Source organism: Anolis sagrei, chromosome 10, assembly GCF_037176765.1.
Source record: "Anolis sagrei isolate rAnoSag1 chromosome 10, rAnoSag1.mat, whole genome shotgun sequence".
In the NCBI taxonomy this organism is placed as follows: Eukaryota; Metazoa; Chordata; class Lepidosauria; order Squamata; family Dactyloidae; genus Anolis; species Anolis sagrei.
Genome location: NC_090030.1, coordinates 22,323,619 through 22,467,797, shown reverse-complemented (window position 1 = coordinate 22,467,797; position 144,179 = coordinate 22,323,619). Strand labels below are relative to the sequence as shown.

At 43.0% G+C, this 144,179-nt stretch overlaps 3 protein-coding genes across 10 annotated transcripts in view; 1 reads left to right on the top strand and 2 right to left on the bottom strand.

The window, feature by feature from the left end:
• Nucleotides 1-31,654: 31,654 nt before the first annotated feature.
• On the bottom strand, nt 31,655-49,306 carry LOC132769691 (UAP56-interacting factor-like). Of its 2 annotated transcripts, none has more exons than XM_067471634.1 (9): nt 49,129-49,306; nt 44,838-44,975; nt 41,918-42,030; nt 40,732-40,862; nt 39,335-39,407; nt 36,002-36,045; nt 35,838-35,912; nt 33,880-33,991; nt 31,655-32,112 (listed from the first exon to the last, which is right to left on the bottom strand). In XM_067471634.1, the coding sequence occupies exons 1-9, from the start codon at nt 49,220-49,222 to the stop codon at nt 32,017-32,019; spliced, it is 876 nt and encodes a 291-aa protein (XP_067327735.1). In that variant the 5' UTR covers nt 49,223-49,306; the 3' UTR covers nt 31,655-32,016. The 2 variants fall into 2 exon arrangements, with proteins under 2 accessions (XP_067327735.1, XP_067327734.1); XM_067471633.1 differs by having other exon boundaries at nt 35,838-35,915; nt 49,129-49,305.
• Nucleotides 49,307-54,291: 4,985 nt separating this feature from the next.
• On the top strand, nt 54,292-121,702 carry LRCH2 (leucine rich repeats and calponin homology domain containing 2). 6 transcript variants are annotated; one of them, XM_060756095.2, is made up of 22 exons: nt 54,292-54,833; nt 73,105-73,249; nt 76,652-76,778; nt 78,562-78,667; nt 80,049-80,185; nt 81,937-82,070; nt 84,387-84,474; nt 86,248-86,323; nt 89,437-89,534; nt 89,651-89,718; nt 91,403-91,507; nt 92,961-93,038; nt 95,579-95,647; nt 98,030-98,078; nt 100,616-100,732; nt 105,477-105,521; nt 106,494-106,544; nt 108,989-109,034; nt 109,116-109,225; nt 111,001-111,138; nt 112,272-112,349; nt 114,356-121,702. In XM_060756095.2, the coding sequence occupies exons 1-22, from the start codon at nt 54,371-54,373 to the stop codon at nt 114,473-114,475; spliced, it is 2,448 nt and encodes an 815-aa protein (XP_060612078.2). In that variant the 5' UTR covers nt 54,292-54,370; the 3' UTR covers nt 114,476-121,702. The 6 variants fall into 6 exon arrangements, with proteins under 6 accessions (XP_060612078.2, XP_060612081.2, XP_060612079.2 ...); XM_060756098.2 differs by lacking the exon at nt 100,616-100,732 and having other exon boundaries at nt 86,212-86,323; XM_060756096.2 differs by lacking the exon at nt 106,494-106,544 and having other exon boundaries at nt 86,212-86,323.
• Nucleotides 121,703-139,651: 17,949 nt separating this feature from the next.
• Nucleotides 139,652-144,179, bottom strand: part of HTR2C (5-hydroxytryptamine receptor 2C) — a 244,054-nt gene continuing 239,526 nt past the window's right edge. For both annotated transcript variants that reach the window (XM_060756103.2, XM_060756102.2), the window contains exon 6: nt 139,652-140,905. In XM_060756103.2, the coding sequence (XP_060612086.1) occupies nt 140,064-140,905 (842 nt within the window). In that variant the 3' untranslated portion in view covers nt 139,652-140,063. The remainder of the gene's footprint in view (nt 140,906-144,179) is intronic.

Here is a 144,179-nt window from a genome sequence, read left to right as displayed (position 1 = left end):
TTGCAAACTAGCTGTGAATGAATGGTGGCTTTGCATTGGGTGACGGGTCTGATGTCTTTATGGCAGCTTTTTTGCTCCTTTTTCCGTATCGCAGCCTCCTTGAGAGCTTTGTCACTTCCCAGACTCAAACCAGGTGTGCATCACTTATTCATGATCTGCTCGGCTGGGCATCGCAAGGGGATAAATTACAACAAGAAAAAAGTGTCTGCTGTGCCAGGAAATGCTGGGAAATGCCAGACAAACGTCACTGCGGCCTCTCTCTTTGCAACTGGTGCTCAGAAACATACCGTTTAGGTCCCATTGACACTCCATTATATGATCAGAGCGGACTCATATAATGTGTCCGGTCCAGTTAAAGTGCACAATATAAGTCTACAGTGCATTGTATGAGTCTATACTGCATTATATTATCAATGTAGACTTATATAATGTGTCCAGTCCAGTTAAAGTGCGTGATCTGAATCTATACTGCATTATGTGCATTTACATTGCATGATATGGTTAGTGTAGACTCAGATAATGTGTCCAGTCCAGTTAGAGTGCATTATATGAGTCTACACTGCATTATATGAGTCTACACTGCATTATATGAGTCTATACTGCATTGTATGGTCAGTATGGACTCATATAACATGTCCAGTCCAGTTAAAGTGCATTAGATGAGTCTACACTGCATTATGTGGGTCTGTAGACTCATATAATGTGTCCACTCCAGTTAAAGTGCATGATATGAGATTACACTGTATTATATGGTCAGTGTAGACTCATATAATGTGTCCAGTCCAGTTAAAGTGCATTAGATGAGTCTACACTGCATTATACGAGTCTATGCTGCATTATAAGCCTCTATACTGCATTATATGATCAGTGTGGACTCATATAACATGTCCAGTGCAGTTAAAGTGCATTAGATGAGTCTACAATGCATTAGATGAGTCTACACTGCATTATATGGGTGTGTAGACTCATATAATGTGTCCACTCCTATTAAAGTGCATGACATGAGACTACACTGCATTATATGGTCAGTGTAGATTCATATAATGTGTCCAGTCCAGTTAAAGTGCATTAGATGAGTCTACACTGCATTATACGAGTCTACGCTGCATTATATGCATCTATACTGCATTATATGGTCAGTGTGGACTCATATAACATGTCCAGTGCAGTTAAAGTGCATTAGATGAGTCTACACTGCATTATATGGGTGTGTAGACTCATATAATGTGTCAACTCCTGTTAAAGTGCATGATATGAGACTACACTACATTTTATATGGTCAGTGTAGATGCATATAATGTGTCCATTCCAGTTAAAGTGCATAAGATGAGTCTACACTGCATTAGATGAGTCTACACTGCATTAGATGAGTCTACACTGCATTGTATACATCTACACTACATTATATGGGTATGTAGACTCATTTAACATGTCCAGTCCAGTCAAAGTGCATGATTAGAGTATACACTGCATTATATGAGTATGCACTGCATTATATGATAAGGTGGTTATTGATCATAATAAAGTGAACTTGACTGCATTATATGCATATATACTGCATTATATGGTTGGTGTAGTCATATAATGTGTCCAGTCCAGTTAAAATGCCTTATATGAGTCTACACTGCATTATATTATTGTACACTGCATTATATAGTCAGTGTAGACTCATATAATATGTTCACACCTGTTAAAGTGCATGTTCTGGATCTGTACTTTATTATATACATTTATCCTGCATTATATGGTCAGTGCAGACTCATATAATATGTCCACACCTGTTAAAGTGCATGTTCTGAATGTATACTGTATTATATACATCTATACTGCATTATATGGTCAGTGTAGACTCATATAATCTGTCCAGTCCAGTTAAAGTGCATAATATGAATCTACACTGCTTTATGTGAGTCTACACTGCATTGTATGGCAGTGTAGATGGGGCCTCAGTGGTCACTGTGCAAATCAACTGTGACTCATATGACAGCTGACTTTCTTGGCAACGATTCCATTGCTCAGTGGGAGTTATAGCTTTGGGGAGGTGCCAACGCATTCTGTTGCCTAAAGACCTTGCAAAACTACGACTCCTAGGATTCCCTAACATTGAGCCATGGCAGTTAAAGTGGTGTTGAACTACATTAATGCTACAATGTAGACTCAGGGCCACCAAGAACTGCATGTTTCTCTCTATGGGCCTATCTTTCCTTCATATCATAAGGCGTTCCTAGAGTAGTATCTGAGTTGCAAATTTAGCAAATGGTTAACTTCCATTAACCAATCAGTTATCTTTGCCAGATAAGAAGCGGAGTTAAAGCACGTGCTCAAACATAAAGAGGTCTGTCACTTATTTAAGGGAGAAACCCTAAATGCGGATTGAGAATATTGCCTAATTTGACTTCTTTTTTTTTTTGTCGTGTCAGGAGCGACTTGAGAAATTGCAAGTCACTCCTGGTGTGAGAGAACTGGCCATCTGCAAGGATGTTGCCCAGGAGACGCCCGGATGAATTGATGTTTTATCATCCTTGTGGGAGGCTTCTCTCATGTCCCCGCATGAGGAGCTGGAGCTGACGGAGGGAGCTCTCCCTGGATTTGAACCTGCGACCTGTTGGTCTTCAGTCCTGCTGGCACAAGGGTTTAACCCACTGCACCATCAAGGGCTCCTGAGAAGCTGAGAGAGTGCCCTGTGAAGGGTGCAATTCTTACATAAATAAGGAGATTTGCTCCCTCCAAAAGTGTATCTACACCGGAGAATTAAGGTGGTTTGACACTACTTTAGCTGCCACGGCAATAGAATCCTAGGAGTCCCAGTCTTGTAAGATCATTAGCCTTCTCTGCCAAAGAGGGCGGGTGCCTCGCCAAACTACAACTCCCAGGGTTACATATAGCCATGGCAGCTAAAGTGGTGTCAAACTTCACATATTCTCCAACCTAGATGCAAAAGCAAAATCACAAGCTGCATCTTATATTCTCTTCCGCCCTCAAGAAAAATGCACTTAAAAGGTGATGAAAGAGAAGCAAAGGGAACAAACGTGAAGGATGTGGTTTTTGCAAATGAGGTTGTTTTGCTATCAGAGGAAGGCATTGCAAAACAGCTAAAAAGGAGGGAGGGGGAGAAAAAGAAGATGCAATCAAGATGAGAGAGAAGGGACTTATGGGAGCACCATGCATTTCAGAGGGTTTTCTTAAGTAAGGATATTCAGGCAGGTTGGCCAGTTCCTTCCTCTGAAATAGGGCCTTCAGCACCTGAAAACCATGGATGGTCTCCCATCCAAGGACTGACCCTGCTTAGCTTCCAAGATCGGACAGTGTCTGATGCTCTTTGGGTTTTTAGACAAGCCAGTGTGTAAACTAACCCTTTGTCTTCATCCCTTCTTTCTCTTTCTTTCTTTCTTTCTTTCTTTCTTTCTTTCTTTCTTTTTCTCCTTCCTTTCTTCCCTCCTCTCATACATTTTTCCCTTTCCCTCCTTCCTTCCTTCTCCTTTCCTGTCTTTTCCTTCTTTTTCTCCTTCCTTTCTTCTTTCCCTCCCTCCTTTCTTCCCTTTTCCTTGCCTCTCCTCTCCTTTCTTTTCTTTTTTCTCCCTCCCTCCTTCTCCTCTTCCTTCTCCTTTCGTCCCAGTCCCCTCTCCTCTTTTCCTGTCCCTCCCTCCCTTTCTTGTCTTTTCCTTCCTTCCTTCCTTCCTTCCTTCCTTCCTTCCTTCCTTCCTTCCTTCCCTCCTCTCATACATTTTCCCCTTTCCCTCCTTCCTTCTCCCCTTTCTTGTCTTTTTCCTTCTTTTTCCCACCCTTCCTTCCTTCCTCTCATACATTTTCCCCTTTCCCTCCTTCCTTCCCTTTCCTTTCCTGTCTTTTCCTTCTTTTCCTCCTTCCTTCCCTCCCTCCTTTAGTCCCCTTAACTTGCCTCTACTCTTTCCTTTCCTTTCCTTTTTTCTTCTTCCTTCCTTCCTTCCTTCCTTCCTTCCTTCCTTCCTTCCTTTCCTTCCTCCTTTACTTTTCCTTTCCTGCCAGTCTCCTCCCCTCCTTTTCTGTTTTTTCCTTCTTTTTCTCCTTCCTTCCTTCCTCTCATACATTTCCCCCTTTCCCTCCTTCCTTCCCTCCCCTTTCCTTCTTTTTCTCCTTTTTTCTTTCACTCCCTCCTTTCTTCCCTTTTCCTTGCCTCTCCTTTCCTTTGTTTTCCTTTTTTCTCCCTCCCTCCTTCCTTCCTCCCTTTCTCCTCCTCCTTCTTTCCTTCTCCTTTCCTTTTCTCTCAGTTCCCTCCCCTCCTTTTCTGTCTTTTCCTTCTTTTTCTCCTTCCTTCCTTCATCTCATACATTTCCCCCTTTCCCTCCTTCCTTCCCTCCCCTTCCCTTCTTTTTCTCCTTCCTTCCTTCCCTCCCTCCCTCCTTTCTTCCCTTTTCCTTGCCTCTCCTCTCCTTTTTCCTTTTTTCTCCTTCCTTCCTTCCTTCCTTCCTTCCTTCCTCCCTCCCTTCCTCCTCCTCCTTTCCTTCTCCTTTCCTTTTGTCTCAGTTCCCTCCCCTCCTTTCCTGTCTTTATTTACTTTATTTATTTCTTTATTTTCCTTCTTTATTTACTTCCTTCCTTTCTTTCCTTCTCTCTCCCTTGCCTTTTTTCCCTTCTGTTTTTCATTCCTCCCACCCTCCCTTCCCCTCATATACATATCACATTTCTTTCCTAGCAACATCACAGAGGTCCACTTTACCTGGCAAGCAAACAGACAAACAAACACACTTTGCAAAAATCTAATGGATAGACTTCAGTGCGTGCAAAACTGAATGGAGCAGTTGTGCAAATGGGGCTGCATGACATTGCAATAGGCAGGCATCCATTGTTTGGTGCTGGAGTGACTGTTGTGCCAATGTGCAAAGGGCTCTGTTGCACGAGGGAGAGCTCACTGTATTGTCGAAGGCTTTCATGACCGGAATCACTGGGTTGTTGTAGGTTTTTTCGGGCTGTAGACCATGGCCGTACAGCCCGAAAAAACCTACAACAACCCGAAGAGCTCACTGTTTCACATTTGCACAAGTGCCCAGCATGCATCCAAAGTGTGCCTTTTCACCAGTGCATAGCTGCGCCATCTGTATTGTCACATCAATGGAGGACACCACTTAGGCGATCCCTCGTTGGACGAGTAAGATGGTCTTCCATTATGGATTTCCTTGTGGGTCCGTATGTGGCTGTGGAGCCCTATTCTTGCTCTGCATCTTCTTCCGCAGTGAGGGCATTGGTTTCCAGGTGGAAGGCGGTCCTGGCCGGGGTTGGCTTGATGCGCCTTCCTCCTGGCACGTTTCTCTCTTTCACCCTCCGCTCGTGCCTCAAATTCTGCAGCACTGCTGGTCACAGCTGCCCTCCAGCTGGAGCGCTCAAGGGCCAGGGCTTCCCAGTTCTCAGTGTCTATGCCAGAGTTTTTAAGGTTGGCTTTGAGCCCATTTTTAAATCTCTTTTCCTGTCCACCAACGTTTCGTTTTCCATTCTTAAGTTCGGAGTAGAGCAACTGCTTAGGGAGACGGTGGTCAGGCATCCGGACAACGTGGCCGGCCCAGCGGAGTTGATGTTGGAGGACCATTGCTTCAATGCTGGTGGTCTTTGCTTCTTCCAGCACACTGACGTTTGTCCGCTTGTCTTCCCAGGAGATTTGCAGGATTTTCCGGAGGCAGCGCTGGTGGAATCGTTCCAGGAGTTGCATGTGACGTCTGTAGACAGTCCACGTCTCACAGGCATAGAGCAGGGTTGGGAGGACAATAGCTTTATAGACAAGCACCTTGGTCTCCCTACGGATGTCCCGGTCCTCAAACACTCTCTGCTTCATTCTGGAAAATGCTGCACTTGCAGAGCTCAGGCGGTGTTGTATTTCGGCGTCGATGTTGACTTTGGTGGAGAGGTGGCTGCCAAGGTAGCGGAAATGATCAACATTTTCTAATGTTACACCATTAAGCTGTATCACTGGCATTAGAGAGGACACCATTCACCTCTGTAATATCTTCTCACCCTTCCCACTCCAGATTTTCCAGCTTTGCCCCACATTTGAAGGGCAGAGGATGCCATTCTTGAGATTGCAGACCTGAAATCTGAAAGGCAGCTTGTAGCCACCAAGGCCGAGTACAGGAAAGACGGTGTCAGAAAATAAAATAAAAGAGATAGCTTTGATAATGGCCCACTTGCTGTGTCTTCGGGCAACATCCCACAGTCTGACCTTCACTTCTGGGAAACTTTTGGGTTTTGTGAACAACAGAAAACGCTCTTAATGTCTTGCCTTAATGGGAAATGCCTGCTTTAGGGCAATGTTCCCATCTAGTCATTTTTGCAAGGCAGGAAAAAGGAAGTGCCCTGAGTCATGCCAACCGAAAAGTCCCTGATGGGTAACAACGGAACAATTAGCCATTTTCAAATTAAATTAGCAGGAGAGGAGCTCAGACCTCCAGGACTAAATGCCACAGATAAGATCAAGGAGATGAGCCACGGCATTTGATAACAATTCCCAATTGTTGTGTTCAGCGCTGGGGCCTTTAAGCCAAGCCTCCAGTATGGGAACAGCCAAATGTGAGAACTTCACATTTTAGTTCCATATTTTAACTTCCATGTTTCGCAGCTGCTTCCTCATTTCCTTTCCTTGGCCTTTTTTGGGCAACGTCTCTGCAATCATAAGACCCAAAAAAAGAAGAGGAAACAAAATGATAGAGAGGAGAAACATTATAAATAGTCATTCCTAGGAGGCGATTTTTGCCATTTGCAAAGCAAGCAGGTGATCTCTGGGCAATAGGAAACCATTGGCTGAAAACTCCAGTAAAATCTTCAATGAAGAATTAACGTAGCTTGTCACCACTTTCATGACTCAATGCTTGCTATACTACAACTCCCATAATCCAGTAGAATCATAGAATCATAGAGTTGGAAGAGACCTCATGGGCCATCCAGTCCAACCCCATTCTGCCAAGAAGCAGGAATATTGCATTCAAAGCACCCCTGGCAGATGGTCATCCAGCCTCTGTTTAAAAGCTTCCAGAGAAGGAGCCTCCACCACACTCCAAGGCAGAGAGTTCCACTGCTGAATGGCTCTCACAGTCAGCAAGTTCATTCACATGTCCAGATGGAATCTCCTTTCTTGTAGTTTGAAGCCTTTGTTCCGTGTCCTAGTCTCCAGGGAAGCAGAAAACAAGCTTGCTCCCTCCTCCCTGTGACTTCCTCTCAAATATTTATACATGGCTATCATATCTCCTCTCAGCATTCTCTTCTTCAGGCTAAACATGCCCAGCTCTTTAAGCCGCTCTTCATAGGGCTTGTTCTCCAAACCCTTGATCATTTTAGTCGCCCTCCTCTGGACACATTCCAGTTTGTCAATATCGTATCTGACTCTGGGTTGTGGTGCTCATTTCCATTTCTAAGCTGAAGAGCCGGCGTTGTCTGTAGATGCCTCCAAGGTCATCTGGCCAGCATGACTGCGTGGAGTGCCATTACCTTCCCACTGGAGCGGTACCTATTGATCTACCCACATTTGCATGTTTTTGAACTGCTAGGTTGGCAGAAGCTGAGGCTAACAGTGGGAGCTCACCTGCTCCCCAGATTCAAACCGCTGACCTTTTAGTCAGCAAGTTCAGCAGTGATTTAACCCACTGTGTCATCTGGGGCTCCTTATATTTGAGTAAATAGGGCATATTATTTTATCCATTAGTAGCCATCCCCTGCCACGCATTGCTGTGGCCCACATGGGGGTTCTATGTGGAAAGTTTGGCCCAATTCTAACGTTGGTGGGGTTCAGAATGCTCTGTAATTGTAGGTGAACTATAAATCCCAGCAACTACAACACCCAAATGTCAAGAATCTATTTTCCTCAAACTCCACCAGTGTCCACATTTGGGCATATTGAGTATTTCTGTAGAGTTTGGTCCAGATCCATCATTGTTTGAGTCCACAGTGATCTCTGGATGAACTATAACTCCAAAAGCAAAGGACACTGCCCACCAAACCCTTCCAGTTTTTTATGTTGGTCATGGGAGAACTGTGTGCCAAGTTTGGTTCAATTCCATCGTTGCTGGGGTTCAGAATGATCTTTGATTGTAGGTGAACTATAAATCCTAGCAACTACAACTCCCAAATGACAAAATCAATTTTTTTTTTTAGTGAAGGACCTACATTGGGTTGTTAGGTGTCTTGTGTCCAAATTTGGTGTCAATTCCCCCAGTGGTTTTTGAGTTCTGTTAATCCCCAAACGAACATTACATTTTTATTTATATAGATATATATTCCATGAATTTGGATTCGTATTGTATTGGCTTGAACCCTCAAACACTAATAGAATCAAGATTGCAAAGATCAAGAGGGCTTAAACCCAATTCCAGTTCTCTCCCTCTCACAGTATTTTATTTCTTGGGCCTTACTGGAACATTCCTATCCCATTCTTCCAAGGAAAAAAATAGTTTGCAGGGAGATCTGGATTTCTCCTTTTCCGCATGTGCCATTTCTCCCTTCTGATGCCATCTCTCTCATCTCAGAGAGTGCTCACTAATGCTTCCTCTTCATCTTGGAAAGAAGTGACGAGCGGAGTGCCGCAGGGTTCTGTCCTGGGCCCGGTCCTGTTCAACATCTTTATTAACGACTTAGATGAAGGGCTAGAAGGCATGATCATTAAGTTTGCAGACGACACCAAATTGGGAGGGATAGCCAATAGTCCAGAGGACAGGAGCAGAATTCAAAACGATCTTGACAGATTAGAGAGATGATTGGCCAAAACTAACAAAATGAAGTTCAACAGTGACAAATGCAAGATACTCCACTTTGGCAGAAAAAATGAAATGCAAAGATACAGAATGGGTGACGCCTGGCTCGAGAGCAGTACGTGTGAAAAAGATCTTGGAGTCCTCGTGGACAACAAGTTAAACATGAGCCAACAATGTGATGTGGTGGCAAAAAAAGCCAATGGGATTTTGGCCTGCATCAATAGGAGCATAGTGGCTAGATCTAAGGAAGTAATGCTACCCCTCTATTCTGCTTTGGTTAGACCACATCTGGAATATTGTGTCCAATTCTGGGCACCACAATTCAAGAGAGATATTGACAAGCTGGAATGTGTCCAGAAGAGGGCGACTAAAATGATCAAGGGTCTGGAGAACAAGCCCTATGAGGAGCGGCTTAGGGAACTGGGCATGTTTAGCCTGAAGAAGAGAAGGCTGAGAGGAGATATGATAGCCATGTATAAATATGTGAGAGGAAGCCACAGGGAGGAGGGAGCAAGCTTGTTTTCTGCTTCCTTGGAGACTAGGACACGGAACAATGGCTTCAAACTACAAGAGAGGAGATTCCATCTGAACATGAGGAAGAACTTCCTGACTGTGAGAGCCGTTCAGCAGTGGAACTCTCTGCCCCGGAGTGTGGTGGAGGCTCCTTCTTTGGAAGCTTTTAAGCAGAGGCTGGATGGCCATTTGTCAGGGGTGATTTGAATGCAATATTCCTGCTTCTTGGCAGGGGTTGGACTGGATGGCCCATGAGGTCTCTTCCAACTCTTTGATTCTATGATTCTATGATTCTATGATTCATACAGAATTATGATCTGCAAATGAAGGTTGTCTTTCTTTCTTTTTCTCACTCTTTCTTTCTCTTTCTCTCCTTCTTTCTCTCCAGCTCACTGTCTGAATCTGGGTTTGCATTCCTGCGGTTTCTCTCCTTCTCCGGCTCCAGGGCAAAGCCGGCTGCCTCCCTTTCCACCCGGCAGCAAAAGCCAGACAAAAGAATGGGATTTTTTCTTGCCTCCAACTTAAAGAAAGGCCTGCTCTTCCCTTGATAACTGCTTCAAAGCCTGCCGTCCCTTTTCCGTCAGGAAATTCCACTTGAAGTTGAAGTTGGAGACTCTTTTTCTTGGAGCGCAAGGGACGTGCAGGATCATATTCATTTCAGTTGAGACCCAAGATTTATTTATTTATCATGTCAGAAGCAGACCGAGGGTACAGTTGTAATATATAAAAACACAAAGTGTAAAAACATCACATTATACTAAATGTCCTTTGATCAGCCACTTGGAGTGCCTCTGGTGTTGCTATGAGATGGTCCTCCATTGTGCATGTGGCAGGGCTCAGGTTGAAGTCGATAGGAACTTTAGGAGGGTCCTCCCCAGGAGGAGGGACCTTGAGACCCCACCAAAGAGGGATCGCTACTTTGGCGAGCTAGAGAAGCCTGATTTCAGCAATTTTATTAAATTAAAATAATTCAAAATAAATCTCACCAAAGTTGAAGAAGTGGCACCGAGGTGTTTTTCATAGAATCATAGAATCAAAGAGTTGGAAGAGACCTCATGGGCCATCCAGTCCAACCCCCTGCCAAGAAGCAGGAATATTGCATTCAAATCACCCCTGACAGATGGCCATCCAGCCTCTGCTTAAAAGCTTCCAAAGAAGGAGCCTCCACCACACTCCGGGGCAGAGAGTTCCACTGCTGAACGGCTCTCACAGTCAGGAAGTTCTTCCTCATGTTCAGATGGAATCTCCTCTCTTGTAGTTTGAAGCCATTGCTCCGTGTCCTAGTCTCCAAGGAAGCAGAAAACAAGCTTTCTCCCTCCTCCCTGTGGCTTCCTCTCACATATTTATACATGGCTATCATATCTCCTCTCAGCCTTCTCTTCTTCAGGCTAAACATGCCCAGTTCCCTAAGCCGCTCCTCATAGGGCTTGTTCTCCAGACCCCTGATCATTTTAGTCGCCCTCCTCTGGACACAATCCAGCTTGTCAATATCTCTCTTGAATTGTGGTGCCCAGAATTGGACACAGTATTCCAGATGTGGTCTAACCAAAGCAGAATAGAGGGGTAGCATTACTTCCTTAGATCTAGACACTATGCTCCTATTGATGCAGGCCAAAATCCCACTGGCTTTTTCTGCCGCCACATCACATTGTTGGCTCATGTTTAACTTGTTGTCCACGAGGACTCCAAGATCTTTTTCACACGTACTGCTCTCGAGCCAGGCGTCCCCCATTCTGTATCTTTGCATTTCATTTTTTCTGCCAAAGTGGAGTCTCTTGCATTTGTCCCTGTTGAACTTCATTTTGTTAGTTTTGGCCCATCTCTCTAATCTGTCAAGATCGTTTTGAATCCTGCTCCTGTCCTCTGGACTATTGGCTATCCCTCCCAATTTGGTGTCGTCTGCAAACTTGATGATCCTGCCTTCTAGCCCTTCATCTAAGTCATTAATGAAGATCCTGAACAGGACCGGGCCCAGGACGGAACCCTGCGGCACTCCACTTGTCACTTCTTTCCAAGATGAAGAGGAAGCATTAGTGAGCACTCTCTGTGTTCGTCCACTTAACCAATTACAGATCCACCTCACCGTAGTTTTGCCTAGCCCACATTGGACTAGTTTCCTTGCCAGAAGGTCATGGGGGACCTTGTCGAAGGCCTTACTGAAATCCAGGTACGCTACATCCACGGCATTCCCCGCATCTACCCAGCTTGTAGCTCTATCGAAGAACGAGATCAGATTAGTCTGGCATGACTTGTTTTTGATAAATCCATGTTGACTATTAGTGATGACTGCATTTGTTTCTAAGTGTTTGCAGACCGCTTCCTTAACAATCTTTTCCAGATTGGAAAAGGATGCAATGTAGCAATCATTTGCCTACAGAGCATACCAGTACAGAGATCAGAGACATTTTTATAGGGTTTACAGGTTTAGAAGTTTCAAAATTCCCGCCCTCCGCCAGGCTCGCAGGTGATTGGCTGACGCGATAACAGCTGGGAGGAGGCTTGGCTGCCCACCCTGCGTCAGAACTAATCACAGAGCTCCTCCGCTGCGTGGGAACCAATGGGAGAGCTCCTACTGCCTCAGCGCCTTAGCGAATCAGGAGAAGGGAGGCGGGACGAGGAGGAAACAATGGCTGATGAATGGATTAATGGACTTCACGCCTTGGGGCCCGGAGCCTGAGAAATCCGATCTGCGACGGATGCCCAGCCTATTGTCTTTAAATGGATAAGCATTGATTACTTTATCCGAGTCTTCCTATCGCCATCAGATAGGACACAATGAAGAGACTGGGGTGAATGTTTGTTGTAGCAAGTTTTGAAAGGAGGAACAGTTTCAGGGGGAAAGACCTTTTGAGGGTCTTCCGCCCCTCAGGGTGATGTGATCAAAGGTGCCAAGCGAAACCTTTTCATTGAGCGGACCGGCTCAGAAGCTCAACTTGAGGTTTCCAATTCTATGTTTTCCATGCACGAGTTATCATGATAAGAATCCTTTGTGATTGCTAATTGTCCTTTTCAACAGCTGGCCGCTTCCTTGATGAGTTTCCCCCAAGAGGGAGGGGAGGGGGCGATGGGTTGGGTGCCAGGGCAAAAATAAGGAAAAATACATGGGGGAATTATAGGAATCCAAAGAAATTCAGATCAAGCATCCCTTCCCACCCCCTGCCTGCCAGAGAAATGGATTAAAATGATAATTTTATTAAAACATGTGTCCATAGTTCATACTGGGGAAGTTCAGACGTGAAAATGAGTTCTTTAGAGCCAAAAAGAAATTGAAGAAAGTTCAACAGTCACAAGAAGGTGCTTGATTATCTCCACTGAGGCAAGGAATGGATTCCTGGTCTTTGGTCCTTGGGAAACTATAACTCCCTCCAAGGACTGGGCCCCCAAGGCCCGGCTCTTCCCTGAAAGCCTCATGGGGTAGCCACACCGAGTCTCCAGGTCAGGGGCTTGGCAGAGGCGATGAAATGGCGAAACGCAGCAGCAACGGAGCCGGCTTTTTGACAATCAGCTGTTTCTTGTAAAATATATTCTTTAAACTCAAATGATTATTCCCCGGGCGTAGAAGCCCGAAATGCAAAAAGCGAGATAGCAGATAGTGTTAGAATTAAGCTAGGAAAAATATGCCATCAAAATGGAGGTGATCCGCCATCTCACGGATACAGGGACCCTTGGGGTTTCCATATCCGCAGTTTGGGGAGCGCAGATTCGGCCTCTCCAGAACGCCAGGAAGGCTGATCTGGCCGGGGTGGTAACCTCTAGATTGGACTACTGTAATGCGCTCTACGTGGGGCTGCCCTTAAAAACGGCTCGGAAATTTCAACTGGTCCAACGGGCGGCGGCCAGGATATTAACTGGAGGTCAGCTGTGACCAGCAGTGCTGCAAAATTTGAAGAGGCACGAATGGAGGGTGAAAGAGAGAAACGTGCTAAGAGGAAGGCGCATCAAGCCAACCCCAACCGGGACCACCTTTGTCTTCGAGGGCATCCCAGACCCCTGCCTTCAAGCTGGTCTGACCAGCAGCAGGGAGTTCCACAGTTCCTGGATGCCAAGTTGGGCCAAACTGATGAAATGTGCCCCAGCAGCAGCCTCAACCAGGGACTCTCTACAGTCGTGTGCTCTCTCCTTTCACTCCTTTGCTAGCCCCAACTATGTAACCAATCCCCAAATAACGATTAATCAAATTGTAACTTTTGAACTCTCCAGCTTGATACTTTGTGTCTCCTTCTTGCCTGAAACTATCAAAATGCACGAAACTCCCCAGGCCGTGGGAGACTGCAGGCCTTCCCGGAATGCCTCCCTGGCATTCCAGGGAGGCCGAATCTGCGCTCCCCCAAATCGCGGATATGGAAACCCCTCGGGCCCCTGTATCTGCAAATGGCGGATCGACTCCATTTTGATGGCATATTTTTCCTGGCTAAATTCTAACACTATCTGCTATCTTGCTTTTTGCATTTCGGGCTCCTATGCTCGGGGAATACCCTTTTGAATTTTAAGAATATAATTTTAAGGAAACAGCTGATTGTCAAAAGCCAAGCTTCTCTGCTGCCGCGCTGCCGCTGCCCTTGCCACTTCTTCGCCCCTGCCCTGGAGACTTGGTGCGGCTACCCCATGAGGCTTTCGGGGACCAGCCTGGCCATGGGGCCTCAGTCCTTGGAAGGAGTTGTAGTTTCCCAAGGACCGGCTCGATCTCTGCGCTGCAGGACTCCATCTTTTGGCTCAGTGGAAATCACCAGACTCTTTTTTGTGGCTTTGGACTTTCTGCCAAGTGTTTTGGACTCAAAAAGACTTGTTTCCCCCTATGAATTTCCCTTGGACGAACTATAGACTCATGTTTTCCTGAAATTATTACTTTAATCAATTTCTCTGGTGGGTGGAATAGGGAGGGGGTGTCTGATATGAATTTCTTGTGATTCCTATATTTCCCCATGTATTTTCCTCATATTTCTGACCTAGCCCTGAACCTTTTGCCCCTTCCTCTCTCCTTGGGAAAATTCAACAAGGAAGCTGCCCTGGCTTTGCAAAGGCAATCAGCAATCATAAAAGAACTTTTATCTTGAAACTTGTTGCATGGAAAATACAACAGAAAATTCCTTTTTGACATCAGAGTCAGGCCATCAAATTGGGGTTTCGCTTGGCAAACTTTTGCTCACATAACAATGGGTGCAAGACGACCCTCGAAAAGTCTCTTTCCCCCAACCCCGTTTTCTTCATTCAAAGCTCTCCATAATGGACATCCACTCCAGCCTCTCTGTTGTGCCATATCTGATTGCGACAGGAAAACTTGGATTAAGTAATCATCACTTATTGCAGACCCATCAAAGGACAATAGAATTAGTTTCTTTAGAAGGCCGATCCCCGGACTCAAGGAACCCCAGGACACTGAAATCTTATAATCCACTCATGAAAACATTGTTTCTTTTCATCCCACCTCCCTTCCTCCTGATTCGCTAGAGCGCCAAGGCGGTAGGAGCTTCCTGATAGGCTCCTGCGCAGAGGAGGAGCTCTGTGATTGGTTCTGGCACAGGGAAGGCAGCCGCGCCTCCTCCCAGGTGTTATCACATCAGCCAATCATTGTCGAGCTGGGAGGAAGGTGGGGAGCAGGAATTATTGAACTTCCAAGCCTGTATTTCCTATAAAAATGCCTCTGATTTCTGTAACCAATGCTCTGCTTCACACCTAGCTCCAACAGACAAGAGTCCTTTGTTCCACCCTGGTCATTCCACAGATATATAAACCCTTTTTCCTAGTTCCAACAGACTTTACTACCTCTGAGGATGCTCGCCATAGATGCAGGCAAAATGTCAGGAGAGAATGCCTCTAGACCATGGCCATATAGCCCAAAAAAAACCTACAACAACCCAGTGATTCTGACCATGAAAGCCTTCGACAATACATTAAGTATTACGTTTAATATCCCTGTTTAAATGTGGCGTTTGTGACCTACTTCTCATTTGCAAAATTGTGTAAAGAAGAAGGAGCCAATGTATTGTTAAATAAGGGTGAAATGGGAGCTGAAATTGCCTTTGGCTTCTCACCTAGATTTCCTTTTGTCCAAATTATTATTTTTGCAAATGGAAATGCATTTGGGGAAGTATTATTAGGTTCAACGCGCTCTACGTGGGGTTGCCCTTGAAGACTGACCGGAAGCTTCAGATGGTCCAGCGCTCGGCAGCCAGGTTGCTAACGGGAGCGGCACTCAGGGAGCACACCACTCCTCTGCTGAGCCAGCTCCACTGGCTGCCAATCCGCTACCGGGCACAATTCAAGGTGCTGGCTTTAGCCTATAAAGCCCTAAACGGTTCTGGCCCCGCTTACCTCTCCGAATGCATCTCCACCTATGAACCGACTAGAACATTAAGATCGTCTGGGGAGGCCCTGCTCTCGATCCTGCCTGCGTCACAGGCGCGCTTGGTGGGGACGAGAGACAGGGCCTTCTCAGTGGTGGCCCCTCGGCTATGGAATGCCTTGCCGGCAGACATCAGACAGGCACCTTCGTTGCTGACGTTTCGGAGAATGGTCAAGACCTGGCTTTACGAACAAGCGTTTGGCTAAGCAATGCAACTAATTAAGGAAGACGGTAAATGGAACATAGGAACGGCACAACGACTATGAGAACGGATCTGATTTCAACTGAGGCGTTATATATGTTGTTTGTTGATTTGTCCTGTCTGATTGTTAATTGTTGTGGATCAACGTCGTCGATCCTGTTGTTGCATTGTTGTGTTTTAATTGCACTGTAAACCGCATTGAGTCGCCTGTTAAGGGCTGAAAAATGCGGTATAAAAATGAAGCAAATAAATAAATAATAATAAATAATAATAATTCTCCAGAAATGTCTCCAGAGGTGGCACGATGGGAGACCAGATCTCGTTTGACTTGAGCTGCCTGGCTTTTTTAGATGATATAATCTGGAGAATTTGAAGATGGGGAAGATGATATCAGCCACAGCAGTCACATGAGAGGCAGGGTGACCATCCAAGGAGACAATGGCTCCTTGTATTTGAGAGGATTGTTCAATCCAATGCTGCTAGACAAATGGGAAGTCAACTGCGTCCTTGGAGAGAGAAGATGGCTGTTAAAAATAACCACAGATGATTTAATAAGGAATGGGAGGGGGGTTGAGATGTCTGCCCAGAATCACATGAATGGAAATTGTTCTTAGATCCTGGTCACATGGAGGAAGAAAGCACCATCCTTTTCAGAAGATGATGGTGGAGAGATGGAGTGTCATCAACAGATCAACAGACATCTGTCTTCCTATCAGAGATAAGGAAGAGATCGGACATCGATAGGAAGTGAAGAGATGGATGTTACCAGAAAGTGGAGACATGGGACATCATCAGAATTGGAGATACGGATCATTGGAAGGGGGAGAGATGGGATAATATCAGTACATACTTATCCAAATAACAGAAATGATAAGGAGATAGGATGACACCAGAAGGTAGGGAGATGGTGACATTGAGCAAGAATTTAGGGGTCTGTTGGGGTTCAGCCTGTGTGTGAACTTGAACCTGACTCTCTGATTGTATTTCCTGATGCCCATGTAGATATCAATGTGAATTCTGAGGCCAATTTAGATGATGATGGTTTGAGTAGTGAAAATCCTACAGCCTTGGAAAGCGAAAGTCAAGATTCCCATGAGAACATACATTCCGAGCCGAGTTGAGACGGTTCACTCCCTTTTCCTCCCAGTCTTAGCTCTCCAGAGAATCAGACACCTAGCCTGCCTAATGAGGATAGGCGGGGGCAGATTTGGCAGAGTTGGGGAGAAGCACAATGTTTACGCAGGTCAGCCAGATTGAAAGAAATCCAAACAAAATCTTCAGCCGTGTCTCGCAATAGATTTCTTGGCCTTAAATATGCCTGGCCTGAATACAGCTTCAGACCAGGCATCGTTCCAGATTCATGTGCCAGCATTTGCAGGTCTCCTGATTCAAGTGGCCTTGTTCCTCGGAGGTTTTCTAGTTGTGCTAAGTACGGTTAGCGGATTGCTAACAGGTTCCAGGATTCAACAGTTTTGCTGTGGGTTTCATGATCTTGTTTATGGACATTTCTTGTTGCTGATTTTTACTGTGACTTGTTACCTTTGCATTTTTCCTCTATTTTGTATTCATCTTTCATCAATAAAAAAGGATTGTTTTTCCTGAAGCCAAGTGTGGTGGATTGTTGTCTCAAGGTCCAGTTTCCTGCTCTGGGTTGCAACAGGGTCTTTGCCAGGAGGCAGAGACCAGTCAAACCTACCAAAGAGAGTCTGTTTCAGCCCTAGCAAGAAAAAGGAGCACCCAAAAGAGTCTTCCCTGATTTTTCCAATAAAAGTCTCACCAAGTTGAAGAAAATGCCACCAAGTTGTTTATTTCGTCCCAGCTGGTACGGATGTCAAGCTGCAATCCCTTGCCAAAAACTGACATGTTTTGCAAGGCAGAACAGTACATTTTTATAGGAATACAGGTCTGTCAAATTTGAATTTCCCGCTCCCACCCCTCTTGCTGGCTTTGAGCTGATTGGATGGTGTCATCAGCTGGAGGAGAGGCATAGCCGGCTTAGGCGTGCCTCAGCCAATCAGCAAGCCAGGGGTTAATAGAGCAAAATAGTTTAAGAGAAGAATGGCACCAGTTTGGGAGCGATCCGTTGACCCACGGATACGGGGCCCCAATGCGTTTCCATATCCGCGGTTAAGAGGAATGCAGTTTCGGCCTCCCCGAGATGATAATGGTGATGGTGATGATGATGATGATGATGATAATAATAATAATAATAATCTTCATTTATAACCCGCCACCAGCTCCCCAGAGGGGACTCGGGAGGGCTAACATGGAGCCAAGCCCAAAATAATGCAACATAATTAAACACAAAGTAACAAAAAATACATCATAACAAAATATGAAATAACAAATAAAGAGATGGGACATCATCAGGAGACACCTAACCAAACGTCAAAGATGGAAAAAGGAGATATCACCAGAAGAAATGGAGATGGAAGGCCATCCAAATATCAAAGATGATGGAGAGATGATATATCACCAGAAGGTGTGAAGATGGAACACCACCAGGAGATATCCATCCAGATATCAGAGATGGTGGAGACATGAGACATAATTGGGAGACATCCTTACAAATATCACAAATAGAGAGATGTGATATCACTAGAAGACGAGATGGAACATCATCAGGAGACACCTAACCAAACATCAGAGATGGAGAAAGGAGATATCACCAGAAGAAGTAGAGATGGAAGGCCATCCAAATATCAGAGATGGTGGAGAAATGATATATCACCAGAAGGTGTGGAGATGGAACACTATCAGGAGACATCCATCCAAATATCAGAAATGGTGGCTGCCACCAAAAGTTGGGGAGATGGGACATTGTCAGAGATGATGGAAACATATGACACCATTGGGAGATATTTATCGAAATATAAGAGAGGGTAGATGTCTTCAGGAGATATTTGTCCAGGAGTTTTTAGGAAGGTTAATGACTTCCACGGAAAGCCTCATAAGATGCTTCCTGGTTTTTGCTTCCTCAAATTACAGTGAAGCGGAAGTGAGACGAAAATATGAGAGATCTGGAAGTGAGAGACAATGTAATTAGTTTAGTGCTTTTTTTTATGGGTGAGGAGTCTATGTCAGTGGTTCTCAACCTTCCTAATGCCGCAACCCCTTAACACAGTTCCTCATGTTATGGTGACCCCCAACCATAAAATTATTTTTGTTGCTATTTTATAACTGTAATCTTGCTACTGATATGCAGGAGGTAGTTTCATTAACTGGACCAAATTTGGCACAAATACCCAATACGCCCAAATTTGAATACTGGTAGGGTTGGGAGGGGGATTGATTTTGTCACTTGGGAGTTATAGTTGCTGGGATTTATAGTTCACCTAACATCAAAGAGCATTCTGAACTCCACCAATGATGGAACTGAACCAAAATTGGCACACAGAACTCCCATGACCAACAGAAAACACTGGAAGAGTTTGGTGGGCAGTGACTTAGAGTTTTGGAGTTGTAGTTCACTTGCAACCTGAAAGCACTATGGACTCAAACAATGATGGATCTGGACCAAACTTGGCATGAATACTCAATATGCCCAAATGTGGAGTTTGGGGAAAATAGAACATGACATTTGGGAATTGTAGTTGCTTGGATTTATAGTTCACCAGAATCAAAGTGAATTCTGAACCTCACCAACGATAGAATTGAGCCAAACTTCCCACACAGAACTCCCATGACCAACAGAAGATACTGTGTTTTCTGATTGTCTTTGGTGACCCCTCTGACACCCCCTCGTGACTACCCCAGGGAGAAACACTGATCTATGGGATAATGGGTGTTCTGCTCCTGCAAGTATTGAGTCATGGCTGTACAAGTGATGTCAAACTGCTTCCATTCAACAGTGCAGAGGCACCCTTAATCTTAGAATCATAAAATTATAGAATAATAGAGTTGGAAGAGACCACATGGGCCATCTAGTCCAACCCCCTGCCATGTAGGAAAAGCACATTCAAAGTACCCTTGACAGACGGCCATCCAGCCTCTGTTTAAAAGCTTCCAAGGAAGGAGCTTCACCAGACTCTGAGGCAGAGAGTTCTGCTGCTGAATAGCTCTTACAGTTAAGTTCTTCCTAATGACGCAGGTTCGCAGCTTGGGAGTGATCCTGGATTCATCACTGAGCCTGGGAGCCCAGGTTTCGGCTGTGGCCAGGGGAGCTTTTGCACAGTTAAAACTTGTGCGCCAGCTGCGCCCGTACCTTGGGAAGTCTGATCTGGCCATGGTGGTCCAAGCTCTCGTTACATCCTGAATAGACTACTACAACGCGCTCTACGTGGGGCTGCCTTTGAAGACGGTTCGGAAACTTCAGCTAGTCCAATGGGCTGCAACCAGATTACAAACAAATAAATAAATAATAAATCTGGCCACCAGTATTAAAAAACTCTAAAATTACAACAGCAAAACAACACAGAGCAGAGGCAGCCCTAGGTAATTTTCAACGGTAAACAAGCAGTATTTTGGTGCCCCCCCCCCCCCCAACCAATCACTGATATATATTTTCTGTTCGTCGTGGGAGTTCTGTGTGCCATATTTGGTTCAATTCCATCATTGGTGGAGTTCAAAATGCTCTTTGATTGTAGGTGAACTATACATCCCAGTAACTACAACTCGCATATGTCAAGGTCTATTTCCCCCCAAGAGCGCCTTAAAAGCACCCCTGGGCAAAATCAACTATACTGCAAATGCTTACTTTGTGCAATGGGTTGAGCTGCCCCTGACAGAGAGGAAACAAGCAAGGACATCTAATCACCTCTCAGCAAAAGATTGCCCCAGGCACCAACAAGCCACACCACACCACACAACTGCCAGGCCATCAAATGCTAATTAAGGTGGTCAGCTGAAACATTCACACCTAGCTCCAACAGACAAAAGTTCTTTGTCCCACCCTGTTCATTCTAAAGATATATAAACCCATTTTCCAATTCCAACAGACCTCACTACCTCTGAGGATACTTGCCATAGATGCAGGCGAGAGTGCCTCTAGAACAGTGTTTCTCAACCTGGGGTTCGGGACCCCTGGGGGGGTCGCAAGGGGGTATCAGAGGGGTCGCCAAAGACCATCAGAAAACACAGTATTTTCTAATGGTCATGGGGGTTCTGTGTAGGAAGTTTAGCCCAATTCTCTCATTGTTGGAGTTCAGAATGCTCTTTGATTGTAGGTGAACTATAAATCCCAGCAACTACAACTCCCAAATGTCAAGGTCTATTTTCTCTAACCTCCTCCAGTATTCACATTTGGGCATGTTGAGTATTCATGCCAAGTTTGGTCCAGATCCATCATTGTTTGAGTCCACAGTGCTCTTTGGACAAAGGTGAACTACAACTCCAAAACTCAAGGTCAATGCCTATCAAATCCTTCCAGTATTTACTGTTGGTCATAGGAGTTCTGTGTGCTAAGACTGGTTCAATTCAGTCATTGGTGGAGTTCAGAATGTTCTTTGATTGTATGTGAACTATGAATCTCAGCAACTACAATTCCCAAATGACAGCATCAATCTCCCCTTCAATCCCACTAGAATTCAAATTTGGGCATATCAGGCATTTGTGCCAAATTTGGTCCAGTAAATGAAAATACATCCTGCATATCAGATACTTACGTGATGATTCACAACAGCAGCAAAATTGCAGTTGTGAAGTCACAACAAAAATGTTATGGTTGGGGGTCACCACAACATGAGAACTGTATTAAGGGGTCACGGCATTAGGGAGGTTGAGAACCACTGCTCTAGAACATGGCCATATAGCCTGGAAAAACCTACAACAGCCCAAATAAATAATGTTCAGGTTGAATCTCTTTTCCTGTAATTTGAACTCATTGCTTCAAAGTCCTAGTTTCCAGGGCAGCAGAAAACAAGATTGCATCTGATGAAACAGATTAGACCTGAGGAAATGCTTCATTGCCTGTTTCAACATGCCATAGTCCTCTCCTCTCCCCTCCTTTCTCCTAAAAGTTCCCAACAATAGCCAAAAGTCCTTGAAAAAAGAGGCAAAAGAGCTGGACGGACATTGCAAACTGTCCCAAAAACGTACTCTCTTGTTCTCCACGAATCAATACGATGCAAACCATGCAGAACTAAATGCACCTAATAATGATTTTGAAAAAGCTGCGGTGGAGCAATCCTCCTTCGGTTTGAAACTGTGGCATTTGTCATATCCTCCCTTCTCGGGCAGGTTGAATTGCTACAGAGGCCGCTGCGTTGCTTCAGCAAGTCTCACTTCTGGACTGGTTTGTACACTAAACTCTTAAGAGAACCAAAGGGAATATGCATTCTTCTTTAGAAGGGCTTCATTCCCAATTCCCCATTTTGCTTTCAACCTGGAGTAGCAACACGGCAGGCAAAGCCTTCCCTACAATTGAGCTGCCAGGAAAATGCAGCGTTCCTTTAAGACACCCCAGATAGGAACGAAGCACAGGAAACCTTGCAAAACGTTGATGCAAAAGAGAAGATAGCACTCTTGTCGTTTGAGATCAGCATTTGCACAGAAGTAGGACAAATGTCAAAGTGGTGGTTTGTTGAAAAAGCACCGAAAGAAAGATCTGGGAGCTTCTAGAACCCAATGAAATCTCTCCAGATCGGGCAACTTCCACCCAAAAGGCCAACTCAGCATCTGGAAAGGCAGCTGGGCTGTGGCCAAAGAAAATGTCAGAAAATAGCAAAAGTAAAATGTCTGAGTCAGGGCTAAAATGTATTTTTCTTCGCCCAGTGTGTCTAACTTTGGACTTTTCGCCTACACTTGCTATTCTGGGCCACGAAAGAAGTGCCGAATGCCTTCCTTTACTTAGATTATGATATAAACCTGGCATTTGAGCTTTTCATGTCAACTTTGACCCCTTCAACGCTGCCATGTAATTCAGTTCAAAACAACTAATCTGGATTTTATATCCTCATGAAGTCGAACATGACCCCCACCCCCAATAAAAGATAGTAACAGGGGCGGTTCGTCCATTATGCGAAGTAAGCGGTCGCAGAACACTTTTTTTTTGCCAGGGGCGCAGAGGCACCTCTGTAAATGCCCCTTGACCACCACTTGAGGATCACCCCCTCAGCTCACAACAGCCCTAGCAGTCCGGGGGGGGGGGGGAGCCTCGGCTTTCTTGCCTCTCTGCCGGGCAATCCTCTTCCCAAACGAACCGGGCTCTTGAGCCTCGCCTAGCCCCTCTCGTTCCTGCTTCACCCGGCCACCGGGTGCTGGCGCTCAATCGTTCTCCACGTTCGATCCCTTCCCCATGACCGACTCCCTTTTCCAATCCCCCGGCACTCTACCCGCCTCCTCTCCTCTCCCCAATCCGCGGGTGGGCCAAGGGGTGGAGCTGCCGCGCCTGGCCCGCTTCGGGTCCGAAGATGTGTCTGAAGACCCCAGCATGCGCACCAAAAGTCGCTTCTTCTCCTGACTTTCTCTTCAGCCATTGGGACCAAGAGAGAGAGAGAGAGAGACCCTCCGGCTGGAGGTATCTCCCACCTCCGCTCCCTCTTTTGTTTTTGTGCCTACCTTCAGGAAAGGTGGGCATCTCCACCTCTCTCTCTCTCTCTCTCTCTCTCTCTCTTGGTCCCAATGGCTGAGGAGAAAGTCAGGAGAAGAGGTGACTTTTGGTGCACACACCTGGGTCTTCAGGCACGCCTCCAGACCCAAAGCGGGCCAGGCAAGGAAGCAAGTGTGGCAAGTGTAGTTACTGGGATGTATAGTTCACCTACAATCAAAGAGCATTCTGAACTCCACCAATGATGGAATTGAACCAAATATGGCACACAGAACTCCCACGATGAACCGATAATATATATCAATGATTGGTTGGGGGGGGGGGCAAAATATTATTTGCTTACCATTGAAAATTACCTAGGGCCGCCTCTGGATAGTAACTTATAGTTTTGCTAAGGACAAGGACACCTGACTAGATAATAAGGGTTAAGCCTTGGTCAATTTGCCAAGACAGTAACAACAAGAAGGACCCTTCCCTTGTTAAATAGTGTGTATCATTTAATCAAGGTTTTTATGCCCTATTTTCACATATTTATAGCAGAAGGTAACAGATGTATTACTGAGAAACCACCTCCCTTTACACTTATATACTCTCTTGAACTTCTATGTGACTTTTTTCCCTTCTGAAGGACTCCGTATCCACGAGTCAATGGATTGTTTCCAAACCGGTGCCATTCTTCTCCTAGACTAATTTCAAGACTAATGGCTATCTCGCTTTTGCTCTATTAACCCCTCCACCCTGGGAATAACTTTTTTGCACCATAAAACTCAACATGGGGCACCACAACATTGCTGCTGCTGTCTTGTCGATGCCAAAGAGCCTGTTGACCTGGGGAACCTGCAGTCAGCCCTTGGGACCCCCGGATAACAGACAAGCTATCCTGGCCCCTTGCCGAGATGGGATCTATAGTTTTCTCCACTCCCAGATATGGATTCCAACCTCCAGTGCTTCAATGACTCCTAAAGGAACCCAATGGACTCTCCTTTTGCCCTCATGGAGTCTGCAAACTTTTATTGGAGTTTGGCCAACTTTTGAACTTTTAAAACTTTTTAGAACCCCCCCCCCCCAAACCTCATGAATTTCCACTATGATGTTTAGACTTTCAATGGACTTTTGGTAGGTGGGATGGGTTGGTATGATTTCTTTCCCCCTCTTTAGGAATGTATGTCTTATGAACCCATATATGTATCTGTATAAAATATGAAATGCCACCTCTTTGTGACCCCAGCACATCAAAATCTCAGGAAAATCTTTTCATTTCCTGGGATAGATATTCCCCTGACTGAAAGGACTCAACAGAAACTTCTTGCATGGACAAAACAATAGGTTCACTTTCAGGCTTCGGAGTATGGCCACCTGAATGATGATCTAGAAATTACTAAAAAAAAATTGCACTGGAGGACCTAGACATTCTTAGAGAGAATTTTGCCATCAAATGCATGGACAATCAAATCTGCAGATGCCAAACCTGCAATTGCAGAGGGCCGGCTGTAACTCCAAACCCTGGGCTCAACCCATTCATTCCCAGACTGTACTTCTTTGGCATCCGCTTGCTATTCTTTCCTTCTGGGTGAGTTGGCACTTTCTAAAAATAAAGGCAAAAAGAGTCAGAAACAGAGGGAAGGCCATAGCTGCCCACAACTTTTATATATAAACTTGCTTGGGTACCCAGCATTGCCCGGGTTGTTTGAAAAAGTCAATTTTAAATTGTACCAAATGCATAAGGTTGTAAGTGAACTACAACTCCCACCATCCAGGTTAAACCTGAGAAACTCCAACAGTACTCAAAGTTTGTTATGTTGGGCAAGTTTGCTCTAGATGCCTTATTGGTGGGGTTCAGTGTTCTCTCTGGCTGCAGGGTAAACTACAACTTCCACTATGGTGAGCCAGTCCCCTCAAACCCCTCCAGTAAGTTGAGTTAGTCATAGGGGTGTCTGTGTGCCAAGTTTGGTCCAGGTCTATCATTGGTGGAGATCACATTTTCCCTGGTTGTGGGTGAAGTACAACTCCCAGAAAGGAAAGTCAATCCCCTGCCCCAGTAATCACATTTCGGAATATCAGGTATGTGTGCCAAGTTTGGTCCAGATCCATCGGTGTTTGGACTCACAGTGCTCTCTGAATGTAGGTGAACTACAATTCCCTCAAATCAAGGTGAATTTTCCCCAAAGACCTCCAGTATTTTTTTAACAACAAACCTACAGAACCTCTCTTGTTTGTAACTTGGGGATTGCCTGTAAACGGAGGGCATGACCCATGCCTTGCCATGCAAACGGCAGGAAATATCCGAAGCAAAGCCTTGAACCAGAAGCCGGCATTTGGGATATGCATCAAGTGAGACATCTCCTGTCGAATATGATTAAACCTCTTGGATTGAATGCCGTCAGATCGGATGTGGGAGGTGCAGAAAAGATCTGGTTATTTTATCTGAAAGACTTCTTTAAAGTATATTTTGTGTTTTGAAAAGTTTGCTCTCTCAGGTAGAGAGATGGATGGATGGATGGATGGATGGATGGATGGATGGAGATATTATAGCTAAATAGAGACAGAGATAGGTGATTGATAGATGGAAAGAGACAGATAATAGATGCAGATAGGTAGATAGATAGATTGAGATAGATTGGCAGAATAAACATGTGTCCAATTCTGGGCACCACAATTGAAGAGAGATATTGACAAGCTGGAATGTGTCCAGAGGAGGGCGACTAAAATGATCAAGGGTCTGGAGAACAAGCCCTATGAGGAGCGTCTTAAAGAGCTGGGCATGTTTAGCCTGAAGAAGAGAAGGCTGAGAGGAGACATGATAGCCATGTATAAATATGTGAGAGGAAGTCACAGGGAGGAGGAAGCAAGCTTGTTTTCTGCTTCCCTGGAGACTAGGACGCGGAACAATGGCTTCAAACTACAAGGAGATTCCATCTGAACATGAGGAAGAACTTCCTGACTGTGAGAGCTGTTCAGCAGTGGAACTCTCTGCCTCGGAGTGTGGTGGAGGGTCATTCTTTGGAAGCTTCTAAACAGAGGCTGGATGGCCATCTGTCAGGGATGCTTTGAATGCAATATTCCTGTTTCTTGGCAGGCGGTTGGACTGGATGGCTCATAAGGTCTCTTCCAACTCTATGATTCTATGATTCTATATCCCAGCATTCTATGATTAACAACAACACTTGGAACTAATGTGAATGTGTGCTGTGTTGTTATTATAATACTAATAAATCTGCAAATATATATACTGACTTCTTCTGAAATTGACTATAGATGCACACTGGAAGACTAAGGCTCCTTCTACACTGACATAAAATCCAGATTATCTGCTTTTAACTGGATTATATGGCAGTGTAGACTCATATTATCCAATTTAAAGCAGATAATGTGGATTATCTGATCTGATAATCTGGATTATATGGCAGTATAGAAGGAAAGCCATGGAAAATTAATGGGATTGTCATAATTCAACAGGCAACTTGAAGGCCCACAGATGCACACGAAAGTAACTTTTGTAATATATTATGGAACGCATCTAGAAATGTAGACCTGATGCTATACTGTGCTCCAAATGAGCTATTAGCTAAATGAATTTTCCTATTGCCAAGAAAGTCCTTTTAATGTTGTCACTGAGAACTCCTGGGGAAATAAAATGGCTCACTCTGCAAAAGGTCAGGAATTTTTTTTTATTAAAAGATAGTAAATGCCAACATTTTAGCATCTATAGCCATATCTAAACATAAGAAACTTCAAGATGGAGCCAGCAGAGAGTCATTCCCAGCCCGTGCTGCATTTACTCTCCATTTCTCCCAGCCACAATGGCCCTGAAATATTTTATTTGGGTGTAGAAAAGGGAAACCATAGATGGTTTGTACTGCGAGTGTGCAATGCAAAATTTGTGATAAAGGCTTGGCATCATGACTGCAGACCCACCATTGTTGCCAGCAAAGAAAAGGACACCTGCTCTGGCTTTTCATCCCAATGTCCTTTCTCTTTGTCTTTTTGGTGAATTATTTACATGAAGGTCCTTTTGAAGCCGCTCTTCATTAGGGGAAGGAATGAAGCGCTAACTGGGGACACCAAAGCAACCAACCCACCATGATTTTCTACTATTTTCATCCTTGATTTTCTCAAAAATACTCTTATTTACTTGTATCTAATGCTCACCTTTAGAGGTTAAAGGTGAGCAGTAGGATGCACATTAAATTTGTGTAATAGGGTAATCTTAGCGGTGAGCCAAAGCAAAGGGAAAGGTGCTTCAGGAGCTGTGTCTGGAGCTCCTCTTTGAAAGACACCGTCTCCAATTTAACTGTCACGGCTCAATGTTATTGGATTTGTAGTTTAGATATTGAGCTTGAGCTTTTTGTCGCACGAGCCACATGGCATTATTTTTTTCAAAACTCATTCACAGATTCCTTTGTGTTCTATCATCCCACGTCCCTCTCTCCTGATTTGCTGTCACCGCCAGGAGGCAGAGGTCTCCCCATTGGATCCTACGGACCACTCGAGCTTCCTGATTGGTCCAGAGGCACCGGTGATGGGAGGGTCGCCTCCCAGCTGTTTGCCCTTCGTCCAATCACGGTGGAGGGCAGCAGGGAGGCCGGGGCGGGAAGTTTGAACTCTGCAACTTTGAATTTACTATAAATATGACTGTATTGGTGTATTCTCCTCATGCTCTGCTGGCGAATGATTGCAGCTCGGCATCCTTTTCAGCTGAATAGCAAATAAAACCTCGATGGCTTTTCTTCAACTTGGTGAGACCTTTCATTGGGAAATCAGAGAAAAATATTGGGTGCTTCTCTGTCTCGCCAGGGAAAAAGAACTCTTTGATTAGTCTAAGAGTCCCTTCGGGGTGATGATGGTGGGGTATAAATAAAAATTATTATTATTATTATTATTATTATTATTATTATTACTATTATTATTATGATGTGTGAGAGTGGTCCCAGTTTGCTAATACAGATGATGTGGGCTACAATTTCGAGAATCTACCATACTTAAGTGCAGATATTATTATTATTATTATTATTATTATTATTATTATTTTATATTCGTACTCTGCTTTTTATCGTTGCAGTTGAGACACAAATGTGTTGGGACAGGATGGCAAAGAATGGTATTTTTTCTAACTTGATGTTGGATGTAACTTCAATTACTGGAAGATTTTCATAGGATCATAGCATCCTAGAGTTGGAAGAGACCTCATGGGCTATCCAGTCCAACCCCTTGCCAAGAATGAAGATAATTTCATTTAAAGCACCCCTGACAGATGGCCGTCCAGCCTCTGCTTAAAAGCCTCCAAAGAAGGCGTCTCCACCACACTTTTGAGGGAGGAATGGTCAGAAAATAATGTGGGGGATTCTTATGGCAAAACACCCTTCTGACTATGTGTTTCGTCCCAACAGCAAAGCTAGACTTTCCAAACTCCACCAAATTCCTTAACATTTCCTAACCTTTGACCCTGTGGATTTTGTAGGGTTTTCTTTGGCAAGGAAAGAAAACTTCATTGCAGAGTTATCGCTCATGTTCTTTGTTGGCCAGCATTTCAACTGCAGCAAATATATGAGTCCTCTGCAGTAAGTACATGGGCGCCTTAACAAAAGCCAGCAAATTATTTGTTTCAAAGCCAGCCAGGTTGGACAGGCAAAATGCCATTGGGTGGGAAGGACTAATTTTCCAGCTGGAAGAGCCCTTTCCTGGAAGTTTGTAGCAGTTTGCAAACAGGAATTGTCCAATGATAGAGAGCTGCTGCTATCTAGTGGTTGAATTCAAGAGCACACCAAATATGTAACACAATGTATTGTCGAAGGCTTTCATGGCTGGAATCACTAGGTTCTTGTGGGGTTTTTTGGGCTATAGGGCCATGTTCTAGAGACATTTCTCCTGACGTTTCACCTGCATCCTCAGAGGTAGTGAGGTCTGTTGGAATTAGAACAATGGGTTTATATATCTGTGGAATGGCTGGGGTGGGGCAAAGAGCTCTTCTCTGCTGGAGCTAGGTGTGAATGTTTCAACTGACCACCTTCATTAGCATTTGAAGGCCTGGCTGAGCCTGGGAAAATCTTTTGTTGAGAGGTGTTAAGATGTGCCTGGTTGTTTCCTCTCTGCTGTTTTGCTGTTGTAATTTTAGAGTTTTTTAATACTGGTAGCCAGATTTTGTTCATTTTCATGGTCTCTTCCTTTCTGTCTCGGGCATGATTGGTGGGGACAAGAGAGAGGACCTTCTCGGTGGTGGCCCCCTGGTTCTGGAATTCCCTTCTCAGGGAGATTAGACTAGCACCCACTCTATGCACCTTCCACAAAGATCTAAAGACGTGGATGTTTCACTGTGCTTTTGACTATACAGCTCCCCAGATAACTTGGCTCAAACTAGGAACCAAAATCTTCTCCTCACACTTTACTATTGATCTGTAGCCAAAGTTATAATGCTCTATCTTATACTGCCCTCTATCTCTACTGCTGCAATATGACCTATGCATTTTATCCACCAGCCCTATCCTCACAATAGTGTTTGCACCAGTCCGCCCACCCCATGCCCAGAAACTGATTGCTATCGCATAACTTATTGGTTATTGGTTTGATGTTTTGCTTTTATATTTTGGTAACACAATGTTTGTTCCTGGGTTATATATAAATGCCATTTATTAATTGGTTCTATCATTAAAACATGGAGAAAGTTTATCAAACTGCAAAAACTTTGTTTTCGCGGGACAGACATCCGGAAGTACATTTTGCTCTAGTTTTCCAATGAATATCTCATCGAATCTCAACCAATTCAACCTAGTTTGTGTCAGCCACAAAAACCAAGTTTCTGGAGCAGATCAACTACTTCCAAAGTAAGTACCGCACAATTAAACGGGAAATAACATTTTCAAACCAGGGACAGAAAACTTTTCAATTTTTGTTACATAGTGTTATAGTTCACCATGCAACCAGAAAGCCCCGTGAACCCAACCAACAATATATCCTGACTAAAGTTGGCACACATATTCAACATGGCCAACTTTAAATGTTGGTTTGTTGTTGTTGTTGTTTTGTCGTATCAGGAGTGACTTGAGAAACTGCAAGTCGCTTCTGGTGTGAGAAAATTGGCCGTCTGCAAGGACATTGCCCAGGGGACGCCCTGATGTTTTGATATTTTTATCATCCTTGTGGGAGGCTTCTCTCATGTCCCCGCATGAGGAGCTGGAGCGGATAGAGGGAGCTCACCCACCTCTCCCCGGATTTGAACTTGTCAGTCTTCAGTCCTGCCGGCACAGGGGTTTAACCCACTGCACCACTGGTAGTGAGGTTTGAAGGTAACTGATCTTGAATGTTGGGGATTGTGGCTTGATAATTCTGTCAAACTAATAAATTCCAGTTCCGACAATGTCGTGTTGCTTTTGGGGGGGGGGTGGGTGGGTCGCAAGGCTTTATGCCATTGAGAAAGCAGTCTGAAGATGGTCTTCTAAGATGGGACTCAGGAGGCCAGCTATCTTCCCATAAAAATCTTAAACTGTGAGACCAAACAAGGCTAAACCTCAATATGGCATGGATGCGTGCTTCATGTCGAAGCAGCAGTGACTCCCGAAGGCCATCCAGTTCAACACACTTCTGTCAGGAAGGACACCATCCAAGCCCTCCCAACATGGTGAAAAGGAAGAGCAGACAAACAGATAGGGAGAGAAAAAGAGAGAGAGGTTTGCAGATAGGTGTATATGAAAGCTGACTGGCACAACCTGGGGATCACAACCAGACACAGTGAAGACATCTGCCCTTGCGCTATGCTACTCTGCTGCTGAGTATGCATGCCCAGTGTGGAACACATCTCACCACACTAAAACAGTGGATGTGGCTCTTAATGAGACATGCCGCATTATCACGGGGTGTCTGCGCCCTACACCACTGGAAAAATTACACTGTCTAGCCCGTATTGCACCACCTGACATCCGCTGGGGAGTAGCAACCAATAGTGAAAGGACTAAGATAGTGACATCTCTGGCCAACCCTCTGTTTGGGTATCAGACTGCACGTCAACGACTTAAATCAAGAAATAGTTTTCTAAGATCTACAGAGACACTCACTGGAACACAACAAGCGAGAGTCCAAAAGTGGCAGGCTCAAACCCAGAATGTCAATCAATGGCTGGTATCAAATGAGAGACTTCCTCTTGGACACACAGAAAACTGGGCGACTTGGAAGACACTGAAGAGACAGTGCTCTGGCACCACGAGATGCAGAGCCAACTTGAGAGATGAGCCCACAAAGTGGAATCCACGACATGCGAGTGCGGAGAAGAGCAAATCACAGACCATCTGCTGCAATGCAACCTGAGCCCTGCCACATGCACAATGGAGGACCTTCTTGCAGCAACACCAGAGGCACTCCAAATGGCCAGATACTGGTGAAAGGCCATTTAATACAATACCAAGTCTGCAAACTTTGTCTTTTGTTGTTTTTTTTAATGCAATACAACTGTTTTGGTTCACTCCTGACACAATAAATAAGGTAGGTGCTATATTTGGGCTGTTATCTTATCGCATTTGCAAATTTTGCTGGAAACTGGGTCCTAAACCAGCCCGAGTCCATGGACTTGAATCAGTTTCATAACTCGAACTCCATAGATACAAAGTAGGGGGTCCTTTCCATCCATCGCATGGAAGAAAGGGCTAAGGAGTCCTTGCCTCCATCCTTCTGCTCCGAGGATGGAGAAGTCTTTCCACTCTGCTCTCCAGACCAAAGAAGACAAACAGCTCGATCGGGAGGCTGGAACAGGGCTGTCTCCCCAACAAATGGGGCCACCTTAGGGCAGCGTGACCATCCGACTTGTGCTGCGTGTGGCGGGGAAGCGGCGTTTGCCCCTCAGTCCGGAGAAGCGTTCATTTAACATCAAGCTGGTCTATGACGGAAGAGCATAAATACAACATTAGCCTGCAATCCTAACTCAACACAGAATGACTTTTAAGGTCTAAAGGAGTTGCCTTCCACTCATTTCAAATTTACAACAAACCTATTGCAGGGTGCTCTGAGGCTGAGAGAGTGTGGCTTGTTCCAATGGGTTTGGGGTGGAGATTCGAACCCTGCTCTCCAAAGGCATTTATTTATTTATTTGTTTGTTTGCCGCTCTTCTCACCCCGAAGGGGACTCAGAGCAGCTTACAAGATATATATACATAGGTAAAGGTAAAGGTAGTCCCCTGACATTAAGTCCAGTCATGTCTGACTCTGGGGTGTGGTGCTCATCTCCATTTCTAAGCCGGAGAGCCAGTGTTGTCCGTAGACACCTCCAAGGTCATGTGGCCGGCATGACTGCATGGAGCGCTGTTACCTTCCCGCCGGAGCAGTACCTATTGATCTACTCACATTTGCATGTTTTCGAACTGCTAGGTTGGCAGAAGCTAGGGCTGACAGCGGAAGCTCATGCCGCTCCCCGGAATTGAACCTGCGACCTTTTGATCAACAAGCTCAGCAGCTCAGTGCTTTAACCCACTGCGCCACCGGGGGCTCCCTATATATACATACAATCTATATAAATAAAAATGTAATGTTCGTTTGTGGGATTAAGAGAACTCAAAAACCACTGGACAAATTGACACCAAATTTGGATACAAGACACCTAACAACTCAATGTATGTCCTTCACTCAAAAAAATTGATTTTGTCATTTGGGAGTTGTAGTTGCTGGGATTTATAGTTCACCTACAATCAAAACACATTCTGAACTCCACCAGCTTGGCACACATATACTGAGCCATGATCGAGGCTCTCTTCAATTTCACTATGGGACTATAGTGGGAGGGTAAGTGGGTATGTTTTCTGCACTATGGTTTCTATATTTCTCCCTGTGTATCTGACTTTTGCCTGACCCTTCTGCCCTATTCCCTTTTATAAGAAATGCATAAAAATATAAGAAGCCACCCTCAGTGACCCTGCGAAGGAGGAAATCTCCTGTTTGAAAAGAACCTTATCAAGAGACATATTTGCATGGACAATACAATGGGCAGCGACCCTGGGGCTCGGAGTATGTCCCCTCAGAGAGAGATGCCCACTTGGCATAGATGATCACATCTCAACAGGACAAAGGGCCTTCAGAAAGTCACAATTTGTCCTGATCTGTTCTCTCAGTTATCTTCCATCCACCGAAACTACAACCAGGATTACCCCATTGTCTCTATATCTCAGTTCAAGAAAAATCTGGATTCTGGCCATCTTGCCAGACATCAACGTTGATTGCCACCCCTCAAGACAATAAACTGGTCGGCTAGAAGGCCCCTGAGGACTCGGCAACCATTTGGACACCACATATTTCCATAATCCACTCCAGTTTTCATTGTTTCCCTCTCGTCCCACCTCCTTCTCTCCTGATTGGCCAGAAGTGGCTTGAGCTCACCCACTGGTTAAGGCGCCTCCCAGCTGTAGAGCACCAACCAATCGGACAGCTTTGTATATGCATAAAAAGGCTTTATTTTGTGTTCAATGAATGTCTGCTTGACGAATGATCACGGTATGACATCCTTTACAGCTGGGTCGCAATAAATATCTCTGTGGCTTCTGCTTCAACTTGGTGAGATTTATTTTGCTATATTGGCTTCTCTTTTCTCACCAGGCAACCCACAATGGCTTGGGCTTAATCCATAGCCATTCTAAATTGCTCTTCAACGAAATTACCTGGTTAGCCATGGCACGGAAGTTGAACCTCAAGGGAACCCCTTTTGGCTGGTGAAGGGCCACCTTGGCGGCAGTGCCTCTCTCTCTTCGGAAAGGACGTTTCCCTCCTGGCCTATCATGTACAAAATGAGGAAATTGTCCCATTGAAGAAACACACATTGATTCCTTTTCTCCATATTTTCCTTCCCAGAGCTTGGAAGCATGGGCTTCATCTTCCATTCTCTTCCTGAGAGTATGGCTAGTGGGAAGATTCTGGAAAACTGCAATCCTTATTACTACTATTATTACTATATCATCATCATCACCATCACCATCACCATCATAATCTTCATCATCATCTCCATCAGCACCATCATCATCACCATCTTTATTTACATCCCACTTCTCTCTCTTAATGAAGATTTAAAGCAGCTCAGCACATTAACAGACAGCGCAATTCAAAATCGACAACATGCAAATATAGTTTTTACATTGATTTTTACATTGTCCTATCTTCCAGTGTTTTAAATTTTTTATTTTTGAATTTGGTCCTGCCCAGTGTGATCATTGTGTTTTAATGTTTGATTTTATGCTGCTGTGTCGCTTACTTATATAGGTTTTGCATTTATGTAATTTATTTTTCTGATTTTCTGTTGTGTTTTTGTGTTTATATTGTGTTTACTATATTGATGGGCGTGGCCTCATGTAAGCCACCCTGAGTTCCTTTGGGGGGTATAAATAAAGTTTATTATTATTATTATTATTATTATTGTTTATTGGCACAGTTTTTAATGTTTTTCAAAGTAATGTTAATTGATATTTGCTTAATTTTGTATTAACATTTATATGTTTCTGGATTTTAAATGATACTGTTCTTTTTTTGAACACTGTGAGCTATGTTGTGGGATAGAAATAATAATATTAATAATAATAATAATACAGAATTCAATGGTCGAATGACAACAACAACATAGAATACAGAAGTGGGATAGAAATAATAATATTAATATATAATTTTACAGTGAGATAGAAGAAATAATAACAATAATATAGAATCCAACAGTGGGATAGAAATAATAATAATTGTGCTGGCCGAACTGCTGACCAAAAGGTCGGCAGTTCAAATCCAGAGAGTGGGGTGAGCTCCCGTATGTCAGCTCCAGCATCTCACGAGTGCAGGCATGAGAGAAGCCTCACACAGGATGGTATCCTTTGGGCAAAATCCTTGCAGATGGCCTGAAGTAACTTGCAGTTTTTCAAGTCGCTCCTGACACCAACACACACACACACACACACAAAGTTCTAAATCAGTGGTTCTCAACCTGTGGGTCCCCAGGTGTTTTGGCCTACAACTCCCAGAAATCCTAACAGCTGGTAAACTGGCTGGGATTTCTGGGAGTTGTAGGCCAAAAACATCTGGGGACCCCAGGTTGAGAACCACTGCTCTACATTAACTGCTCTGGTTCAATGCTATGGAATCCTGGGAGTTGTAGCTTTACATAGTCTGCGAAAGAGTGGCAAGCTATACATCCCAGGATTCCACAGCATTTAGCCAGGGTAGTGAAAACAGTGCAAATCTTCATTTATTCTGCAGTGTAGATGCACGCTGAGTGACAGAAATGGCAAGATAAATACAACAATAATAATCTGGTTTGTGTGTGTGTGTGTGTGTGTCAGGAGCAACTTGAGAAACTGCAAGTCTCTTCTGGTGTGAGAAAATTGGCTGTCTGCAAGGACATTGCCCAAGGGACGCCAAATGTTTTGATGTTTTACTATCCTTGTGGGAGACTTCTCTCATGTCCCTTTATGGGGAGCTGGAGCTGACAGAGGGAGCTCATCTGCGCTCTCCCCGGATTCAAACCTACAACCTGTGGGTCTTCAGTCCTGCTGGCACAAGGTTTTAACCCATTGCGCCACCGGGGGCTCCAACAGTAATAGCTAAAACTACTGAAATAAAGGCTATATTCTGCTGCACTTACGCATTTGCTTGACTCGCTTGCGGATTGGACACAGATACGGTCAGGACTGCACCGGAATTGGCTCGCGTTTGCCACCTGCTGCAAGAACAGAGTTTTGCTTTTGTCAACTGATTTATATTTCTGGACCAGAAAAGGGTTTTTTCCTGTGCCACACTTCCCTTTACCTTCTGATCCTCGGTGGTTTCCCTTCTGCTTTTGGCTGCATTTGCTGCAAGAAGAAAGGAGACACAAGTCAATCTAAAAAAGCAAAACTCTGACGACTGATGAAAAAGGGGGGTGGACATTTATAATTTTTGGACTACAGATCCCCAATCCCCAGCCAATGGAGCCAAAAGGGATTCTGAAAGTTTTAGTCCAAACATAAGCCAGATAGCAATGGGAAAGGTACTGGAAATGTATCCCCCCCCCCGGTTGCTGTGAGTTTTCTGGGCTGTATGGCCATGTTCCAGAAGCATTCTCTCCTGACATTTTGCCCACATCTATGGCAGGCATCCTTAGAGGTTGTGAGTCTGCTGGAAACTAGGTTTATATATCTGTGGAATGTCCTGGGTAGGAGAAAGAACTCTTGTCTGGGGGAAGTGTGGATGTTGCAATTGGCCAGCTTGATTAGCATCGAATGGCCTTTCAGCTTCAAAGCCTGTCTGCTTCCTGTCTGAGGGGAATCCTTTATTGGGAGGTGTTAGGTGGCCCTGATTGTTTCAATAAAGTAGCCCAAAACATCAATTTTCAGGTTTGGATGAAGCTGTCGCAACTCAGGGTAGTTTTCACCTTGCTCAAGACACCACCACACACCAAGGCTGTAGGTTTTGTAGTTTATTGAGGAAAAACAGAGAAATAAAGATGCAAAAATTCAATAGGCAAAACAGAGTCTTAAATGCAAAGGCAAAGTTCCCAAGATCCAAAGGCAAATAACATGGAGCATAATCCCTTAGCCAATGGTCAAACAAGAGTCCATGGTAGACAGGTAACATCAGGATCAAAATCCAAGTCCCAAAGAAGCCAGAAGCGTTCTACAAAAGCCAAGGTGATTTCACAGAAGTTAACAAGGAAAGAGCAACATTGGACTGACAGAAAATGCCTGTCGGTTTCGTCATTAAATAAGTTTCCCTGACATGAACGCATTGCGTTGACCTTTGGCTTCACGTTTGCTGGCAAGGCGTGTGCTTCTGCAAACTCTTAACTGTAATGATCCTGTCTACTCATTAATTCACTATTATCTTCAAGGCTAGACAACTCATTATCTCGGCCCAGCTGGGCCTGATCTCCCTGGGAACCAAAAGGAGTCTCCACCTGCAGTTGTGGAGTTTCACTATCTTTATCTAAAGGAACATTCCTTTCTCCGGGGAACAGACTTGCTGTTTCTTCCTCAGAAGCCACACTATCAGCCCCATCTGGAACATGTACATAAATCTGAAACCCATCAGCCTCCTCGTCATTCTGCAGAAAGTGAGGCTCAGAAGGCCCAGCAGACCCAGAAGGCCCAGCATAAGGCCCAGACATTTCAGTCTCAGACTCAGGCTCAGACTGAGCCACAACAGAAGTCAAGGCTTTCTAGAATACTCTAAAAAGGATTTATCATAGGCTTTGCAACAGAAAAAACATGGCTGAAATGACCTGTTTCCTTTTTAGAAGAAACTATAACAGGCACGGGCAAACTTTCTAACTTTGGGGCCACATGCTAGCACTCGCTGCTAGCGCAGAACTAGCTACCCAGTGATGGAAGGAAGGAAAGAGAGAAGGAAGGAAGAATGAAAGGGAGGATGGGAAGGACAGAAGGAGAAAAAGAGGAAAAGAAGGAAAGATAAAAGGAAGGCAGGAAAGGAAGGAGAAAGGAAAAAGAGAAGGAAGGAAGGGATGAAGGGAAGGATGGAAGGAAGGATAAAGGAAAGAGAGAAGGAAAGAAAGACAAAGGGGAAGGATGGAAGGAAGGAAGAGAAGGATGGAAGGAGAAAGAGAGGGGGAAGGGAGGGAGGTAAGGAAGAAGGAAAGAGAGAAGGAAGGAAGGATGAAAGGAAGGACGGGAAGGACAGAAGGAGAAAAAGGGAGCCAGTGAAGGAGGGAGGAAAAAGGAAAAGAAGGAAAGGAAGGAAAGAAAGTATGGGAAGAAGGAAAGGAGAAAGGAAAATGAGAAGGAAGGAAGAAAGGGATGAAGGGAAGGATGGAAGGAAGGATAAAGGAAAGAGAGAAGGAAAGAAAGACAAAGGGTAAGGAATGAAAGAAGGAAGGAAGGGTGGAAGAAAAAGATGGAAGGAGAAAGAGAGGGGGAAAGGAGGGAGGTAAGGAGGAGGGAAAGAGAGAAGGAAGGAAGGATGAAAGGGAGGACGGGAAGGACAGAAGGAGAAAAAGGGAGCCAGTGAAGGAGGGAGGAAAGAGGAAAAGAAGGAAAGGATGGAAGGAAGGAAGGAAGGGAAGGAGAAAGGAAAAAGAGAAGGAAGGAAGGGATGAAGGGAAGGATGGAAGGAAGGATAAAGGAAAGAGAAAGGAAAGAAAGTCAAAATGGAAGGAACGAAGGAAGGAGGGAAGGAAGGAAAGAAGGAAGGAAGGAAGGGTGGAAGAGAAGAGAAGGATGGAAGGAGAAAGAGAGGTGGAAGGGAGGGACGTAAAGAGGAAGGAAAGAGAGAAGGAAGGAAGGATGAAAGAGAGGACGGGAAGGACAGAAGGAGAAAAAGGGAGCCAGTGAAGGAGGGAGGAAAGAGGAAAAGAAGAAAAGATAAAAGGAAAGGAAGGATGGGAGGTAGGGAAGGAGAAAGGAAAAAGAGAAGGAAGAAAGGGTTGAGGGGAAGGATGGAAGGAAGTATAAAGGAAAGAGAGAAGGAAAGAAAGACAAAGGGGAAGAAAGGAAGGAAGGAAGGAAGGAAGGAAGGAAGGAAGGAAGGAAGGGTGAAAGAGAAGGATGGAAGGAGAAAAAGAGGGGGAAGGAAGGGAGATAAGGAGGAAGGAAAGAGAGAAGGGAGGAAAGAGAAAAGGGAGGGAAGGATGAAAGGGTGGAAGAGAAGGCTCAAAGGAAGGAAGCTGTCTTGAATTGCCCTTCAAAAACAGCCTTTAGACAATGTTGGAAGTAAAAGAAAAATGCTTTACTTCAGCAAACACAAAGGATAAGCAAATGCAATGGAAAAGTGCAAAAGAAAGCAAGGAAGTCTTAATCCAGACACAAATTAAAGTCTCTTACAAGATCCTAAAAGAAACACCAGTCTTCTATCAGACAACGGGCAATGACCTAAGTCCTTAGCAGCAGACACAAAACAGATTCCGTTGGAGTGAAAACAGCAGTATCAGGGTCGTTGTTAGCAGCAAAAGCTGACTGCTCCTGCTTCTAATTTATAGCCCTGAATTCCCCATACAGGAGGTGCCAGGGTGTCTCCCAATTAGCTCAACATTTTTAGCAGCTATTCTGGCTGAACGCCGTCTGTGCTCTGTCTCTTTTTGTCTCTCTAGAAATGTGGGCACTTTCAAACCCTCATCGCCCAACTATCATGAAAAGAAAAACACACACTGACCCTTTGTCCAAATTTGAATCTTGGTTGCCGCCGGAAGAAAGGGGGGCCTGGGTTTTTCCAGAAAGGCCGGTTACTGTAGAAACAGAAAAAGAATCCTCCATGTATTATCGAAAAATCAATAGACTAAACATGAATTCTGAAATTAGATACACATTTTATTTGATTTTTTTTACATTTTATAGGTGTTTCCTTCACCACAGACATCCCAGTGTTTCTTACTCTCTCCATTGGTATGGAATTTGCATGATTCTGTCCTTTCCTACCCTTTTCAACAACAAATAGAGCAGAACTAATCAGCAACTAAACATACTGGAGGAGTTTGGGGGACTGACTCCAAACGATGGAAATTGTAGTTCACCCTGCATCAAGTCAGAGCACTGTGACACCCACTGACAATGGATCTGGACCACATTTGGCACACAGAACCCCCATGACCAAAGAAAAATACTGGAAATTCACCTTAATTTATAGCCATTGTACGTACTGGGATTTATAGTTCACCTGCAATCAAAGAGAACTCCGGACCCCACCAATGATGGCCCTGGACCTCACTTGGCACACAAATAACAAAAAATACGAAAGGGTTTTGGGGAAATTCACCTTAATTTGTAGGAATTATAGTTCACTTACATCCAGAGAGCATTGTGAATGCAAGCAACGATGGATCTGCACCAAATTTGGCATGCATACCCGATATGCCAAAATTAGTGGGTTATGCGAATATAGTGGGTTTTAGGGGGAATTGGGGGGATATGCCAAAATTAGTGGGATATGCCAATATAGTGGGTTTTGGGGGGAATTGACATTGGCATTTGTTAGTTGTAGGTACTGGAATTTATAGTTCATTTGCAATCAGAGAGCACGCTGCACCCCACTGATGATAGACCTGGACTTAACTTGGTAAACAGAGCCTCCATGACCAACTGAACATAATGGAGGGATTTGACAGAACTCACCCACTCTCCTGCAGCCAGAGAGCACTCTGAACCCCATTGATGATGCATTTAGAGCAAACTTGCTGAACATGACAAACTTCAAGTATTTATGAAGTTTCAGGGGGTTAACCTGGCATGATGTGAGTTATAGTACACCCACAATAGTATGCATTTTGTAAAGTAAAAACATGACTTCTTATAATAACCTGGGCAACGCCGGGTACTCATGCTAGTCATTCATAAAACATACATGATCCACTTCATAACAAGGCTAAAGTCCGTTCAAACTACAACTCCCAGGATTGTTTAGCATTGAGCCATGTCATCTAAACTGGTGCCAAACTGTGTTAACCCTAGAGTGTAGATGCACCCCAAGATGGTTGGAGGTTATAATGAGGAATGCACATCTGAAAAGTAGAACCAAAGAGGCAGATGGATGTGCCAAATGGCCTTTGTCTTTACCTTTGGTGAAACGGCAAAGCTCTTGCATTTTGGAAACGCTGGGCTCTGATGGGTGGTGGGCGCTGTGGTCCCACTGCTGTCACTCCATTGTTGACGCCATCCGTAGTCATGGAGGCTTCGTCTTGTTTGCCCTAGAAATTAAGTATATTTTTCAACTCATTCATAAAATCATAAAATTAGAAGGGAATCTCAAGGCCATCTAGTCCAACCCCATTGTGTTGTGCAGGAAGACACAACCCAAGCTCTCCCGACATTCATAGAACTATAGAATCATAGCATCATAGACCTGGAAAGGAGTCTAAAGGCCATCCAGTCCAACCCACTTTTGCTGTGCAGGAAGACACAACCCATGGCCGCCCAACAAATGGCCATAGAACTATAGAATCACAGCATCATAGAGTTGGAAGGGACCCTAAGGGCTATCCAGTCCAACCTCATTCTGTTGTGCAGAATGACACAACTCAAGCCCTTCCAACAAATGGCCATTTAGGCCAGAACCGTTTAGGGCTTTATAGGCTAAAGCCAGCACTTTGAATTGTGCCCGGTAGCAAACTGGCAGCCAGTGGAGCTGGCGCAATAGAGGAGTTGTATGCTCCCTGAGTGCTGCTCCTGTTAACAACCTGGCTGCTGTCCTTTGGACCAATTGAAGTTTCCGAACAGTTTTCAAAGGCAGCCCCACGTAGAGAGTGTTGCAGTAGTCTATACGGGATGTAACCAGAGCATAGACTACTGTGGCCAAGTCAGACTTCCCAAGGTATGGGCGCAGCTGAAAGGGACCCTAAGGGCTATCCATCACAGAATTAAAGGGGATTCTAAAGGCAATCCAAACCAACCCCTTTCTGCTGTGCAGGAAGACACAATCCATACCCTTCTGACAGATGGCCATCCAGTCATAGAACTATAAAATCACAACATCACAGAGTTGGAAGGGACCCTAAGGGCCATCAAACCCAACCCTTTTCTACTTTGCAGGATGACACAACTCAAGCCCTCCCAACAGATGACCATCCAGTCATAGAACTACAGAATCACAGCATCACAGAATTGGAAGGGACCCCAAGGGCCATCTGGTCCAACCCTTTTCTGCTGTTCAGGATGACACAACCCAAGCCCTCCCGACAGATAGCCAGCAAGCCTCTGTTTTAAAATGAGCAACGAATTGCACGTCTATTCTCATGATTCCTACCTGCTGAGCAGAAAGTGTCCGATTCAACGGACTTGTCCCATTGGTCACACCTTTCCATGCTGGTTTTCTATAAAACTGCTGCTTCCGAAAGCCGCCTCTAAATCTATTCGGTCCTGGGGAGGAAATTATAATCTTTGAGTGGATTTGGAAAACAAATGCCTGGATTTTCTCCTCCAATTAATTTCTAATTCATTTTTAGACTTAGATTTAGGTTAGCTTCTTATTCTGTCAAGAAACCAAGGCAGCCTCTTTCGGGAAGAACTGGCTGAATTATTTCCACGTGTTGCATTCTAGCACTGGAACACCCTTTCACCCAGCACCACAACAGAGACCAGTAATTCAATATAAGAATGTTTCTTTAAAAAGTATATAAAAAGGGGAAAGGGGGCAAATCCAAAAGGGTCAGTAGATAGAAAATACAAAATAGCAGCATTCCAAAAATGCCAAGGAACATAAAGCCAAGGAATTTAAAAAATCACAGAATTAATCCAAAGGTATATCCATGAACATGAAATCAGGAAATTTCCCAAGATAAACTCTCCAAGGAAACACAGGCATAAACAAGAACAGAAAAATTGGATAACGCTTTAACAAGAACTTGAGAGCAGAAACAGAATGATCTCCTCTATAACCTTGTCACCGCTGAAAGGCCTGAAAGCAACTCACTTAATTTAAGTCCTCCAAGCCACCCATGACATCATGTCTCATACACTTGGATCTCTGAGTCTTATTTCTTTTTTTTTCCAAAATAATTTTGATTGGTTTATGGTCCATACCAGGCATGTAGCTGGGGGGGGGGGGGGCGGGCGGGCTTGAGGGGCTTCAGCCCCCCCCCAAAAAACTCTCATGGTGGTTTGCGAAAAGACCTTACTGGTGCATTATTTAAACTGTTATGTTTATTCATATCATGATCTGATCACCATACTCAATATATCCCATATGCATGGGGGTATTGGAGCAACGATACAAAAGGTTTGCTAGGGTAGACCCTCTTTCACTCAGATTGAGCCCCCCCCCCCCCGAAACAAACTCAGCCCCCCTGAATTGAAATCCTGGCTACGTGCCTGGTCCATACAGAAAGCAAAACCGACACCAGAAGAAAAATCAAACAAACAAACAACCCCCCCCCCCCAAAAAAAAACAGAAAAGAAAAAAAAAGATATACAAAAGAGTATGCAAGTTTGCGCTTGTTAAGCATATGAAAAATCAACTTTGACTGTACAGTTACTATACCTTAACATTTATTGTCTCTCTAACCCCACACCCGTGAACCCAACCCCCATGACCTCCGACACCACTCCGTATGGATCACATAACTAACCCACAACTACCCACGTGTCTTCTTTCACTGAATCCCCTTTATGGCAATTTTCTAATCTACTTTTGTCTTCTTTTCGAGATATCCAATTGCCAACCTCCATTTTTTAAACAAATTCTTCATTATTTCCTCCTCTGCTACTATTTGTCAGTTTGGCCATTTGGATATAATCTACTAATTTATCTCTCCAATCCTTAATAGTTAACTCTTTTCCCCCCTTCCATGTTTTAGCTATTGTTAGTCTCGCAGCGACAAAACAATACTGACAAATTTCTTCATCTCCTGCGCTAATACGCCTTCCAAATATTCCTAATAAGCACATTTCTGGGTTTTTCTTGATTTTTTTTGCTAATCGTTTTGTTTGTTTGTTTCGCCACTTTTTTCCAGAATTCTTTAACTCTGTTGCAAGTCCACCATACTTGGAAAAAAGATCCCTTCACCTTCTTGCATCTCCAGCAAGCCCCTTGTCCTGTTTTCTCTATTTTAGCTGGGTCTTATTTCTGAGCCTCTGAGAAAATCTAGTTTGCCAACTTTTGACACCCTGCATTCTCGGGACTAATCTATGTTCCCTTTAAGCCTCCCCAACAGCTCAAGGCTGTTTCTCCCGGGAACAAGTTTTTTTATTTCCCCTTGATGCCTGGGAACAAACTGAAGAATCCAAAACATGAGCCTCATCTGCCTCCAATTGATTCATTCCTATTGCTCATAGACTCTTCACTTTGAAACCCATCATCCCTTGCTGATTGTGCAGGTACAACTGTACTGGGAGCTCCGATTTTGTTTGCTTTGCATTGAATGTTTGTTGTAGTCCTAAGTTTCAGGGACTCTGCAGATAGGTGGCTTCTTTTGGCTGCAATCATAGGGCAAGCCACCTGTCAATTATAGTTAGGTTCCCTGGTCCCACCCCCTTTTTGGGTTTTGGAGGGAATAGGAGCCAGTTTGGGTTCAGTCTACACAGAGAAGCTTTTCATGCAGGACATAATACCAAGAGCTCCTGTAGAAAGCTTCGTCTTCTACGGCTTGGCTGGGGAGATACAGCCCACAGCTTGGCAGGAAGATATACAGCCTTACAGCTCCTTCGCTGAGGGACTTCAGTCAGCCATCACTGAAACCTGAACTCCTTTTCCCCTGGAAGTCTACAAAGCTCTGCTTGGTAAGGGTCACTCACAGAAGCCAGAAGCAGTTTGTACCGGGTGCAGGGGCTCCACGCCAACAGAGGCAAAAACAGACTGCCCAGATTAGAAGTTAAGGATTTCCCTATTAGCTAAAATAGTTTATGAAGATAGTGCCTGTTCCCTGTGGACAAGACCGAGAGAGAGCCAATAGACTGTTAAGAAAGCTTTAAAGTACCTGTTTGTTTTCATTAATAAAGAACATTGTTGAACCTTTAAGCAATCTAAAGACTCTGTTTTAAGGAAATCCAAGGGCCTTTAATCTGAGACAGCCCCGGCATCCCGTTGGGCACACAGAATTTATTTCCTGTCTACAATCTGATGCACAGGCCCAGCGTGCGACAGCACACCGACTCAACCCCTGAATAGTCAGAAAAATCCTCTGATGCTTGCCAGACTACAACTTCACTCTCAGACCAACTTTCCATACCTTGTAGATTTCCTGGGACCCAGCGCCGGAACCCGGGTCTCCCGTTGCTGTAGGGTGGATTCCTGTTCTTGAGTGGCTGCCTCCATCGGTTCCCTTTTGGCTTGGCCTGGCCTTTCTTGTTCCGCTTTATAATGTCATCTAAATGGGCCAGAATCCTGTTATTCGGATGTACGAACCTTAGAAATATGGAGACAAGAGCTGGACAAATGGAGGCCTAAGGGTCCGCCTACACTGTAGAACTAATGCAAGCGGGACGCTCTTGGGAATTGTAGTTTTGCAAGGTCTTTCACCTCCCCTGCCCAACTGCAAATCCCATGGCTCCATAGAACTGAAAGTGGGTTCAAACTACATGAATTTTACAGTGTAGATGGAGCCTTTGTTATGTGACCCCAGATACCCCCAAAGTCCAAAAGCCAAATATTACTAAAGACATATAGGATGTTGGCGATAAAAGAAGCACAATCAAATGCATTAGGGCAGTGTTTCTCAACCTTCCTAATGCCGTGACCCTTTAATACAGTTCCTCATGTTGTGGTGACCCCCAATCATAACATTATTTTCGTTGCTACTTCATAACTGTAATTTTGCTACTGTGGGGTTGATTTTGTTATTTGGGAGTTGTAGTTGCTAGGATTGATAATTCACCTACAATCAAAGAGCATTCTGAACTCCACCAATGATGGAATTGAACCAGGCTTGGCACACAAAACTCCCATGACCAACAGAAAATATGCAAAGGATTTGGTGGGCACTGACCTTGAGTTTGGGAGTTGTAGTTCACCTCCATCCAGAGAGACCTGTGGACTCAAACAATGATGGATCTGGACCAAACTTGGCATGAATACTCAATATGCCAAAATGTGAACACTGGTGGAGTTTGGGGAAAACAAACCTTGACATTTAGGAGTTGTCGTTGCTGGGATTTATAGTTCACCTACAATCAAAGAGCATTCCGAACCCCACCAATGATAGAATTGGGACAATCTTTCCACACAGAATCTCTATGCCTAACAGAAAATACTGTGTTTTCTGATGGCAACCCCTCTGACACCCCCCTCGCGACCCTTCCATAATAATAATAATAATAATAATAATAATAATAATAATAACTTTACATTTGGCCTTCCCACTTTTTTAACTTTGTGTTGTCTTATTGATAATGTTGTATATTTTATTGTCTATTTTTTATTGCTTGTATTGTTGTGTTTGGGCTCGGCCTTATGTAAGTCGCACCGAGTCCCTTGGGGAGATGGTAGGGGGGTAAAAATAAAGTGTTGTTGTTATTATTATTATTATTATTATTATTACACTACATAACAAAATTTGAAAAAAATCTGTTCGTGTTTTGAAAGTATTTCTTCGTGTTTAATTGTGTGGTACTTAACTTTGTAAGTAGTTGCTCTACTCCAGAAATTTCGTTTTTGTGGTTGCCACAAACTATTGAATTGGTTGAGACTTGATGAAGCATTCATTGAAAAGTTATCGCAAAATGTGCTATAGCACAATGTCCAGCACAGACAAAGTTTTTGCAGTTTTAACACACTTTTTCCATGTTTTATGATAGAACCAGTTAGGAAAGGACATTTGTAACTCAGGGACAAAAATTGTGTTACATAGTGTAATAATAGGATGACAACAACAACAAAAGTCCAGTCCCAAACACAGCAATGCCAGATACAAGAGCGGATCTTCCTTCCGCATGAGCGATGTGCACCAAAAGGGATTTGCAGTGGTGAACAGAGGGCAGATTTTCCTCTTTTATAGTAATCCCTCGGGATGCGGTGGGTATTTCCAGGCTGCTGACTTCACCGCGGAGCATGATGTTTGTGTGCACAACCGGAGAAATGATCCGCAGCCCATAAATAGACCGAAGAGGACTCTATTTTGGGATGGCCTCACGGTTCAAGCCCTTGCTCCGGTTTGGACCAGAGGTGCCAAAATAAAGGGCCAAAGCGGGAGAATTGCCCCCTGAAAGCCTTGTCTATTCATCTCACTTCGGACCTATGTAATTTAAGTCACATACGGCTCCTCTAAGAGTGGTTTTGGGGCACAAAAGGTGTTATAATGTCTCAGCAAAAGACAACTCCCACAATTTCGTTGTGAGCCATGGCGGTTAAAGTGCATAGGCTGTATAAATACATATATTAAAAGTCTGAAGCATCAATACTAAGAAAATGTAAATTTACAACCCATTTTTTTAAAGAGACTGGGTCTGTCTACCAGAAGATATAGGTCTATCATTGTGTTTTAAATGTAAGACAAATTAATTGTTTTTCTAAAAGGAAAAATGATTTGTCTCATTTTAAATTGTTATGAGGTTATGTGGCTGTTACCTGTCTGGAAACAAAGGGAGAAAGATGGGACATAGATCATGTTCATCATCATCATCATTCTATGGGGAGAAAGGTGGGACATAAATCATGCTAATAATAATAATAATAATAATAATAATAATAATAATAATATGGGGAGAAAGGTGGGACATAAATCATGCTAATAATAATAATAATAATAATAATAATAATAATATAAATTCTATGGGGAGAAAGGTGGGACATAAATCATGCTAATAATAATAATAATAATAATAATAATAATAATAATATGGGGAGAAAGGTGGGACATAAATCATGCTAATAAGAATAATAATAATAATTCTATGGGGAGAAAGGTGGGATATAAATCATGCTAATAATAATAATAATAATTCTATGGGGAGAAAAGTGGGATATAAATAATGTTAATCATAATAATGATTATTCTATGGGGAGAAAGGTGGGATATAAATAATGTTAATAATAATATAAGTCTACGAGGAGAAATGTGGGGTAGAAAATAGTGATGATGATGATGATGATGATAATTATTATTGTATGGGGTAAAGGTGGTATATAGATAATGCTAACAGTAATAATTCTATGGGGAGTAAAGTGGAATATAGATGATGATGATGATGATGATTATGATGATGATTATTATATGGGGTAAAGTGGCATATAGATAATGCTAATAATAAATCTATGGGGGGAAAGGTGGGATATAAATAATATTATTAATAATAATATTATGGGGAAAAGTGAGATATGATGATGATGATGATGGTGATGATGGTGATACTATGGTAGAAAAAGGTGGGCTATAGATAATGATAATAATAACAATTCTATGGAGAGAAAGGTAGGATATAAGTAATGATGATGGCGATAATAATAATAATAATAATAATTCTATGGGATAAAGGTGGGATATAGATAATGCTAATAGTAATATTTCTATGAGGAGTAAGGGATATAAATTATTATTATTATTATTATTATTATTATTCTGTGGGGTAAAGGTGGTATATTGATAATGCTATTAATAATTCAATGGGTAGAAAGGTGGAATATAATGTTATTCATAATAATAATTTTATGGAGAAAGGTGAGATATAAATAATGATGATGTCGTTGATGATAATAATAATAATAATACTATGGGGTAAAGGTGGGATATAGATAATGATAATAATTCTATGGGAAGAAAGGTGGGATATAAATAACAATAATAATATTTATTATTATTCTATGGGATAAAGGTGGGATATAGATAATTGGGAGTAAGGTGGGACATAAATGATGATAATTCTATGGGGAGAAAGGGTGGATATAAATTATATTTATTTATATAATATTTAGAGTTAGAATTGTCCGTTTGTTGGAGAATCTGTGCGATCGAGTTAGGTAGTTATTGAGTATGTTTCTATGCCTGTATATAAATAATGCTATTTTCTTTCTTTACTTATTTATCTATCTATTTATTTATTAAATTCATTTATTAGATATTTATTTATTTATTAAATTCATTTATTAAATATTTATTTATTTATCGCTTGCTTTTTCTCTCCAAAAAGAGAGAGGCTCAAAGCAGCTTGTATGTTTTTAATGTGGAAATTGGATTTCAAATTATGGAGGGATTGTTTTGATTTAATTAAGATGGATTATACGATTTGATTGGGATTGGTTATTTCATTGGGGTGGATTATTTGATCGGACTGGGAATGATTATTTGATTTGATTGGGATTGAATATTTGTTTACATTGATATTTATTATTTGATTTCATTGGGGTTATTGTTGTAATTTGGATTTATTCCCAAAGTGCGCAAAGGAATTATTTTTGGTTTTGTAACAGATGGAAAGAACCTCTAAAGGAATAAGGGGGAAATCCTAGAGAAAGACAGCTGAGCAAGTGACCATCTAAAAGCTAAAGCGGAGTGACTCTGGAGTGAGTCCCCTTCCAGGGCCACTTACCTAATGAGAGGTCGATGATCTCCCCTCCTGCGGTGGAACCTGATCCCGATCCAGTGGGTTCTGGGTTAGGTTGAGGCTCCTTTGGGGGATCCATTACCAGAGAGCGAAAGAGGGAAAGAGGAAGAGAGAAAGGAGAGAAAGAGAGACACACACAGAGAAAGGGCAGGACTGACCCCTGTCATTTGCCCGCCCCCTGGCACCTTTCCAGGGAGGGAAGGTGCTATTGGGGGACTACAGCTCCCAGATTTCCCTCTCCAGCATGGTTTATGGGATTTCCCTTCTTGGGACTCTAATGATCAGAATCCCCTCTCCAGCATATTATATGGGAAGTCCCTTCTTGGGACTCTAATACTCAGAATCCCCTCTCCAGCATATTATATGGGACGTCCCTTCTTGGGACTATAATGACCAGAATCCCCTCTCCAGCATATTGTATGGGAAGTCCGTTCTTGGGACTCTAATGATCAGAATCCCCTCTCCAGCATATTGTATGGGAAGTCCCTTCTTGGGACTCTAATGATCAGAATCCCCTCTCCAGCATACTATATGGGAAGTCCCTTCTTGGGACTGTAATGCTCAGAATCCCCTCTCCAGCATATTGTATGGGAAGTCCCTTCTTGGGACTCTAATGATCAGAATCCCCTCTCCAGCATACTATATGGGAAGTCCCTTCTTGGGACTACAATGATCAGAATCCCCTCTCCAGCATATTGTATGGGAAGTCCCTTCTTGGGACTCTAATGATCAGAATCCCCTCTCCAGCATACTATATGGGAAGTCCCTTCTTGGGACTACAATGATAAGAATCCCCTCTCCAGCATATTGTATGGGAAGTCCCTTCTTGGGACTCTAATGATCAGACTCCCCTCTCCAGCATATTATATGGGAAGTCCCTTCTTGGGACTACAATGATCAGAATCCCCTCTCCAGCATATTGTATGGGAAGTCCCTTCTTGGGACTACAATGATCAGAATCCCCACTCCAGCATATTATATGGGAAGTCCCTTCTTGGGACTACAATGATCAGAATCCCCTCTCCAGCATACTATATGGGAAGTCCCTTCTTGGGACTACAATGATCAGAATCCCCTCTCCAGCATATTGTATGGGAAGTCCCTTCTTGGGACTCTAATGATCAGAATCCCCTCTCCAGCATACTATATGGGAAGTCCCTTCTTGGGACTACAATGATAAGAATCCCCTCTCCAGCATATTGTATGGGAAGTCCCTTCTTGGGACTCTAATGATCAGACTCCCCTCTCCAGCATATTATATGGGAAGTCCCTTCTTGGGACTACAATGATCAGAATCCCCTCTCCAGCATATTGTATGAGAAGTCCCTTCTTGGGACTACAATGATCAGAATCCCCTCTCCAGCATATTGTATGGGAAGTCCCTTCTTGGGACTACAATGATCAGAATCCCCACTCCAGCATATTATATGGGAAGTCCCTTCTTGGGACTACAATGATCAGAATCCCCTCTCCAGCATACTATATGGGAAGTCCCTTCTTGGGACTACAATGATCAGAATCCCCTCTCCAGCATATTGTATGGGAAGTCCCTTCTTGGGACTCTAATGATCAGAATCCCCTCTCCAGCATACTATATGGGAAGTCCCTTCTTGGGACTACAATGATCAGAATCCCCTCTCCAGCATATTGTATGGGAAGTCCCTTCTTGGGACTACAATGATCAGAATCCCCTCTCCAGCATATTATATGGGAAGTCCCTTCTTGGGACTACAATGATCAGAATCCCCTCTCCAGCATATTGTATGGGAAGTCCCTTCTTGGGACTACAATGATCAGAATCCCCTCTCCAGCATACTATATGGGAAGTCCCTTCTTGGGACTACAATGATCAGAATCCCCTCTCCAGCATATTATATGGGAAGTCCCTTCTTGGGACTACAATGATCAGAATCCCCTCTCCAGCATATTGTATGGGAAGTCCCTTCTTGGGACTACAATGATCAGAATCCCCTCTCCAGCATATTGTATGGGAAGTCCCTTCTTGGGACTACAATGATCAGAATCCCCTCTCCAGCATATTATATGGGAAGTCCCTTCTTGGGACTACAATGATCAGAATCCCCTCTCCAGCATATTGTATATGAAGTCCCTTCTTGGGACTACAATGATCAGAATCCCCTCTCCAGCATATTATATGGGAAGTCCCTTCTTGGGACTACAATGATCAGAATCCCCTCTCCAGCATATTGTATATGAAGTCCCTTCTTGGGACTACAATGATCAGAATCCCCTCTCCAGCATATTGTATGGGAAGTCCCTTCTTGGGACTACAATGATCAGAATCCCCTCTCCAGCATATTGTATGGGAAGTCCCTTCTTGGGACTGCAATGATCAGAATCCCCTCTCCAGCATATTGTATGGTAAGTCCCTTCTTGGGACTGCAATGATCAGAATCCCCTCTCCTGCATATTGTATGGGAAGTCCCTTCTTGGGACTGCAATGATCAGAATCCCCTCTCCAGCATACTATATGGGAAGTCCCTTCTTGGGACTACAATGATCAGAATCCCCTCTCCAGCATATTGTATGGGAAGTCCCTTCTTGGGACTACAATGATCAGAATCTCCTATCCAGCATATTGTATGGGAAGTCCCTTCTTGGGACTACAATGATCAGAATCCCCTCTCCAGCATATTGTATGGGAAGTCCCTTCTTGGGACTGCAATGATCAGAATCCCCTCTCCAGCATATTGTATGGGAAGTCCCTTCTTGGGACTGCAATGATCAGAATCCCCTCTCCAGCATACTATATGGGAAGTCCCTTCTTGGGACTACAATGATCAGAATCCCCTCTCCAGCATATTGTATGGGAAGTCCCTTCTTGGGACTACAATGATCAGAATCCCCTCTCCAGCATATTGTATGGGAAGTCCCTTCTTGGGACTACAATGATCAGAATCCCCTCTCCAGCATATTGTATGGGAAGTCCCTTCTTGGGACTACAATGATCAGAAACCCCTCTCCAGCATATTGTATGGGAAGTCCCTTCTTGGGACTACAATGATCAGAATCCCCTCTCCAGCATATTGTATGGGAAGTCCCTTCTTGGGACTCTAATGATCAGAATCCCCTCTCCAGCATACTATATGGGAAGTCCCTTCTTGGGACTACAATGATCAGAATCCCCTCTCCAGCATATTATATGGGAAGTCCCTTCTTGGGACTACAATGATCAGAATCCCCTCTCCAGCATATTATATGGGAAGTCCCTTCTTGGGACTCTAATGATCAGAATCCCCTCTCCAGCATATTATATGGGAAGTTCCTTCTTGGGACTCTAATGATCAGAATCCCCTCTCCAGCATATTATATGAGAAGTCCCATCTTGGGACTCTAATGATCAGAATCCCCTCTTCAGCATATTATATGGGAAGTCCCTTCTTGGGACTACAATGATCAGAATCCCCTCTCCAGCATATTATATGGGAAGTCCCTTCTTGGGACTACAATGATCAGAATCCCCTCTCCAGCATATTGTATGGGAAGTCCCATCTTGGGACTACAATGATCAGAATCCCCTCTCCAGCATATTGTATGGGAAGTCCCTTCTTGGGACTACAATGATCAGAATCCCCTCTCCAGCATATTATATGGGAAGTCCCTTCTTGGGACTACAATGATCAGAATCCCCTCTCCAGCATATTATATGGGAAGTCCCTTCTTGGGACTCTAATGATCAGAATCCCCTCTCCAGCATATTGTATGGGAAGTCCCTTCTTGGGACTGCAATGATCAGAATCCCCTCTCCAGCATACTATATGGGAAGTCCCTTCTTGGGACTACAATGATCAGAATCCCCTCTCCAGCATATTGTATGGGAAGTCCCTTCTTGGGACTACAATGATCAGAATCTCCTATCCAGCATATTGTATGGGAAGTCCCTTCTTGGGACTACAATGATCAGAATCCCCTCTCCAGCATATTGTATGGGAAGTCCCTTCTTGGGACTACAATGATCAGAAACCCCTCTCCAGCATATTGTATGGGAAGTCCCTTCTTGGGACTACAATGATCAGAATCCCCTCTCCAGCATATTGTATGGGAAGTCCCTTCTTGGGACTCTAATGATCAGAATCCCCTCTCCAGCATACTATATGGGAAGTCCCTTCTTGGGACTACAATGATCAGAATCCCCTCTCCAGCATATTATATGGGAAGTCCCTTCTTGGGACTCTAATGATCAGAATCCCCTCTCCAGCATATTATATGGGAAGTTCCTTCTTGGGACTCTAATGATCAGAATCCCCTCTCCAGCATATTATATGAGAAGTCCCATCTTGGGACTCTAATGATCAGAATCCCCTCTTCAGCATATTATATGGGAAGTCCCTTCTTGGGACTACAATGATCAGAATCCCCTCTCCAGCATATTATATGGGAAGTCCCTTCTTGGGACTACAATGATCAGAATCCCCTCTCCAGCATATTGTATGGGAAGTCCCATCTTGGGACTACAATGATCAGAATCCCCTCTCCAGCATATTATATGGGAAGTCCCTTCTTGGGACTACAATGATCAGAATCCCCTCTCCAGCATATTGTATGGGAAGTCCATTCTTGGGACTACAATGATCAGAATCCCCTCTCCAGCATATTGTATGGGAAGTCCCTTCTTGGGACTGCAATGTTCAGAATCCCCTCTCTAGCATATTGTATGGGAAGTCCCTTCTTGGGACTACAATGATCAGAATCCCCTCTCCAGCATATTATATGGGAAGTCCCTTCTTGGGACTACAATGATCAGAATCCCCTCTCCAGCATATTGTATGGGAAGTCCCTTCTTGTGATTCTAATGATCAGAATCCCCTCTCCAGTGTCTATTTTCACTCAACTCATTCGCGCCTGCGCAGAAGGCTCCAAAAACAATAACATTGAACCTGCGAGCGAAGCCCCGCCCACCTGAGTAAGCTCTGCCTCTAATGGCGGAGCTGGAGAGCTATTTTGCATGCGAGCCCCGCCCCTTTCCGAGCCCTCTTTTTGGGATGTTGTGTGAGCGCAGCCCCGCCCTCCTGTCGAGGAGGCCACGCCCCTTCTGAGAGCCCCTCCAATGGCGGAGCAGGGAGAAGGAGCCCCGCCCCTTTTACTTGGATGAGTGCGTCGTGCGTGCGCGCTCCCGACGCGGCGCCTGCGCAGTGCGGCCGGCCCGCCCATTCCGCCGCTGTTTATTCTTCTGGCTCTTGTTCCCCTCAGAAGCGGCGTCGGTGTCATGGCGGCCGGGCAAGGCACCATGGCGAACGGCGGGGAAGGCGGCGGCGGAGGAGGAAGCGGAGGCCCAGGGCCGAGCCCTGCCTCCGCCTCGGGACCGGGCCCACCCCCTGCGCCGCCGCCTCTTCCCCCTCCGCCTCAGGCCTCGGCCTCCGAAGTGGGCCCTCCTCCTTCGTCTTCCTCCTCCTCGTCGTCGTCCTTCTTCTTCGGCCTGGGCTTGCCGGCCCACCTCACGCTCTCCTACCCGACGGGGGGCGCCGCTTCCGCTTCCGCCGCGGCCTCCTCCACCTGCCCGCCTTCCTCCTCGTCCTCCTCGGCGTCGCCTCAGCCCGGCCGCAGCCTGGAGAAAGTCCTCGAAGAAGCCGCCAGCTCGGGCCTGCTCTGCCTCAGCGCCAGGAAGCTCCGCGACTTCCCCGCCAGCGCCTCCGGAGCCGCTTGCGACCTCAGCGACACCGTCCAGGCCGGTGAGGAGGCTTCCCATGCGGGGAGGTCGGGGCCAGGGTCGCCTTGACAGCCCTACCGTCATTCCCCGGATGTCATTGCTTCCAAACAAACAAACAATGTGCAGTCTAAGCCAGGTCTGGATGGCTATCTGTCAGGAGGGCTTAGACCGGGTTTGGGCGAACTTGGGCCCTGCAGGTGTTTGGGACTGCAACTCCCACCATTCCTAACAGCCTCAGGCCCCTTCCTTTCCCCCCTCAGCTGTTAGGAATGGTGGGAGTTGCAGTCCCAAACACCTGCAGAGCTCCAGTTTGCCCAGACTTGGTCTAAGCCCTCCTGACAGATAGCCATCCAGCCCCAGTGCAAAAACCTCCAGAGAAGGAGGCTCCAACGGACTCCTAAGTAGTCTGCACATCTCTAGAGTTAAAAAGGACCCCCAAAGGTCATCCAGTCCAACCCCCTTCAGCCAGGCAGGAAGGCACAGTCCAAGCCCTCCAGACAGATGGCCATCTGGTCTCAGTGCAAAAACCCCAAGAGGAGCCTCCATCCGACTCCTAGGTGTTCTGTGCTTCTCTAGAGTTAAAAAAGGCCCCCAAAGGTCATCCAGTCCAATCCCCTTCAGCCAGGCAGGAAGGCACAGTCCAAGCCCTCCAGACAGATGGCCATCTGGTCTCAGTGCAAAAACCTCCAGAGAAGGAGGCTCCAGCAGACTCCTAAGTAGTCTGTACATCTCTAGAGTTAAAAAGTACCCCCAAAGGTCATCCAGTCCAACCCCCTTCAGCCAGGCAGGAAGGCACACTCCAAGCCCTCCAGACAGATGGCCATCTGGCCTCAGTGCAAAAACCCCAAGAGAAGGAGGCTCCATCCGATTCCTAGGTAGTCTGTACTTCTCTAGAATTAAAAAGGGCCCCCAAAGATCATCCAGTCCAACTCCCTTCAGCCAGGAAGGAAGACACAATTAAAGCCCTCCTGACAGATGGACTTCTTGCCGCTGCTTAGAAACCTCAAGAAAAGGAGACTCCACTGGAAGACACCAGTCCAACCTCTTTCAGCCAAGCAGGAAGGCACTGTCCAAGCTCTCCAGACAGATGGCCATCCATAATAATAATAATAATAAAACTTTATTTATACCCCGCTTCCATGTCCCCAAGGGACTTGGTGAGGCTTACATGAGGCCAAGTCCACAGTACATCAATAAACAAAGGCAATAACAAAATAATCAATACAAAACAGTTAAAATAAATCCTTGGGAAGTGAGTTCCAGAGTCGGGGGGCCACCACTGAGAAGGCCCTTTCCCTCGCCCCACCAATCGTGCCTGCGAAGGAGGTGGGAGCGCGAGCAGGGCCTCCCCAGATGATTGAAGATATCGTGTGGGTTCGTACACAGAAATGCGGTCCAAAGGTTAGGCAGGCCAACCCCCTTCAGCCAGTAAGGAAGACACAGTGAAAGCCCTCCCATCAGATGGCCATCCCACCTCTGTTTAGAAACCTCCAGAGAAGAAGGCTCCACTGGAAGAGACCGTCTGGTCCAACTTCTTTCAGCTAGTCAGAAAGACACAGTCGAAGCCCTCCATGACAGATGGCCATGCAGCCTCAGTTCAAAAACCTCCAGAGAAGGAGGCTCCACCCCACTCCTAAGTAGTTGGTACTTCACTAGTGTCGGAAGAAACCCCCAAAGGTTAGCCAGGCCAACCCCTTCAGTCAGTAAGGAAGACACAAGGAAAGCTCTCCCGACAGATGGCCATCCTGTCTCTGTAGAAACCTCCAGAGAAGGAGGCTCCACTGGAAGAGACCGTCTCTTTCAGCTAGTCAGAAAGACACAATCAAAGCCCCCCATGACATATGGCCATGCAACCTAAGTTCAAAAACCTCCATAGAAGGGAGGCTCCACCCCACTCCTAAGTAATTGGTACTCCACTAGAGTCAGAAGAAACCCCCAAAGGTTGGCCAGACCAACCCCCTTCAACTAGTAAGGAAGACACAGTGAAATCCCTCCCGACAGATAGCCATCCCACCTCTGGGTTGTTGTAGGTTTTTTTGGGCTATATGGCCATGTTCTAGAGGCATTCTCTCCTGATGTTTCGCCTGCATCTATGGCAAGCATCCTCAGAGGTAGCCATAGATGCTTGCCATAGATGCAGGTGAAACGTCAGGAGAGAATGCCTCTAAAACATGGCCATATAGACCGAAAAAACCTACAACAACACAGTGATTCTGGCCATGAAAGCCTTCGACAATACATCCCACCTCTGTTTAGAAACCTCCAGAAAAACAGGCTCCACTGGAAGAGACCGTCTGGTCCAACGTCTTTCAGCTAGTCAGAAAGACACAGTCGAAGCCCTCCATGACAGATGGCCATGCAGCCTCAGTTCAAAAACCTCCAGAGAAAGAGGCTCCACCAGACTCCTAGGTAGTGTGTACTCCACTATATTTAAAAAGGACCCCCAAAAGTCATCTAGTCCAACCCCCTTCAGCCAGGAAGGAAGACACAGTGAAACCCCTCCCAACATATGGCCATCCCGCCTCTGTTTAGAAACCTCCAGAGAAGGAGGCTCCACTGGAAGAGACCATCCAGTCCAGTGGTTCTCAACCTGTTGGTCCCCAGGTGTTTTGGCCTGCAACTTCCAGAAATCCCAGCCAGTTTACCACCTGTCAGGATTTCTGGGAGTTGAAGGCCAAAACATCTGGGGACCCACAGGTTGAGAACCACTGATCCAGTCCAATCCCCTTCAGCCAGGCAGGAAGACCCAATCAAGGCCCCCCTGGCAGATGGCCATCCAGCCTACAGAAGGATGTCATCCCTACAGAAGTAGAGGACTGGTGCTGTTCACGCGTAGGTCCTGTTTGAACTTTTATAATTTGCACTTCTTGTGGATTGCATTGCAGTCATTCCTGCTAAAGTGGACACATTTCTAATTAAGAAAATAAAATCTGTTGTCAGTGATCACTGACAGCGGCTACCAAAGGAAACTGCACAAGAATCAAAAGGAAAAACTTCCAAACCTTGTTTACACAGTAAAGATTATATGAAACACACATGCACAAAGAGTGGACTGTGTGCCCCCATTATCCCCAGCATTGAGGTGATGGAGGTTATTGGTATTAGATATTTATTTGCACCCCAATTTTATCTCAAGTGCTCGCAACCATTAAAAGCAACAGCACAATGCAAAACCTTCAGAACACAAACACACATATATTATATAGTATAGAATTAAACATACCGAATTAAAACCAGTTAAAAGTACTGGAAATACTAAAAGGCACTCTCTTGTCCCACTCTTAACCACTTTGTTCTTTTAAAGGCTATCTTTAAAGTTAACTTAATGCTTGGGAGTCAGGCCAAGCCTTTAGAGGGAGAAGGAGATCATTTCCCTCCTAAGTTGGTTCAGAGGAGAACCACAGCTCCCATTATCCCCAGCATTGAGGTGATGGAGCTTGCTATTGTTAACTGCTTTGAGTCTTCTGTGGAGAGAAAAGGCAGAGTGTAAATAAACATAATACTAATATTACTAGTAATATGTATTTATTTGCATTCTATTTTTATCTCTTTAATTGAACTGCAGAGCAACTCATGGCTGTTCAAAACAACGCAATTTCAAATGTCCAGCATATAAACATTGTAGATCATTGATTTCTGTGTCTCACTCTATCTTACTGTTTATATGCGTTAGCTTTTAATAAAAGCCTCCATTATCCTCTGCCATTCCAAAGGAGAACTGATGGATGCTGCATTAATGTCAGGAAGGGGATGGCTATCTGTTGGGGATACTTTGATTGTGGTTTTCCTGCATGGCAGAGGATTTGACTAAATGGCCCATGTGGTCTCTACTGACTCTGATTGTATGATTCGAAGATAACGCCTGTACTGTCTTGTCTAGAGAAGGTAGCTGGCTAGGAAAAGAGAGAAGTTGCCAAATTAGAATGCTGGTGATGGATGATAAAGGGCTTTATTGGCAACCTTGGATGTGGGTGTGTAAGGTATTGAAAAGGGATCTGGAGTTTTCTTTGGGAAAATAGGCTTTTGTAGAAATACTGGGCTTTGCACCAAATGGCATCTGGGGAAACAAAAGTGAAGCTGCATCGTGTTGAGAAGCCAAGGCCCCTGCAGTGCTAGCTTATTGTCATTTCCTTCACTCCTTTGCTTTTCAGACAAATTGTGCCCAGCGTGTGTTTAAAACAAACAAAAAATCCACTTCTAAAACACCAAGTATTGGGTAAACTGAGCTGGAACTAAGCTAGGTGGCTGACTTGCTGTGGGAGGAGAAAATTACTTTGTCCCCTTGGTTCCCTCTTATCCATCTTCCTCTACCCCACAAATCCGAAACATTTGGGCTGTGTAGAAGGACAGCAGCATGTTACACAACTTGTAGTTTTCAGGTGAGGACATAACAATGGGAAGATGGGATGAGTATTGACAAAAGGGGGTGAACGCCATAATAGGGAGGGAAGAGGGGCTTAGTTTCTTGCAGGAGGAGGATTAATCTATGCTGTGTTTCTGAGGATTTGGGAAAAATGCAATTGTTGTGGCACAGGAGGGTGGAAGGGGCTATATTACAGGCTTGTCTGAGTAAGTCAATAGCTCGGTGTCCTTTTGTAGTGGAGGGGAAAACGAAGCTAGTGCCTTAAGAGCCTGGGCTGAGAAATTCAGGATTGTGGGATTGGCGACTGTGCAATTGGTGTGTGCAAGCACCACGTGAAGCCTTGAGAGGTAAGGATAGGTTATGAGGAAGGGAGCGTTTGGAGGGTGAGCACAATGGCACACAATAGCGGTTCTTGGATTGCTTGGCCAGAATGGCAAGATAAGAAAGGGAATGACAGGTAGGTGTGACAGTGGGGGCGGGACATGACACATTTGTCTCCACATGCACACAACGCCTGATGCAGCCAGCCGCTTCCCACAAGCTGCTTCTAAGTGATAGCATGTGTTTTAATGAGAGTATATCAAACGCTGTTTTGCTGTGTAAGGCTTGTCAGTCCAACGGGGTGTAATGCAGATTTTTCTGGTATGCCTTTGAAGCACATGAGAGGGGGAAAGTAATAGAGACACGTGGAGTTGTTTGTTTGTAAATGCAATGGAATCTGCATTTTTATGGCTTTGTATGGAAACTGTTTAGTAATGCAGTTAGCTCTCTGCAGTAGAACAATGGGATGCACATGCTTCAGCAGGTTTGACTTTTATACAGATTCATAAGGTTATTTTTCAGAGGCCTATACATCTCTTAAATCAACCCTGGTGTCTATCCATTTCTCCAAAACGACAGTTATATTAATGTTGAAACTGAGACGGCTATTTGGGGAGGGATATTAGCATATATATTTTTCCATTCTGAGTTTAAAACTGTAGCATCTGCCCATTTTGGATAAATGTGTGTTCTCATGATTTTTTCCCCTTATCAGCTAAGCACAATTTCTCCATATGGATGTCAGCATGAAAATAATCCTGTAAATTTAACCCTAGTTTTAAGATCCTATCTTGTTTTTATTCAAGTAACTATAGTTTCCTTGTATTGTCGAAGGCTTTCATGGCCGGAATCACTGGGTTGTTGTAGGTTTTTTTGGGCTATATGGCCATGTTCTAGAGCAGGGATCTACAACTTTTTAAAAAGAGGGCCAGGTCACAGTCCCTCAAACTGTTGGAGGGCCGGATTATAATTTGAAAAAAGCATGAATGAATTCCTTATGCACATTGCATGTATCTTATTTGTAGTGCAAAAAACAAAAACAAAACAAAAAACACACACTCACATGAAAACAATACAATAATTAAAATGAAGTACAATTTTAACAAATATAAACTTATTAGTATTTCAATGGGAAGTGTGGGCCTACTTTTGGCTGATGATAGGATTGTTGTTATGTGTTTTCAAGTAGTTTCAGATTCAGGTTGACCCGGGTAAATGACCATGGAGGGCTGTATCCGGCCCCCGGGCCATAGTTTGAGGACCCCTGTTCTAGAGGCATTCCCTCCTTGCCATAGATGCAGGCGAAACGTCAGGAGAGAATGCCTCTAGAACAAGGCCATATAGCCCCAAAAAACCTACAACAACCCAACTATGGTTTCCTTGTTTAAACCAAGCAGGAAACTTGGATAATTTATTGTACGTTGATGTGGATGAAAGGAAGGAAGGGGTGGTGTGCAGGTTCATGTTGAACTGAGATACATCCTCCTAATTTGGGCCACCAATTCTGTCATTCTCAAAGGATGAGAGGTGACACACATGTCCAAACAATAGGATGGGCATTTCGTTCCTTAGTTCTAGGACATTCCATAGTTTTGGAAGACATTTATACTGAAAAGCATTGTGAAGCCTTTTTCGTGTAGAACTGAGCAGGATATGAAAGCATCAGCTTATTTTGTGGGCAGACTGACTGCCAGGGAAGTTCATGTTCTGTCCATGTTGCTGGTTTAACAAGAATAGCATGTGGTTTCCTGAAGTCTGCTTCTTTTCTAAAACAAGTTTTATAACGCTCATAATTGCAAAGAGAAACATCTAAATGTATGGGTAGTGCCTGCTTTTAAGGCATAAAAGAGCAAAATGTCCTTCACCCAAGTGATTCGTGGGCTCTTGGAACGAAGCATTAAAATGTATTTTGATGCCTGTTTTGGATGTAGAACATGGGTTCCCCCTCCTTTTCTTTGTTTTTGGTATCCTGCCAGATTTGAGTTCTGTGCCGAGAAACTACATTCAGATCCTTTGGAGCCTTGTATGGCAATATGGTAGTTGTGAGTCTTGAAATGCTCCTCTATGTTCAAAGGCATTGAATTAGTATTTTGTCAGTGTGGTCAGAGAGATGCACAGAAAACAATTTTAATGTGAAGTAGTAATCTTTGGTTGGATTGGATGGCCCACAAGGTCTCTCTATGATTCTATGATTTCATCCAGTGGTTTCATGTGGACGGTACATAGTGTATGGGGTGGAGAGATAGGATAGATTAGAGATGGAGAACTCTTCCCAGGATGGGGGCCAATTGAACAGAATCGCAACCAGGAGTGATGTGCCATGATTTCTTTGCGTTGCAGTGGTTTTGAGTGATAAAAACAGGTGATGCCTAGGGGACTTCAAGGATCTCAGCCTTTTGGGATCCCTTAGCATAACTATCATGGGGTGGAGCTGTTGACTTTTGGCCATGCATGGGTTTAAGGCAGTGGTTCTCAACCTGTGGGTCCTCAGATGTTTTGGCCTTCAACTCCCAGAAATCCTAACAGCTGGCAAACTGGCTGGGATTTCTGGGAGTTGTAGGCCAAAACATCTGGGGACCCACCGGTTGAGAACCACTGGTTTAAGGAAACCCTGAAGCACAGTGCTCCTTGACGTCACATGAGATAACTAGTCCAGAAAATGTCATAGAACTGATGCTGTCAGAAACTACAAAAAGTCCAGGAGAATTGAGAGAGGTTGCACTTCCTTTGTTCTTTCATGGATCTTCCTTCTTCAGACTGCTTCTGTAACTCAGCTTTTTAATAAGAGGTTTGTGTAGTAATCCCTGACTGCTTTCATTTTGTATAAAAACATTTCACATCAAACTAGAGGACTATAAAAACAGATCTGAATTTGTCTTGGACTGTTCTTAGGCCTTGAACAATTAAGGTGAAGTCTCTTAGTCATGATCTGTTTGCATCTGCTGTAAATACAGGCTATTGCTGTTACACAGCAAGGCTGGGCATTTTTATTTTTGTATGAGCTATCCAAGATAATGTTATCCCAAGTGGTAAATAAAGCACGGTAAAGTTAACATTGAAAATAATCAACTAGAAGTGTCATGAACACAATTTCATTTTGAGCAAGTCATTTTGTCACAATAGTTAGAAAACACATTTGCCAAGAGCAGCATGCAGCAACAAAATCATGAACTTATGCTCTTAATTAAATGTAGCCTGAGATAAAATCATATTTATGCACTGCCTGAAAGTAGATTGGGAGGGACAGGCACTGCTGTATCTGTGGAGCAGAGGGAGAAGCCCATAAATGTAGCTTCACTTCTTAAAACACTGCTCTCAATCATAGTTGCTAGCCTAACTATCTCCTGGCAGTCTCTTTTTCATTGTTATTTGTCATCAGCCTTTGAATGAGAGACCTCCATAAGTCTTACTCCGCAGCAACCTTCTCATGCTTTACAAATTCAGGTCATTTATGGCTTCCTTGATGAGTCAAACCTATTTGCAAACCTTCTGTTTTTCCTTAATATCTCCTAACTTTATGGTCTTTTCACATCCCTCTGTAGCTGAATTCAGTGCAAAATGTGTTCATACAGTATTTTGAAAGTTTGAGAACCCAGTATCGGCTCTTTGATTTGGGAGCAGAGGCAAGGTAGTCTTCAGAGCAATTAGATTTTCCAAATGCTGTTATTATTTTCCATCCCTTCTTCAGAGCTTGTTTTTCCTGTTTAAGGCCATTCCCCTGTCTGGAGAGGAAAAGGCAGGCAGCCATCATAGCTGTTAAGTAGAATTGAATTTTTCTGGAGCTTTTGCCTATTAATGGTGCTTTCATGGGGCTCCTGATCAGATGAATAATGTTGTGTTGAGTCTTGAAGCTGCTCCTTTGACCCCAGGGCCTTGGCAGATTAAATTGCTCCTAGCCAGCCTCCTTGAGATCCTTGTTAGGTATAATCCTCTATGAAACCTTTAAGGCTGTCAGGACTGTCTTGGTCATGCTGTCATTATTCCATACTGGAGGAATGAGGGAATTTATTCATCAACATTTGCTATGACTGTGCTGGAGTCCTACCTAATTTTCCAACCAAAAAACAACAGCCTCAAACCCAAACCATACTCACTGAAAACACAACACATTTTTGCAGTGTCCAAGATTTGGGAACATTAATGTTCTTTAATGTTTCAAGTACAGCCAGACAAAACATAAATTCTTTCCCAGAGAGGAAAAGGAGGTGTTTATATGTGGTTCAGTTCTTATGACTGTGGCTTAGAGGAATCTGAACTGTTCCCTGGTGGGGTTGGGAAAACACTCTCTGCTTAATGATAGGTAAAGGTTTTCCCCTAACATTAAGTTCAGTTGTGTCCAACTCTGGGGGTTGGTGCACATCTCCATTTTTAAGCTGAAGAGCCAGTGTTGTCTATAGACACCTCCAAGATTATGTGGCCAGCATGACTGCATGGAGCGCTGTTACTTTCCTGCTGTAGCAGTACCTATTGATCTACTTACATTGTATGTTTTCGAATTGCTAGTTTGGCAGAAGCTGGGGCTGACAGTGGAAGCTCATGCCGCTCCCCAGATTCGAACCTGCGACCTTTCGGTCAACAAGCTTAGCAGCTCAGTGTTTTAACCCACTGCTCCACCGGGGGCTCCAATGATAGTTTGGGTTATAGTGGACACTGGGATTATGTTCCAGTATCTTGAATGCGAGCTCAAGCAAGGAAACCAGCGTTCCCTATTAGCAATAAGGAATTTGTTTTGTTCACACTTCATTGAATTCACACTATCTTTCTTTTGGTGATTGTAAAGCTTAAAGATTAATAGGTGAGATGCACCAAAGGTGCACATAACGCAGAAGAATCTGATCTTAAGGACTTCTCTTTTCTTGAGATTAGTTTCATTAGTGATAGGGTGCTTCAGACTAGTCTGTCTCCCAGCCCCCTCCCAACTCTAATTACATAGAAACATAAGCCCCATCCCTTAGCAACAAGGAAAAGATAAATTCCCTTATTTGGAAAGAATTAATGTTCCCCTCTGACATTGTCACTGAGTACTGCAGAAGTGACAGATGTCAACCATAATAGTAGAATATATGCCCTTGTAGTGGATGACAATTCAAAGTCCTTTGGTTCTGCTGCTGGGTGGATGAGTCAGAAACTGAAGATGTGGATGGAAGATTTCTCAGAGGTTAGCACTTCTCGTTCTTCAGGAATCAAACAATGGAGGCTGTAATAAAACCTTAATGTTTGCCTTGCATAGTGAACTATAAGTTAAGAAATCCTAGACTACATTTTTAACCTGAAAACTTGGTTCAACCTATTCATAAGACAAGCCAATAATTGCCGATGCCTCACCCTCACGTATTGTGTGTAGTAACCAAAAAGCAACAGGACTCACCTGAAACTTAATCAGGGGAAAAAAGACCCAGCCTTAATGTACTGAACTAGCTGTCCCTGCCACACGTTGCTGTGGCCCAGTCTGTTGATCTGGAAAATAAAGTAATGAGAAAGTGTTGGTTTCTAATATATGTAATTTCTTTATGCCTGTAGGTAAATGGTATTTCTTGCTGTTTCTTTGTCAGCGTTGATGTGGAGATTGTCTGGTTTGCCCACCCTGGAACATACAACACATCATTGTCCTTTAAGAGTCCCTTTCAAATCTATGATACTATATCTGTCTATATCTCTGACTGGATGGCTCTTTGTCAGGAGGACTTTGATTACGTTTTCTTGGCCTGATGAAGGGAGTTGGATTGGATGGCCTTAAGTATTTTCTGTTGGTCATCGGGGTTCTGTGTGGGAAGTTTGCCCCAATTCTGTTATTCGTGGAGTTCACAATGCTCCTTGATTGTAGGTGAACTATAAATCTCAGTAACTACAACTCCCAAATATCAAGGTCTATTTCCCCCCCAAACTCCATCTGTGTTTATATTTGGGTATATTGAGTATTCGTGCCAAGTTTGGTCCAGATCCATCATTGTGTGAGTCCACAGTGCTTTCTAGATGTAGGTGAACTACAGCTCCAAAACTCAAGGTCAATGCCTACCAAATCCTTCTGGTATTTTCTGTTGGTCAGGGGAGTCCTGTGTGCCAATTTTGGTTCAATTCCATTGTTGGTGGAGTTCAGAATGCTCTTTGATTATAGGTGAACTATAAATCCCAGCAACTACAACTCTCAAATGACAAAATCATAATTTTTTGAGTGATGGTCACTCCTTGTGTTGTGAAACGTATTGTTGCCAAATTTGGTGTGATTTCGTTCATTGGTTCTTTTGTTTTTAAGGTCCTCATTATGCACAGAGCATTTATATATATATATATAGATGATGTTGATGTACTCCTTAATGAAAGGAGATTCCATCTGAACATGAGGAAAAACTTCCTGACTGTGAAAGCTGTTCAGCAGTGGAATTCTCTGCCCCAGAGTGTGGTGGAGGCTCCTTCTTTAGAGGTTTTTAAATAGAGGCTAGATGGCCATCTGTCAGGGGTGCTTTGAATGCAATATTCCTGCTTCTTGGCAGGGGGTTGGACTGGATGGCCCATGAAGTCTCTTCTAACTCTATGATTCTATACTGCTTCCTCCAACGGAATAAAGAACTAAGAATGCTGTGCATGTCACATACTGCAGTTTAACGGCTTAAGCTTCTTAGGTGTTGTAGAAACTTGGTAGTGAAACCAAATTCTTCTTCACTAGCAAGTTATGACCCGCATTTGTATCACGAGTTATACTTGTTTACAACTAAAATGTCAGAATTTGGAAGTGATAGATAAAATTCCCTCTTTTGGCATATGGCTCTTGTCCCCTATTGAGGGCTGTCAGATTTTTTTTTCCACCGGTCTCTTAAATAGATCTTTTGTATTGTCAAAACCAAACGGAAGCAGCTTGGCCACTTGCCGGAACATTCTTCTGAACCAGTTGGGAAGAGCAAAAAGAATAGCCCCAAGGTGGGCAAACAGTGGGATGTGTGTTGGCCTACTTTTCTGTAGCAGCCTCAAATATTTGATCTGAAGGGATCAAAGGAGACCCATATTGAAAGTGTATTTTGAAATGTTTCACCTCATCTCACCTTTTGCAGTTTGTTTCGTTCCACAGGGGACATGTCTGCGATCAGAAACAAGCCTTACACCAAAGCGGTGTTCGGGCTTTGATAAGAATTGTCAGGTCATATTCCTTGACTTAAGTAATGTGATATATTGACTCGAGCCCATAGCCACTCTTTTAGATAACATACAGTTTGGCAAGTTGTGGCTCCTGGTTTCTGAGCAGAAAATTCTCAGGGGCATTTTACTTTCATTCTGGATTGTGCACAATGTTCACTGTAGCCATTATTAAACATCTTCCAGCACACGGAGCTAGTAATCTTACAGGACAGGAATCTAGTTATTATTACTGCCAGATTGCTCCGAGGTTCTTCCTCGCAGCTCTTCATCTCGTGCATGTTAAGCTTAAATGGATTTATAAATCTAATCTCAGCGATTCATAGCGTAGGCAACATGCAAAGAAATAAGTCTGAATGCCGCAGTTCGAATAAGAAGCTACTGAAGCAAATGAGGCTTGGGATTTGACAGGGCATCTTTGACATAATTCCATGTTTTGCACAGGCAAAGGAAACTTGAAATCCCTTTCCACTCAGGGAGTGTCCCTCACTTATGTGTAGCAATTCTGCTGTTTGAGCCAAAGGGCATTATTAATTGTTAAACCTAGAGGTCACGCTGAAAGCATGTTCCGGGTGTATGCACTTCTTTTCGGTGCTTTGTACGGGTGTGCTTTATTGAAGAAAAGAATAGCGATGTGGGCAGACGGAAGCATTGTTTCCTGTCAGTGCTCATGAATGCATTCAGTCATTGGGCCTAATGCTCAGAATCCTGTGTCAGGGAAGGGGAGGATCAGTCGCACAGAAACTGTGAGGCTGTCCCTGGAAAGAGGAATGCAGTGTCTTATCTGCCTGAATACTTCTGCTTCCAGGTGACGTTAAGATGGTTGAACTCAAGGATTAAGAAAATTGTGGATTATAGCTGCCACGGTGTGGAAGGGATTATGGTTTTGCAATTCCTCGTACAGTTGAAGAATCTCCATTTAAGGAGTAAGGCCAGATTGACAAACCCAGGGGTTTTTTAGGCAGATGAATAGAGAGGGAAATGTTGCATACATATATGTGTGCACGTGCATGTTTTTGAATGCTTTTATTTGTAAGATAGTGCTGTTTGTCACCTTGAAAACCTAAAGCCAGAATATAATCCTCTACCTACTATGCATTTATGACAAATATGGGATATCCGAAGATAGCCTTTCCATGCCCTCCCCCCAAAATTTCCCAGAGGTTTTTGGTTTGAACACAAGTGCTTATAGAATCATAGAATCATAGGGTTGGAAGAGACCTCAATGGGACATCCAGCCCAACCCCCTGCCAAGAAGCAGGAATATTGCATTCAATGCACCCCAACAGATGGCCATCCAGCCTCTGTTTAAAAGCTCCCAAAGAAGGAGCCTTCACCACACTCCGGGGCAGAGAGTTCCACAGCTGAACGGCTCTCACAGTCTGGAAGTTCTTCCTAGCGTTCAGATGGAATTTCCTTTCATGTAGTTTGAAGCCATTGTTCCGCGTCCTAGTCTCCAGGGAAGCAGAAAACAAGCTTGCTCCCTCCTCCCTATGACTTCCTCTCACATATTTATACATGGCTATCATATCTCCTCTCAGCCTTCTCTTCTTCAGGCTAAACATGCCCAGCTCTTTAAGCCACTCCTCATAGGGCTTGTTCTACAGACCCTTGATAAATTTAGTTGCCTTCCTCTGGACACATTCCAGCTTCTCAATGTTGGCCTGTTTTACAAGATTCTATCCTTGTAGTATTTGGGGCTCTGCTATGTGGGGATAGATTAAGCATCTTTATCCATCTTTAGATCAGAAAATGTGAAACTCTTTAGCTGCTGCCTCTCTGGCCTCCAAAGCTGGGAAAGATAGCAAACATTTATATTGCCTGTCTAGGCTTTGGAGAAGAAGATATTGCTCCTTGATGTCCAATAAGACTCTTTTCCCATCTTTCGTAGCTGATGGGAAGACACCCATTTCAGGAGAAATCCTTGTGGTGGAAAAGTTTTGATATCTCCCTTCCCTTGCAGTGATCACTAGGCCTTTGTGAGCAGGGAAGCCTTCCCTTTCTTACACACCAAGTGGAGTAGAGGATTGGTGAGGCTTGGCTCCACAACAGAGATACATGTGGAAAAGACCCTGGGGTCTTAGTAGACGACAAGCTGAACAGGAGCCAACAGTGTGAAGCTGGAGTTTAAAAAGCCAATGGGACTTTGAGCTGCATCCAAAGGAGTCTAGTGTCTAGTCATGGTGCTTGTCTCTTGGCATCATTTATCCAAGCTTTGTTTGGGGTCAATGGGTTAAGAGGCTGCTTTGTCAGAAGGCTTGATGCTTCCTGCCAAAAATAATTAAAAGAGGAGTCCCTTCTCACAACGTGAATTGATTGCCGTAATATCATAATTAGGCCTTTAATTCTGACCTTTACAAGATTTCCGTTATCATTCTGTCTCTGGCATAGAATGAGCTGGAGATTGCTGAGTCAAAGACTTCGCAGTTCACTTCCTCACCTTGTGATACTTTTTTTTACTACAGATGCCCAGTGTAAAAGAAAATCAGAAGAGAGTTGTGAGATTGGACTGTAACTCTGTTAGGAAAAGCTCTGACAGTGAAGGTCCTTTTTACAAAGTCTCGGCATCTGCCCAGCTTCTGCTTTTCTGTCTAGCTAGGCATTTATCCTCAGCAGCATTGACAATGGAAGGCTGTGAAAGAAGACTTCAGGTGCTTCCTAGATTGTTAAAAATATTTTTGTCGAGTTTCGCAAGGCTTACCAGAATTAGTTATTTTGTTTCAGATGTGCATAAAATTTGTTCTTTTTTCTGAATAAAAGGTTTTCTTAAACAAATTGGACAACTCTTCCTTTTTTGTGATGTAGTAACTTACTTTGTTGCAAATTATTTCTGCCTCTTGATACATTTTTGTTCACATGGTGGCCACAAAAACACTTACTTGGATACTTAAGGTATACTTATAATTCAATAATTCCCAGAAATGATTCTGGGAAGCTGGAAAATTGGGAAGGAAGAGAAAATGCTCACTTGCTCCTGGTTGTTTTCTTTGAGCCTCTGGCATTCTGTAGTATGCAGTTCCCTGGACATTCAGCCATTATGCTTGACGGTTGTTGCTGGACTGGTTGTCTTCCTTGCGTTTGTCTATTCTGCCCCCAGTGCCATGTGAGCAGCTACGAGTTGTAGCAGTGTATTTCATATATTCTTCATATATTGTGCATTTTGTACTATTGTGTTCCTTTGTCTGACTTGAATCTACTCTGGGTCTGCTGCCTATTCAAGTGCCATTAGAGCCCCCGGTGGTGTAATAGGTTAAGCCCTTGTGTTTGCAGGACTGCTGACCGACAGGTCAGGGGTTCGAATCTCGGAAGAGCAGGTTGAGCTCCCTCTGTCAGCTCCAGCTCCCCATACAGGGACATGAGAGAAGCCTCCCACAAGGATGGTAAAATATCAAACATCTGGGTGTCCCCTGGGCAACGTCCTTGCAGACGGCCAATTCTCTCACACTAGAAGCGACTTGCAGTTTCTCAAGTTGTTCCTGACATGAAAATATATATATAATTGGGTGATTGATCCTCTATTGCTGAAAAATATTGAAGGAAACAATTGTCTTGGCATCACACGGTTTTTAAGGCTTCCACTATAATCACCTTTTCTTGCTTAGCAGAAAGACCCCAAATACAAGAGCTTTCCCTCTTAAAGGAGATAATAATAATAATAATAATAATAATAATAATAATACAACTTTATTTATACCCCCGCCACCATCTCCCCAACTGGGACTCCTTCTTTGGAAGCTTTTAAACAGAGACTGAATGGCCATCTGTCAGGGGTGATTTGAATGCAATATTCCTGCTTCTTGGCAGGGGGTTGGACTGGATGGCCCTTGAGGTCTCTTCCAACTCTTTGATTCTCTGATTCTATGACTCGGAGCGGCTTACATGGGGCCAAGCCCAAACAACAAACTACAATATAACAATACAAATTGCAGTAAAAAAAAAAACATAACATTAAAATGTAAAACATCAAAACATATAAAACTCCTGCCCCGTTGAATGTTTTCTTCTGCCCTTTTGTGCTCAAATGTCCATCTTAAAATCTACTCAGTAGGCCCTTTGTGCTGTTGCTGTGACTGTATTGTCCATGATAATTTAAAATAGTCTTCTAACGTTGGGGTTTCTTTTTTAACCTCTCTCCAGTGTAGCTGAATAAATCCTATGAAATATTGATGAGGTGGGTGGAAATAATCAGGATTATGATTATTGAATAAGATTGTAAAAATACTACTCGGGATTGCATTTTAATTAGGCGATTATTCTATGACATCTGCTATTTTTGTATAGCCCCTCCCTCACAGATGGTTTCTAATTCTGTACAAGACTGTGATTTTTGTCATGTGAAACAGAGGCATACCGATCTTGTTAGCTTCCCTTTTTTAACTAGTGGAATGAAGTAACAAATAATCTGCATAGTAGGCTTTACAGACAGGGAAGGAAAAGCAGCGACGTTGGGAAGTATTAATCAGCCTTAAAGGGTTCGCTTGCATTTTTGTCTCCTCGTGTAACAGGGGTGAAGCCAAGGATGCTATTCTTTTTCTTCAGCGTGGAAAAGTTAGTGTTCCACACTGCTGGGTACCATCGTTCTTGCTCCCCCTTCCTCCGAAAAGGTCTATTAAACCAGAAGACATAACTGAGGATGTCTCTGCAAATTGAAAATGAATCATTTTAAAGGCTGTGTGCTGCCGTGTCTCTTCATAGATGGCGTGGGTGTTTTATGGCTTAGCTTCATTGGTACAGAGAGGGCAAAGATGTCTTATCCCAGTAGTGGAATGGTTTCCTAAATGCTGAGTGTCACATACGCAGCATTGCCATCGTATGCAATGCTTTACAGAGGCTTATAATTAAAAATAAAAACAGATTTGCATGATAACAGATTTGCCCACATATTTTCACCTATAGGGATTTGGTTCAGAAGGAGGAGTAAGGAGTTTGTCTCGATCAGAGGTTGGCACTATTGTATCTCCAGAAATGAGTAAGACAGAACCTCCCGTCATTGCTGATGGGAGTTGTATTCTAAAAGAAGAACATCTGGAGAATTTCCAGTTGTCTATTCATGATCTAAAGCAGTGGTTCGCAACCTGGGGTCCCCAGATGTTTTTGGCCTACAACTCCCAGAAATCCTAGCCAGTTTACCAGCTGTTAGGATTTCTGGGAGTTGGAGGCCAAAAACATCTGGGGACCCCAGTTTGAGAACCACTGATCTAAAGACTTCATGAGAAATATTGATTGCCTTCCCTTGTAAGAAGTCCCTTTGCGGAGGTAGAGAAGATCAGGATATAAAAGTTTTAAATAAAATAAATAAAATAAATAAGAAGGGAAGCTTGTGTTAGATCAGACACAAACTCCTATTATTTTCCTTTCTGTTCTCTCTGGATCTGCCAAGAAGAATAAATAGCTGTGGGAAACCATTGGTCCTTCTTTTGACCTCTCTGGTTGAAGTATGCCCCTTCTCAGATGCCTCTTATTTCCTCCTCCATTGTTCTAAATTAGATTATAAGCCGCCCCCAAGTTATGAACAAGATTCTGTAGGCTTGCTTTTGAGTTGAATTCATATGTAAGTTTTTTTCTTCGTGTCAGGAGTGACTTGAGAAACTGCAAGTTGCTTCTGGTGTGAGAGAATTGGCTGTTTGCAAGGACATTACCCAGGGGATACCCGGATGTTTTACCACCTTGTGAGAAGCTTCTCTCATATCCCTGCATGAGAAGCTGGGGCTGACAGACGGGAGATCACCCCGTTCCCCGGATTGGGGATAAAGCTTCATTTGAGACACATTTTCACATGCTCACTCTTTGAGGAGTGAATTTCCATTCATTTCACTTCCTGTCTCTCATCCCCATTCTAAGCTATGAGTTGTTGCAAGTCGGGTGTTTGTAACTTGAGGACTGCCTGTATCTAGTATCTAGCAATGTTTTTAAATTCAACTTCTGAAATCTTCAGTCATCATATTCAACAGTAAGGAGTTGTGGGAGTTGTCATTTCACCATCTGGAGGGAATAAAGACTTCCCATTCTTGTTCTAAGGAGCCCCTGATGGCGCAGCGAGTTAAACCCTTGTGCCGGCATTACTGAAGACCAACAGGTCGCAGATTCGAATCTGGGGAGAGCGGGATGAGCTCCCTCTATCAGCTCCAGCTCCTCATGCAGGGACATGAGAGAAGCCTCCCACAAGGATGATAAAACATCAAAACATCTGGGCGTCCTTTTAGACAGCCAATTCCCTCACACCAGAAGTGACTTGCAGTTTCTCAAGTTGCTCCTGACACGACAAAAAACAAAACAAAAACAAAAAAACAAACTTGTTCTGAACCCTGGTAATTGCTCTGCAAATGTAGCTATTACCATGAATCTTAGTTCGTTTGAGAAAAGTACCAAATTACAAGATGAAAATGTTGAAATGTTTTGTTGCCTTTTAAAGAAAAACACATTTATTATGCGAAGACTCAGCTTTTGGAAACATCTTCACCACCCTGCTTCTCTTTTTAAGATCTTTCCAAGAACAGATTTACTGAGATTCCACCTGAGGTATGGCAGTTTGCGCCGCTGGAGACGTTGAACTTGTATCACAACTGCATCAAATCCATCCCCGAAGCCATTAAAAACCTGCAGATGTTAACGTATCTCAACATCAGGTGGGTAATTGCTTTCATGCGACACATGTATAATTGCTTGGCATCAGAAGTAGCTCTCCAAATTGTGAGAATGTCAGATTTCCCCCTCTTCATTTGGGAAGACTAAACAACCATCTCTCAGTCTGTAGCTCAGAGGCCAAAAACCCTTAGGTAATGTCTTCTCTAATTTTGTTCCTGGTATTCCCTTTTTCAGATTGTGGTCCTTGAAACGCTAAGGTAAAGGCTTGCCATTCTATGCCTTTCTGCTTCTAACAGTTAAACTAAGGCAGAAAGAGCTTTGCTGATCTTGCATGCCTTTGGAGAGAATGGCTGGGCTGACTCAAGATTGGCAAAACGATGATGCTTCTTGAAAGGAAGCAATGTCAGTGTGTTCTGTGTTTGAGTGTGTTCTGTCCACTTTCTTTCTTGTAGAATATGAACAGATTTGGCCATGATCCTTTTGCTACATGAGTGTAAAAATTGCAAATACATGTTGCTTGTGGGGAATGGAAATATACATAATAGGTTTGTTTTTCTCCTTTTCCAAAGAGTAGAGGAAACTGTTCTCTGTGGAGCAACCTGCTAGTGTGGCCAGACTGTCAGGTATCCTGTCCGCTTTTTAAAGCCTCCAGCTGGCTTTTGTAAACTGAGCGTATGTGAACAGTGCTTTTGTTTTTAACTTTGACAGATTTTCCTTTTAATTCTCAGTCAGTCAGTAGCCTTTATTTCGGTCAACAAACCATCGGCTAAGTCAAGTGAAAGTAGGATGATGAAATACAACAATTAACAATTAATAACATCACATTTGGCTTATAATTAATAAAAACAAGTATCACCATTCACTATCAGATGAATGACTGACCTTTTAATTCTACACATCAGGATAGTTGCAACTTGTTTAAGAGCCTTCTCAGTGGTGGCCCCCTGGCTCTGGAACTCCCTAGGGAGATCAGACAGGCTCCCACCTTGTCCTCCTTTCGTAGTAAACTAAAAACCTGGATGTTCCGGTGCGCTTTTGATTAAGCAGCTCACCAGTAACTTTCTTGTCCCTACTTGAAGTTCCACACTTTACACCGGCCCGCATTTTACACTCCCATATGTTCTACCTCAACATGTGTTATGACAGTATTTCCTGTATTGTTGCATTTTCCTGCGCTCCTGTAAAAATGTATTGCACTCATTGAATCTGTACCTCAGTTATGTTTCTTTCAGCCGTATTGTTTTTATATTGCTTTCAATTGTGTTGCTATTTGTTTTATCTGATGTTTTAATTGGTTAAAGTGTTTTACATGTGTGTTTTAATTGTAATCTTGGGCGTGTCCTGTGTAAGTCGCCCCAAGTCCCCTAGGGGAGATGGTTGGCGGAGTATAAAAATAAAGTTGTTGTTGTTGTTGTTGTTGTTGTTATTATTATTGACCAGTGCCAATAATAGAGATTATTGAGGGATAGCTGTCTTTTTGTTCCTTGGGGTCCCATTTCACATCATGGAGGTTTCTATACTCAAACCTGGAAAAGAAGTAGAGTGATAAATATACACGAGAGGAGCGAGTTTGGTGTGGGAGGAGATTATGGGAGGCTGTACTCTCTCTGGTTTCATAAACAAGGAATGAGAAAATGGTTGTTTTATTTCGTTCTCAAAAGGAAAGGAGAGGAGTTATGGGCTGAGATGACAAATACAGGGTGCCAGCAGCATAACTTCCTTTTTTCAAAACTTAATAAAACCCATTGTATGAATCAGATGTTTTTTTTTATAATGTAGGCGCATACCTAAAGTTTTGTTTTACATAGTTTTGAAGATCAAATTAGATGAGTGACGCCCCCATTCTCCATACACTGAGTAAACTGATTTCTGGCGTTTGTCATGACTCTTGCCAGCATAGCAGGTGTTATGTTGGCAATTTCTTCCTGGATGTTGGTCTTCAAATCTTATATGGGTTTTTTTTAAATCCCGTGTTTATGTGAACCGTCCAAGGATCCTACAAGTTTTGAAGACCAACATCCAGGAAGAAATTGCCAACATAACGCCTGCTATGCTGGCAAGAGTCATGACAAATCAGTTTGTGTTTTATCCCTTTGGGAGCATTTCTTAACCCCCAAGGAGAGCTTATGACAATAGGGAGAACTTCCTGACCATAAGAACTGTTCAGTGGTGGAACTCTCTGCTTCAGAGTGGTACAAGCGCCTTCTTTAGAGGCTTTTAAGCAGAGGCTGGATGGCCATCTGTTGGGAGGGATCAGATTGTGCTTTTCCTGCCTGGCATAATGGGGCTGGACTGGATGCCCCCTGGGGTCTCTTCTAATTCTAAGATTCTATTATTCCATGACATGTCCTTCAGATGTCTTCAAGAAAAGATAACTACGTGACTGGAGTACACAAGAATGATAGCAGATTCATTCATTCTAGGTCCCTTTAAACACCAATATCTTGAGATATCTTATAGAAACATCAAAAATAGGTGACATCCCTTAACAAGTGTCTAAGACAGAGGTCCTCAGACTTTTTAAACAGAGGGCCAGGTAGCAGTCCCTCAAACTGTTGGAGGGCCGGATTATAATTTGAAAAAAACATGAATGAATTCCTATGTACACTGCACATATCTTCCTTGTAGTGCAAAAAAAACACTTAAAGCAGTAAAAATATTAAAATAACAATTTTTACAAATATAAACTTAGTATTTCAATAGGAAGTGTGGGCCTGCTTTTGGCTGATGAAATAGGATTGTTGTTGTTGTGTGCTTTCATGTCATTTCAGACTTAGGTTAACCCTGAGTGAGGGCCGGGTAAAGGACCTTGGAGGGTCGTATCCTGCCCCCGGGCCTTAGTTTGAGGACCCCTGGTCTAAGACATCTAAGATTGCCTGATCTTAGACTTATAGCTATTGTTGAAACTCAATATATACAGAATCCCTCAACCCCTGTCATCAGTGTGCTTGAAGGAACTACATTAAATGATCTATATCCGAAATACAATGCTATATTGTTAAATATTCAGTTTTTTATCGGTCATCAGATCTGATGTGGTTTTGTGGAAACCCTCTCGTATTGTGCCTAATGAGCTGAAGGGATAATATGTAAATCAGGCCATTTTTGAGAGGAATAAATGTACTGGAACAGCTAAAGTGTTCACATAAGATACTACTCTGTTTTCCCAGCTCTTCATCCTAAGTTCGGGATGAATGCATGACATGAAATTACAGGCCACAACCTGATTGTGTTGATTTTTTTTTGGCCTTAATGTCGGTTTAGGCTGAAAACAGCAGTTAGGACATTTTTATCATCTTACAGCTATTGCCCAGCTCTAAGAGATTTACATTTAAGTGGGAATATTACTGTCTCAAGGGACTTCACGCTGGCTTCAAGCAGCCTGAATATTATCCCAAACCGAATAGCTGTAGTTTACCACCTGCTTTCTTTTCTCTCTCTAGTCGGAACCTTTTGTCGACATTGCCCAAATACTTGTTTGATCTGCCGCTTAAAGTTTTAGTGGTCAGCAATAATAAGCTTGTGTCCATTCCGGAGGAAATTGGCAAGTTGAGAGACTTAATGGAATTGGTGAGTACATCAGTGCAATTGCTATTTTCATTTTTAATTTCATCCCCAGTCATCTGGTATAAGTCTAGCTAAATCCAGGAGAAAATAATTGGCATTACTCTATCCCCATCTTATCTTAAATGCAGCATTTCAGTTTTTTTTCCTAAATAAGGAACTTGATGGAATTGGAAAGTCCCTGGAAGCGATGCCTTGAAATTCACAAATAACCTTTCCAGCTCAGATTAAGATTTCTTTCTCTCCTGTTGTATAATCACTTTGGTAGATCTTTTTTTAAATTTTTTTTAATTGATTTTACAATAAGAGCCAGAGCAAAAAAACCCCCCCAAAAAACCCAAAACAAACAATACAGGAACACCAAAAACAACAGATGTACATACAATTGCCATTATGAATGCACAACATAGACAATCCTAGAAAAATAAAAGAACTCCCCCCCCCCAAAAAAACCCCACACATCAAAACTCCACATTTCTAAAACCGACTTCCCCTCTTCTTCCTCGCTTTCCCTAAATAAAATTTTCCCTTAGTCCTTTCAATTACATACATTCTCTCTCCTTTATTGAAATCATTATCTATTTCATCCCGTTAAGAGTCATTGTCCATATAATGTTCATTGTCCATAAAATTCATTGTCCATATAGTTTTCAAAAATACTCCAATCTGTTTTTACCATCCCTTTTCCATTATTTTGCCTAAGCCAGTAGGTCAGTTCATCCATATCTTTAATGTCTGTTAATTTCTCCAACCATTGTGTTTTTGAGGGAATGGAGTCTTGTTTCCAGAGTCTGGCAAAGGTCATTCTAGCAGCTGTTGCAAAGAAAGTAAACAACTTTTCCATATTATTATCAGTGAGAATATTTACATCCTATATACCTAACAAATAAGCTTCTGGGCACATGGGGAAATTCACATTTAATTTTTTTTTACATTCTGAATGGATCATCCTCCAATATTCTCTTGTTTTGGGACAAGACCACCAAACATGGTAAAAAGAGCCCTCTTGAGATTTACACTTCCAACATTTATTGTCTAAATTCTTGTACATTTTAGCCAATTTTTGGGGTGTTAAATACCATCGATGTATCATCTTGAGCCAGTTCTCTTTAAGATCTGAGGCATATGTGTACTTTAGTCACTTTGTCCATATTATTTCCCACTCCCTCAGGTGGATGGCTCTACCTATATTCTTAGCCCATTGGATCATCACTTTGGTAGATCTTTGATGCAGGGTTTTGGCCAATGTTTCCAACATTTGGAAATAATACGTATTTTTAAAATAATCCTATCCAGGGGAGGGGGAGAGGTGACCCCTTCCATCTTACATTAAGGCAGCCATTCTTTCCATTACATTATGTAACAAAATATCAAAAAAAAATCTGTTTTTGGTTTGAAAGTGTTGTTTCCTGTTTAATTGTACAGTATTTACTTTGAAAGTAGTTGTTCTACTCCAGAAACTTCGTTTTTGAGGCTGCCACAAACTCTGTTGAATTGGTTGAGACTCTATGAGAGATTCACTGAAAAACTATAGCAAAAATGTGCTGTAGGATGTCTTGCAAAAGCGAAGTTTTTGAAGTTTAATAAACGTTTTCCATGTTTTTATGATAGAACCACTGAGGAAATGACATTTATAACTCAGGTGTTGCATAGTGTTATTGAAGATCAGGGTTACTGTCATCCTTTTGTAACTTTATCTTTGAAAAAAATCTGAAATGTTCAGCTTCTCCTCTTCTTCACAGTTGAGTCGATCTGTCTGGTCTTTTGACTCGCAGTCTCTTTTCTTTAGGATATCAGCTGCAATGAAATCCAGGTACTTCCCCAGCAAATAGGAAAATTACAGTCGCTAAAAGAATTAAACTTGAGGAGAAATAGTCTTCACATTCTACCTGATGGTAAGCTACCACCCCCCCCCCCCGGCGCTCCTCTTACTTACTGAAGTTTTTAACCCTTGACAAGAAATGTGCCTGTATCTTTAAATACTTGAAGTTACCAGTAAACAAACTTGTTATCTTTAAAAGAAGTCTGCTTGCATCACTGTCTTCTGAAAACATCAAATAGAAGCAAAATATCTACGATCATCTATTACCGAATGAACTCAGCTAGCCCAATTAAATTGTGATCTCAACAGTTCATGATCTATTCCAGGGGTCCTCAAATGTTTTAGACAGAGGGCCAGGTCACAGTCCCTCAAACTGTTGGATTATATTTGGAAAAAAATGAATGAATTCCTGTGCACACTGCACATATCTTATTTGTAGTGCAAAAAAAAAAATACAAAAATTAAAATGAAGAGCAATTTTAACAAATATAAATTTATTAGTATTTCAATGGGAAGTGTGGGCCTGCTTTTAGCAGATGAGATAGGATTGTTGTTGTTGTTGTTGTTGTGTGCTTTCAAGTCATTTCACACTTAGGTTGACCCTGAGCGAGGGCTGGGTAAATGACCTTGGAGGGCCGCATCAGGCCCTGGGGCCTTAGTTTGAGAACCCCTGATCTATACCCTGATGGTCAGTGATCCTAACTGCCGCATTATCACAGTGTGTCTGCACCCTACACTACTGGAGAAATTATACTGCTTAGCCGGTATTGCACCACCTGACATCCGCCAGGAAGTAGCAACCAGTAGTGAAAGGACAAAGGCAGTGACATCTCCAGCCCATCCTCTGTTCAGATATCAGCCAGCATGTCAATGTCTTAAATCAAGAAACAGCTTCCTAAGATCTACAGAGGTACTTGCAGGGACACCTCAGCAAGCGAGAGTCCAAAAGTGGCAGGCTAAAATCCAGAACCTCAATCCGTGGCTGATACCAAATGGGAGACTCCTTCCTGGGCAGACAGGAAACTGGGCGACTTGGAAGGCGCTGAACAGACTGCGCTCTGGCACCATGAGATGCAGAGCCAACCTTAAGAAATGGGGCTACTAAGTGGAGTCCACGACATGCGAGTGTGGAAAAGAGCAAACCACAGACCACCTATTACAATTCAACTTGAGCCCTGCCACATGCACAGTGGAGGACCTTCTTATAGCAACACCAGAGGCACTCCAAGTGGCCAGCTACTGGTCAAAGTACATTTAATATAATTCCAAGTTTTCAAACTTTGTGGGTTTTTTTAAAATACAATAAACTGTACCCTTGATTCGCTCCTGATACAATAAATAAAATAGTGATCCTAACAGGTCATGATCTATTATCTCCAATATCCAGTCTCTTGAAGTACTGTATTCTGTAATATCTAACACACTCTGTGGATTTTCTTTTTTCTTACTGACAGAATTAGGAGATCTTCCCTTGGTCAAGCTAGACTTCTCTTGCAATAAAATCACAGAAATACCAGTCTGTTATAGGAAGCTACGTCACTTGCAAGTAATGATTTTGGATAACAATCCAATGCAGATGCCGCCGGCTCAGGTTTGTAAAACCCTTTCATTTTCCTCTGTTTAGGGAGAAGGAGAGGGTTGTAGTAGATACTTATTTAGCCAAACGCCTGTGGCTAAAACTCACTTGGGAAAGCATCTTTTCTGCTCGACTGCCTCCTAGAACTTAAGTGGCTATGCCTGTAGTGAAATTGGCCTGAGGCTGGGTCTATCTTGGGAGCAGTGAGGTGGCCATATTCCAGAGTGACTTTAACAGTGCTTTATAAATGCAAAAAAATAAAAATGAGTACCTTCACTGGTCACTGGTTGATGGACCCTGTGAGCCTTGTTCATCTGTCTTAGCCTAGTTCACCTATTTACCATATATACTCGAGTATAAGCAAAGTTTTCAATTCCCTTTTTAAGGCTGAAAAAGCTCCCCTCAGCTTAAACTTGTCAAGATTATTTATTATTTTACTTTGCTGTTATTATTATTTTATTACATTTGTTATTTTACTCTTATTAGAAGTAGTAGTACATTTATTATTTCACTCTTTATTATTGTTACATGTACTATTTTTCTCTATTATTACATTTATTATTTTATTCTATTTATTATTACATTTATTATTTTACTCTATTATTACTGTTATTACATTTCCATTATTTTACTCTATTATTATTTTTATTACATTTATTATTTTACTCTTATTATTGGAAGGATGCGTAAGCACATTTACATTGAAGAATGTCAGAATGGTTTAATCAGAGTTGGACAGTCTTACCTTAAATTACAGTTTTATGTAAATATTCAGTAACATTTAACCTACTGATTTTTTTTTTGTGGTAAAATGCTTCGCCTTTTATTTGGGTCGGCTTGTACTTGAATATATATGGTACTCTAATGCTCACCTTTTTTGGCTAAATTGCCAAAATTCGGGTGCAAATTACATTTTTATCATATGGTCATCTTAGTCCTGAGCTAAACGAAAGGAGAAGCTACTTCATGAGCTCCTCTTTGAGGGATATTATCTCAAATTTAATGGCCATCACTCAATGCTATGCAATCCTGGGATTTGTAGTTTGGTTGTTTGTTTGTTTTTGTCATGTCAGGAGCGATTTGAGAAACTGCAAGTCGCTTCTGGTGTGAGAGAATTGGCTGTCTGCAAGGACGTTGCCCAGGGGACACCTGGATGATTTGATGTTTTTATCATCCTTGTGGAAGGCTTCTCTTATGTCCCCGCATGAGGAGCTGGAGTTGACAGAGGGAGCTCATCGCCTCTCGCCGGATTCGAACCTGCGACCTGTCAGTCTTCAGTCCTGCTGGCACAGGGGTTTAACCCACTGCGCCACTGGGGGTTCCTTTGGTTTGGTGAGGCATCAGCATTCTTTGGCAGAGAAGGCTTGAGACTATGTCAAACTACAACTCATAGGATTCCATAGCACTGAACCAAGGCAATTAAAGTGGGATTCATTCTACAGCATAGATGCACCTCAAGGTTTTCCTTTCCATTGCTGGAAGCTCACTCTTTGATTTTAAAGAAGGAATTCTAAGCAGGTAGCAACTGTAATATGTACCTTTTTTGGCCAAATTACGAAGAGCATAATTTTTGTCACTGTGCATTACATTTGCCTGCAAATACTTCTTTAGGTTTCAGGGTTTTGAAAATTGAGATGTGCATTAAAATCGTGTAAATATGATAATTTCTGGATAGAGGTTACATCTAGTAAATGAAGATGCTCTCAGAATGTTCCTGTGAATGAATTCTTTGCTAAGTCTGTGTGGTTTTTATGTCTTCACAACAGATCTGTCTAAAGGGCAAAGTACACATCTTTAAATTCCTCAGCATCCAGGCCTGCCTCAGAATGGATAAGAAACCAGATTCTTTGGATTTGCCCTCTTTGGGCAAGAGGATCCCCTCCCAGCCGCTCACAGACAGGTAAGGCTTTGAAATTCATCCCCTTGTACTTAATCCCCAGAATGCTGAGATATTGCATTTCTTCCGTTCTAAGACATACCTTTTTTCCTATATAAACTACTCTAGAAATGGGGTGTGTCTTAAAATCGTCAGTGTATCTTATGTCTTTTTGTTGGTGCTGAAATGGGGGTGCAACTTACAATCAATGGCATCTTACAATGGAAGACTTACAGCATATTTTGCCACTGTATTTCCTTAAATTACTCACTTTTCTCATTTCTGTTGTGTCATTAAGTATTACCTAAAGTCTCTTTTCCCCCACTTAAATGCACAGCATAACTTTTGTGTGTGTCAGGAGCGACTTGAGAAACCGCATCTGCCATCTACATAAGTTTCATTATTATCCTTGATTTAATAAGTTAATGTCCTATTAAGGTCCAAATCGGTGCTTCATATTTAAACACTTTTTCCTGATACCATTTGAGGTATGTTATGGACTGTTACAGATAACCCATGTATATTTCTTCATGCCTTCAAAAACAGCCTCAGCTCAGGATTGAGTGTCTCCTCTGAATGAATGCCTGGAGGGCTAGAGGAGGGAGAACACAGTGAGATTGAATCCAGACAAAACAGAGGGGCTTACCATCAAGGATCCTAATCTGGGGGCAGTTCTGGATAGGGTTACACTCCCCCTAAAGACTGTGTTCGCAACTCCTGGACCCGTCTCTCCATAGCTCAGCCCAGGGAGATGTGACAACAGCCAGGACAGCTTGCTCCCCACTTTGACCGATATGCTAGCTGTGCTCCTTCCTAGAATCTGAGAACCTAAAATTGGTGGTCACCTCAAGACTGGACCTCTACAATGCACTGTACATTGGGCTACCTTTGTAGGGAGATCGGAAACTCCAGTTAGCTTCAAACATGGCAGCCAGATTGGTTCCAGGAACATCCAAGAGTGAGCATATTGCTCCCATATTAAAGTAACTCCACTCCAATGACTTTGCGGGCAAAGTACAAAGTGTTGAATGTATTGTCGGAATCACGGGGTTGTTGTAGGTTTTTTCGGGCTATATGGCCATGTTCTAGAGGCATTCTCTCCTGATGTTTCACCTGCATCTATGGCAAGCATCCTCAGAGGTAGTGAGGTCTATTGGAACTAGGAAAATGGGTTTATATATCTGGAATGACCAGGGTGGGACAAAGAACTCCTGTCTGTTGGAGCTAGGTGTGAATGTTTCAACTGACCACCTTGATTAGCATTTGATGGCCTGGCAGTGCCTGGGGCAGTCTTTTGTTGAGATTTTCTTTTTTGTTGAGTACTTTTGTTGAGTACAAAGTGTTGGTTTTGTCCTTTAAAGCACTCCCTGGTTTGGATCCAGGTTCCCTACAGAATGGCCTTTTCCCATACAGTCAATGGCCCCTTTGGGCCCTAAGGTCCTCTGTGTTTTACATTGACTCCATCCATCCAGAATCAGACTGATGATCGTCACCTAGAGGACCTCATTTTCATCAGCCCTAAAATAAGTCTGTGGAAGGAGGAAGAGATCCCATAACAGCTAAACCAGCTGTCTGAATTTAAGACACAGCTTAAGCTCCATCTCTTCTGGTAGAAGGCCGGCCCAGATAGTTTTAAGATGTGAATTTTAATCTGCATTTCAACAGTGGATTTTAACTTGTATCGTGTTGTATGTATTTTGATAATGTTTTATCTCCTGTTTTAACAATGTTGTGCCTGCCTCGGGAGGCGAGTAAAGCATTTATTATTGTGTTGTTGAAGGCTTTCATGGCCGGAGTCACTGGGTTGCTGAGAGTTTTCTGGGCTGTATGGCCATGTTCCAGAAGCATTCTCTTCTGACGTTTCACCCCTGAGGATGCTTGCCATAGATATGGGTGAAATGTCAGAAGAAAATACTTCTGTAACATAGCCCGGAAAACTCACAGAAATCCATTTATTGTTATTCTTATTCTTATGGTTATGTTATAATATTGTTATAAATTCTAAGGCAAGTGGAATGAAGGACAAAGCAGAGCAAAGAGAGCAGGCGGTCTTATTCCTGGTACAGATACAAGGTGCAGAATGCATACTATTGGCACGAAGACAGAAAAACAGAAGCATAGCTTTAAAATAGGAGTTCTGTGACTGCGATGAAAGGAAAACAAACCTTTTGGGGGGTCTGATTGCATCATTGGAGAAGTAAAGGTCCTAAGTTACCTTCTTTTATAGGAAGAACGAGCGAAGCTGTCTCACCTTGCTTCCAGAGAGAAGGCACTCCATGCTTCAGAAAACTAAAGTTTGCTCACTTGTATTTGCCATAATGCGGCTCTTCTTTCTTACAGTATAGAAGATTTCTATCCAAACAAAAACCACGGCCCAGACTCTGGCATCGGCAGCGATAATGGAGATAAAAGATTATCCACCACAGAAGTAAGTCTGCCCTTTTCTAGAATTGCTCAGCAGGAAGGAGTTTAGAGAGGATAAACACTTCTTCCCTGTTTGTTTTGTGCAGGTTTTTCTCATGCTCTGCTTGAGGTCTCTTAATGTCGACTGGGGAAATCATACTTTGGTTATAATACCCTTTCTATGCTTGATGCTATCAAACATAATTTTGGAATAACTGTGAGGTACAGTGAGACAGCTGGTGTGCATTGTTGTCCATACTTTAGCCTTAATAGCCTCATCCTGACAGATCAAGTCTGGAGCTGCCGTGGTTTTGGCTAGATGAATAGGTTTTTAATTCATTTAAAAGGTTTATTATTTTTCATACTGTTTAATTCTATGTTTGTGTATTTTAGGTTGTAAATTATATTGTATTGATTTGATTCTGAACCAGTTTGAGTTCTTTTTTTAGAGAGATAAAGTGGGATAATAATAATAATACCAGATAAACAGTCCCTTCATTGCGGTACAGTCAGTGAAGCTGCTTAGAGTCTCTTTTTAGAGAGATAATACAAGAAACAAATTACTGGTAAATTGCAAAATAAAAATAGATACCAATTAAATTACATTAATCGAGGAATCAGTAGGTTATATTTTTTTGAATATTTACAAAAATGGTAATTTAAGATAAGACTGTCCAACTCTGATTAAATGATTATTCACCTTCTTCAGTGTAAATGTGCTTACGTATCCTTCCAATAATAATAAAGAGAGCTACATAACAAATGTAATAATAACAATAATAAAAGAGTAAAATAATGAATGTAGCAATAACAACAATTATACAGTAAAATAATAAATTTATAATAATAGAGTTAAATGATAAATGTAATAATAATAAATAGAGTAAAATAATAAATGAAATGAAAATAATAATATTAATAACAGAGTAAAATAATAAATAACCTTGACTTGAGTATAAGCCGAGGGGGACTTTTTCAGCCTAAAAAAAGGGTTGAAAAACTAGGCTTATACTCGAGTATATACAGTATATAATAACCTTCTGTCCCAACTAGATAAACAAGCACTCCATTGAAGTAAATTTAGTGAAGCAACTTTGAGTTTCTTTTTAGAGAGAGAAAGCAGGATATATATTATTATTATTATTATTATTATTATTATCATCATCATCATCATCATCATCATCATCATCAATACCCTTATTTACTTGTCTAATATGCCATGGAATCTAATGCTCACCTCAAATTTCAAAATCCGAAAACCCAAAAAAGAATTTAACATTTTACACGAATCTAATGCGCACCCTAATTTTGAGGAGGTAATTTAGTCAAAAAAGGTGAGCATTAGATTCGAGCAAATATAGTAATAATAATTTGGTAAACCAGATAAACAATCCTTCCATTACGATAAAGTTAGAGAAGCCGCTTTGAGTCTCTTTAGAGAAATAAAGCAGGATACAAATTAGTAGTAGTAGTAGTAGTAGTAGTGAGGATGATGATGATGATGATGAAACTGATGGATTTGTTCATGCACAACCCAGTCACCTTGGTCTTTTGTGAATATGCTACTGGAGTTTCTCAATTAGTTTAACCCATTTCTTGGCTGGGCAGCAAAATGTTACGAGAGCAACGCCTGCCTTTTCAGGACGTAGGCCTTTCACCTGGTCTCCTTCCAGTGACGTCCAGGAAGAGTGTTTTGTGCTGCAAGGTTTAGCAGAAAGAACAAGTACAATATGCAGGTGATGCTCTTGACTGCTTTTTTCAGCCCTCTGATGATGACACAATCAGCCTTCACTCTCAGGTCTCAGAATCGACTCGGGAGCAGACCCACAGAAACGACAATCAGTTAATAGGAAACAAACCTGAGTTGCATAAAGGTATGCCTGATCCCCGGGAAGGTAGACTTGCTTTATACATTCAAACTGTTGGGTTTGGGTTTTGTTTTTGTTTTTTGCAGTGAGCCGGTATCAGAAGCCAGGCTTTTGATTGCTGGTTGAAATGTTGGATTATTGAAACAACAATTTATTTAAATGCAGCACCAAATAAAGTGAATGTATTTAGTCTCCTCAAAGCCATGCCAGATTATGGTAAACTATTGGAAAATATCAGGATTTAAGGCACAGCTGAAGAGCCATCTCTTCCGGTAGGCCAACCCAGTCAACACTGAATCATAAATTTTGGATTTGCATGCCATCGCAGCTGTATGTTGTGTTTGGTGTGGTTTTTTCAAAAAACTGGTGTGTTTTGATATATGCACCATACTTGTTTTTAAATGCGTAATGATTTTGTATTCTGTATATCTAAACTGTTGTAAACCGCTCTGAGTCGCCTAAGGGCTGAGAAGAGCGGTATACAAATAAAGTAAATAAATAAATAAATAAATATTTCATGTTGATATGTTTTGACATTGTTGTACCTCACCTCAAACCATTAGGAGAGGCAGAAAACAAATAAAATGTATTCTTCTTCTTCTTCTTCTTCTTCTTCTTCTTCTTCTTCTTCTTCTTCTTCTTATTATTATTATTATTATTATTAGAAACACAATAAGATGAATCCACAGCAGACAAGATCACTCTACTGGCTGTTGTATTGGATCATATGTCAGACTATTCCCAAGTGTCTAGGACTGTGTGATGTATCAGCGAATAATGCTTGCAGATCCCAGTAAGGTGGCCTTTTGCAGCTGGCAGATGGTAATTTTGTCAGCGCCGATTGTGTTTAAGTGTAGGCCAAGGTCTTTAAGCACTTCACCCAGTGTACCGATCACTACTGGGACCGCCTTGACTAGTTTGTGCCAGGGTCTATGGAGTTCTGTGTTTAAATCCTCATATTGTGTCAACTTTTCCAGTTGTTTTTCTTCAATCCTGTTGTCACCTGGGATTGCAACATCAACAATCCATACTTGGTTTTTTACACAATCGTGAGGTCAGGAGTATTGTGCTCCAAAACTCTTGTCAGTCTGAATTCAGAAGTCTTTGTAGTTTGAGTAGTTTGACATGTTCATTTTCTGTAACCTTTTCAGACTTATGATCCTACCAGTTCTTTGTCACATGCACTGCACCCAGTGCGCCAGTCACCATTGGAATCACTTTTACTGGCTTGTTCCATAGTCTTTGCAGTTTTATATTATTATTATTTTTATTATTATTATTATTATTTTATTTTAGAGTTGGGTAGGTCTGAGATGAAGAACAGTGTAGAAAAATCTGGAAAAAAAATCACTCAATTTTTTTCCTCGGTGAAAGAATGGCTTATAGAAACTGTTTATTCATTATTCTATTTAAAAAAAGGTTAAGTTTATATGCTTCCTTTCCCCAATATTACTTTTAAAAAACTATGCAAGAGGAATGGGTGGTGCAGCGTGTTAAACCGCTAAGCTGCTGAACTCACTGACCAAAAGGTTGGCAGTTCGAATTCAGGGATCGGGGTGAGCTCCCGCTGTTAACCCGAGCTTCTGCCAACCTAGCAGTTCGAAAACATGCAAGTGTGAGTAGATCAATAGGTACTGCTTCTGTGGGAAGATAAGGCACTCTGTGCAGTCATGCTGGCCACATGACCTTGGAGGTGTCTACAAACAACGCCGGTTCTTCGACTTAGGAATGGAGATGAGCACCACCCCCCCAGAGTTGGACATGATTACACTTAGTGTCGGGAAACCTTTATCTTTACTATGCAAGAGGAGCAAAAACTATATGAGACAATATACAGAGTCTTATCGTGCAATTCCTTGTGTTGGTTTCCTTTTCTCAGTTCTTTATATGAGAGCAAGTGCTTTGTGTCTGCTTGATACTATTCAGAACTAGAGGCAAAATGCGTCTCTTTGTTTAACAAATTGGGGTGATATTTTTTAAATAAACTTTCTGAATACATTGACAAAATCATAGGGCCCAAGACTTGAACATATCCCTGTTTGAAGCATGTCTGTGAGTGCCCAGCTGTTGTACTGAGCACCCATTTTTCAATTTGAGAGTAAAACCACAATATGCCTGAAAGCAGAAAGGAGCAGAGGAGAGTAACTTGAAGAGAGTTTACCTTTGCAACCATTGGCTCCCTAAAATTGGCGTTGCAGCCACAGATTTGCCTGTCTTGGGCAGAAGTGTTGGGGAGGACTATAGTCAGGTAGTAAATACTTGACAGAATTATTAGGAATGATTATAAGAGTAATTAGGAATGCATGGCCCATCATTTTTAGCTGGATGTTATCTCCCACTAAGCCTAAATTATCAGGCCTTTGAGGGTGAGAATGCAGGCAATGCTGCCGGGAGGGTGTGAGTGGGATTTTGCAGGGAGTGGTGAGTTTAAAATGTCACTTTATTTATTTGTTTGTTTATTTAGATATTTTATAATAATAATAATACATTTTATTTATGACCCACCTTTTCATTGGCTCGAGGTGGGAAGAAAAGTGAGATATAAATAAAGGCAATAATAATGATGTATTGTCGAAGGCTTTCATGACCGGAATCACTGGGTTGTTGTAGGTTTTTTTTGGACTATATGGCCATGTTCTAGAGTCATTTTCTCCTGATGTGTTTTGCCTGCATCTATGGCAAGCATCCAACAGAGGGGAAACAATCAGGCACAGCTAATTACTTCCCTACAAAAGATTGACCCAGGCACTGCCAGGCCATCAAATGCTAATCAAGGTGGTCAGTTGAAACATTCACACCTAGCACCAACAGACAAGAGTCCTTTGCCCCACCCTGGTCATTCCAAAGATATATGAACCCACTTTCCTAGTTCCAGTAGACCTCACTACCTGTGAGGATGCTTGCCATAGATGCAGGCGAAATGTGAGGAGAAAATGTCTCTGGAACATGGCCATATAGCCCGAAAAAACCTACAACAACCCAATAATAATGATGATGGTGATGATGTGGATTACAGCCCATCAAGGTCTGCAGAGAAGCAAATCCTTCCTCTTTTGTCAATTACCTTGAATCCTTTTCTTCCTTTCTCCCATTGTTTCTGCTGCTGTTTATCCCATTAGATCCTGATGTGTGTGATTACCTTGACCCCAGCTCAGAGGATGTGGCGTCTTGCGACCAAGGAGAGCTGCCAAGTGGGCCATCGATCTCGTACATCAAGGTAGTAACACTATAAAGTATATTCAATATCTTAACAGTTCTGGTCTTTGTAAAAGCTGTACAGTGCGATAATGGGACTTCTGTGCTCCTTTTCTTTCCTTTATCCTGGTGTGAAAGGATCGAGGGAAGCAGGCTGAGAAGTCCCCGAAAACCGAATCGGGCGAAGACTGGGGAGATGAAAAGAGGTGCGTACCCCTCTGATTGCATTCACGTACGAGTCTTTCCTTTTATTTTATACTATCAATGCCTGGATTAGGGGTTTTATAAGGATAATAACATTAGAAGTACTCATTGTTTGATTTTGGATTTTAAGAAAAAAACACCTTAGAAAATGCGTTTGGACATGGGTAAAAGTCAACTCCCATCTTCAAGGGTCAATTTCGCCAAACACCGGCAGTATTTAAAATTGGTCATGATGGGTCTATGTGCTAAGATTGGTCCAGATCCATCCTTGGTTGATTTGGTTGAACTGCAACTCCCACCACCCTGGGTCAATCTCCCCAAATCCCTGCTGGTATTTTCTGTTGGTCATGGTGAGTCCATATGCCATGTTTGATCCAGATCCATTGTTGGTGGATGTCACAATGCTCTTCACATACGGGTGAACTATAACTCCCAACATTCTCTATAATTGCCCCCCAAAACCCACCATTAAAGTTGGTCAGATTGGGTCTATTTGCTGAATTTGATCTATACTTGTTGTTGGTTGGGATCACAGTGCTCTTTGGATGTCGGTGGACTGCCACCCCCCTCATCCTAGGTCCTGTCACCCCCAAAACCCTCCCAGTATTTTCTGTTCATCATTGGGGGGAGGGTGTCTGTGTACCAAGTTTGGTCCAGATCCATTGTTGGTGGGCTGCAGCTCCTATCATCCCAGGTCCTCCCCAAAATCCTCCCAGTATTTTCTGTTCATCATGGGGGGCGGGGTCTGTGTGCCAACTTTAATCCAGATCTGTTCTTGGTTGGAGCCACAGTGCTCTCTGGAGCCATCTTGGAAAATACATACAAACATAGATACTGTAGATTAGTGGTTCTCAACCTGTGGGTCCCCAGGTGTTTTGGCCTACAACTCCCAGAACTCCCAGCCAGTTTACCAGCTGTTAAGATTTCTGGGAGTTAAAGGCCAAAGCATCTGGGGACCCACAGGTTGAGAACCACTGCTGTAGATACAAACACATTTTTACTTTTATATATACTGTATATACTCGAGTATAAGCCTAGTTTTTCAGTCCTTTTTTTAGGCTGAAAAAGTCTCCCTCAGCTTATACTCGAGTCAAGATTATTTATTATTTTACGTTGTTGTTGTTGTTGTTGTTGTTGTTGTTGTTATAGTTTTACTTTATTATTGTTATTACATTTATTATTTTACTCTATTATTATTGTTACATTTATTATTTTACTCTATCATTATTACCATTATTATTTTACTCTATTATTATTGGAAGGATACGTAAGCATATTTACATTGAAGGTTAGAATAATGGTTGAATCAGAGTTGGACAGTCTTACGCTGAATTACAGTTTTATGTAAATATTCAAAAACATTTAACCAACTGATGCCTCAATTAATGTAATTTTATTGGTATCTATTTTTATTTTGAAATTGACGTGTAAATGCTGCATTTCCCACCCTCGGCTTATATTCGAGTCAATCCATTTCCCCAGTTTTTTGTGGTAAAATTAGGTGCCTCGACTTAAAATCTGGTCGGCTTATACTCAAGTATATACGGTGTATATATATAGAGAGAGAGAGAGAGAGAGAGAGAGAGTAGCATAATATTGGCTAGGAGTCATGGGGGAAGATTGTAGTTCTTCCATAGCTGTGGTGTTTCCTGCTATCAAAACACATTTTGTGTCACTTCTTCATAGGGTTCAGAAAGAAGAGGTATTGGTAGAGGAAGATGACGAATTGAAGGAAGTGACTGACCTAAGGAAAATAGCTGCCCAGCTCCTTCAACAGGAACAAAAAAACAGGTATTTGGCCCCTGGCTCACAACAGCAGGGAAAGCTCTGTATGCATATTGTATCCAAATACAGGCATCGGTTTTAAAAAAAAAATGTATCAAAAAAACTAATGTGTACTTATGTGTGGGATTTGATATTGGCCCACATGAACGGAGTCTCTTTCTTCTCTTTTAACACCTAAGTGTCATTTGTCCACCTTAAAATAGGTAAGTAGTGCAAAACTGGGTTGATTGTAAGGAATGGCCGTAGCCATTTGTGCTATTTAAATACGGTTTGATTACCTGTAATTGGGATAAGCTTTAGCATTTAGAAGGTTGCTTTAGACATAGCCATGTTTCAATATTGGAAAGGAGTCCAAAGGAAGCAGGCCATGCTTCCTTCTGCCATGGAGACTATGACTCAGTGGAGCCAGGAAAGGAGATTCCACCCGAATATCAGAAAGAACCTCCTGATCATAAGAAGGAACAGGAGATTCCACCTGAGCATCAATAATAATAATAATAATAATAATAATAATAATAATAATCTTTATTTATACCCCGCCACCATCTCCCCAATGGGGACTCGGAGCGGCTTACATGGGGCCAGGCCCAAACAACAACTACAATAAAGAAAACCAAAACACAACCGAAAACACAAACAATAAACAACATCATAATTGTATTGTCGAAGGCTTTCATGACCGGAATCACTGGGTTGTTGTAGGTTTTTTCGGGCTATATGGCCATGTTCTAAAGGCATTTTCTCCTAGGAGAAAATGCCTTTAGAACATGGCCATATAGCCCGAAAAAACCTACAAGAACCCAACATCATAATTACATAAAAGAGCTGCTCTACAGTGGTACTCTCTTCCTCGAAGTCCAGTAGAGGCTCCTTTGGAGGCTTTTAAACAGAAGTCAGATGGCCATCAATCGGGAAGGCTTTATGCTTTTACTACCTAGCAGAAAAATTGGGTTTGCACTGAATCACCATCTGTCTGAAGGGATTGAATGGTGTCCTTCCTGGCAGAAGGGGGTTGGACTTGATGGCCCTTGGGGGCCCCTTCTAACTCTAGGAATTTTTTTATTATGTAGCCCTATTTCTCCATGAACTTACTAATGTCTATGAGGCAGGGTTGCCATCTGACGGGGATGCTTTGATTGTGCCTTTCCTGCCTGGGAGAAGGGGGGTGGACTGGTGGAACTTGGGGTTCTCTTCCAACTCTATGGTTCTGTGACTCTATGACTTGGAGAGTGCCTTTAAATACTTGGATGTCCAGTCCCCTCCAAATCTTGAAAACATACCTGGAAAACAAGGCACAGCTGGACCGTGAGGCATGTTTTCTTTCTAACCCTATTTATTCTCTCCTCTGACCTGTCCTTCCTTCTCACTGTACTAATGGCTTCCCTGTCCTTTCCTGTCGACCTTTTACTGCTTCCTTCCTCCGCCTTTGGGTTTTGGTGTGCATGAAATGCGAACTCAGACGAAGGCCCTTAAGCTATAGGACTTCGTTCAGTGAAAAGCTTTTCCAGAGGACCAGGGTTGCGGGACGCGCTTCCAGGTATTTGGCGTTTATGGCGTGTTCATGTTGAAAACAAAAGGGTTGCCTGCACCGTTCTTGCATTTAAGTGAAGGGGGTCAGAGTATGAGGAAGTGTGAAATTTTGAGAAAGTCCAGTATAAGGAGAGTCATAAACAATAACAATTCCCTCACCAGGGTCTTATAATTGTTAATGTTTTATTTTTTAAAATATTTGTATACTACCTTTGTACAAGGAAAAAAAAATCAGGGAGAGGTTTCCCCAAAAATTGGGAAAAGGTTGTCCCCTGACATTAAGTCCAGTCATGTCTGACTCTGGGTGTGGTGCTAATCTCCATTTCTAAGCCAAAGAGCCGGCGTTGTCCATAGACACCTCCAAGGTCATGTGGCTGGCATGACTGCATGGAGCGCCATTACCTTCCCACTGGAGTGGTACCTATTGATCTACTCACATTTGCATGTTTTCGAACTGCTAGGTTGGCAGAAGCTAGGGCTGACAGCGGAAGCTCATGCTGCTCCCCAGAATCGAACCTGTGACCTTTCGGTCAACAAGCTCAGCAACACAGCGCTTTAACCCACTGTGCCACCAGGGACTCCAATTGGGAAACAAAATATCAATTCATAGAATGGACCTAATTTTATCAGTAGTCCAAAAGAGAAATAGGTACACCCTTGTGAGAAAACATCTTTAAGGATCTCTAGGTGCTTCATTACAATTCTCTGTTCAAGTTGTGCTGGAAGACTAAGAGATTCCTGGAGATGTGTTCTCAACAACAACAAACAATAATAATGAGGATTTAAAGATAGAACTGTAAAGATTCTGGCACAAGGTGATCCCAGTGGTGATTGGCACACTGGGTGCAGTGCCTAAAGACCTTGGCCTGAACTTAAACACAATTGTCGCTGACGAAATTACCACCCGTCAGCTGCAAAAGGCCACCCTACTTGGATCTGCGTTCTTTATTCACCGATACATCACACAGTGCTAGACACTTGGGAAATGTCTGACGTGTGATCAACCTCTGAGGATATTTGCCATAGATGCAGGCGAAACGTCAGGAGAGAATGCCTCTGGAACATTGCCATATAGCCCAAAAAAAACTACAACCCATATGTCTCTGTCCAGTGAGGGAATGCTGGATGTGCTTAGGCAGTTCTTCCATACAAAGATGTGTGCTGGGGTTAGAGAGGAGGCTGTGTCTGTCAACAGCAGGAGAGGATGCATTTCCAAGTGGACTCCAGAGACTCCTGTTTTTCTCTTCTTTTTCTTCGTGTTTCCTACTGAGCCTTGATTCCTCTCTGTCCTTGTTCTGGTCTTTGTATGCTCTTTGTTGTCTTCCTCCCAAGTCCTCTGACTTTGTTTCATGGGGCTTGCCCCTCTCTTTTGGCCCTGGAAAAATGGGCCTCAAAGAGGTGAATAACCATTGAAGATAGTCTAAGGGCAAGTTCAGAACAGCTTTCCTGAGGACGATGTCCTTCTGGTGCGCGGGCCTTCGCTTTTCAGCCAATATGTCCAGGCTGGGTGAGGATAAGGGGAGTTATAGTTCTGCATACTGAAAGGGAAAGGTTAGCATGGATAACCTGCAACCCTCCAGGTGTTTTGTACTTATTTATTTATTTACGACATTTATATGCCGTCCTTCTCACCCCAAAGGGGACTCAACTCAGAGCGGCTTATTATTATTTTATACAATACAATTATTATTATTTTTTTGTCATGTCAGAAACTGCAAGTCGCTTCTGGTGTGAGAGAATTGGCCGTCTGCAAGGACGTTGCCCAGGGGATGCACGGATATTTTGATGTTTTACCATCTTTGTAGGAGGCTTCTCTCATGTGCCCGCATGAGGAGCTGGAGCTGACAGAGGGAGCTCATCCACGCTCTCCTCGGATTCGAACCTGCGACCTGTCGGTCTTCAGTCCTGCCGGCACAGGGGTTTAACCCACTGCGCCACCGGGGACTCCTATTTATTATTAGCATAGTACAATATCAGTTTTAAATATTGCAGTATTGTTCTATATCAATTATACTGTAGAAATATTAGTAATTCTACATGTAATATAAATATATAATTATATCATATTATTATTAGAAGTATTATATTGCATTACATTATAATATTATAAATATTATATGTATATACAATATATTATATATTATATTACATTATATTATTAGAATAGCACAGGAGACAAGGTGGAACTGTCCCCTGGCCTCCCTCTCTTTACTCCGGCCCAGAGCGGCAGTTGGTGCTGGGGGTGGAGGGGTCCCCAACTGATGGCATATGCTGTCCCCTGGCCTCCCCTCTCTTCGCTCTGGCCCAGAATTCCTGGTTATTGGAGAAGCTGGAAATCAGGGTTTCTGAGTGTTGGAGAATCAAACACCTGGAGGGTCACAGGTAGAAGAGCACGAGCAGAATTCTGGTGTATAAAATCCCAGACACTTTGCCAGAGATTTCAGTGGAAATAAATTTAAAGGACTATTCTAATGTTGTTCAACATGTTCCTGACTGCTGTTTCATTGACACCAATGACCTGTTTGTATGTTTCGTTTTCTTTTCCAGACTGCTGAATCACACCTCCTCCTCCAGCACAAGAAATAGGCCAAAACAGATGGTGGAATCAGAAAAAAGGTAGCCATGACCCTCATTTCCATTTCCTTCTTTCTTGAAAGACCTCCTTTACCTAGGATTTGTGGCTGCAGGAAGTGCTCTTGAGAGCAAGGATTTTTGAGACACTTTAATGTGTTGAAGGACACTTTAAGGAAGGCATCTCTGGAATGAAAGCTTGCTCAGTTAATGTTTTGGCTAATCGCTGGGAAGTCTTTTGCTTCTGAATACTTGAGAAACCAGCTGGTCTCCGTGTTAATCTTTAGAAGGGCTAATGATTGCCAAGAAAACGTTTCTGGGAATTTATGAAAGATAAGTCATGGGATGAAAGCAAATCATGCTTGAACTGCTTTGACTTTACTCAAAGCCATAGTAGAGGGTTTCCAGGAAAGAAAGTATTATAAATAATCTCTATTATTATTTTATTATTATAAAATTACCAGAGCCTCACATCAAGTTGCCTCCATGGTAATGTTTCATATTCCATCATCTGAATTGTTTAATGGAGGCTATGTAATCGTCTAATAAAGTAATTAACGCAAGTATTTCTTTGTTGTAAACCTGTGGCCTAAATTCATAGTCTTTGGGCTGATTTCAAAATGGCGATTAATTGAGAGAGACACACGGAGAGAAAATATAATGTCACTGCTGACAACAGAAGACTGATGTTTCAACAAACCTTTGAGAATGTCTAGCCCCAATGGTCTGCAATTAATGACACAGCACTGCACTTTCATCCCATGCTCTTATTCCTTATTCTGTTTACTAAATCTCATTCCATTGGCTTGTTTACAGTTTGGCCATGTCTTACGGCACTTGTCACTATAGGTTATTGGACATTATTCTTAGTTTTAAATAGTTGTTTTATATGCTATTGTTTTCTACTTTTTATTGTATTGTGTGTTGATTTTATGTGTTGTTTTAGGCACTTTGTGTCATGTGTAAGCCGCTCCAAGTCTCTTTGGGAACATGGAGGTGGGGTACAAAAATTAAGTTGTTTATTATTATTATTATTATTATTATTATTATTATTATTATTTTACTGACACAAAACCACAGTATTTCACAGCAAACGAGATTCTATGCTGGATGATTATGATGATGATGATGATGATGATGATTATTATTTGCAACACAACAAAATTAGTACACAGCAAACAAGATCACTATGCTGGTTGTTGTATTGGATCACATGTCGGACACTTCCCAAGTGTCTAGGACTGTGTGATGTATCGGCTAATAATAATAACAACAACAACAACAACAGACAAAGAGTCAATACAAGAAAACTGCACTCCAAACCAGAGCTGACAGCTGGCACAACAAAGCATTGCATGGGCAGTTCCTTGACAGAATTGAAGGAAAAGTTGACAAGGAGAAGACCTGGTGATGGCTCATGAATGGGAGACAGAAGAAGGCCTGATTCTTGCAGTCCAGGAGCAAGCCATCAGAACTAATGCAATTAAGGCCAGGATCGAAAAATCAGCGGATGACCCAAAATGTAGACTGTGCAAGGAAGCTGATGAAACCATGGACCATATCCTCAGCTGTTGCAAGAAAATCGCACAGACAGACTACAAACAAAGACACAACTCTGTGGCCCAAATGATTTACTGGAACTTATGTCACAAGTACCACCTGCCAGCAGCAAAGAATTGGTGGGATCATAAGCCTGCAAAGGTCGTGGAAAATGAATATGCAAAAATACTGTGGGACTTTCAAATCCAAACTGGCAAAGTTTTGGAACATAACACGCCAGACATCACAATTGTGGAAAAGAAAAAAGTCCTGGATTATTGATGTCGCCATACCGGGTGACAGTCGCATTGAGGAAAAACAACAGGAAAAACTCAGTTGCTATCAAGACCTCAAAATTGAACTGGAAAGACTCTGGCATAAACCAGTCCAGGTAGTCCCAGTGGTCATCGGGACACTGGGTGCCGTGCCAAAAGATCTCAGCTGGCATTTGGAAACAATAAACATTGACAAAATCACGATCTGTCAACTGCAAAAGGCCACGTGACTTGGATCTGTGCGCACCATTCGAAAATACATCACACAGTCCTAGACGCTTGGAAAGTGTTTGATTTGTGATTTTGTGATACGAAATCCAGCATATAGATCTCGTTTGCTGTGACATACTGTGCTTTTGAATCAATAATAATAATAATAATAATTAAAAGGCCTGATGAAGAAATTTGGGCCTCAGACAGAAAAATAATTTCCATCAAAGTTGTCAAGGTGTTTTATTCTAGGGATTTTTTTTTCCTCCTTAAATCCTTATCTCTCTGGTTCATTTGATTACAGAGAAGCACTTGAGAATGTTCTAAATTTTCTGCCTTGGTTATAAGAGGGGGAAAGTGATCAAATGTAAAGTGCCATAAACCCCATTTTGCTTTCATTTAGCCTGTCCGCAGACGAGGCAAACTCTCCGTCATCGCCATACGGCTGGCAGGTAATGGAGATGCGAACATCAAACATGACTCTCTTTGGCAAATGTGACTATTTTGCATGTTTCATTTTGTACCGCCTCGCTCATCTGTCTTGCAGGATCATTATTCTTTTTTCATCATAGCCAATGTATCCTTACACCGTTTACAGTTCAATCTGCTCTTAGTGAAAGATCTGCCTTCTTTCAGTGTGGTGCAATGATCATGTAGTGCAGTGCTTTGTAGTCTGGTGATTGTGTTTGTTTCTTTGGAAAAAATCATTTGGGGCTCTAATTGTAACATTGATTTACAATTTTCCTGCATTGCTTTTTGTATGTTGCCCCAGAATTCCCTTGCTTTTTCTTACAAGGTAGAAAGTTCCTTCTTGTTCCTTCCATTTCCAGCACTTACAGTTTCTTCCCGTATAAGTTTTAGCAAGTTTTCCTGGGGCTGGGTACTACCTGCTCACATCATTTAAAGCAGGGGTTCTCAACCTTCCTAATGCCACGACCCCTTGATACAGTTCCTCATGTGGTGACCCTCAACCATAACATTATTTGCGTTGCTACTTCACAACTGTAATTTTGCTACTGTTATGAATTGTAATGTAAATATCTGATATGCAGGATGTATTTTCATTCACTGGACCAAATTTGGCACAAATACCTAATAGGCCCAAATTTGAATACTGGTGGGGTTGTGGGGGATCGATTTTGTCATTTGGGAGTTGTAGTTGCTGGCATTTATAGTCAACCTACAATCAAAGAGCGTTCTGAACTCCATCAACAATGGAATTGAACCAAGACCTCCCATGACCAACAGAAAATATTGGAAGGGTTTGGTGAGCAATGACCTCAAGTTTGGGAGTTGTAGTTCACCTACCTCCAGAGAGCACTGTGGACTTAAGCAATGATAGATCTGGACCAAACGTGGCATGGATACTCAATATGCCCAAATGTGTTGGAGTTTGAGACATTTGGGAGTGTAGTTGCTGTGATTTAGAGTTCACTTACACTCAAAGAGAATTCTGAACCCCAACGATAGAGTTGGGTCAGACTTCCCACACAGAACCCCCATGACCAACGGAATATACTGTATTTTGTGATGGTCTTTGGCGAACCCTCTGACACCCTCTCGTGACCCCCCCCCCCCATGGGTCCCAACTCCCAGGTTGAGAAACACTGATTTAAAGGGACTAGGCTAATAAAACAAAAAACCATGGTCAGTGGGACCATCATTTCCTTTACCTCTTAATTTTGTGCTTTTGTAAATGTGTGTTTGTCTTATTTTTGCCTTTATGTTTTGCTGTTTTTAGTAGGCACGCATTGTTGTAACAGTAGCTTATAAGTGGCTAACTTTTAAAAATATAGATGGAAAATATAGCTTTTTTAAAAAAAAACTAAACACTTCTTCGTATGTTCTTTCACTCTTGTGTGATTATATTTTTATCTGTCTTGATTAAAACATATTAATAATAATATGGAACACATCACATTTGGCCTCACCTGGACATCAGCATTTAAAATATAATATAATACATATATTACATATACATATATACATTGTATACACATATAATATTTATAATATTATAATGTAATACAATATACTACTAATAATAATATGATATTATAATTATATATTTATATTACATGTAATCAAAGAATCAAAGTATTGGAAGAGACCTCATGGGCCATCCAGTCCAACCCCATTCTGCCAAGAAGCAGGAATATTGCATTCAAATCACCCCTGACAGATGGCCATCCAGCCTCTGTTTAAAAGCTTCCAAAGAAGGAGCCTCCACCACACTCCGGGGCAGAGAGTTCCACTGCTGAACGGCTCTCACAGTCAGGAATTTCTTCCTCGTGTTCAGATGGAATCTCCTTTCTTATAGTTTGAAGCCATTGTTTCGTGTCCTAGTCTCCAGGGCAGCAGAAAACAAGCTTGCTCCCTCCTCCCTGTGGCTTCCTCTCACATATTTATACATGGCTATCATATCTCCTCTCAGACTTCTCTTCTTCAGGCTAAACATGCCCAGCTCCTTAAGCCGCTCCTCATAGGGCTTGTTCTCCAGACCCTTGATCATTTTAGTCGCCCTCCTCTGGACATGAATATTACTAACAATATTACAATATAATTGGTATAGTACAATATACCAGTTATAATTGGTATAGTACAATATACCAATATACCAAGCCGCTCCTCATAGGGCTTGTTCTCCAGACCCTTGATCATTTTAGTCGCCCTCCTCTGGACATGAATATTACTAATAATATTGCAATATAATTGGTATAGTACAATTTAGCAATATTTAAAACTGATATTGTACCATGCTAATAATATAATATATTGTATGTATATATACCTTGTAACCCGCTCTGAGTCCCCTTCGGGGTGAGAAGGGCTGCATATAAATGTCGTAAAGAAATAAATAAATAAAATGGCAGGAACGGGCAAAATTGGAGGTTCCAGGAGCCATTTTTGCCTTCTGCTGGATTTTGGCCGACACAGAGATATAAGAGAATATGACTTGAAAGAATAAAGTAGCCTTTTCCTTCTGTAGTCACTAGAGAATCCAAAGGACCATCCGGATGAGCCGCACTGGCCGGACATGCAGCCTGTGATCTGGCAGAACGAGGAACGGAGACGTAGCAAGCAAATCCGAAGGGAGTATTTCAAGGTACGGTCCGATCCATGGCCTGAATAACACAAAGGCTTTGTCTGCTCAAGGAGTAAGTTGCCTTTGCTTGTTAATTCCTGGTGAGGAAGAGGAACTAGCAGTCTCTTAGTTCCTTGTTAGAAAAATGGAGGGGAATTTAGGAGCTGAGTTTAGTAGCATCTTTAGAGTTAGCTATGTATTCTAGTTGTCTGTGGAGATCTCACTCCCATTGAAGAGTTCAGAAGAGTGCTCTCCATTCTAATTTTCCTTTCCTGTTTCTTATGACTGGTACAAAGGGGACAGAAAGAGCATTCTGAAAAGTGTCGAAGGCTTTCATGGTTGGAATCACTGGGTTGCCCCCAGTGGCGCAATGGGTTAAACCCTTGTGCCAGCAGGACTGAAGACCGACGGGTTGCAGGTTCGAATCTGGGGAGAGCCTGGATGAGCTCCCTCTGTCAGCTCCAGCTCCTCATGCGGGGACATGAGAGAAGCCTGCCACAAGGATGGGAAAACATCAAAACATCCGGGCGTCCCCTGGGCAACGTCCTTGCAGATGGCCGATTCTCTCACACCAGAAGCAACTCGCAGTTTCTGACACGACAAAAAAACAACAAAAAACAAAAAAACCCTGGGTTGCTGTGAGTTTTCCAGGCTGTATGGCCATGTTTGAGAAGCATTCTCTCCTGACATTTCACCCACATCTATGGCACGCATCCTTAGAGATTGTGGGGTCTGCTGGAAAAGTAGGCAAGTGAGGTTTATATATCTGTGGAATAATGTCCAGGGTGGGAGAAAGAACTCTTGTCTGTTGGAGGAAAGTGTGAATGTTGCATTTGGCCACCTTGATTAGCATTTAATGGCATTGCCATTGAATCAAAATCATAGATTCCTAGAGTTGGAAGAGAGTTAGATCATGCTGCCTCTCTGTGATATCTGTGTTAAGCAAATTAAAAAGATATTTCAGGAAATATTTTATTTGAGGTGGTCCCCAACTTGTCCCTTCCCTGGAAATTTCCCAATTTTATAACACTATGTAATAGCATTTGAAAAACGTTCAGTTCCTGATTTGAAAGTATTATTTCCTGTTTAACTGTTTGGTCCTTAGAATCATAGAATCATAGAGTTGGAAGAGACCTCGTGGGTCATCCAGTCCAACCTCCTGCCAGGAAGCAGGAGTATTGCATTCTCAAAGCACCCCCGACAGATGGCCATCCAGCCTCTGTTTAAAAGCTTCCAAAGAAGGAGCCTCCACCACACTCCAGGGCAGAGAGCACCACAATTGAAGAGAGATATTGACAAGCTGGAAAGTGCCCAGAGGAGGGCGACTAAAACGATCAAGGATCTGGAGAACAAGCTCTATGAGGAGCGGCTTAAACAGCTGGGCATGTTTAGCCTGAAGAACAGAAGGCTGAGAGGAGATATGATTAACCATGTATAAATATGTGAGAGGAAGTCACAGGGAGGAAGGAGCAAGTTTGCTTTCTGCTGCCCTGGAGTCTAGGACGCAATGGAGCAATGGCTTCAAACTACAAGAAAGGAGATTCCACATGAACAGGAAGAAGAACTTCCTGACTGTGAGAGCTGTTCAGCCGTGGAACTCTCTGTCCCAGAGTGTGGTGGAGGCTCCTTCTTTGGAGGCTTTCAAACAGAGGCTGGATAGCTATCTGTCAGGGGTGCTTTGAATGCAATATTCCTGCTTCTTGGCAGGGGGTTGGACTGGATGGCCCATGAGGTCTCTTCCAACCCTATGATTCTATGATTCTTTGATCCGTCTTGATATTCTTGGTTATATTCTGTTAAGGTGCTAATTGATTGTTATACTAATGTTTAATTGTTGGTGCTATAATCAGTTTTTAATGGCTTTATACTTTTCTTGTGATGTTTTGCATTGATATTGTCAATCGCTTTGAGTCGCCTGAGGGCTGAGAAGAGCGGTATATAAGTAAATAAATAAATAAATAAGTATGGCTGTATGGAAGGCCCCCATATATCCCAGTTCAAAGCTGATATTGCGGGATTCTCTGCCTTAATATTCTGGGTTATATGCCTGTGTGGAAGTGCCCTGTGATACTAGTTTATCCAACCAACTCCAGCCCCTTCTACACTGCCATATAAAATCCAGATTATCTGCTTTGAACTGGATTATACGGCAGTTGGGAGTCATGTAATCCAGTTCAAAGCAGATAGTGTGGAGGCTCCTTCTTTGGAAGCTTTCAAGCCATCTGTTGGGGGTGCTTCTATATAGAATCATATTCTATGATTTTATATATAAACCTCACTTGCCTAGTTCCAACAGACCCCTGAATCTCTGAGGATGACTGCCATAGATGCAAAACTTCAGAAGAGAATGCTTCTGGAACATGACCATACAGCCCAGAAAACTCACAGCAACCCAAAACCTTAACAGTCTGATTTTTTTAATTGATGGCTAATTCCTCCTTTTAAAAAATAAAGATTGTCACAGTTCCAGGGGAGAAGAAGTAGATGGGATGAAAGTCTTGTGCCATAAATTGCACAAAAGAGCGAGAGGAGGTAAATTGCAAAAAAAGTGCAGTTGCACATAAATTGCACAAAAGAGCGAGAGGAGGATCTGATCTCTGGAGAGACTGTTTGGAATAAGTTCAGCTTCTCATTCGAGAATATCATCATCAAACCTAAGCCACAGTGGACTCTTTTGCTATTGAAATACATCATGTTCTTCTTCCCTTTATCACAGTAAAATCTCTCTGTCTTGTATTCCCCAAATTCTGTTTCTGAGACTTGCATTGAGCAATCAATAAAAACGTAGAAAAGAAGTCCAGAATTTGCATCAGACTATAAGGGAGGCCTTCCAGATATTGCTAGAATTCCTGTAACTTTGGAAATGGAAACCCAGGATAATCTAAATGCTTAACCACGAGGTGGCAGTGTTCTCTTTCCGGTCCTAAAAGGCTCCCAGAGTGTAATTCTAGTGTCAGGTTGAATTTAAAAGCCGTCCTTCGTTACGAAACTGGCATTGGGGGAGATGTTTCATTCATAAGACAGACGCAGCCAGACATCATGCGTTCCGAGTAAAACGGCGTTCTAAGAATAGATATTTGGATGATCGTTGCTGTTTCACATTAGCCGTGCCGCAGAATCGATTTCTTGCCATTATTAAGGTGCCAAATTGAATTTCCTGGAAGGGAGGGCTGCAGCAGCAAAAATCGGGGCAGAAAGGGAAACAGGAAGAAATACCTTGCAGGGGTGGATAGCTCATAGCGAGCCCGAGGCACAGAATTTGGGGGCAATGAGACAGAGATTTTACTGCGACAAAGGGAAGAAAAACATTCCAATACCAAAACAGTCAATTGTAGGTTGTTGTGAGTTTTCCAGGCTGTATGGCCATGTTCCAGAAACATTCTCTCCTGATGTTTCGTCTGCATCTATGGCAGACATCCTCAGAGGTTGGGAGGTCTGTCGGAAACTAGGAAAACAGACCTCAAACCTGTTAGGATCCCTGCCATAGATGCAGGCGAATGTCAGGAGAGAATGCTTCTGGAACATGGCCATACAGCCCAGAGAACTCACAACAATCCAGTGATTCTGGCCATGAAAGCCTTTGACAATATAGTCAATTATGGATTAGATTTAGTATCTTCATAGAGCAGGGGTCTTCAAACTTTTTAAACAGAGGGCCATGTCACAGTCCCTCAAATGGTTGGAGGGCCGGATTATATATTGAAAAAAACATGATTGAATTCCTATGCACACTGCACATATCTTATTTGTTGTGCAAAAAACACTTTAAAACAATCCAATAATTAAAATGAAGAACAATTTTAACAAGTATAAACTTATTAGTATTTCAATGGGAAGTGTGGGCCTGCTTTTGGCAAATGAGATAAGGTTGGTTTTTGTTGTTGTTGTTGTTGTGTGCTTTCAAATAGTTTCAGACTTAGGTGTTGGACCTGAGCGAGGGCCGGGTAAATGACCTTGGAGGGCCATATCTGACCCCCGGGCCATAGTTTGAGGACCCCTGTTCTAGAGTGAGAAAAACTGAACTTTACAGGTTGCGGAACATGAGTTCTATTTCATGAAATCATAGAATCAAAGAGATGGAAGAGACCTCGTGGGCCATCCCAATGTATATCCTTCACTTTAAAAAAAATGATTTTGTCATTTGGGAGTTGTAGTTGCTGGGATGTATAATTCTCCTACAATCAAAGAGCATTCAGAACCCCACCAACAATGGAATTGGGCAAAACTTCCTCCATGAGCATAAGAAAATGATGTGTTTTCTGATTATCTTTGGTGACCCCTCTGACACCCTCCTCACGACCTCCACAGAGGTCCCGACCCCCAGGTTGAGAAACGCTGGGTTAAACCAGGACTGGTCGACTGACAGGTTGGCGGTAGGAATCCGGGGAGCGGGGTAAACTCCCATCTGTCAATCTCTAGCTTTTCATGCGGGGCATGAGAGAAGCCTCCCACAGGATGATCATCCAAGTCTTCCCATGGCAGTTTCACAAGTTCCTTCTGAAAAAGGCCCGCAGGGGAAATTCAGACCCCTGTGTCCTTTTATGTGGCTCCCCAGATTCTGTATCCTCATCATTAGACATCCTGATCAGAGCTGATGGGAGTTGGGATACAGGAACATCTGGAAGGCTGTCCTGCTCTGTTGTCTTCCAAGGCCCTTTGAAGGTGACCATCAGGCTGATGGGGGCCTTGATGAAAATGAGTTTGGCAGCCCTGGTATCTGTGAAATGTTGCAAAAACTATTAAAAATGACCTATTTGCTTTTCAGTATAAATCTTCCCGGAAGAGTTCGAGTGGAAATGAAAACGATGAGGTGAGTTAGAATTGACATTTTGGGGAAGAATGAAACACTGAGTGGGTTGAAGGATCAGATTAAGTTTCCTGGTTCCCTCTATATAAAGAATTTGCCTCTCTTGAAAGCCACCAGAAAACCAATTGACCTTGCAAACAAATTGCCAAACTCCCATGATTCATAGAATCCTAGAGTTGGACCACATCGGTCATCTAGTCCAACCTCCTTCTGCCATGCAGGAAAAGCACAGTCAAAGCCCTCCTGACAGATGGCCATGCGGCTTCTGTTTAAAAGCCTCCAAGGAAGAAGCCTCCAGTGGACTCTGAGACTGAGAGTTCCACTGTTGAACATCTCTTCTTACGGTCAGGAAGTTCTTCCTAATGTTCAGGTGTGATCTCCTTTCCTATCTTTGAAATACGTGGCTCAATTGAGTCGTGGTCTCTAGGCCAGCAGAGAACAAAGCTGACTCCCTCTTCCTTAGGACATCCCTTCAGATATTTAAACTATTCATAGAATCATAGAGTTGGAAGAGACCTCATGGGCCATCCAGTCCAACCCCTGTCAAGAAGCAGGAATATTGCATTCAAAGCACCCCTGACAGATGGCCATCTAGCCTCTGTTCAAAAACCTCCAAAGAAGGAGCCTCCACCACACTCCGGGACAGAGAGTTCCACTGCTGAACTGCTCTCACAGTCAGGAAGTTCTTCCTCATGTTCAGATGAAATCTCCTTTTCAGTGTTAGAAAAGCAGATGTAGATTTCCAGCCCATGCCATTTTTTAGTATATTTTTTGTTTCTGGTCTGAGCGAGGTTCTTATATGTTCCATGTTCACAAAAGTGCTGCAGTACATGTACGTATCTTAGTTGTCGATTCATTTCAGTAGGTATGTCCCCATCTTCAGCACACGCATGCCAGTTCATAAGCTCATGCCAAACCTTTCTTTTGAGAGCACGCTTCCATTTTGTAATCTCATCTTTTTGGTTTCTTTTTTAGCAAGACAGTGATCATACTAATGTGTCCCCACAGTCTCCTGTCTCATCTGAGGTACAGCTCTGTGTGTGTGTGTTGATGTGTGTTGACGTATGTGGATTTCTTCTCTACCTGTGGATGTTGCATTGCGACTGTCACTCAGAACACACCATTCTTTGTGGGGAAATGGAGAATACTGCACAGTAGGGGCTCTTTTGGAAAAGAAACACCTTTTGCGTTGGCAATGACGCACTTCGGGGGAAAAGCAGAAATGCCTCTTCAGCCTCTTCACATCTCAAGCTGCATCCCCCAACCTCCCTTTCCTTATTAGAAAGGAAATGTTGTCTCTCTCTCCTATATATATATATATATATATATATATATATATATATATAAGGACATACACCTACACAGGATTTACAATTTACAATTCCCACCACCACCACGAGGATTAAAATAAAATTATTATCCCAATATAATAATAATAATAATAATAATAATAATAATAATACTTTATTTATACCCCGCCACCATCTCCCCAAGGGAGGCCAAGCCCGACAACACATCAATAAAACAAAAAGCAAAAATGATACGATTAATATAACTCACATATAAACAGTAACACACAAGAATTTAAAAAACCTATGGCCGGGCCAAATGTAATAGTTTAAAATTTAAATTTAAATTTAGAAGTAGGAAAAACTCAAAGTGGACATGAGAAGAGGCACGGAGGCTGCTTCTTTGTGGTCTTAAAGCCCTGTACTTTGGTGCTAGTGCTACCCCTGAACTCAAAATGCTGCTCGTATGTCAAAGCAAAACAAGACCAAGCAACTACTCTTAACTCAATCTTGTCTCCGGATATGCCATCGGCTGGAGACACCTCCCCCCCAGCACCAACTGTCGCTCTGGGCCAGAGTGAAGAGAGAGGGAGCCATGGGAGAGTTTTGTGTTTTAAAGAAGGAATCCTTAGAAGGCAGCAGCCTTAACGCACACCTTTTTGGCCAAATGACAAAATGCACTTTTTGTCACTGCACTTTATATTTGACAGCAAATACTGTATATACTCGAGTATAAGCCTAGTTTTTCAGTCCCCTTTTTAGGCTGAAAAAGCCCCCCTCAACTTATACTTGAGTCAAGGTTATTTATTACTTTACTCTCTTATTAGTATTATTTATTATTTAATATTTTACTTTATTTATTTATTTTTTACGACATTTATATGCTGCCCTTCTCACCCCGAAGGGGACTCAGAGCGGCTTACAAGGTATATATTACATACAATATATTATATTATTAGCATAGTACAATATCAGCATTAAACATTTGCTATATTTCACCATACCACTATATCATAATATTATTAGTAATATTACATGTAATATAAATATATAATTATAATATCTTATTATTATATCGCATTACATTATATATCATAAATATTATATGTATATACAATATATTATATTATATTATATTATTAGAATAGCACAGGAGACAAGGTGGAACTGTCCCCTGGCCCCCTCTTTCTTCACTATGGCCCAGAGCGACAGTTGGTGATGAAGGAGAGGGTCTCCAGCTCTTGGCATATCCAGGAGACAAGATGGAATTGTCCCTTGGCCTCCCCTCTCTTCACTCTGGCCCAGAGCAACAGTTATTATTCATTATTATTATTACATTTACATTCTTTTACTCTATTATAATTATTACATTTATTATTTTACTCTATTTATTATTATTATTACATTCATTTTTCTCTATTATTGTTTTATTACATTTTTATTGTACTCTATTATTATTACATGTATTAGTTTACCCTATTATTATTATATTTACATTATATTACTCCATTATTATTGTTATTACATTTATTATTTTACTCTATTATTATTGCTGTTATTGTTATTACATTTGTTATTTTTACTCTATTATTACTGTTATTCTTACATTTCCATTATTTTACTCTATTATTATTTTTATGACATTTATTATTTTACTCTATTATTATTGGAAGGATACACAAGCACATTTACACAGAAGAAGGTTAGAATAATGGTTTGATCAGAGTTTGATATAAATAACGGTTTTATGTAAACATTCAAAAACATTTCACCTCCTGATGCCTCAATTAATTTAATTTCATTGGTATCTATTTTTTATTTTGAACTTGGCCCATAGCTGCTGCATTTTCCTCCCTTGGCTTATACTTGAGTTAATACGATTTTCCAGTTTTTTGTGGTAAAATTAGGCAACTCGGTTTATATTTGGGTTGGCTTATATTCGAGTATATACGGTACCTTTTTTGGTTTCAGGGTTTTGAAAATGGAGGCATGCATTACATTTGATGGCGCATTAGACTCAAATCAGTGCAGTAGTAGTGATACAGCAAAATGAGTAGCCAGTGCAGTCTTGCCTTGGAGTCTCAGGGAACAGGTGCTGGCCCTATGAAAACTGTCCATCCTGTGCATCTTTCCAGTGGCTTTCTGTGATTTGCTGACGCCTTCCCTTTTTTTTGCTGCTAGGAATATGACAGGGCCGACGGGCCATTTGGACTCAAGCCCAGATCAGGTAAGAGGCACCACTCTGTGGTCTGAGAGACAGAAAGCATTGAGGGAAAGACCCCTTAAATGTCCCCCTTTCTCTTTGTAGCCTTTGCCCGTTCGCGGCAGGACTACAGCACTGTCGACCCCGGATTCACCATGAGGAGGAAAATGGAGCACTTGCGGGAGGAGAGGGAGCAGATCAAGCAGCTGCGCCACGTACGTCTCCGTCTAGAATGGGTCCTAGCATTGTTGCCTTAGCTTGCACTTCATTGGGAGATGAGTCCAGCTTGTGAGGCACTACAAGCAGACAAACCTGGACCCCCATGTACATTGTCATATAATCCAGTTCCTGAATCCAGATTACACTATAATCCGTAACAAAATTGTCTGTTAAAAGTGTTATTTCCTGTTTAATTGTGCAGTCATTACTTTGAAAATATTTGTTCTACTCCATAAACTTCATTATTATTATTATTATTATTATTATTATTATTATTATTATTATTATCTTTTTTTGTACCCCGCTAACATATCCCGAAGGATTCGATGCGGCTTACAAAGGCCAAGTCCCTCAATAAAACAACAGCATAACAAATACATTATCTAACTCACAAGCAAACCAAAAAACATTAAATCAATAACAGTAAAACAACAAAACAATACACCGTGCCACATTTAAAACTAGGGCCGGACCAAATGTAATGGGTACAGATTAAAAGTGCTGGACATGACAGGTAAGATGGAAGGATTCTAGGGTAGGTGCAATGTGTGGCAATCTTAAATCTCTAATAAAGTGCATCAGGGACATGATGCTGGGAGTTTTTTGTGGCTGCCACAAACTTTGTTGAATTGGTTGAGACTCAATGAGATATTCATTGAAAAACTAGTTAAATCTTTTGTTTTTAAAATGTTATGAACATTTAAGAGCACCGGGACTGTGGCGCAGCTGGCTGGGAGTCAGCTGCATTAAGATCACTACTGACCAAAAGGTCATGAGTTCAAAGCCAGCCCGGAACGGAATAAGCTTCTGACCAATTTGTGTAGCTTGCTGTTGACCTTTGCAGCCCGAAAGACAGTTGCATCTGTCAAGTAGGAAATTTAGGTACTGCTTATGCGGGGAGGCTAATTTACGACGCCATAAAAATCTCCAGCAAGCATGCAAAGAATGAGGAAGTACTTCATCAGTGTCACAAATGGACGGTGAAATGACAGCTCGCCTGGTGGCCAGAATACCACCAGAATGTTAAAATAGCCTCTGTGTGTCTCTCTATATATGTTGTGTGTCTATGGCATTGAATGTTTGCCATGTATATGTACATTGTAATTCACTCTGAGTCCCTTGCGGGGTGAGAAGGGCGGAATATAAATACTGTAAATAAAATAAATAAATAAAGAAAATGTGCTGCACAATGTCCTACCAAAACGAAGTTTTGGCAATTTAATAAACTTTTTCCATGTTTTTATGATAGAACCAATTAGGAAGTGACACTTATAATCCAGGAACAAAAATCGTGTTACATAGTGTTATCTGCTTTAAACTTGATTATAACTAATAATAATAATAATAATAATACTTTATTTATACCCCACCACCATCTTCCATAAGGACCCAAGGTGACTTACAAAATAGCACAGAAAGATGCGATACATAAAGTACAACATGTAAACAGTAATACATTACATATTGCAGATTCATATAATCCAGATCAAAACAGATAACCTGGTTTCAGAAACTGGATTGTATGGCAGTGTAGATCCAACCTTGGAAGCACCTGGAATGGGAACGCCATCTGCTTTGAAACTGGACCAATGTGCTTTATAAAATTCATTTTTATTTTATTTTATTGCTTTAATTAAATATTTTTTTAAAGTTCAAAAAATATTTAATTAAAAAACCCCAATTTAACGCAATATTATTGAATTTTTACATTGATTATTCCCTTGACACTGAAAGTTGATCCAGTTTGTATGTTTGTTTTAATGCGCATTAGAACCTGGAGTCACGGTTGAAGGTCAGTTTGCCAGATGACATTGGAGCAGCATTAATGGATGGCGTGGTTCTGTGCCATTTAGCCAACCACATCAGACCTCGGTCCGTTGCCAGTATTCATGTCCCGTCGCCAGCGGTGGTAAGTCCAGCACTTCCTTTCAAGGCCAGTAAACTCTCTGTTTTCACCCCCACCCCCATTCGATAATCCTTGTCTAGTCAGATGCTTTGCAAGTGCAACTATTTCAGATTGATTTAGTGGAAATCCCCAAGTTATGAATAAGAGAGGTTCTGTAGGTTTGTTGTTATGTTAAATTTGTTTATAGCCTAGGACAGGCCAAATATATACTGTATATACTCGAGTATAAGCCTAGTTTTTCAGTCCTTTTTTTAGGCTGAAAAAGTCTTCCCCAGCTTATACTCGAGTCAATGTTATTTATTATTTTACTTTGTGATTTTGTTGTTGTTGTTATTATTATATTTATTATTTTATTATTATTATTATTACATTTATTATTTTACTCTATTGTTGTTACTGTTACATTTATTATTTTACTCTATTGTTATTACATTTATTATTTTACTCTATTATTACTGTTATTACATTCCATTATTTTACTCTATTATTATTATTATTATTATTTTACTCTATTTATTATTATTGGAGGATATGTAAGCATATTTACATTGAAGAAGGTTAGAATAATGGTTTAATCAGAGTTGGACAGTCTTACCTTGAATTATAGTTGTATGTAAATATTCAAAAACATTTAACCTACTGATGCCTAAATTAATATAATTTTATTGGTATTTATTTTTATTTTGAAATTTACCAGTAGCTCCTGCATTTCCCACCCTCGGCTTATACTCGAGTCAATCCATTTTCCCATTTTTTGTGGTAAAATTAGGTGCCTCGGCTTATATTCGGGTCGGCTTATACTCGAGTATATACGGTATACATTCATCTTTCTTTCTGTCTCTGTGATCACTGGATTTTGAAAAATGTGGCTGGTTGTTGAAACAAAGTTTAGTGAAAAAGTCCCATGATAATAACTCTTCCAGGAGTGCATTTCCCTTCCAAGGGGAGATTTCTCTTACTTCCTCCCTCACTCCTGTTCTTAACTAGGAGCATTTGCAAGTTGGATGTTTGTAACTCAGGGATGGCCTCTATTAATCAAAATATTCCTATATTTTGGCTCTGGTTCAGCACCAGGACTTTTGCTGCTGTTTAATGCCACGTTCTTTGTTCAGTGTGGGTCTTCTCTCTCTTAACAGCCTAAACTCAGTATGGCAAAGTGCCGAAGAAACGTAGAAAACTTCCTTGACGCTTGTAAAAAACTTGGTGTGCCACAGGTAAATCCCTAGAATTTATCCTTTCATGCCTATGACTGATTTAGAGATGCTTAACTGTTCTAGATCTTGTGGAGCTCAATAATGAATAATGTGGGGTTTTTCCTTAGTTTGGAAAGGGATTGCTGTGTAAAATGTGCAAGAAGGAGCTGAGCATTTGGACCCTGCAGCGGGGATGAGACTTTTGGCTGCTTCTCAGACTCTTTCTCTATTGTCAAATAAAACCAGATTACCTGCTTTGAATTGGATTACTGTATATACTCGAGTATAAGCCTAGTTTTTCAGCCCTTTTTTAGGCTGAAAAAGCTCCCCTCGGCTTATACTTGAGCCAAGGTTATTTATGATTTTTACTCTTTTATTAGTATTATTTTATTATATTTATGTTATTACTCTATTATTATTTTTATTACATTTATGATTTACTCTATTATTATTGATATTCAATGATATTCTAATTCAAACCAGGTAATCTGGATTTTATATGACAATAGAGGAAGTCACAGGGATGAGGGAGCAAGCTTGTTTTCTGCTTCCCTGAAGACTATGACGTGGAACAATGACTTCAAACTACAAGAAAGGAGATGCCATCTGAACATGAGGAAGAACTTCCTGACTGTGAGAGCCATTCAGCAGTGCAACTCTCTGCCCTGGAGTGCGGTGGAGGCTCCCTCTTTGGAAGCTTTTAAACAGAGGCTCGATGGCCATCTGTCAGGGGTGCTTTGAATGCAATATTCCTGCTTCTTGGCAGGGGGTTGGACTGGATGGCCCAGGAGGTCTCTTCCAACTCTATGATTCTATGATTCAGTATGAGGTAGGTTTCAGTGTGAGAGAAATGTCAGTCTGAGAGAGTCCTCAGTGTGAAAAGGCCTCAGTGGGAGTAGACCTGGTGTGAGAAGCTTCAGTGACAGAAGCCCCCGGTTGAAGACCATTGTGTGTGAAGGCTGCTGTGCATAAAAAACTACTGTGTGAAACTCCTGTGAAACTTCGGTATGAGAAGAGGTTCTGTGAGAGCAGAATTGTTTATCTTCATGAGAAAGAAGTCTAGCATGGAAACAAAGAAGGAAGTGTAAAGAATTTTGTTCATGTTATGGAAACCTTTTTCTTTTAAATAGTGCAACCATGTTATTTTTGCTATAAAGAAAGCCTCCTAAAGAAGATATAACATTGGTCTGTGTAAGGGTCTTTTTTGTTCTTTTTATCACTTTGAGCTACTGGTGCTGGGTCACACTGCTGCTAAGAAGTTACTCTGTTGTACATTTATGAAGAGGGTCTTTTGTAGAGGTGCGTACCTTGAGATCTTCTGGGGAGGCACTGCTCTCTCTCCCCCCGCCGTCACATGCATGGTTGATGAGGACGAGGGAGAGAGCCTTCTTGGTGGTGGCCCCCTGGCTCTGGAACTCCCTCCCTAGGGAGATCAGACAGGCTCCCACCTTGTCCTCCTTTTGTAGTCAACTAAAAACCTGGATGTTCTGGTGCGCTTTTGACTAAGCAGCTCACTAGCAACTTCCTTGTCTCTACTTGAAGTTCCGCACTTTATACCGGCCCGCATTTTACACTCCCATATGTTGTACTTCAACATGCACTACAACAGTATTTCCTGCCCAGTTTACTGTATTGTTGCATTTTCCTGCGCTCCTGTAAAAATGTATTGCATTTATTGAATCTATATCTCAGCTATGTTTCTTTCAGCCGTATTGTTTTTATATTGCTTTCAGTTGTGCTGTTATTTGTTTTTATCTGATGTTTTAATTGGTTAAGTGTTTTACATGTGTGTTTTAATTGTAATTTTGGGTGTGTCCCTTGTAAGCCGCCCCGAGTCCTCTAGGGGAGATGGTTGGCGGGGTAAAAATAAATAACATTATTATTATTATTATTATTATTATTATTATTAATGTTGTTGTTGTTGTTGTTGTTGTTAGCAAACCCACTTGCCCAGCAATAGACGCAGCCTTCTCTTCTACAGCCTGATCGAGATCTAGCCTTGTAAAAACAGCGTTTTTCTTTTCCAGGACAGACTCTGCCTGCCCCATCACATTTTGGAAGAGAGGGGCCTGGTCAAAGTGGGACTGACGGTCCAGGCTCTACTCGAGATCCCATCCTCAAAGGCCTCGCAGCTCTCCTGCCTGTGAGAGACACAGGTCCCGTGGCTGGCCCCGATTGACCCGTTTGGCCCTTGGAGGTTGCAGACTGAGCCTTACATTTGGGGACACGCTCCCTTTATGCCGAACTGACTGTTTGCCCAGCTGAGGGTTGTCCTTCTTGCGCGTTTCGAACTCAGAGCCATAAGAGATCCTGAAAACCCTCAGGATTTCTTTCCAGGTAGTACTCGCCTTCACTTCCTCCCGTGACATCTTTTTTCCTCTGTGTTAAGCTGATGCCTCACTTTTGCATCACATTGTTTTCTTCTGTGAGAGAAAAACACCCCAATTGAGATATGTTTACTGAAAATCCCAACCAACTCCTGGTTGATTAATATCATGTCCACATCCTGAACAAAGTACATTTCTCTCACTTCTTCCATTCATAGTTTGACTTCTCTGGATGACTGCAAAAGCCACATTTCCACTACAGTTTGAATCCCCTTTTTGTATACATTCCCCCCCTCTCCAAAAAAAACCCCAAATCACTACAACATACTGACAAAAACGCTATGTGATTAACCATTTGCTTTTCTTAATTTCTTGCACTTCTTCTTGTTGTGCCATCTCCGATATTCGCATTGAGGACGGCAACAGAATAGTATACAGCATAAAGGACAAAAATGGTGTGGGACATTTTCCCTTTCTCTCTCTCGCTCTCTCAGTATTTCTAGGTTGGTGCCAAAATATACATATATATATAAATATAATATTATTTCAGTTGTACTGTAGATTGTTTACATGTGAAGTGCCTGTGTCATGGATAACTCTTTTACTAGTCTTAAAACCTTTTTTTTTTTTGCAATTCCTTTTGTGTCTTGATAGACGCGATGCATATTTTTTAAATATTAGAGGGTTTTTCCCCCCTTTTTTGTAAGATTGGTAATATGTGACGTTTCATGGACTAACATCTGAGTGTTGGATGTTCTTCAGTTTGCACAGTTTTGAATTTACTAGATTTGGTTTTTAGGGGAGGGGGGGAAACAATGTAAATAAGCTTTTATTTATCATATTTAATTTGATACCTAATCACTTTTTTAAAGGTATTATCGGACGGTGGGTGTCTCTCTTGGTTTTGTTTTTCTAAAGAAATCTATTATTTTCCTTGTCTTGGTTGAACAGTGACACAGAGAGTGGTTTTAAATGCACATCAACAAAGGAGGTAAGGATGTTGAAGTAAAACTGCCAAATATAAATATATATATATCTATATATCTCAGGTTTATATTGTGATGGTCAGGAATTCACATCTTGCTCCTGACTTCACTTTACTCTTTTCTTTCTTTTTTAATATGAGGAAACACTGTCCAAGGGCAGAACGCAAACTGAAGTTCTGTTTTTGCAATATTTACGAATACTTTGGTGAACTCCTAGCTTTGGGTATTGAGGTGAGTCCACTAAGGAGGAAAAGCAAGGATTGGAAGGGATTGCTGTGAGTTTTCTGAGCTGTCTGGCCATGTTTCAGAAGCATTCTCTCCTGACGTTTTGCCCACATCTGTGGCAGGCATCCTCAGAGGTTGTGAGGTCTGTTGGAAACTAGGCAAAAGAGGTTTATATATCTGTGGAATGTCCAGGGTGGGAGAAAGAACTCTTGTTTGTTGGAGGCAAGGGTGAATGTGTCATGATCTCTCGTGCCATCTGACTACCAGCCCTCCTGACATAGAGCACATGGACATTGGTCAAAAGGGAGATCAGGACATATGAACCAGCCGTAAAAGTCAATTGCCCCAAGGTAGGGGAAAGTGGGCACTGGAATGTGGAAAAGGGCAGTACCAGGGCTCTTGCGTGATTTATGATATTGTAGCTAGGCCTATATAGACAGGTAGTGCAAGACTCTTGTATTCCGAACAATAAAGACGTATGGTACCTTCAACTCTTGTGTCATGGCATCTTCTTTCAAGAGAAGACTAATCCACAGCAACTGAGCTGTGAAACCTTACAGTTTGTTCGGAATCCCTTATTGTCTCTAGCTTCTGCTACATCAGAGAAACCTTTCAGAATTCTGTAATCAATCACCTAGATTAGCATTGAAAAGCTGGTTCCTGCCTGGGGGAATCCTTTGTTGGGAGGTGTTTGTTGACCCTGATAGTTTCCTGGCTGGAATTCCGCTGTTTTCTGAGTGTTGTTCTTTATTTGCTGTTCTGATTTTAGAGTTTTTTAAATACTTGTAGCCAAATTTTGTTCTTTTTCATGGTTTCCCCCTTTCTGTTGAAATTGTCCACGTGCTTGTGGGTTGCAGTGGCACCTCTGTGTAGTCTGACATGGTGGTTGTTTGAGTGGCCCAGCATTTCTGTACTGTTAAATAATATGCTGTGTCCAGGTTGGTCCATCAAATACTCTGCTATGACCAATTTCGCTGGTTGAATTAGTCTGCAGTGCCTTTCATGTTCTTTGATTCATGTTTGGGCAATGCTGTTGTGTTTGTTGGTCCCTCTGTAGACTTATCCACAGCTGCATGGAATACGGTAGACTCCTGCAGAGGTGAGAGGATCCCTCTTGTCCTTTGCTGAACGTAGCGGAACATCAGACTACACAAAGAAGCCATTGAAAGCCATAAAATGTGGATAATTTCAACAGAAAGTAGGAAACCTAGAAAATGAACAAAATCTGGCTACCGATATTAAACAACTCCTCCTCCCTTACGAGCCCACACAGTCCTTAAGATCTTCCGAGGATGCCCTTTTCTTGCTCTCGTCCCCATCTCAGGAACGGTTGGTGGGGACAAGAGAGAGGGCACTCTCGGTGGTGGCCCACCATCTCTGGAACTCCCTCCCCAGGGAGATTAGGCTGGCATGCTCCCTAGCCATGTTCCGTAAGGAATTAAAGATGTGGATGTTTCAGCGTGCTTTTGATTGACGACTCCTGTGACAAATGGCCTGTTTCATGACTTGAATTGTCATTCAATCTGATGCCCTATATTATATTAACTGATCCTGTTAGTTTGCTCTGTTTCCATGATTTTTCCTATGCCGTTATACATTGTCATCTATCTTACTAAACCACTTTATTTTTTAACTAGTTCACATAGTGGTTTTCCACCCCCCTTCCAAAATTAGTCTGCTGTTATTGTTGTTGCTAGCTATTTTTGTTATGTTGTTTTATGCTGTTTTGATTGTTATTGCTTTATTTTAATTGTATTCTGCCTGGGCTTGGGCCCCATGTAAGCCGCCCCGAATCCCTTTGGGGAGATGGAGGCAGGGTAGAAAAATAAAGTTCTTCTTCTAAAATCAGGACAGCAAATAAAGAACAACACTCTGAAAACACGGGAATTCCAGACATGAAAAAATCAGGGCCAACTAACACCTCCTAACAATAGATTCCTCCAGGCAGCAATCAGCCAGGCATTGAAGCTGCAAGACTTTTCAATGCTAATCAAGGTGTTTAATTGCAGCATTCACACTTGCCTCTAAAAGACAAGAGTTCTTTCTCCCACCCTGGACCTTCCACAGATATATAAATTCCCCTCACTTAGTTTTCGGTATACCTCACAACCTCTGAGAATGCCTGCCATAGATGTGGGCAAAATGTCAGGAGAGAATGCTTCTGGAACATAGCCATGCAGCCCAGAAAACTCGCAGCAGTCCAGCGATTCTGGCCGTGAAAGCCTTCAACAACACATTGGGACGGATGTCTCTGTCCTTTCTTGACAGAGCTCAGATATGTTCTGAAATAAGCAAGTATTACAAGCATCTCTTCACAGAGAAGGACAAGGTGGCTGCTTCTTTGCTTGGCCTGCCTTTTTAAGCATTTTGGACGATCCTGAAACCCCCTTGGAGATCCATTCCTCGGCCTCCGAAGTGAGTCTTTCTCCAAGCTGAAAAAGCTTGCTCCACTTTGCCCTGTAATATAATAAGCATTGTGGAAAACTAACAAACAAACCGACAAGTATTTCCTTGTCTTTGAATTATCTTCTAGTCACCCTGCTTCATGTGGTTCATTTCAATCTGATTTCATCCTTTTTTAATGTTCAGTTAAAAGAGTAAAATTCACCTTCCTGTTCCAGTGAGAAACAAACTGTTTCCTTTCTGCCACCAATGTTAGTCGGATTATTTTTGGAGCTGCAGCAACACATTATTGGCAGAATCGTCAGGGCCCTGCTACAAGGATGGTGTTTGGGTGGCGACTATGTCTTGCCGTCACTGTGCAGAATGAGCTTTAGCACAACAATGGCTTTCCATTATGAACAACGAGCACCAGAGTCAGCCTCTTTGAGCCTAAAGAGGCACACAAACCCGTACCATAAAGTAGGCTAAGTTTTTAGATGAAGTCTTTACTATGAATTAAAAACTCAGATAAATCTGGTCTAACCCAGGTTCATCATAGGACTGTTTGCTCCCTTTCCTTCCCTCAGATGCCAAATGCTTCCCAGCACAGTTTAGTCTTCAAAAGAGCCTCTTCTGCTTCTGAGAAGAACAAATAGTGACTTGGGCCCCTTCTACACAGCTGAATAAAATCCCATTTTGAACTGGAAATGAGGTCTCAGATAACCCAGTTCAAAGCAAATATTCTGGGTTATATGGCTGTGTGGTAAGGCCCTAAGAGACCTCGAATTGCTTCTGGTTTTCAGTGCCAATGACACTGGGATATTGACTGGTGTGTCTTCCAATGAAGCAACATCCAAATTAAAAAAAAATTGTTAAAATAGAACTATAGTCTTCTCCAATAAGATGTTCTCAATATGTTTGGGACAACAGTTCCCAGGACTCTTGGCCACTGGACTATTTTCAGAGACTGGAGGGAACTGAATTCCAAAACAGTGGCTGAAGGAGGAAGACCAGGCTGAGGAAGATCTTGCTCCTGAGCTAATCTCTCCTGTTATTTTGAGTCGAGAGTGGTTTCAAGTCAGAAACTACAGTTCCCCATGACAAGAGCTGATATGTTTAGCCCTCCAGGTAGCTTTGGATTGCAGTTCCCATCATGATTGCAATTGCAAGACATAGAATCATAGAATCATAGAGTTGGAAGAGACCTCATAGGCCATCTAGTCCAACCCCCAGCCTAGAAGCAGGATTATTGCATTCAAAGCACCCCTGACAGATGGCCATCCAGCCTCTGTTTAAAAGCTTCCAAAGAAAGAGCCTCCACCACACTCTGGGGCAGAGAGTACCACTGCTGAACGGCTCTCACAGTCAGGAAGTTCTTCCTAATGTTCAGATGGAATCCCCCGGAAACATCTGGGGGACACAAATTGCCCATCTGGCCCCCATTCAGAACTCATGGAGGCAAGTCAGGGCGCTTCCAGACAGCTCTAAATCACGGGTTTTAAACAGGGGCAAAAAATCCTGGGACTTCAGAAGAGGTCCACATACAGACCTGTTAGTCCCAGGATTTCTGCCTCAGTTGTCTAGACTTGACACTTTGTTGTGAGATGTAGAGGCTTCCAAGATGGCTACTGTGGGACCTCCACCAGAAATTTCAGCTTAAAAAAAAAACACACTTAAGATGCAAAGATGTGAATCATTGTATAAGTTTCGTTCCTGAGTTGTATAAGCTGCAGGGCCATCTGTGCAGACTGGGGTGTTGTTCCTGGGTTATACATGTCTGTACCTGATTTCTCTTATTGTGAAAAGATGTACAACGTTGACTCGGGGGCCACAACTTGGTCCTGGCCAGAGAAAATGTGCCCTCCACGTGTTTAATGAAGTTTCTGGCACACAAACAAACTTTTCACATTGTACTCAACTGTCACCTTCTTTTTAGGAACTGACCAATCAGGAACAAACATCTAAAACCAAGAACAAACCTAAATAAAAAATCCGGTGATTTCCGATTACCGGGACATACAGACATGCAAAGATCTGCATATTCAGATATTCTTGCACCTGGAAATCTCTCTCTTTTTTTCCTTTTGTAGCAATTGCTTCCACGTTTACAGGGAACGGCATCTGGCCACCCTGCTTTTTGCTGTGGAAGCTTCTGGGATAAAGGTACTGACTGGATTGGCCCTGAATCATCCAGAGTATCTTGAGTGGCTTTTGATGCCATTCCTTTCTTCATGAGACCTTGAATTCAGAAACTACTGGGATTCTTTGAAGGCCCTTTCTTTCTTTACCGGTCTTCCCAGTTGCATCTCAGTGATCCTTTAAATATTGGACTTAAGAAAGGCCAGTGTTCACTGTGAAATGGCTCTCGTAGGCCACAATCTCTGCCTTTCTTGTTCAGAGACAAACCCGCAAGGACCTGCGAGCCTCTCCTCTACAAATTGATTTGCCGTTCAAATGCAATTGAATATATGAAAGTATGTTTGCCTTTCTAACGTTTAGGCGTATTTATTGTTCCTTTCCTTGGGGGAAAAAAAGGAAGTGGTTTATTATCTTTGATTTCTTTGGAATGGGGTTTAGGGGGAGGAAGAGCATTCAGCCTTTTAAGTAGAAGTAGTATTTAGGGGAAATGTAGAAGTAAACCTCCTCAGAAGGGAAGTATGTGGAATGGTGAGTTTGTAATTTGAAGGATGAATGTTAGCAAATTCTGCCCTGTTTTTGCAAAATTGATGGAGAGCACAAAGCAGTTCTTGTATGGAAATCGGAGCCTATTTCCCCTCTTGATGGTTCCTACATTCGAGTTTATTTGGATTTGGGATTCTGGATTTAGGGCTACTCTTGAGGTGTGTCAGGTATTAACTTGTTCTCCTGAAATCCATACATCGACAAGACGGTAATATTAAACCACAACGCAAATGCCACAACTTCTGCAAAAATAAAAATGGCATTGCAGCAGGAGGGAGGGGCAGGTCTGCCAACCTTTGCAGAGTCTTTGAAGGATTCGCTACGTGCTTTAAGTAACGTCCTTTCATAGTTGCCATTCACATATTTTTATATCTTCTGTAACTGAACCCACAGCAGGAACAAGCTCAAAACAACTACTTTTATATAACCGTGTGAAAACTTAATACAAATGTCAACTGTTTGCAAAGGGACTTTGCCTTTTTTGTGTGTCTGTATAATACTGCCATGTTTGACCCTGCATTTGAATTCACTCTTCGCTCATGTTCTGTAAACCCCTCCTTTTCCCTGTTCTTTATGAACTTCCGACACCTTTTTCAGGACGACTTTTATTATCGCTGGAGCTTCCGACAAGTGTATGTCTTTTGGGAAACAGTCCTGCTGTCTAGTTTTACTTTTGTACATAGTTTTTTTCTATTGAAATCTGCATGGATGATACCTGCGAGTCCGAAACCAATGTACATATTCTATGTATAAAATGCAAACTCTTTCCTAACTCTTGCGTGTAGGGTGTGTTGTGTTACGATTTCTTCTCAGTTATGTTGATTTTGTGGTGGATGCCCAACAAGGCATCTACTTTTGGAATCATAGAATCCTATAGTTGGAATCGACCTCCAAGGACAATCTAGTCCAACCCCCTTCTGCCAGGAAGGACACCATCCAATCCCTCCCAACAAATGGCCATCCACTCCAACCCTCTTCTGCCTGGCAGCCAGGAAGTATTTCCTCATGTTCAAGTGGAATCTCCTTTCCTGCCATTTGAGCCCAATTGAGGGTTAGTCTCCAGAGTAGCAGGAGACTTTCTTAGAACAGCTTTTCAAATATTTGAACATCGTATTGTTGAAGGCTTTCATGGCCGGAATCACTGGGTTGTTGTAGGTTTTTTCGGGCTGTATGGCCATGTTCTAGAGGCATTCTCTCCTGACGTTTCACCTGCATCTATGGCAAGCATCCTCAGAGGTAGTGAGGGTATTTGAACATCGTTCCAACGGCTTCTCTTAGCCTTCGTTTCTGGAAGCTAAACAGACCCATCTCCCTAAGTTTGCACCTTATAGGGATGCATGGTTTCTAGACCTTTAATCATTTATCCACCTTCCTTTGAACCCCTTCCAGCGTAGAGGCAATATCCCTCTTGAATTGCTTTGCCCAAAATGGGACACAAGGTGAAAAGTTCTGACAAGCTAGGTAAATGCAGGGAACGCCATGGATGTAGCGTATCTGGATTTCAGAAAGGCCTTCCTTTGACAAGTTCCCCCATGACTTTCTGGCAAACAAACTAGTCAAATGTGGGCTAGGCAAAATTATGGTTAGGTGGATCTATAATTGGTTAAGTGAATGAACCCAGAGCGTGATTCTCACCAATACTTCCTCTTCATCCTGGAAAGAAGTGATGAGTGGAGTGTGAGACGCAGGATTCCGTCCTGCGCCCAGCCCTGCTCAGAATCTTTATTAATGAATTAGATAAAGGGTTAGAAGGCATTCTCATCAAGTTTGCAGACAGGACCAACTGGGGAGGGACAGCCAATACTCCAGAAGACAGGAGCAGAACTCAAAACAATCTTCACAGATAAAAGAGATGATTGGCCAAAACTAACAAAATGAAGTTCAACAGTGACAAATGCAAGATACTCCACTTCAGCAGAAAAAGAGGAAATGCAAAGATACAGAATGGAGGGCATTGCCTGGCTTGACAGCAGGATGTGTGAAAAAGATCTTGGAGTCCTCATGGAGAGGAAGGTGAACATGAGCCAACAATGCCATGTGGCAGCTTAAAAAGTCAATGGGATTTTGGACTCCATAAATAGGAGTCTCCTGCCTAGATCCGGGAAGTCATGCTACCCCTCTATTCTGTCTTGGTCAGACCACTTTACCTGGAATCACACTGTGTCCAATTCTGGGTACCGCAATTGAAGGGAGATGTTGACAAGTTGGAAGGTTTCCAGAGGAGGGCAACTAAACCTATCAGGGGTCTAGAGAACAAACTCTAGGAGGAGTGGCTTAAAGAGCTGAGCATGTTTAGCCTGCAGAAGAGAAGGCTGAGAGGAGACATGATGAGGGCCATGGATCAAGATTTGAGGGCAAGTAATAGGGAGGAGGGAGCAAGCTTGTTTTCTACTTCCCTGGAGACTCGGATGAATGGAACAACGGCTTCAAACTACAGGAAAGGAGATTCCACCTGAACATGAGGAAGAACTTCCTATCAGTGAGAGCTGTTCAGCAGTGCAACTCTCTGCCCCAGAGTATGGTGGAGGCTCCTCCTTAAACAGAGGTTGGATGGGCCATCTGCCGGGAGTGCTTTGCATAAAATTTTGCTCCTTCTTGGCAGGGGTTGGACTGGATGGCCCACGAGGTCTCTTCCAACTCTATGATTCTGTGACCAAAGCAGAAGAGAGCAGGACTAGGACTTCCCTTGATCTGGACACTATACTCCTTTGGATGCAGAATCACATTGGCCTTTTTAGCTGCTGCATCACACTGTGGGCTTGTTCAGCTTGTTGTCCATTAGGACTCCAAGATCCCTTTCACAGGTGACTCTTGTTATTGCTCTAGGTGTCACCCATCCTGTATCTGTGTATTTCCCCTGTTTTCCTGCCAAAGTACAATATCCTACTTTTCTCCTTGTTGGAATGCATTTGGTTACTTTTGGCCAATCAATCTGTGAAGGTCTTTCGGGGATCCTGATCCTTTCTCTCCCCCAATTTGTTGTCAAATTATTTTCTCAACATGGTACACACTTCACAAGTATGTGAACTACACCAGTGATTCTTAAGCCAGTTGATGTGGGAACAAAGGTTTACTCAAACTGTCGGGGACTTGGCACTGTATTGATGGCCATTAACTACAGCTTCTTTCTTTCCTGGAAACTACAGAGACCAGTATCATCATCTTGACAGATCACCACATGTGAGTAGCATCACCATTCCCATCTGTTGAGTTCTTACAATGGATTCCCTGTTGACATTGGTCTGATAACACTATGTAACAGAATTTTTGTCATTTCCAAATTGGTATCATAAACACATGGAAAAGGTTCATTAACTTTTTGCAGAAGGGACACCCTGCAGCACATTTCACTCTAGTAGGAATATTTGAATCTCAACCAATTCAACCTAGTTTTTGGCAGCCACAAAAACAAATTTTCTGAAGTACATAGAACAACTACTCAAAGTACCACAGAATTAAACAGAAACAAATACTTTCAAACCAGGAACATTTTTTTTTCAAATTTTGTTACATAGTGTAATTTGTACCTTTGGGTTCCTATCATTCAGTTTTCTCTTTTGCCCTCAACACACTTTCCTGGATCTGGAATTTCTGTTGGAAAAATGGCTGCCTTGATCAATGGATTCACTGGTAAGAGGTGATTGGTGTTCTTTGTGAATGAATAAAACATCAGTGAAAATGAAAATCCTAAACACTTATTAATCTTATCTCTTCGACTTTAAGATGCCATTGATTGCAGGACTGCCAATCTAGCAGTTCAAAAATATGCAAATGTGAGTAGATCAATAGGTACCGCTTCGGTGGGAAGTTAACAGCATTCCATGCAGTCATGCTGGCCACATGACTTTGGAGGTGTCTACGGCCAACACTGGCTTTTTGGCTTAGAAATGGAGATGAGCACCATCCCCAGAGTCGGCTAGACTTAATGCCAGGGAAACCTTCACCTTTGCCTACCAACAACAAGAAAGGACACATAGGATACACTTACGATTCTAAAATACTTCCCATTTTAAAGATATGTTTATATGGGGGAAAAGTGTGTGTTTGAAAGAAATACACTATATAACAAATAAATCTAATCTCCAGCTTTGGTCAGGATCAGTTGCAGAAAAGTTGAGAAAGTGAACGAAAAGTCGGAAGCTGAACAGTGTTAAGCCGCAGCCTTGAGTTTGCAAGACCGGAAGAAGACAATTAAGGTTACTCCTCGGATTTCATATTAAAATCATAGAATCGGAAGAGACCCCATGAGCCATCTAGTCCAACCCCCTGTCATGAAGGAAAGGCACAATCAAAGCACCCCTGACAGATGATCATTCAGCCTCTGTTTAAAAGCCTCCAAGGAAGGAGCTTCCACTACATTCCGAGGCAGAGAGTTTCAATGCTGAACAGCTGTTGAAGTCAGGAAGTTCTTCCTACTGTTCAGGTGGGACTTTCTTTCCTGTAATTTGAACCTATGGCTCCATTGAGACCCGGTCTCCAGGGCAGAAGGAAACAAGCCAGCTCCATCCTTGGTATGATATCCTTTCAGATATTTAAACATGGCAACCATGTCTCATCTCAACCTCTTCTGCACGCTAAAAGGACCCAGCATTTTAAGCTCCTCCTCAGAGGGATGCATCCTCTCCATACCTTTGATCCTTTTAGTCACCCTCTTCCTCTGGACATGTTCCAGTTTTAGAGTCTATCTCGTTTAAACCCAGACTTGGACACTCTATTCCAGGTGAATAGAGCAGAATAGAGAGGCACAATTACTTTCCTCAATCCAGATACTATACTACTTTTGATGCAGCTCAAAAATCCATTGGCTTATCATTAGAGACCCATGTGGCACAGTGGGTTAAACCGCTGAGCTGCTGAACTTGCTGACTGAAAGGTTGGTTCGAATCCAGAGAGCAGAGTGAGTTCCTGCCAACCCAGCAGTTCGAAAATATGCAAATACGAGTAGATCAATAGGTACCACTTCTGCGGGAAGGTAACGTTGCTCCATGTAGTCATGCTGGCCACATAACCAGGAGGTGTCTATAAGCAACGCGGACTCTTCAGCTTATAAATGGCTATGAGTTCCATCCCCCAGAGTAGGACACGACTAGACTTAACTAGACTAGACTTAATGTCAAGGGGAAACCTTTACAATTACCTAATCATATAAGTAGAAGGAAAATAACCACAACAAACATTCCATCCTCTCTAAAGAAAATTCACAATAATACTTTCCAAACTACACTTCACTTGCCAACTAATCCCAAAAAGAGAGCACCGTTTTCAATTTAGTAATCTGGATATGAAGGATTATTTAGTTGAGTTTTAAGCAGGAAAGCATGGAGGCAACTTTCCTGGCTGCCCTGTATTGCATTCGTACTTTATTCTGTGCCACCCAAACAGAGCAAAGAGTTTTCAAAAAATGTAGAGGCAAAGCACCAAGGATTTGATCTGCTTTCAAAGGCAGGGAACTTAAAAGCCTGACTAGTTCTCCAGAAACGGGCTTTGTTTCCTTGGCTTCTGAGGAAAGGATGCGATTTGCACTGAAATGCAAGCCTATCAATTTCTATACCGTAAAGCTTGAATATCTCTGGATGTGAAAGAGAAATGCCGTAACAAGGAATCAGGCCTAATTCTTAATGGAGCAAATCTCTACAAGTTGACCTGTTCCAACTGGAGCCCTTTTGCAAGACCCTTCGAGGGTCTTGGAGACATGCAAAAATGCCAAAAGTGCAATGATTGGAAGCCCGTTTCAAACAGGGTAATATTTGATATCAAATCATGTACAGACCTAATGAAGAGGAGATGTAAGGGGAAAAAAACCAAGGTAAACAATTTCCAGTAAGAACCAGAGACAACTGGAAGGCCTGCTGTGGAAACAAAGAGTCTGAAGTTAGAAAATATTGACAATTTTTGCTATCTTGGCAGCCACCTCTCCACAAAAGTCAACATTGACAACGTAATACAACACGCCTAATCTCTGTGAGTGCAGCATTTTTCCAAATGAAGCAGAGAGTGTTTGAGGACCGGGACATCCGTAGGGAGACCAAGATGCTTGTTTATAAGACTATTGTCCTTCCAGTCCTGCTATTTGCCTGTGAAACGTGGACTGTGTACAGATGTCAACTCCTGGAATGATTCCATCAGCATTGCCTCTGGAAAATCCTGCAAATCTCTTGGGAAGACAGGCGGACAAATGGCAGCATGCTGGAAGAAGCAAAGAACACCAGCATTGAAGTGATGGTTCTATGCCATCAACTCCGCTGGACTGGCCATGTTGTCCAAATGCCCAATGGTCATCTCACAAAGCAGTTAGTATACTGGGTTGTAGGTTTTTTCGGGCTATATGGCCATGGTCTAGAGGCATTTTCTGACGTTTCGCCTGCATCAATGGCAAGCATCCTCAGAGGTAGTAGTCCTGCTCATCTCACTACCTCTGAGGATGCTTGCCATAGATGCAGGCGAAACATCAGGAGAAAATGCCTCTAGACCATGGCCATATAGCCCGAAAAAATTTACAACAACCCAGTGATTCCGGCCATGAAAGCCTTCAACAATACAGTTAGTATACTCCCAACTCAAGAATGGAAAACGAGATATTGGTGGACAGGAAAAGAGACTGAAAGATGGGCTTAAAGCTAACCTTAAAAATTGTGGCATAGACGCCAAGAACTGGGAAGCCCTGGCCCTTGAGTGCTTGAACTGGAGGTCAGCTGTAACCAACAGTGCTATGGAATTTGAAGAGGCTCAAATGGAGGGCGAAAGGGAGAAACATGCCAAGAGGAAGGTGCATCAAGTCAACCCTGACCGGAACAGCCTTCCACCTTGAAACGGAAGTCCTCACTGTGGAAGAACATGTAGATCAAGAATAGGGCTTAATAGTCACCTACGTATCCACTGCCAAGACACTAGACTTGGAAGGCCATCATACGCAGACAATGAGGGATTGCCTAAACAAGGAAGGAAGGCAAAAGTATGATAGCTAGGACCCTACACATAGCTGGAACCTGTACGCTGGTTGTGCAACACGTGTCAGAATTAATGAAGGGAAGTCCTCTTGGACTGCTCCCAGCTTCTGTGGCTGCTTTCTTCGAAGGGCGGAAAGTGTGCTGGTGGCTGGGGAAGGTTTTTACAAGGCCCTAGTGCGAACAGAGCAGCAGGAACCAGATTCTCCCCCCCCCCCCTTCCCCTCTTCTTGTGCTTTCCCCCACCTGCTTTCTGACAATGGAGGAGCCAGGGCTCCAGGAGGGCAGGACATGTGAGCCATAGACCCCCTTTTCCTCCCTCACAGCTGCATCTCGCTGTGCTGTCTCGCGCACGTGTTCCCTTCATGAATTCTGACCCGTGGTGCGCAACCAGCGTAGGGTCCCAGCTATCATACTTTTGCCCACTTCTGCTCAAAACAGACCTTCTGTGAATTACTCAGTTCTGATTTAGCATCTCCAAGTAGAGCCGTGGTTAGACCCCTTGCGCCAGCAGGACTACTGACCGAAAGTGGCGGTTCAAATCCGGGCAATGAGGTGAGCTCCTGCCTGTCAACTCCAGCTTCCCATGTGGGAACAAGAGAGAAGCCTCCCACAGGATGGTAAAACATCCGGGCGTTCCCTGGTCAATGTCCTTGCAGACAGTCAATTCTCTCACACCAGAAGCAATTTGCAGTTTCTCAAGTCCCTCCTGGCACAAAAAAGAGAAAGGAAAGCATCTCCAAGACCTCTTCTCTTGGACCATAACTTTCCAAAGCTCTGAAAGAGAAAAACTGCAATTTGTTGACGTTTCGAAGAGAAGCAACATGGTCTGGATTTTGGCCAGCAAAAGGGCAGACCAAGGAGGTGGAAATAAGACACAGAAATGGACCCAGAAGGACCATTTTCCTCCTCCAAAGTAAGTGAACTATTTCACAGTAAGAGAGTGGCTTAGATAAAGGCTTGGAAATGCAACATAGGAAGCATAGCTTCCCTTTGTTTTTGGTGCAAGTATCATTCTGACTCAAACGAATAGAATCACGGGGAGGCAAAAAGAACTCCACCATCCATTGCACCTTGGATAGAACGTTTCATTACCATTACTCTTAATGTTGCCATAACAGGATGGCAACGGCTCAGTGGCCTTGTTGACTCCGCTGCAGAAGCCGCAGCCGTTCGTGTTAACCCTTAGGCTAATAAATAAATCGACACTCTAAATTAAATTTTCACACAGAAAGTGACTCCTCAAAGCAGGTTGACTGCCAAGGCAGAGCGCTTCCTTGGCACAGCATCCCCCTTCTATCGATCGCATTGTTTACAAGAGGCAGGGCAGAGGTTCAACTGAATGAAATGCCTTCCATCTGGAGGTTTGGCCTCCCATTCGCTCCCTGGATAATGGTTTATTTTGCTTCACCACAAACTTGCCGGCAGGTATTCTTTTGATAGTACCTGGCTGTGGCTCCGGTTGTCTCACCCCCTTCTTAACTAGGAGTTGGATGTATATCAGATGTTTGTAACCAGTTTAAACCTGGACTGGATTGGCTGCCCTGCTGGCATGGAAGCCTCTAGATCAGCATTTCTCAACCTGGGGAAAACTTACTGGCAGCACATGGTGCAGACCCAAAATTAATAAGAACATCAGCCCTTGCCTTGTCATACTCAAGTGCTGAGTATGCCTGCCCTGTTTGGCATAAGTCTGCCCATCCAAAGCAGGTGAACATAGCGTTGAATGAAACATGCAGAATAATCACAGGACGTCTTAAACCTACACCTGTTGATAAACTCTACAAGCTAGCTGGCATTGCCCCCCCCCCCCCACCCCCAGTGTGCGATGGGAAGTTGCTACTAAAATGTGAGAGAAATAAGGTTGAATACCGTGAAAGCCATCCACTGCATGGCTACCAGCCTCCTCCCAGTAGACTCAAATCAAGGAAAAGCTTTATGAGAACTACCACTCCTCTTGGCGTCCCTCCAGCAACAGCAAGGGTATCCCTCTGGCCAGCAAAACCAGGAAATCCCAACATGAGGGTCTTCCTCCATGGGCAAACCAAGAATGGGCAACCTGGAAATCCCCTAACAGACTCAGAAGTGGAGTGGGCAGATCAAAAGACAACCTGGCAAAATGGCACTACCTAAAAGAATTCCACACCTTGTGTGACTGTGGAGCAGAACAGACAACTCCGCATCTGTATGCTTGTCCACTATGCCCTGCCTCATGTACAGAGGAAGAATTGTTAGAGGCTACAGACAATGCCATGGCTGTTGCCTGTTTTTGGTCAAAAGAAATTTAGCCGCCTGCACAACTTCTATTTTTTATCAGTTTTATACTAATTTGTGCAATGCTTTTGATACGAAATAATAATAAACCTGGAGGTCGGGACCCCTGGGGGGGTCACAAGGGGGGGTCATACGGGTCACCAAAGACCATCAGAAAATACAGTATTATCTATTGTTCATGGGCGTTCTGTGTGGGAAATTTGGCCTAATTCTACCATTGGTGCAGTTCAGAATGCTCTTTGACTGTAGGTGAACTATAAATTCCAGCAATGACAACACCCAAATGTCAAGGTCTGTTTCCCCCAAACTATACCAGTGTTCATATTTGGCCATATTGAGTATTTGTGCCAAGATTGGTCCAGATCCATTATTGTTTCAGTCCACAGTGCTCCCTGGTTGTAGGTGAACTACAACTCCAAAACTCACGGTCAATTCCCATCAAACCCTTCCAGTATTTTCTGTTGGTAAGGTTCCAGCTATCATAGGGAGTTCTGTGTACCCAGTTTGGTTCAATTTCACCGGGACTGTGGCGCAGCTGGCTGAGTGTCAGCTGCATTAAGATCACTTCTGACCGAAAGGCCATGAGTTCGAAGCCAGCCTGCGTTGGAGTGAGCTTCCAACCAATTGTGTAGCTTGTTGTCAACCTTTGCAACCCGAAAGGCAGTTGCATCTGTCAAGTAGGAAAATTAGGTACTACCTATGTGTGGGGAGGCTAATTTAACTAATTTACGAGGCCATAAAAAAGACTCCAGCAAAGCATGCGGGAAATGTGGAAGTACTTCATCAGTGTCGCAGATGGACGATGAAAACGACAGCTCCCTTGGTGGCCAGAAAATTAAATAGCCTCCGACTGTCTGTCTATATCTGTTGTATGTCTTTGGCATTGAATGTTTGCCATATATGTGTACATTGTAATCCACCCTAAGTCCCCTGCGAGGTGAGAAGGGCGGAATATAAATACTGTAAAAAAAAATCATTGGTGGAGTTCAGAATGCTCTGATTGCAGATGAACTATAAATCCCAGAAACTACAACCACCAAATGACAAAATCAATCCCCTCCCCCAACCTCACCAGTATTCAAATTTGGGCCAGCGAATGAAACTACATCCTGCATATCAGATATTTACATTACGATTCATAACAGTAGCAAAATGACAGTTATGAAGTAGCAACGAAAATAGTTTTATGGTTGGAGGTCACTCACCACAACATGAGGAACTGTATTAAGGGGTTGCTGCATTAGGAAAGTTGTGAAACACTGGACTTGAACCTCCTCTGCCCAAGGGTACCTCACCAACTGACAACTCCCATTATTCCTCAGCCTTGACCTGTGGCAGTTCAAGTGGCACCCAACTGCATTATTCCTTCTGTGGAGAATGCACCCAAGGATTTGCAGGGTTGCTTTGTGCATGCAAGGCACGCAACGGGCTCCTGCTGAGATCCCTGAACACAGGCCAAGCGCAGAGGCGGTCCCCGTAGTTGCAGCAAAACTCGCAAGAGAGATCCGTGCCAAGATCAATACTCATTTGCAAGCCTTTCTGCTGGCTCTCCTGCTCCGGAGGGCCAGCACTTCCTCAAGACCTGACAGCAGGATAATGGTCCGGATTGTTTGGACGAGCAACAAGAATCCGCTCAAACAAGCGGAGGGGTGCCAAGAACATTTCGGAAAGAAGGGGAGAAGGAAGGCTTCCAAGTTGGAGAGGGGAGAGCTTCTATGTTCTGGGGACACATATGGATTTTAAGGTCATTTTTGGGGAGCAATCAGGCCATAAGACAATGCTTACTTCATCATTGGTGTCTGAGGCTTCATCTGCACTGCAGAATACATGCAGATTGGCCCCAATTGAACCGCCATGACGCCATGCGATCGGATCCTGGGATTTGTAGTTTGGTGGAGCACCAGGCGGAGATGGGTCAAGGCCTTTGCAAAGTGTAACTCAGAATCCCATAAAGCCATGGCAGTTAATAGTGATGCCAAACTACATGCACTGAACTGGGGCAAACTTTGTTAACTACACAGTGTAGACCAAGCATGGGCAAACTTGAGCCCTCCGGGTGTTTTGGACTTCAACTCCCACAATTCCTAACAGCGGCTGGGGGGGGGGGGAGGAAGAGGCCTGAGGCTGTTAGGAATTGTGGGAGTTGAAGTCCAAAACACCCGGAAGGCCCAAATTTGCCCATGCCTGCTGTAAACCCTGTTTCGGGTACACTAATTTATGCTGGTGAACAACCCCTTATATAAATTAGAATTATAATAATTGGAGGGGTTCCTAAACCCCTTCTTTTCCTATGGAAGATGCTACATTTCTACTAAGTTTCTACTTGGGAAGCCTGCCATTCCTCCATCCATCGCATCCTTTGATACACAGGCTTTGATTCGGCTCATCCACTTTGATCAGCAGCCATTTGAACCTATCTGTTCCCTCTTCCTGCAAATTAAAACACTTGTTTCCTCAATGCTACAAAGGAAAGACAACATAGGTCCAGGTGATTGATTTCCCTTTGGAAGAAAGGCCCAGGGCAATGGCATGAATGCAAACAGAAAGTGCCAGCCATATTTCAATTAGGCCTCCGTCTAATTACACTATTTTTGTTCCTGAGTTATAAATGTCATTTCCTAATTGGTCTCACCTATATAATCATAGAATTGGAAGAGACCACATGGGCCTTCTAGTCCAACCGCCTGCCATGCAGGAAAAGCTCAATCAGAGCACCCCCGACAGATGGCCATCCAGCCTCTTTTTAAAAGGTTTTCCAGGGAAGGAGCCTCCACCACATTCCCTCCTCCCTCTGACTTCCTTTCACATATTTATACATGGCTATCATGTCTCCTCTCAGCCTTATTTATATATACCTTATAAGCCGCTCTGAGTCCCCTTTGGGGTGAGAAGGGCGGCATATAAATGTTGCAAATAAATAAATAAATACTCCCATAGTCCTCTGTCTTTGCCTCCCAAAACCTTTCAGTATTTTCTGTCAATCATATTCACTATTTGGTCCAAATCATAGAATCATTAAATCAGAGTTGGAAGAGACCTCATGGGCCATCCAGTCCAACCCCATTCTGCCAAGAAGCAGGATTATTGTATTCACCCCTGACAGATGGCCATCCAGCCTCTGTTTAAATGCTTCCAAAGAAGGAGCCTCCACCACACACCAGGTCAGAGAGTTCCACTGCTGAACGGCTCTCACAGTCAGGAAGTTCTTCCTAATGTTCAGATGGAATCTCCTTTCTTGTAGTTTGAAGCCATTGTTCCATTGCGTCCTATTCCCCAGAGCAGCAGAAAACAAGCTCCCTGTGACTTCCTCTCACGTATTTATACATGGCTATCATATCTCCTCTCAGCCTTCTCTTCTTCGGGCTAAACATGCCCAGCTCTTTATGCCGCTCTTCGTAGGGATTCATCGCTTAAACCCATTGCTCTGAGTGGTAGTTTCAAGGGCAGCATTAAACAAGTTTGCTCTCTCTTCCTTATGGCACCCTTTCACATATTTATACATGGCTCTCATGTTTCCTCTCATACTTCTCTTCTGCAGCCTAAACAGACCCAGTTCTTTAAGCTGCTCCTCATAGGGCAGTGGTTCTCAACCTTCCTAATGCCACGACCACTTAATACAGTTCCTCGAGTTGTGCTGACCCCTAACCATAAAATTATTTTCGTTGCTACTCCATAACTGTAATTTCACTACTGTTATGAATCACAATGTAAATATCTGATATTCAGGATGGATTTTCATTCACTGGACCAAATTTGGCACAAATACCCCATATGCCCAAATTTGAATACTGGTGTGGTTGGGGATGATTGATGTTGTCATTTGGGAGTTGTAGTTGCTGGGATTTATAGTTCGCATACAATCAAAGAGCATTCTGAACACCACCAACGATGGAATTGAACCAAACTTGGCCACACAGAACTCCCATGACCAATAGAAAATGCTAGAATGGTTTGGTGGGCATTGACCTTTAGTTTGGGAGTTGTAGTTCACATACATCCAGAGTGTGGACTCAAACAGTGATCAATCTGGACAAAACTTGGCACAAACACTCAATATGTCCAAATGTGAACTCAGGTCAAGTTTGGGGAAAATAGACCTTGACATTTGGGAGCTGTAGTTGTTGGGATGTATAGTTCACCTACAATCAAAGAGCATTCTGAACCCCACCAGTGATAGAATTGGACCAAACTTCCCACACAGAACCCCAATTGCCAACAGAAAAATTGTATATTCTGATAGTTTTCGGCGGCCCCTCGCAACCCCCCCAGGGGTCCCGACCCCCAGGTTGAGAAACACTGTCATAGGGATTCATGTTCTTCAGAGCTTTGATCATTTTAGTTTCCCTCCTCTGGACACCTTTCAGCTTGGAGTCAATCTCTCTTTAGAACGGTGGTGCCCAGAATTGGACACAGTTTTCCAAGTTAGGTCTAACCAACACAGAATAGAGAGGCCCAAAATCCCATTGGCTTTTTAAGTTACTTTATCACACTGTTGGCTCATGTTCAATTTCTTGTCCACGATGACTCCAAGATCTATGGACGTGGGATCCTCAGCTTGGAAATGGAGAAAGTGCACCTCCTCCAGAGCTGGAGACAAAAGGAGAAGCCTTTGCCTGTGTATTTGTCATTGTATGTCATTGTAACAAAGCATTGACTGTTTGCCTGTGTCTGTTTGTATATGGGTGTGGGGGGGGGGGGGGGAGGTTGTTAAAGATTTCCCCTGACCCACTTCTATTTATCACAGGACACTGAAACTGCGCAAGTGTAATGATATAAGTCCCTGTAGTTTATTTGCCAATTTACAACTCAGAACTGAGAACGGTTTTGATTTGACAGGTGCTGAAGTGGTGTGAGGTTTGAGAATGGACCCAATGGAAGATAGAGCAGTCCTCAAATTTCTTTCCTTGAAAGGCCGCACACCAAAGGAGACAGTCAATGAGATGAAAGAGGTTTGTGGTGATGGTTCTCCGTCATATGATGGAGTCAAGAACTGATATCATCCATTCAAATGATGATGAAGGGTTAGAAGGCATGACCATCAAGTTTGCAGATGACACCAAATTGGGAGGGAGAGCCAATACTCCAGAGGACAGGAGCAGGATTCAAAACGATCTTGACGGATTAGAGAGATGGGCCAAACCTAACAAAATGAAGTTCAACAGGGACAAATGCAAGATACTCCACTTAGGCAGAAAAAATGAAATGCAAAAATATTATTATTATTATTATTATTATTATTATTATTATCATCATCATCATCCTGTATATTTGCATTACTTTTTTCTGCCTAAGTGGAGTATCTTACATTTGTCCTTGCTGAAATTCATTTTGTTAATTTTGGCTAATCAGCTCTCCAATCTGTTAAGATTCAGCCTAGGTTGTGGCAGCCACAAAAACAAAGTTTCTGGAGTAGAAGAATGATTTTCAAAGTAAGGGCTGCTCAATGAAACAGGAAATAACACTTCCAAATCAGGAACAGACCATTTTTCGAATGTTGTTACATAGTGTTATCAGGTGGGAAAACCTTCAAGCCCCAAGCTTCCTCTCTTCCACCAATCTTTCTTTGTACTTCATCCACTCGGGAGACTTGATTTCCTCAGGTATCATCATAATGAGGCACATGGGGTGAAGTCAGAGCTCAATTAATTGATTTTTTTCTCTGTGTGTTTTTGCCTCTCTGGCAATCCCAGGCGGTCATGTTGCAAGGAAAAAAGAGCCAGAGAGAAGGGTTCACTCACCAGAGTAAATCAGTACATCCAAAGCAGGGCGTAGACCAGGCATGGGCAAACTTGGGCCCTCCAGGTCTTTTGGGATTCAACTCCCACAATTCCTAAGAGCCTCAGACCATTTCCAGCTTAAGCAACTGAGAGGGAAAAAGAAGGGGCCTGAGGCTGTTAGGAATTGTAGGAGTTGAAGTCCAAAACACCTGGAGGGCCCAAGTTTGACCATGCCTGGTATAGGCACTAGACTCCTTTAGATACAGCCCAGAAATCCATTGGCTGTTTTAGCTAATGCATCGCACTCTTGGCTCATGTTCAGCTTGTTGTTCACTAAGACTCCCAGATCCCTTTCACGTGTGACTTTGTTGTCGATCCAGGTGTCACACACCCTGTGTCTCTGCATTTTGTTTTTTTCTGCATCAGTGAAGTATCCTACATTTTTCCCTGTTGACATTCATTTTGTTAGTTTTGCCCATCAGCCATCTAATCCGTTGAGTCCTTTTGCATCTTGATTTTGTCTTTTGGAGTATTGACTCTCCCTCCCAGTTTGGTCCCATCTGCAAACCTGATCCACATGCCCTCAAGACATTCATCCAGACCCTTGATCATTTTAGTCGCCCTCCTCTGGACACATTCCAGGGCACCACAATTCAATTCAATTCTGGGCACCACAATTCAAGAGAGATATTGACAAGCTGGAATGTGTCCAGAAGAGGGCGACTAAAATGATCAAGGGTCTGGAGAACAAGCCCCATGAGGAGCGGCTTAAAGAGCTGGGCATGTTTAGCCTGAAGAAGAGAAAGCTGAGAGGAGACATGATAAGGGCCATGTATAAATATATGAGAGGAAGTCACAGGGAGGAGGGAGCAAGCTTGTTTTCTGCTTCCCTGGAGACTAGGACGCGAGACAATGGCTTGAAACTACAAGAAAGGAGATTCCATCTGAACATGAGGAAGAACTTCCTGACTGTGAGAGCCATTCAGCAGTAGAACTCTCTGCCCAGGAGTGTGGTGGAGGCTCCTTCTTTGGAAGCTTTTAAACAGAGGCTGGATGGCCATCTGTCAGGGGTGCAATATTCCTGCTTCTTGGCAGGGAGTTGGACTGGATGGCCCATGAGGTCTCTTCCAATTCTTTGATTCTCTGATTCATCCAAGCTGTTAATAAAGAACCCGAACACCCCTGAGAGGCCCAGGACAGAGGCTCCTTTACGGCACCCAAAGAGACCCTTCTTTCCAGGATGGAGAGGAGGAACCATTGGGGAGAAGCACTCTTTGGGTTTGGTTGCTCAACCCATGACAAATCCACCTCATAGTCATATTGTCCAGCATACATTTTCCTAGTTTGTTTGCAAGGAGATCATGGTGGACCTTGACAAAGGCCTTTAAGGTTTTTGAAGGCCCCCTACAATTACTCACTCCTGACATAGGCAAACCTATTTGATCTCCTCCAGTTGGAACTAAAATAGGAACAGTTTCCCATTGCAGGGATTTACACTATGTATCTCCGTAGCTTGGTGGACTATTATTGTTCTTATATTTGCATTCCCTTTCCTAATGATTGCCCCACTTGGGATTCCCTTGTCCCCAATTAAGGCACATATTTTCCATTTTGTTCCTGCTAGGCAAAATGTAGCTGCATGGATTTCTTTTTTACTTCTTACACTTTGTACTTCTTAGAAGATGAGACTTCGTAAACTAGTTAGCTCCAAGACCTCTTCTATCTAGAACAGTGTTTCTCAACCGTCCTTATGCTGCGACCCCTTAATACAGTTCTTCATATTGTTGTGACCCCCAACCATAACATTATTTTCATTGATACTTCATAACTATAATTTTGCTACTGTTATGAATCTTAATGTAAATATCTGATATGCAGGATGTATTTTCATTCACTGGACCAAATTTGGCACAAATACCTGATACGCCCAAATTTGAATACTGGTGGGGTTGGGGAGGGATTGATTTTGTCATTTGGGAGTTGTAGTTGCTGGGATTTATAGCTCACCTACAACCAAAGAGCATTCCAAACTCCACCAACGATGGAATTGAACCAAACTTGAAACGCAGAACTCCCATGGTCAACAGAAAATACTAGAGCCCCTGGTGGCACAGTGGGTTAAATCCCTGTGCCAGCAGGACTGAAGACCAACAGGTTGCAGGTTTTAATCCGGGGAGAGGCGGATGAGCTCCCTCTATCAGCTGCAGCTCCTCATTTGGGTACATGAGAGAAGCCTCCCACAAGGATGATAAAATATCAAATCATCCGGGCATCCCCTGGGCAACGTCCTTGCAGACGGCCAATTCTCTCACACCAGAAGTGACTTGCAGTTTCTCATGTCGCTCCTGACACGACCCCAAAAAAAAAAGTTTTTATATGGATTATACTATATGTAATTGTTTTTGACTGTATTTTATCTTGTGGGGCATTGATTGCCAAATGTAAACCGCCTCGAGTCGCCTTGGGGCTGAGAGGGGCAGTATACAAGTATAGTAAGTAAGTAAGTAAATAAATAAATAATATAATATATCTCTATGACTAGATGGCCATTTGTTGGAAGGGCTGGAGTTGTGTCATTCTGCACAACAGAATGGGGTTGGACTGGATAGGCCTTAGGGTCCATTCCAACTCTATGATACTGTGATTCTATAGTTCTACGGCCATCTGATGGGTGGGCTTGGGTTATGTCTTCCAACGGAAAATACTAGACAGAAAATACTAGAAGGGTTGGTGGGCATTGACCTTGAATTTTGGAGTTGTAGTTCACCTACATCTAGAGACACTATGGACTCAAACAATGATAGATCTGGACCAAACTTGGCATGAATACTCAATATGCCCAAATGTGAAGACTGGTGGAGTTTGGGGGAAATAGACCTTGACATTTTGGAGCTGTAGTTGCTGGGATTAATAGTTCACCTACAATCAAAGAGCATTCTGAACTCCACCAATGATAGAATTGGATCAAACTTCCCACACAGAATCCCCATGCCTTGAAGGGACTCGCTGGCATGAGCCTCCCTCCAACCTTGCCCACAAATACGCACCATGCTACCATGTGCTGAGCACGCCTGCTCTCCCCTCCATGCTTGGAGTCTCAGAAGCAGCCCTCCCTTGACTGAGAGGTCAGCAGAGGAGAGCTTTTGATGGGAGGATTCGCCATCTGTTTCCAAAAAGGAAGAGAGATCTTCAGCTATCTCTGCCAAAGGGGTTCCTAAGGCCATCAGAAATACGTGTTTTCTGATGGCCTTTGGTGACCCCCTCTGAAACCCCCTCGCGACCACCCCCCAGGGTCTCGACCTCCAGGTTGAGAAATACTGATCTAGAAGGTATTTCTTTTACTTCAGTAAATATTTTTGAACCTAAAGTTCTGACTCTGCAATCCCAAGGAATAGAACAGACTTGGGCAAACTTGGGTCCAAACTTGGGCAAACTTGGATCCAGGTGTTTTGGACTCCAGCTCCCACAATTCCTAACAGCCTCAGGTGCTGTGGGAGTTGAAGTCGAAAACACCTGGAGAACTCAAATTTGCCCAAGCCAGGAATAGAAGCTTATCCCAGCTCATCACATATAAGTTTCTGCTGGTTCTGAAGCTTACTTCTGGTACTCTGCTCTATTTATCGTGGAATTCCCCCAACTGAGGGTTATTTTTGAACCTAACAGCTCAGATTCCCCAACAGATCCCATCCCAACCAAGCTTCTGTCTTCATCCGAGAATTATCCAGCATTTGTTCCACATTTAACCAGCAAGACGGGCATGCATCTGAATCAAAAAGGCTGCACCGGCCGAGTCATCTCCCTTTATTTGACATGAGACCACTCATTATTATTGACCATTGAGGACTTTTAAAAAAAGAAAGAAATTACCACCTGAGATTAATAGTCAGCATTTTGTTCATGCACGAGAAAGAAGGGAGGGAGGAAAAAACCCAATGTTTTGAAAGCAAAAATAATGGATGCCATTTGGGACGCCCCTCTTCCCGCAGAGGTTCTGACCACTCTGCACCCAATCTGGGGAAACAAGGCAATGAGTTACAAACATGGAGGTTTCCATTTAAAAAAAACAAAAGGAAAGGAGACAGCTTTGTTCCAAATGCAGTATTTACACCATTCTTGCACGTAACAGGGTTTGTTAGCTGCACCACAGTGAAACCCCTGAACGGTGGGTTTGTTTGTGTCTTACATTTGGGCCTGGCTTCTAGACGCTACTGGTCTTTTCGCTGTTGATGGACAGCTCTGAAGTCCCGACGTTCATTTCCACAGCGTCCTCCGTCTCGTCCAACTCCATGCTGTTGAGTTCGTTTCCGTTTCGGTAACTGTTCAAATGGAGCTCCTTCGCGTAAAGTGCTGCCGTGGAGACATTGGCGCCCGGGTTGTGCCTCTGCGCCACCTTCTTCCCACCGTCGTAGCGGCAGCGGATGTAGTTAGAGAAAGCCCTGCGGTAGATTTTGTTGAAGAGGGTGTAGACCAAAGGGTTGACCCCGGAGCAGATGTACCCGATCCACACAAAGACGTCCAGCAGCTCCCCCAGGAGAGCCTCGTCGCAGGCCTCCTTGCAGAGGACCGACATGATGTTGGTGATGAAAAAGGGGCACCACATGATGAGGAACAGGAAGAAGACGATGCCCAAGACCTTGGAGGCCCTCCTCTCATTGTTGATGGACTGCATGGTGCCCTTCCGGAAGAGCACCCCTTCCTTGTTGACCGGGGAGTTCAAGTGGGAGACCGCCTCGTGGTTCTGGAGCATGGAGAGGTGCTCCGCGTTGGGTTCCTTCTTGAGACAGTTCATGCTGCTCCGCCGCTGGTGCTGCTGCTGGTGCTGCTGGGACTTGGGGGTCTCTCCATAGAGGAAGACGGAGGCTTGCTTCTGCAGGACCTGGATGGTCAGGCAGTAAGCAAAGACCATGATGACCAAAGGGACAAAGAAGGCCACAAAGGAGCCCACCAGGACAAAGTTCTCATCATTGAGGACGCAGCTGCCGTTCACAAAGACCCGGGAGTCGTCCTGCAAGCCGATGACCGGGATGGGCATGGAGATCCCTGGAGGAAAGGCCCAAAAGGCAAAGAGAACAAAAGGCATTGTTTCACAGAAGCACAGAATGGGAAGAGACCACAAGGGCCAGACATTATGCAGGAAGGCACTGTCAAAGCATTCCCAACAGATGGCCATCCAGCCCCAGTGAACTACAAACTTATGCCCAAAATTATTATCTATATATATAAATTTGTTAGGGGCATCCAACGAGGAAACAAAACTCAAAACCCCCCCAATGAAACGTAACCAAAATTCCCATGCCCATAACACAACCCACAAGGTACAAACATATCTACTCAAAATGAAAAACAACACAACAACACACTCACAAAACGGCAAAACAACAAAACTCAAAAATCCCCCAACGAAACTTAACAAAAATACCTGTGCCCATAACACAACCCACAAGGTACAAACATATCTACTCAAAATGAAAAACAACACAACAACACACACACAAAACGGCAAAACAACAAAGCTCAAAAATCCCCCAACGAAACTTAACTAAAATCCCCGTGCCCATAACACAACCCACAAGGTACAAACATATCTACTCAAAATGAAAAACAACACAGCAACACACTCACAAAACGGCAAAAGAACAAAACTCAAAAAAACCCCAATGAAACTTAACCAAAATTCCCATGCCCATAACACAACCCACAAGGTACAAACATATCTACTCAAAATGAAAAACAACACAACACACTCACAAAACGGCAAAACAACTGAGCATGCGCATTGGCGCCCAGCCGCAAGTTCCATCGCGCGTGCACATGGCCTTCCGGCCAACGTTTCCTCTGCGGAAACCATGCCCACTCCAAGCCCCGCCGCGCCGCTTCCCGCACACACACCCCCTGCCGCACACACACACGCAATCCCACGCTCCATCACTCTCCCCGCCGCCGCACACACACACGCAACCCCACGCTCTATCACTCCCCCCACCGCCGCACACACACACGCAACCCCACGCTCCATCACTCCCCCCCCCCCCCGCCGCACACACACACGCAACCCCAGGCTCCATCACTCCCTCCGCCGCCACACACACACACACAACCCCACGCTCCATCACTCCCCTGCCCCAATCTTACCTCCTTTTACTTCAGGCCACCTCCAAACCCCACCCCACCCTTTCCCGCCCTGTCAAAATCTAGGAAAGACAGGAAGGAAGGAAAGAAGGAAGAAAGAGAAAGGGAGGTAAAGAAAAAGGGGGAAGGAAGGAAAGTTAGAGGAAGAAGAAAAGGAAAGAAAAGGAAAGATGGAAGGAAAGAAAAGAGAGACAGCAGAAGAGGGGGAAGGAAGGAAAGAGATAGAGAAAGAAGAGGAGAAGGAAAGATGGGAAGGAAGGAAGGAAGGAAGGAAGGAAGGAAGGAAGGAAGGAAGGAAGGAAGGAGGGAAAGAAGGAGAGAAAGAGGGAAGATTGGCCACAGCAACACGGGGCGGGTAAAGGTTGTTATTTCTATTATTATTATGATGATGCTATTGTTCCTATGAGACCCTTTTAGGGGGAATGGGAGAGGTGTCAGGTCCCAGAGGCAATGCATTGCATTATTGTTATTGTTATGATGGTGGTGAAATAAAAGGAAATAAAAAGAGAAAGAAGGAAGCAAACAGGGCGGGAAGAAAGGCAAAGGAAGAAAGGGGGAGGGAATGAAGGAAAGAGAGAAGGATGAAACCAAGTAGTGAAAGAAGGAAAGAAAGAAAGAGGTAGAGAAGGAAGAAAGTAGAGAAAGGGGGAGGAAAAGGGGGAAGGAATAGGTAGGTACCTCTCTTTCATAATAGTCCAGATATCTACCTCAACTTTGATAAGTTTTACTATAGGCCACAGCAACGCGTGGCAGGGCACAGCTAGTTATTATTAAACTTTATTTGTACCCCGCTAGCATCTCCCGATGGACTCGATGCGGCTTACAAAGGCCAAGGCCTCAATACATAACAATACATCTAAAGCAAATTAAAACAATTAAAGCAGTATTAAAACAACAAAACCACAAGCAATAAACAATACATCAAACAGGATAAAACTAGGCTGGGCCAAAGTAAAGGGTACAGGGTTAAAAAGTGCTGATGTGACAGGTGATATGTAAGGATTATAGGGCAAGTGCAGTGTGTAGCGTGCGGCAATCTTAATTCTAATAAAGTGCTTCTGGGACTTGGTATTGGAGATTTCCTAATCGGGAAAGGCACATCGGAACAGCCAGGTCTTCAAGTTCTTTCTGAAGACTGCCAGTGTAGGGGCCTGTCTAAGATCTTTGGGGAGAGTGTTCCAGAGACGGGGGGCCACCACGGAAAAGGCCCTGTCTCGTGTCCCCACCAAATGTGCTTGCAACGCAGGTGGGATCATGAGCAGGGCCTCTCCAGATGAGTGTAGTGAATGCGTGGGTTCGTAGATGGAGATGCGGTCATGCAGGTAGGCAGGTCCCAAACCGTTCAGGGCTTTGTAGGTAAGCACCTGCACCTTAAATTGGGCTCGGAGATAAACGGCAGCCAGTGGAGCTCCTTGAACAGGAGGGTTGACCTCTCTCTGTAAGGGGCCCCAGTTAACATCCTGGCCGCTGCCCGTTGGACCAGTTGGAACTTCTGAGCCGTTTTCAAGGGCAGCCCCACGTAGAGTGCATTGCAGTAGTCCCATCTGGAGATGACCAAGGCATGGACCACCCCAGCCAGATCAGCCTTCTGAAGCACTTTGGGCCTTCTTGTTGTGCACAAGGACATCACTACAAACTGATGCCCAAAAGGCACTGATGCGCATTGAACTGCTCTCCGGGGAGCATTTGGACACCAACTAAGATGTCCTACTGCACAACAAGAAGGCCCAAAGTGCTTCAGAAATGCTCTGAGAACATGACAACACATTAATGGTACTTCACAACATTTCTCCAATGTACCCAACATCAGGCGCTCCTGACTATAATATAGCATCCTAGCCCGTTTCTAGTTCTCTTCCTCTTCAAACCTTTTAAGACAACTCCCTGCAATTGGAAATCTATAGAGCAGTGGTTTCCAACCTTTGGGCCTCCAGGTGTTTTGGACTTCAGCTCCCAGAAATCCCAGCCAACTTACTGTTAGGAACTGTGGGAGCTGAAGTCCAAAACACCCGGAGGCCCAAACTTTGGGAACCACTGCTCTATGGACTTCCAATTGCAGGGAGTTGTCTTAAAAGGTTTGAAGAGGCCATAGAGCAGGGGTCCTCAACCTGTGGGTCCCCAGGTGTTTTGGCCTACAACTCCCAGAAATCTCAGCCAGTTTACCAGCTGTTAGGATTTCTAGGAG

Coding starts and splice junctions, on each gene's coding strand:
- LOC132769691 (XM_067471633.1), bottom strand. CDS start 49,222: ATGGATCCCCCAAAGGAGCCTCAACCTAACCCAGAACCCACTGGATCG. Junction 40,863..41,917: donor GGACACTTTCTGCTCAGCAG/GTAGGAATCATG, acceptor CTTAATTTCTAG/GGCAAACAAGACGAAGCCTC. Junction 39,408..40,731: donor GCTTTGCCGTTTCACCAAAG/GTAAAGACAAAG, acceptor CTGTTTCTACAG/TAACCGGCCTTTCTGGAAAA.
- LRCH2 (XM_060756095.2), top strand. CDS start 54,371: ATGGCGGCCGGGCAAGGCACCATGGCGAACGGCGGGGAAGGCGGCGGC. Junction 95,648..98,029: donor ATGGTGGAATCAGAAAAAAG/GTAGCCATGACC, acceptor GCTTTCATTTAG/CCTGTCCGCAGACGAGGCAA. Junction 105,522..106,493: donor GTGGAAATGAAAACGATGAG/GTGAGTTAGAAT, acceptor TTTCTTTTTTAG/CAAGACAGTGATCATACTAA.